This window comes from Tursiops truncatus, chromosome X (genome assembly GCF_011762595.2).
Source record: "Tursiops truncatus isolate mTurTru1 chromosome X, mTurTru1.mat.Y, whole genome shotgun sequence".
Lineage (NCBI taxonomy): Eukaryota > Metazoa > Chordata > Mammalia > Artiodactyla > Delphinidae > Tursiops > Tursiops truncatus.
Window position 1 is genome coordinate 109,053,499 of NC_047055.1, and position 144,179 is coordinate 109,197,677.

At 41.1% G+C, this 144,179-nt stretch overlaps 2 protein-coding genes across 10 annotated transcripts; one reads left to right on the forward strand and one right to left on the reverse strand.

Moving 5' to 3' along the window:
• The first annotated feature begins 24,028 nt into the window (after positions 1 to 24,028).
• ACOT9 (acyl-CoA thioesterase 9) lies at positions 24,029 to 68,263 on the forward strand. Of its 9 annotated transcripts, none has more exons than XM_033849106.2 (16): positions 24,029 to 24,218; positions 28,989 to 29,086; positions 30,247 to 30,282; positions 30,876 to 30,921; positions 32,990 to 33,160; positions 33,405 to 33,442; positions 38,485 to 38,568; positions 38,946 to 39,049; positions 43,778 to 43,851; positions 49,005 to 49,072; positions 49,757 to 49,868; positions 50,031 to 50,121; positions 50,299 to 50,384; positions 50,797 to 50,884; positions 51,034 to 51,184; positions 51,608 to 68,263. In XM_033849106.2, the coding sequence occupies exons 1-16, from the start codon at positions 24,199 to 24,201 to the stop codon at positions 51,694 to 51,696; spliced, it is 1,356 nt and encodes a 451-aa protein (XP_033704997.1). In that variant the 5' UTR covers positions 24,029 to 24,198; the 3' UTR covers positions 51,697 to 68,263. The 9 variants fall into 9 exon arrangements, 4 of the variants coding, with proteins under 4 accessions (XP_033704997.1, XP_019783264.1, XP_019783265.1 ...); XM_019927705.3 differs by having other exon boundaries at positions 24,034 to 24,218; positions 30,247 to 30,273; XM_019927706.3 differs by lacking the exon at positions 30,247 to 30,282 and having other exon boundaries at positions 24,034 to 24,218.
• PRDX4 (peroxiredoxin 4) lies at positions 63,509 to 81,510 on the reverse strand. The gene is made up of 7 exons (XM_019927704.2): positions 81,182 to 81,510; positions 76,817 to 76,934; positions 73,899 to 74,015; positions 71,275 to 71,397; positions 67,801 to 67,931; positions 66,748 to 66,782; positions 63,509 to 63,623 (listed from the first exon to the last, which is right to left on the reverse strand). The coding sequence occupies exons 1-7, from the start codon at positions 81,423 to 81,425 to the stop codon at positions 63,573 to 63,575; spliced, it is 819 nt and encodes a 272-aa protein (XP_019783263.1). The 5' UTR covers positions 81,426 to 81,510; the 3' UTR covers positions 63,509 to 63,572.
• Positions 81,511 to 144,179: the final 62,669 nt, after the last annotated feature.

Consider the following 144,179-nt stretch of genomic DNA (forward strand, 5'->3'; position numbering starts at 1 on the left):
TGGATTCAACTTTATGAAATAGAGCCAAATTGTTCTCCAAAGTGATTCTGCCATTCACAACTTCTACCAGCAGTGAATGAGAGTTCTTAGCGCTCTCCATCCTCACCAACAGTTGGTAATTTCACTTCATGGTTTTTGCTTATCTGATGGGTATAAAATGGTATCTTATTGTGGTTTGAATTTTATTAATGTGATATTGATCTTTTCATATGTTTATTGGCCATATATTTTTTCTTCTATTGAATTGCCAATTCAAGCAAGTTCAGAATTTTTATATTTTCATGGTGAATTTTTTCTATTCTCACGTTTGTGCCTCTTTATTTTTATAGTGGTTTTTTATTTAAAGTACATTTTTATGAAATAAATACAGCTAATACAGCTTTTTTTTGGTAAGTATTTACCAGATATGTCTTTTCTCCCAATCTTGACTTTAACGTTACTGTATTATACCAAGAACAGGCAAGTAGGAATGGTCCACCCCAGTTACAGAAAATAAGGGCCCTGTAGCCCCAGTACCAGGTTGCATCTGGTTTTGAATTTCATGCTTGTTTCTGTCCCCTTATCACTTACTGTTTCCATGGTGGACAGGACCAAGGGGTGGATAAGAATGATATGTATGTAAGGATCTAGCCAATAAATGAGACAGACTCAGATCCACCTGAAAGGATCAAATTAAATAGTAATAAGTTCTGAATCTATTTTTGCCAAAACACAGTGGAAAGGAAAGAAGTAGAAATAGAGTTTCCTTATTTACTGGCTTGAGATAGAAAAGAGTCCTAGATTAGGAAAATTAACATTCAGATATAGGATTCTGAAATGACAAATTTCAAAACATTTTGTTTACAGTATGTTGGGGAGCCATTTGAGGATAACACATCCATTAAGTTAGAACCATGTGTCATTACTTTATAATTTAGTAAAGTAAAAATTAGATGTAGAATACATTTGTCCACATGGGGAAACAAACCAGAAAGGGAGAAATATTGGCTGAAGGCTTAGAAAATGCTGAATATGTACATGAGAGGGGAACTTGAGGATTATGATTTGAGGCCTTGTGATCATCTAGTTTTCGAGATGCCTTCTCATTTCCCAGTTCGGTTCCTCTGACTGTGCAGAATCCCCTGATTCCAACAACGATTGCTGTTATACATGGCTGGGATCATGAGTCTACTTCCCCAGATCTACCCGCATCATCAGTTTTTCAGGGCAAGTCTGGGGTATAAGCCTATGCCCTCTGGTGAAGGACACCATTGACTGCACGTCTGGTAATAGCTATTTGGGAAGTTCTTGCTAGCCATTCTGATTTTTGGGAAAGTTACTTAATGCCTGTAAACCCTGATTTTTCCTTATCTGTAAAATGGGAATAATGGGAATACTGATCTCCTATGGTTGTTGTGAGGATTAAACAAGATAATTGAGCGATAAGTTCTCAACAAATAATATTATCCTTACTGCTATTCCCTCTTTGTTCAACAAATATAGATTTTCAACGTGTTAGGCACTGAGGTAAGTACTCAATACATGGTAGCTATCATACTGCTATTTAGCCATTTCATCAATCCATATTATTATATAATTACAGGGTATCAGGCACTGTGCCAAGTTTAGGAGCCAGTAAATAAAGACAGAACCTTCAAGACTCTGGATAAGCTTTTCTGGTTCTACCAATGGGAATCCTCTTCTCCCTTATGAGTTCTTTGGAATTCTTCAATGATATCTTCTCTGCAGTGAAAGAGATCACTGTCAGATGCCTTCCTACAATGTGCCAGTTTCTGGCTGACTGTAGGATGGAAGAGGGGTATAAAGGATGTGAAAAGCCTTTGCCCCACATAGGCAAGTGGCAGATAACCTGCTCCTGATGGGGCTTTTGCTTTTGCTTCTCCTTTCCTTTCCTTTTCCTATCCCTATCCCTATCCCTTTCCCTTTCCTTTCCCAGAACCTAGTGTACTAGGGAAAAAGTTCTGCCGAAGTACCAGGGGAAAAACTCTACTGTAACAGGAGAAAAGAATATAGACACAGAGCAACACAGACCAGAAGAAAGTAGTGGACTTGCCTTTTTACAGCCCACAGGGGAAACGCAGCCCTTCAGACTTCTTCCACTCCATAGCCTTCAGCTGGGTGTCAGTCATCGGTTCCTTCTGGATGAGACAGGCCAGGGGTTAGAAAAGGATTGAGGATTTCCTTGGGCTTGAATCCTGCAAGTAAGTAGAAGAGGGGAGAAAAGAAAGAGGCCCTTGCCATGGTTACAAAAAATCAGACCTTTCCCACTGCCAACATTCATGTGCTTTCAGGCGTTGTAATGTTACAAAGAGTTGCTGTCTCTTTCCCTACTAAATGCCTACTTCTGTTAATCAAGCTTTCCTAGAAGGTGCCAGACCCCAAGAATAGGGATGAGAGAGGGAGGGGAAAAAACAATCCTTTATGGCAATAGGAAAAAAAGTTATTTTTAATTTAAAAACATCTCAAAGAGTTTAGATGAATGCATGGATAATAGATTGGTTAAATTAAATTTAGGATGCTGGGAGGCTAGCTTTTGAGGTTGACATTTACATGGTTCTCCCATATAATAAATCATCCTTTTTTTGTTTTTACTCTGATGGACTCAATCTTTAATTGGATGGATTGTGAATATGATCTGTAATGTGGACCCTTTTGTTTTTATGTTATGCTCTTGTGGAAGGTTCTTTAAATGCAATGCAGCTGGTTTTTGAAGGCTGGGTTAGGACTAAACCAGCCTTTGAAGGTGGGAGCATTGCTTACCATTCCTCTCCTTCCATTACTGCTTGAGAGCTGGTTTCCATCATCCAATCAGTTAAATTTTAACTAAATATTGAGAATTAACTTTGTGCTCAGACTCAAAATTTAAATGATGACTCCTGCCTGCAAGAAGCTTACAATATCATTGGAGTTCCGTGATGGACACTTTAAATAATTAAAGAAATAATACAAAGCAAAGTATAATTAAGTGATAAGTTGTCAGATACAGACTTAGTGAAATAGAAATGTAGAGAAAGTAAAAGTTAGTGATTACAGGAGTCAGGAAATCCTCTTAGAAGAAGTTGGACTTCAGTTGGGCTCTGCGAATCCAGGAAGGGAGGAAAGTACTCAATGAAGAGAGTACGACATGAACAGACCAGAGAAAGAAACCAGAAAGTTCAGAGCCTTAGCTTCCTCATCTGGGAAATGAGTCAGGAAGCCAGACATGAGCCCCTCTGTGGCAGAGACTGTCGTTTTCAGTTTCTTGGCTCCAGCATCAAAGCAGAGTTTCTCTCATAGAGTAGGCATTTGATACGTGTGTCTTGACTTGAACAAACATGACGTATGAAGGGGATGGTTTGGAGATTTGTCTACCCAGGGCCAAAGTTCGTGTTAGCAAGCAATGAATCTCCCTCAGGAGTCTGGGGCTTGGCTCTGAACCATCCTGAGAGAGTCACATTACTTCTCCCTGGGCGTGGAACTAAGTCCTCTGAGAATACAGCGAAAGGATGTCTTGCTTATGCAACTCATTTCCTCTGAGGACACATAGCCCTGGTTGCCTCCAGCATAAGTTTCACCTGGGTTGGGGATGATGGTGACATTGGTAGGTTACTCAGGGAACTTGCTTGCCAGGAAATGAGCAGTTGGGCCATCGGTACATTGATACCTGGCCACCTTCCATGGATGCCTTTCATTAAAATGACATTTTATTTTTTTTAACGATTTATTTATTAGTATTATTTTATTATTTGATTTTATTTTTGGCTGCGTTGGGTCTTAGTTGTGGCGTGTGGGCTCTTCGTTGTGGCGCGTGGGCTTCTCTCTAGTTGCGGCATGCAGGTTTTCTCTCTCTAGTTGTGGTGCGCGGGCTCCAGGGCGAGTGGGCTCTGTAGTTTGTGGCACACGGGCTCTCTCGTTGAGGTGCACGAGCTCAGTAGTTGTGGCACGTGGGCTTCGTTGCCCCGTGGCATGTGGGATCTTAGTTCCCTGACCAGGGATCGGGTCCACGTCCCCTGCATTGGAAGGCGGATTCTTTACCACTGCACCACCAGGAAGTCCCTAAAATGACATATTTTAATTAGCCAGGTATGTGTGATAATGTGAGACAGAAGAACGAACAAACACGTTCCCATTTAATTATTTGGGAAGCGTTCTTAGCCTATTTATAAAAAGTGTATTTATGAAACTGGAAAATTCAATTTAGGTTATTTAGTCTCTTTTTCTCTAAGGGAAGAACTCTCAAATGTCACCTTCTCTTGTGGCTCTACAGGCCACTATCCTGTCTCCTCACCAAGACTCCTCCAGCACTGCATACCAGCAGAATGCATTATTTATATTGCTTCCTCTGAGATCTTATGGCACATTATTCACTGGAGCAGTTATCACAGTGCGTTTGACCACATTTCTGTTTTTTCCTCTCTGGGTGGTGGATTCCTAGAGGTCAGGAACTCTCTCTGTTTGATCTTTGTAGCCTTAGCACCCAGCAAAGCACCTGGCATATAGTAGGTGCTTAATAAATGGATTAAATTAATATATTGGCTCTATTGATTTTAATAAATTTATTTATTATATTTATTTTTGACTGTGTTGGGTCTTCGTTGATGTGCTCGGGGTTTCTCTAGTTGCGGTGAGTGGGGGCTACACTTCGTTGTGGTGCGTGGGCTTCTCATTGCGGTGGCCTCTTGCTGCAGAGCACAGGCTCTAGGCGCGTGGGCTTCAGTAGTTGTGGCACGCGGGCTCAGTAGTTGTGGCGCACGGGCTTAGTTGCTTCGCGGCATATGGGACCTTCCTGGACCAGGGCTAAAACCCGTGTCTCCTGCATTGGCAGGCGGATTCTTAACCACTGCGCCACCAGGGAAGCCCTCTATTGATTATTTTTTAAGAATTTAAGATAGAATTCATCAGAAAAATTCCTCCTATTCATTATCTTGACTTTATCTGAGACTGTAAGAGCCTCTTGGCCAAGTAAAAGCTATCCCCAGAACTGGTTTGCAGGGGATTCTAAAATGATTTCTCTCCAAGAGCCTCCAGGAAAGAAAACAGCCCTGCCAACACACCTTGATTGTAGCCCACTGAGTTGTGTGTTAGACATCTGACATCCAGAACTGTAAGATAATCAATCTGTGTTGTTTTAACCCACTAAGTTTGTGGTAGTTTGTTACAGCAGCAATAGGAAGCTAATATAGTGGGTGAGGAAAATACTGTCCAAATCACATTGTTCAGGAATAATTCACTCTTGCTGTATCAGGAGTATTTTGCATATTCCTCAGTTAACGTCATATTATATTGATTTGTTTCCGTGTTCTCGCTCTCGTAGGCTGTGTGCCTCTCCTGGTGCAAGACTGTGCTTTTTTTCATATCTGTATTCTTAGTCCCTCAAACGTCATTGAATCTCTGTGTGTTTCTATGGTGACGAAGGATGAAGTGGGGAGGCACGTGGGGCGGAGACCTGTTGATGGTGGCGTCAGCATTAGGGAGGGGAAGTGCGAGAACTGGCGGTGACCGGATGGGCTGACGATAGTTCTCAGTGGTGTGGGCTGGCGGGGCTGGAAGGCAGAGAATCTGCAGGTTCACTGCGGGCATGACGAGGAAGCGCTCAAAGCAGCTTGATTTCCATGGGGCTCTCGGTCCGGGAATGATTGAACAGACTTCTGAGTCTCCCGCATACGCCTCATCAGTAGTGAACCCCTCTCTGATTCTGTCCCACCCACTCCCTCACCCAGAGTGTTTCTCAACGCTTATAGTCCCATACAGGAAGGCACAGACTTCAGTTAGAATTGGAGCAGCTCCAATCACTAAATTATTCAATTTGGGCTTCCTGCGAGTGACACTGTTTCCGTAGTTTCCCAACACTAGATTTCAGTACGTTGAGGGGCCCTGAATGTGCCCTTTAATAGCAAAACCAAACTCTGGCGGGCTTGGCCTGAGACATTTATTCTAGTACATTAAAGCAGATTGCTCTCTGTGTGTGTGTGTGTGTGTGTGTGTGTGTGTGTGTGTGTGTGTGTGTGTGTGTGTGTGTGTGTGTGTGTGTGTGTGTGGTTAAAATTAAATACAAAATGGAGACTGGACTTGAGAATTCCCTGAGCAGACAAAACCATTTAAGCCAGTAAGCTCAACTAAATCTAGCTTATTTCATGAACATAAATGAAACTTAACCTAGGTTATTTCTTGTAAATACCTCTGACAGTCATAAAAAAGAAACCTTAAGTCATGGTCTTTAAAATGGTATGAGGTAATCACTTTTAACCAATCCCCTGCCATCTAGAACCCCCCATTGTAATAACCAGTCATTGTAAACGTTAATAACTTTCTCATTTTCACTTTTTTTTCCTCTCATTTTCACTTTATAAGCCTTGCTGTAATTTAATGCCTGTGACCTTCATATCCATCTTTGACTCTGGAAGCTCCCAGTTCCTGTTTTTATATACACAACAAACTCTTACTAAATACTATTTATTGATTTGGTGGTTTTGATTATGTTATTTCTGGATTTTTGACAGTTTTCTGACATCAGAAGTGGTATCCAAAGAAGACCCTCAACAACTCTGAGGCCAGTGAGCAACCACGTGCTGGTACCCACTGGGCCCATTGAGCTCACCACTTTCTTGCCAACCTTGCAGTCAGCCTGAATGTTGCTCTCTTTGCATGTTGAGCTCTTGGAATTTATTGTGCATACCCGTATTCTGTTTGTTGAAGCTTCTTGGTAAGTCACCCTTCTGTCTGAAAGGGGAGAAACTTGTGATTCCCTGGGATTTAGGCAATGGTAGGATGACTGAGGTCCTCACAGATTGTTTCAGGGAATCTAGAGGAAGAGATAGGTTCCACCTCATCTAAATCTCATTCTCCTCCTCCCTTAAAAACTCTTGCTTCTTGTATGTATACCTACTATGGACCAGGATCTTGTGCCTTTCTGGCAAAATGGATGAACTTTACAAAGGATAATTTGGAATTGTAGTGGCCACTTCGGGGAAATTTTAACTTAGATAAGATAGTCCACTTTACGGAGTGCCCTTGAAAAGAGGATTGCAAACCTCTCAGAGACGATGGAAGATACTCTTTGATTGGTATGCAGAAGTTTCTAAGAGACAAAATGACTCTAAAAATAGCTTTTCTAAAAGAATCCTTACAGTGCGCGTGTGCGTGTGCGCGCGCGCACACACACACACACACACACACGCACAAAATCTTCATTAAAAAACTTTGGCCATCTGAGCAGGTAACCTTAAATTAGTCTGTCGGCCAGAAAAACAATTTGGATCCAGATTCTTTTGAGTTTTGTATTATTATACCTGAGATATGGCTAAAATTAAAAACTATAAGACCTTTGTCTCTGTCTACATGTTTATGTATATCCATATATGTATGTATATTATATATATACATATATGATATTTTTTTGGCTGCCCCGTGCAGCTTGTGGGATCTTAGTTCCCCAGCCAGGGGTTGGACCCGGGCCCTTGGCAGTAAAAGCCCCGAGTCATAACTACTGGACCGCCAGGGAATTCCCATGTATATATGATATTTTTTTTTTTTTTTTTTTTTTTTGCGGTACACGGGCCTCTCACTGTTGTGGCCTCTCCTGTTGTGGAGCACAGGCTCCCGACGCGCAGGCTCAGTGGCCATGGCTCACGGGCCCAGCCGCTCCGCGGTATGTGGGATCTTCCCAGACCGGTGCACGAACCCGTGTCCTCTGCATCGGCAGGCAGACTCTCAACCACTGTGCCACCAGGGAAGCCCTACATGATATTTTTTTAATAGATCTTTATTGGAGTATAATTACTTCACAATACCGTGTTAGTTTCTGTTGCACAACAAAGCAAATCAGCCATATGCATACACATGTCCCCATATCCCCTCCCTCTTGAGCCTCCCTCCCATCCTCCCTCTCCCACCCCTCTAGGTCATGGCGAAGCACCGAGCTGATCTCCCTGTGCTATGCTGCTGCTTCCCACCAGCCAACTATTTTACATTCAGTAGTGTATATACGTTGATGCTACTCTCACTTTGCCCCAGCTTTGCCCTCCCACCCCATGTCGTCAAGTCCATTTTCTATGTCTGTCACTTTATTCCTGCCCTGCAACTAGGTTCATCAGTACCATTTTTGTTTTTAGATTCCATATATATGTGTTAGCATATGGTATTTGTTTTCCTCTTTCTGACTTACTTCACTCTGTATGACAGACTCCAGGTCCATCCCCTCACTACAAATAACTCAATTTCATTTCTTTTTATGGCTGAGTAATATTCCATTGTATATATGTGCCATATCTTCTTTATCCATTCATCTGTTGATAGACATTTAGGTTGGCTCCATGGCCTGGCTATTGTAAATAGTGCTGCAATGAACATTGTGGTACATGTCTCTTTTTGAATTATGGTTTTCTCAGGGTATGTGCCCAGTAGTGGGATTGCTGGGTCATATGGTAGTTCTATTTTTAGTTTTTTAAGGAACCTCCATACTGTTTTCCATAGTGGTTGTATCCTACCAACAGTGCAGGAGGATTCCCTTTACACCACACCCTTTCCAGCATTTATTGTTTCTAGATATTTTGATAATGGCCATTCTGACTGGCGTGAGTTGATGCCTCATTGTAGTTTTGACTTGCATTTCTCTAGTAATTAGTGATGTGGAGCATCTTTTCATGTGCCTCTTGGCCATCTGTATGTCATCCTTGGTGAGATGTCTATTTAGGTCTTCTGACCATTTTTTAAATGAATTGTTTGTGTTTTTGATATTGAGCTAGCTCCATGAGCTGTTTGTATATTTTGGAGATTAATCCTTTGTCTGTTGTTTCATTTGCAAATAGTTTCTCCCATTGTGAGGGTTGTGTTTTTGTCTTGTCTATGGTTTCCTTTGCTATGCAAAAGCTTTTAAGGTTAATTAAGTCCCATTTGTTTATTTTTGTTTTTATTTCCATTACTTTAGGAGGTGGGTCGAAAAAGATCTTGCTGTGGTTTATGTCAAAGAGTGTTTTTCCTATGTTTTCCTCTAAGAATTTTATAGTGTCTGGTCTTACATTTAAGTCTTTAATCCATTTGGAGCTTATTTTTGTGTATGATGTTAGGTAGTGTTCTAATTTCATTCTTTTATATGTAGCTGTCCAGTTTTCCCAGCACCACTTATTGAAGAGGCTGTCTTTCCTCCATTGTATGTTCTTGCCTCCTTTGTCATAAATTAGGTGACCATAGGTGCGTGGGTTTATCTCTGGGCATTCTATCTTGTACCATTGATCTATATTTCTGTTTTTGTGCCTGTACCATACTGTCTTGATTACTGTAGCTTTGTGGTATAGTTTGAAGTCAGGGAGCCTGATTCCTCCAACTCCGTTTTTCTTTCTCAGGATTGCTTTGGCTATTCGGGGTCTTTTGTGTTTTCATACAAATTGTAAAATTTTTTATTCTAATTCTGTGAAGAATGTCATTGGTAGTTTGGTATGGATTGTGTTGAATCTGTAGATTGCTTTGGGTAGTATAGTCATTTTCACAATATTGATTCTTCCAATCCAAGAACATGGTATATTTCTCCATCTGTTTATGTCATCTTTGACTTCTTTCATCAGTGTTTTATAGTTTTCTTAGTACAAGTCTTTTGCCTCCTTAAGCAGGTTTATTCCTAGGTATTTTATTCTTTTTGTTGTAATGGTTAATGGGAGTGTTTCCTTAATTTCTCTTTCTGATTTTTCGTTGTTGGTGTATAGGAGTGCCTGAGATTTCTGTGCATTAATTTTGTATCCTGCAACCTTACCAAATTCACTGATTAGTTCTAGTAGTTTTCTGGTGGTATCTTTAGGATTTTCTATGTATAGTATCATGTCATTGGCAAACAGTGACAGTTTTACTTCTTCTTTTCCAATTTGCATTCCTTTTATTTCTTTTTCTTCTCTGATTGCTGTGGCTAGGACTTCCAAAACTGTGTTGAATAAGAGTGGTGAGTGTGGACACCCTTGTCTTGTTCCTGATCTTAGTGGAAATGCTTTCAGTTTTTCACCATTGAGAATGACGTTTGCTGTGGGTTTGTCATATATTTCCTTTGTTATGTCGAGGTAGGTTCCCTCTATACCCATTTTCTGGAGAGTTTTTTTCATAAATGGGTGTTGGATTTTGTCAAAAGCCTTTTCTGCATCTATTGAGATGATCATATGGTTTTTATTCCTTAATTTGTTAATGTGGTGTATCACATTGATTTGCATATATTGAAGAATGCTTGCATCCCTAGGATAAATCCCACTTGATCATGGTGTGTGATCCTTTTAATGTGCTGTTGGATTCTGTTTGCTAGTATTTTGTTGAGGATTTTTGCATCTATGTTCATCAGTGATATTGGTCTGTAATTTTCTTGTTTTGTGATATCATTTACTGGTTTTGGTATCAGGGTGATGGTGGCTTCATGGAATGAATTGCTCCCTCTGCAATTTTTTTGGAAGATTTTGAGAATGATTGGTGTTAGCTCTTCTCTAAATGTTTGATAGAATTTGCCTGTGAAGCCATCTCGTCCTAGACTTTTGTTTGTTGGGAGATTTTAAATTACAGTTTCAATTTCATTACTTGTGATAGGCCTGTTTATATTTTCTAATTCTTCCCGGTTCAGTCTTGGAAAATTGTACCTTTCCAAGAATTTGTCCATTTCTTCGTGGTTGTCCACTTTATTGGCATATAGTTGCTTGTAGTAATATCTTATAATCCTTTGTATTTCTGCAGTGTCAGTTGTGATTTCTCCTTTTTCATTTCTAATTTTATTGATTTGCGTCCTCTCCCTTTTTTTCTTGATGAGTCTGGCTAAGGGTTTATCAATTTTGTTTATCTGATCAAAGAACCAGCTTTTAGTTTTATTGATCTTTGCTATTGTTTTATTTGTTTCTATTTCATTTATTTCTGCTCTGATCTTTATGATTTCTTTCCTTCTACTGACTTTGGGTTTTCTTTGTTCTTCTTTCTCTAGTTGTTTTAAGTGTAGGGTTAGATTGTTTATTTGAGATTTTTCTTGTTTCTTGAGGTGAGATTGTATTGCTATAAACTTCCCTCTTAGGACTGCTTTTGCTGCATCACATAGGTTTTGGGTCGTTGTGTTTTCATTGTCATTTGTTTCTGTGTTTTTTTATTTCTTCTTTGATTTCTTCAGTGATCTCTTGGTTATTTAGTAGTGCACTGTTTAGCCTCCGTGTATTTGTGTTTTTTACAGTTTTTTTCATGTAATTGATTTCCAATCTAATAGCGTTGTGGTCAGAAAAGATGCTTGATATGACTTCAATATTCTTAAATTTTCCAAGACTTGATTTTTGACCCAAAATGTGATCTATCCTGGAGAATGTTCCATGTGCACTTGAGAAGAAAGTGTATTCTGCCACTTTTGGGTGGAATGTTCTATAAATATCAGTTAGATCTATCTGGTCTATTGTATCATTTAAAGCTTGTGCTTCCTTATTTATTTTTCGTTTGGATGATCTGTCCATTGGTGTAAGTGGTGTGTTAAGGTACCCTACTATTACTGTGTTACTGTTGATTTCTCCTTTCCTGGTTGTTAGCATTTGCCTTATGTATTGAGGTGCTCCTATGTTGGGTGCATAAACATTTATAATTGTTATATCTTCTTCTTGGATTGATCCTTTGATCATTATGTAGTGTCCCTCCTTGTCTCTTGTAGCAAACTTTATTTTAAAGTCTATTTTATCTGATATGAGTATTGCTACTCCAGGTTTCTTTTGATTTCCATTTGCATGGAATATCTTTTTCCATCCCTTCATGTTCAGTTTGTATGTGTCCCTAGGTCTGAAGTGGGTCTCTTGGAGACAGCATATATATGGGTCTTGTTTTTGTATCCATTCAGCCAGTCTCTGTCTTTTCATTGGGGCATTTAATCCATTTACATTCAAGGTTATTATCGATACATATGTTCCTATTACCATTTTCTTAGTTGTTTTGGGTTGGTTTTTGTGGGTCTTTCTCTTCTCTTGTGTTTCCCTCTTTGAGAAGTTTCTTTAGCATTTGCGGTAAAGCTGGTTTGGTGGTGCTGAATTCTCTTAGCTTTTGCTTGTCTGAAAAGCTTTTGACTTCTCCGTCAAATCTGAATGAGATCCTTTCTGGCTAGAGTAATCTTGGTTGTAGGTTTTTCTCTTTCATCACTTTAAGTATATCCTGCCACTTCCTTCTGGCCTGTAGAGTTTCCACTGAAAAACCCGCTGATAACTTATGGGGATTCCTTTGTATGTTATTTTTTGTTTTTCCCTTGCTGCTTTTAATATTTTTTCTTTGAGTTTAATTTTTATTAGTTTGATTAATATGTGTCTTGGTGTGTTTTTCCTAGGGTTTATCCTATATGGGACTCTCTGTGCTTCCTGGACCTGAATGACTATTTTCTCTCCCATGTTAGGGAAGTTTTCAGCTATAATCTCTTCAAATATTTTCTCAGGCCCTTTCTTTTTCTCCTCTTCTTTTGGGACCCCTATAATTCGAATGTTGGTACATTTATTGTTGTCCCAGAGGTCTCTGAAATTGTCTTCAATTCTTTTCATTCTTTTTTCTTTAGTCTGCTCCTTGGCAGTTATTTCCACCATTTTATCTTCCAGCTCACTTATTGTTCTTCTGCCTCAGTTTTTGATTCCTTCTAGTGTATTTTTCATTTCAGTCATTATGTTGTTCATCTCTGTTTGTTCGTTCTTCTAGATCTGTGTTAAACATTTCTTGTATTTTCTCAATCTGTGCCTCCATTCTATTTCTGAGATTCTGGATGATCTTTACTATCATTACTCTGAATTCTTTTTCAGGTAGATTGCCTATTTCCTCTTCATTTATTTGGTCTTGTAGGTTTTTACCTTGCTCCTTCATCTGTGATATTTTTTTTTGCCGTGTCTCTCTTTTTTTTTTTTATGAGTGGGATTGTGTTCCTGTCTTACTGGTTGTTTGGCCTGAGGTTTCCAACTCTGGGGTTTGTAGGCTATTGGGTAGAGATGGGTCTTGGTGCTGAGATGAGGAACTCTGTGAGACCTCACTCCAATGAATATTCCCTAGGGTCTGAGGTTCTCTGTTAGTCCAGTGGTTTGGACTCGGAGCTCCCACCGCAGGAGCTTAGGCCCAATTCTGGGCTCATGAACCAAGATCCCGCAAGCCATCTGGAGCGGCAGAAAAAGCAAAAAAACAAAAAAAACCCCAATAACAAAGTGAAATATAAAATTAGACTAGGAAACTAACAGATATGTTATGAAGAATATAAAAGTAAAAATATAGATGAATCAACAAGCGGAAAGAACTACAGTACCAGTAGTTTTACTAGTAGTACAGAACTACTAGTAAAAAAGAGGAGGAGGGGGGAAAAAAAAGGTGGGGGAAGGCCTTGGCTGTGGAGGGCAGGGCCTAAGCAAGGGTGAGGTTTGGGCGGTGGGCAGGGGCAATGCTCAGGACCCACAGGGCTGGAAAAGGCCTTGGGGGCTGTGGGGATTGGGGCTTAGGATCAAGGAACAGAAGGGGCCCAGGTGTGCCCCCCCAACCCCTGGTCTCAGAAGGCAGGGGACCTCACCTAGGAGCCCAGCAGGCTTCCTGGGCTCGAGTGGGTGGGGTAAACGCCCTCCTGTCCTGCTTCTCTGGTCTGGGAGGGCCCCTACCTCCTGCTTCTCCTGATCTCCCTGGCCTCAGGGGCACTGATTCTGTCTGGCTTTCACTTCTCCTCCCTGCTCAGTACCTCTACGTCCTACTGGTTCACTTTAGGGTTCCTCCTGTCTCCTTGCGGGTCTCCCCACCAGCGGCCGGCAGGCGCCCTAGTTGTGGGGAGACGCTAACTCTACATCTTCCCACACTGCCATCTTGACTCTGCCCCTGATATTTTTAAAAGAATTCTACTTAGTTGGCTTAAAGAGAAATAAGTGCATGTATAAATTAAATATTCCTAAAACTCTCAGAAATGGAAACTCTAATCCAGCTGTTTTCAAGTTCACATGATCAGGATAATCTTTGTTAAATAAAAGTTAGTTTAAGTTTGTTGGTTTAATAAAAACAGCCTTGTCTTTGGAATTGTCAATATTAAATGTAATACAAACATATAGCTTTTTCTACCTTGGTTTATTTGTCAAATAGGCTCATGCTATCTCTATGTTACAAAATAACTTAAGGGCTTCCCTGGTGGCGCAGTGGTTGAGAGTCCGCCTGCCGATGCAGGGGACACGGGTTCGTGCCCTGGTTGGGGAAGATCCCACATGCCGGAGCGGCTGGGCCCGTGAGCCATGGCCACTGAGCCTGCACATACGGAGCCTGTGCCCTGCAACGGGAGAGGCCACAACAATGAGAGACCCGCGTACCGCAAAACAAAAACAAACAAACAAACAAAAAACAAAAAACAATAACTTAAGATGATGGCTGGCTGTTTGATGGCTAATCTAAGCATAATTGTTAAAAACAAGTAAGTTAAATAAATGTAAATAAAATAAAAGTTTATACTAAGCTAAACTAAATAATGAACATTTATTGTCTAGATCATTTCCAAATAAGATAATTTACTGAGACATTGATCACTAAACATAAATTTAAATTTATTTATTTTTCTTAATTTTTACAGAGACAAAGATATTTGGGTCTATTAATAAATATGTCTTTTGCCACATTAAAACCACATTAAATATTGTACTATGAAAAACGTGTTTCTAAAAAATATAAGTTTTTATAATTATGTATTTATAAATTTGCTAATTTACCATAGGGTGCTAATATATGATAGATAGTTCACTACTGCCTGCTTTGTAATTTTCATATGTAAAAATAGAGCTACTAGAAACAATAAAGAGTGAAGGAAAACAACTTTGTATACAAAGAAAGGGAAGAAAATTGGATTTAAAAAAATATCAGTACAGATTTATTTCATTTCTTCATAAAAAACAACTCCATAAAATATTTGAATAAAAAAGGAACAAACAGTTTTCAGTAAGTGTTTGCATATTTTTTCTACATACTTTCTTCTCCCTTCAGATTCCAAAAACAGAGTAGAACTGAGACATTCTTAATTTTGTCACAGCTACATAGCCTTTAATTCTGTCAACAGAACTTCTATTCATTCTCCATAAAGCCCCTGAATATCTAGCATTAGGAAATTAATGAACTCATTGATCTAAACCCGAGGATACAAACCCCTAACAAGTGCCAAAGCACTCATTCATTATGAGACTGGCTCTTCTGTTTCCTTGCTAAGGATGTAGAGGTGTGTTCTACATCCTGAAAATAATAGACTGAGTTTACATGGCATGGATACGAGCAATAGTTACTGCACAAGTGAACAGGACACAAAACCACCTGAGCTGGTTGTTTAGTGTATTTTAGGGAGAGGAACTGATGTCTGGTTTTCTCTTTCCCTCTAACTCTTCTCTTTGACAACCAACAGCACATGAACATTATTTGTTAGACTATTCTGCCCTGCAGTTTTGTACTTTGATTCAAAGAAATGAAAACTGACATTGCTCTCCCTCACATTGATTGGAAGAAATCAATATAATAGTGAAAATATTGCTGATTCTAGGGATATGGAACATCAAAGTGATCCTTATTATGAGGTTTGAACTTGTAATTTTAAAAAATTGTAGTTGATTTACAATAAAATGTATTTTCATATGAGGAGTATGCAAGGAATATAGGATGTGTTTTTGTTAAGGAGAAAGAGAGTAATGTGTAAAATAAAATGACTGTTTTTTTTTTTCAGAAGAAGAAAGGAAAAAGAAGAAGGCAAAACCTTAATGAATATAGAAAGATGCAAAAGGTTTGTGGAAGAGAAATTTTATGTTGTGAGGTCACAGCTGGCTAAAATTGAATAGATTTATTTACAAGGATTTTTAAAATGAGCCCAGTAATGTACTGATACAAAACTAGAGTTTAATTTTCTCTCTGTTAAAATCACAAAATTTCTTAGATTATTGGTCTGTTCTTAATAAAATATTATAAAAGGTTTTTCTTTACCTTTAATGTAATCTGCCTAGGAAACAAGGATTCCGTGTCATGGGAAATATTTCCTGTGTTCCACATTGTCTTTATCAGATCTTTAATTAGGAAAACTGAGTTTTTTCAATTTTAAGAGCTAAGGTTTTTTACAGCTATATAACTTCCTATATTTGCCTTTGAAATCTTTCAGTTATCACTTTGGTGAACAGATAACTAAGTGTTATGTCATAGTGACTTACACTCCTAATTGATCAAGGGTTTCAAATCTTTTGACATTTTTAACAAACTTCCCCAAATCAAATTCTGAATGAAGTCTTTTTGACCTCAAACTAACTTTGGAATTTTCCAGAGGGCCCCTGGAAGTTCTGAAAAAATTTGCTCTTTCTCCTTATAAAAGAGAAATCTCAGTTTATTTAGGCTTATTTGATATTAAATTGCATGGCAAACATTGTCAAATAAAAAGTAATGTTTGACCTTCTTAGATTATATTTACATAGTATATATTATTAATATGTGTTCTAGAAATTATATGAAATTCCTAAAAACCTGGTATGTCCTTGTATAATGTTATCAGTCAAAATTCCAGTGATTATTTTATAATATTGTATGTCACAAAATAATAACTTGGGCATCATTTTTTGGTGAATTCTCACTAGATCTTTAACCATGGATGTTTTTAAGTCTTTTGTCACAGTTATTGTTTTACTCTTGATTCCTCTCTGAAAGCACTTGTAATCATCTACAGGCAAAATGCTTCATCTTCAAAGAGATTTATGGAAAAGATATTAACAAGTACTCTAGAATACAAGTTTCTGATAACTTTAAGATCATAACACTGAACTGGGTAAGAATTTCTAAGACTCTACTGGAAAAGTGATTGATTCATAAAGCTACTAACCCAAGATGAAGCAAAACAAAAATTAATTACAGGAGACTGAATGAACTGATGAAGATGATTATAACTTTTATGACTTCATTTTAAATATTGCTGGTTGTTTAATGTTTTGTTTTCCAGATTTAAAGGACTCCTTTTGCTCCTCTCTTTTAAGCTATTAATATTTATAACTTGACAGCAATTTGAGAAAGTATGCTTTTGTAAACAAAAGTTGAAACATTTATCTTTTTCTCCCTACCTAATCCCTCCAGAATTCAGAAACTCTTATTAAATACTCTTCTTTTCATGACAATATATGTATTTATATAAACTCAATAAGAATTTGTTCTTCTTGTAGCAGGACACAAGTAAACAAGTCCTTAGCTTGGCTTCTTAGCCTAAAGAGACTTTAAAGGTCTAATCTGAAATTCTTTATTACCAGGCAATTTTAAAGAACTAAAGTTGACTTTATGGAGCCAGTAAAGCCCCTTGGATATTACCAAGGCTTTGACCAAAATGTCATGTTTGAGAATCTGCATAGAATTACTATTCTTACTACATTTATGTAAATAATCTATCCAAGTTTAATAAGATGACTTATAAACAAATTAGTTTCACTATAAGTATTTTGATAAAAGTGGGATGACTATGGAAAAAATTGTTTCACTAGAAAACTATGGTTATCATGGTATCTCTCCTACCAGGTAAGTATAGAAAAGTATGGTGTATTCTTTATCAAATTCTAGTCCTGTTAATTGTCTTTGAGGTTTCGTTATCTACTTGTAAACTTCAGAGAAATCACCACAATAGATCATGTATGGACAACCTTCATGCTTGTTGCTGTAAAGGCTGCTCAAGAAAGTTCAGTAGAATACCTGATGACATCAAAGACAGTTAGGCTGCAAACCAGGAAAATCCACAGATTGAAACTGCCATCCTTATTCCACTCCCTAAAGATGCTTTGAATTCAAATCTAGAAATGTTCTCAATTGGCTGCTCTCCAAACTCAGAAACTGAATTTATAATTTGCTCGAACTGTTAACCCTTGTTTTTCTTTTATTTCCATAGAAATGCGTCTTATTAAATTACCTTATTGCTCACATCATATAGAGGCCTAACTTAGGTGGAAGCACACCTGCAGTACCACCTCCTGAACTAAAATATCCTCATGTTCATCCTGTCCTAGGTAATCATGAGGATATATGATTGCTAATACATCGTGTTGTGCGTATGTTAAAAAAAAAATATATATATATATATAAATATAATATGTGTATATATAGGTAAAGCCTGAATTTGATTAAAGCCCATTCGAGTTATCTAGTTGGTTAGATCTTAGCTTCTGGGATTCTCTGCCCTTGAGAATTTTTAAAATTCTTGGCTACTATTCTGATTATAGTCATCATGTTAACCTTTCTAGTGCATTGTATCCTCCCAAGGGTTTTAAATGCCTTTTGCTAGCCTCTCTTACACCAAATGATATCCATCAGGACTAGACAACCTGAAGAATTCAGTGATCTAACTTCCCATGTCTATGATGATGATGCAGCTGTTGGTAACAGCAACTACATGACCCTCCATCCTGTTGACTCAACTATTGGAAACAATGAACGTGTGATTCTTTAGCCTGGCTGTATCAACAGTGGTTACCAAGAGTAATGCTAAACTAGTTGGCCACATCCTTAGCTTGCTGAGATAATGACCAGAAAGGGGGGAATTGCTAAACATAACAAAAGGGAGACCAAACCTGAGGCTTCCCTGGGCAGACAAAACCATGCAAGCCACGGAAGCAAAACTAAGTTTAGATTATTTCATGAACATAAGCAAAACTTAGGTTATTTCTTTTTTTTTTTTTGCGGTACGCGGGCCTCTCACTGCTGTGGCCTCTCCCGTTGTGGAGCACAGGCTCCAGACGTGCAGGCTCAGCGGCCATGGCTCACAGGCCCAGCCGCTCCTCGGCATGTGGTATTTTCTCGGACCGGGGCACGAACCCGTGTCCCCTGCATCGGCAGGTGGACTCTCAACCACTGCGCCACCAGGGAAGCCCCCTTAGGTTATTTCTTATAAATGCCTCTGACAGTCATAATAAAACTTAAGTCATCTTCCTAAAAATGGTATAAGAGAATCACTTTTAACCAATCTCCTGCCATCTGGAACCCCCATTGTAATAATGAGTCATTGTAAACGTTAATAACTTTCTCATTTCACTTTATAAACTATCCTTTAATTTCATGCCCATGAGCTTCATATCAGTCTTTGAATTTGGAAGCTCCTAGTTTGAGAGCTAAATACTATTTATTGATTTGGTGGTTTTAGTTGTGCTATTTTTGACGGTATCTATATATCTATATCTATGTCTTTATCTATACCTATACCTCCTCAGGGAGATATATATATCTCCTCAGGGAATTTTTACAGTAACTGCTAGGGCCAGGGTGAGGGAGATGCAAGAGCCTGAGCAATACATGGGGAATAACTGTGGGTTATAGTAGGAACTGGAGTCAAGGAAAAAATGGCCACTTTGAAAAGCCTTTTTCTGAGTAAAACAAGGATCTTTCTTCTCTCCAGGCTTGGTTTTTTCATCTCCACAGACGAGGCCAGACAGAAGCCATATGTGGTGTCCTGTGCAGTGTGCTAATGAGTTACCTATATAAACAGAACAAAGCAGTCTAGCAATCCCATAAAGATCACATATAACGATAAACCAGCTAGAATAATGCCACTGTTTCTGAAGATAAAGTCAACTAATACTAATGGCACCATCCTGTCTTTGTGTGGCCCCGTCTCCAAATAGCACAAGATACAAATTTATACCCGAAAACGTGTTATGTAAATTCAAACAACCAGCATGATTTTAATGTCTATAAAATATACAAATCCTCATCGTAAAGTCAGTTTCGAAAGCTTGCGGGCACTCTGAAGCATGTGCTTCTGCAGAGATAGTGAATTATGTTTACAGCTTTGTTCCCTCTATGGCTATGCATCCTGGTGCAGCTGTAATTGTATCAGAGGTACTTGTTGATTTTCCTTGGGCTGAGGAATGGCAGGGTTGGCTCCTATGCTGGCCCAGCTGAATGGGCTGCCTTGGGGTCTGAGGGGAGGCTCTATTTCCCAGCTAGGATGGTAGCAGTTGGGGTGGTGTGAAAAAAATGATGGAAAGTGGGTGGGCAAGAGAATGGAGAGAAATAGGATGCAGAGGGAGGAACGAATGGAAGAGAACGGAATTTGTTGGAGAGAGTGGATGAAGTGGGAAGGAGGGTGGCCGTGACAAGGTGAAGAATGATCAGAAGATTAGGCGTGGGTAGGAGAGTTGCCCACTGAAATTTTACCTTTTAAGTCCTATTTTATTGAAAGAGACATCTTTATTGAAGAGGACACCCTGAGATGAAGACGTCCTATCCTAAAGAAACCCTCTGATCCCATGTCACTAATAGTATGACATGTTTTACATGTTTGCCATTTTTAAGCAAGAGGAAATTGTTAGAGGAAAAAGAGCATTGCTAAAGATATAAAACCTTTCAACACTTGGATTTGATGAGCAGTCATAAAGGTGGAGCTGAGGAAAGGTAAGGAAAGTGATAAAAAATTACCACTGTTTTGAAATTTCCTAGCCTGGGTTTTACTTCTGTTGGAACAAGTGGATATAATACTAAGCATTTTCGTGTAACAGCTCACTAGTCTTTCAGGTTTAGGGGGAAAATCACCTTTCCATTGTTTCCTCCTCCCCCTCACAACTTTATTTTGTATAATCTCTAGTCTGGGAAATAAGCTATTTTTTAAAAAGTGGTTTCTCTATCCTAATGAAATAATAGCATGAATCAATTTGTTTGAAAGTTGATGACAGTTTTCCAACAACATTTTCTACCTGAATTAGATATCCAAAAATATCTATGGTTTAGCAGCCCAAGGATGCTTACTAGATACTTTTCACTCTTAATACTAGGTTGAACTGATAACGTATTGTTAGGTTTTGTTATTTGTTATGATTCTTCTACTTGTAATAATAATGACATTGATAATGTCTTATGTATCTGTCAGTGTATGATGAGGTGTCTTTGATTTTAATGATACATTTGATACCATTTCTGTTACCCTGAGACCATTTCAGAATAGAACTAACGGAGAATAACAACAAACAGGTGGGGTGGACAATCTATTATTCAGGACAGTGATTCTCACCACCATACAACTGTTGCGTGTTTCCTGGCCTGATTTTGTGACCACTTTCCTTTCTATCCCTGCTGTCCAAAATTTGGTATAGCATATACCACATTTACAACCCCACTACCACCACACACATAGAAATCAGGGTTGCTAAGCTGTTTTAAGAATTTTACTCATGCTGCCAACTGAGATAATTGTAGACATGTGGTTGAATGCTGGGCTGGCTGGGTTTTAGCAGGGGTTCCCTGAGGTTAGAACTAAGGTAAGTGGGCTAAGTGATGAGATCATTTTTTTTCTCTTTAAATAACATCTGGGACTTCCCTGGTGGTGCAGTGGTTAAGAATAGCCTGCCAATGCAGGGGACACGGGTTCAAGCCCTGGTCTGGGAAGATCCCACGTGCTGCAGAGCAACTAAGCCCGTGCGTCACAACTACTGAACCTGCACTCTAGAGTCCGCGAGCCACAACTACTGAAGCCCATGCACCTAGAGCCCGTGCTCCGCAACAAGAGAAGCCACCGCAATGAGAAGTCCGCGCACCGCAATGACGAAGAGTAGCCCCTGCTCGCTGCAACTAGAGAAATCCGGCGCGCAGCAACGAAGACCCAACACAGCCAAAAAGAAAATATAAAATAAATAAATAACATCTGCAGTGGGACATCTGTGGGGTTGGTTGCTCTGTACTCCTTTTCTAAGGAGTGCTGCATATTCCCCTCTGAGAGGCTACTTATGGAAATAGCCATACTAGTAGATGGTGACCTGTCCATGGGCCTGGGTAAGGAGGTTCCTGGTAAGTCAAATGGGCCAATCACATCACCTTGCCCTGCTGCCACAGTTGACCAGTCCAGGGGTGTGTACCTGATCCCACCTGGGCCAATGAATCTCTTTTCAGGACTTTTTGTATTTGGGATACAGATTTTCGGGTCAGTCTCCAAGAATGTGGATGTGTCTGCGATTGTAAAATGTGAAGTTCAGGAGATGCTTTGGCCATGTGGAGGAAGCCATTATTCAGAGAAAAAAGAATGAAGCCAGTATGCAAAGTATAGCAAAGATAAATGATGGAGAAGAGGCATCTTTATGGCACTGAGTCCCTGGTTCTAGCTGTTCCAGCCAACATTGACACTGTTTATACCCTGATTATACACTGATGAGAATGTGTCTGGCTGGAAGGGGACTTGATTGCACAAAATTACAAGCTACCCCTACGTACCATTACACCAGCTATGTAACCTAAAAAATTCTCTTGAACTTAATTTTTTTCCCTGAACCTACTATTGCCTCAACCGAAAGTTCAAGTAAAAACCAACCAAAAAGTGTAATTTGATAAAATATTTATTGCACTGTGTTAGGTGTGGTAGAGTATAAGGAAGTATTATTACCAAACCAAACCTGGGTCTGCTCACCTGACTCATGGTAAAGCCAATCTACTGACACCGGGTTGTGGTGAAGGAAAGTATAGTGTTTATTGCAAGGCACCCAAAGTGGGGTCAAGCAACGAGATACGGCATCTCATGCTCAAAAGGCCCGAACTCCCTGATGGCTTTCAGGGAAGGGCTTTTAAAGGCCACATTATAGGTGAGGATTGTAGGGGGCCTGATCATCTTGTGGACATTCTTCTGATTGGTTGGCGGTGAGGTAACAGGGTGGTATTTTGGGAGTTAAACGTCATCAACCTTCTGGTTCCAGCTGGTCTGGGGTCTACGTGCTTATGGGCAGCATGCAGTAAACTTCTTCCACCTGGTGTGAGTTTCAGTGTCTGCCAAACAAATCAAGGACGTGGCTCAGGATATTGTCTATAGCTCTTGAGGAGGAGCTAAAGGTCCTTGACTTTGCTTTATGGCTAAATTATTATTATTTTGTCTTGCTTGACTGTTTTTCCTTTGTTTCTGTATCTTCTCACTTCTCTGAGTAAATTTGCTTCATAGAACTTGGGGAAGGCCTAGGAGGCTAAAGCTTTTCTATAAACGAGAGGCAGGAGATATGGTGGGGGAGGGGGGAATCTGTACCTGGGAAGGCCCTGTGGGGTACTGCTCGGTTTCCGGTTTCCGTATAGCCTCCACAAAACAAAACAAAACCGTCCCTGATAAGGTATGGACAACATGAATTAAAAGGAAGGCGAGATCCCTGCAGGCCAAAAGGACAGTCTTCTGGATGTGGGACTGATAAAAGCAGGGAAAGTTTGGTGGAGAGGAAAGAGGAAGCCAAAGACCGTGCTCCATTTGTAATTCATAAAGTGATTTTTTTAAAAAGCCAGCTTAATTAAAATTGACAAACTTTTAGTAAGCATGGAGTATCAAAAAACATACGGTATCAACCCTGCCTTTTAGGAAATTATCATCTTCAAGGACAAAGCAAGACGGGCATGTATTCTGGAAAGATCCCCCCTCATTACCTTATTTTATTTCCTCCTTAGACCACTTTATCACGTTTGAAACGATATAATTTGCCAACTTGCTTGCTGACTTGTTTTCCTTCCCTATAAGGTAAGCCCCCTAAGGGCAGGGAGTTTTGTCTGTTTTGTTGCATTTCCAGAATCTACAGCGTCTTGCGCACTGCAAACAGCTGAATAAGAATTCGTTGAATGAAATGGAGAATCAGATCCTAGGGTAAAAATCATCTTAACTTTTTGGCCTTGAATCTCTCTGGGCGGGCCAAGATCTCCAACCGTCAAACACTAGGGGGCAGACCGAGATTAGGAGAGGAACAATTTTTTTCCCCTTCGAGTAAAGGTTTTCAACCATTGCTTACGTTAGCATCATCTGGGGCGCCTTTAGACATCCTGAAGACCAGGCTGCACCCCTAATTCAGAATCTCCATAGGGTGAGGCCCAGGCATCGGTATTTTGGAAAGCTGCCCAGAAGATTCCAACGTGCAGCTAAAGGCCAACTGGGAGCCGGGGCTTGGGGGTGAAGGTCGCGCAGCCTTCAGCGAAGCGGGATAACGGAGACAAGCTCCAAGGACGTGGCTGCATCTAGCCTCTAGGCACACCCCAGCGGTGCCGCCTGATGCATTTAATCAACAATGGAGGAGAGAGACTAACTCCAGCTTCTCGCCAAAGAGTGGGCCTTCAAGCGCAGCGTAGCCCCGCCCCCGGGCAACGAGGCCCCGCCCCCGACCGCGGCCGCGCTGCAAGGGTGGGGTCCTGGGGAGCTAGGTCCAGTCAGGCGCCCGCGAACGCTCTCCCTCTCCCGCCTTCCATTGCCTCAACTTCCCTCCGCCAACCGGCGCGCGGGGCTCGGGTCTGTGGTCACGTGCACGGCGGCGGGCAAGCGCCATGAGGCGGGCGGCACTGCGGTAGGTAGCCAGGGGCCTGGCGGGGCGCGGACCGGAGGGCGCCCAGGCCCGCCCTCCGCGCCGCTTGTTGGAGCGGGCTGCGAAGGGCGGAACTAGTGCCGGGGATTTTGGGCAGAAAATAGGGCCGGGTGGGGAAGGGCGGTCGCCTACCGCGACCCCGCCGGCCTAGGGTGGGGCCCCGCGCCCCCCACCCCCCACCTTCGCGTGTTCCGGCCCGGAGTTTGATGTTAAAAGCGAAGAGGCACTTTAAGGGAGGAAGTTGGGCGTTCCCTGAAATTCCTATCTCCTTGCTCATCAGGGGGGTGGTTTGGAGTTAGCCCCTTGTCAGAAAGCTAGTACTTAGGGCTGCACGTTGCGTTTCCGGCCCTCTGCCCTCCTTTGCAGAGCGTTTTAAAGGTTGAGTGCTTGACTGACTTGGACTCGACTTAAGTGTGTTGTAATGTGGGTAGAGATTGCAGGGCATCTTTTGGGCTTTCAGGACGTCAGGACTGTGTGACCAGGGCCCCTGGTGCTGATTGCACTTTACTTTTACTGAGCAACAAGGCCGGTAAGGCTAGGTGGGGGAGTGGCTTTGATTGGGCCCCTTTGACAAGGAGGATGCCTTTCTGCGTAAGTCATCATCCCAGCTTGTCCAGTTAAGGTGTAGGGCTTTAGACTCCAGGGCATGTCTGGCTCTCCCCCAACTCCCTTCACCGGAGCACTCCGGCTGTTCCAAGTTCTTTCTGCCTGGTTGGGTCCCAGGGGGCTCACCCCTGTTGCAGCTTCTGAATTCATCCCGCTATAGGTATGCCAGCCCCCCTGGTGTGGCCCACAGTGGTTCCAAGTGACAGTGATCCCCAGCAGTTCTCTTGGGGGCCCTGGATCTCTTTCACTGTCCCTGTGGACCTTGCTCTCAGTTGAAATAGGTTCTCTGTGTCTCTCTGTCTCTCTCTTCTCTTATTTACTTTGTTATACCATTTGAAGATGGATTGAAGGTCATTACAAGAAGAGCCACAGTTGGCTTTAGCTTGCATTGGACATGATGTGACAGGCCTTCTTACAAGCTCCAGGGTTTGGTTCATGTGTCTTCTCCCAGGAAACCTTCCTTGGTCTCTCCTCCCCCCCAGTTTGGAAGTCCTCTGTCTTTGCTCTGAACTCCTTATAAACCTGTGGCTCGTTTCCTTTGAGTCCTGTTGAACCTTAAGCAGGTATTCCATTAGTGTCTAGAGAGAGAAAGAGTACATAAATGAATACAGACTGTCTGACATGATTAGGTTACTTGACTGGTGGGCAATCTTTGTACTTCTTTTTTCCCCCAACTCACAAAAGAGCCATCTGAATTTGTTTAGTCTCTAAATTGAGGCATTTCCCCAGAGTGGAGGGCATATGAGTGGCATTGCCTGTTTTTGTACTGAAAACTCTTCCCGGACACCCACCCTAAGCTTGGAACCCAGAACAGCTAAGACACTTACGTTCACACCTTCATGCGACTTTTGTGACTCCCTTGGCTAGCCATGGAGAGGTTGGGCTCCTTGGTCTCCTTTTATTGGAAAGGTTGAATCATGGAGTCCTAGGGCCTGACTGTAGAGGCCTCTTGACAGTTTCTTCTAAAGGCCTAGGGATTTGCTGTAGGTAAAACTCCTGAGGGCTTCTCAGGGAATAAGCCATTAACCCTGAGGTACTGAGGTGTTAAGCAGTGATTGAACCATTCCCCTGCTCCCTCCACCTCAGTGTTGCATAGATAAAGGGAAGTAGCCTGAGATTGTGAGAAGAGCAGTTTCCTTACATGTATGGTGTGTATGAGGTGGGGAGCGATTAGAAGAGCTGGGCTCTACCCAGTGTGCCAGTTGACTAGCAGGGAAAAAGTCATCTAATTCCTTCGGGCCTCAAGTTTTTTCAGGAGGTTGGTCTGAATCACAATTTTTTAAATCTAGGGGCCCATGGGGGTGTCAAAAGGGAGTGGTCTGTGAACCATCTGAAATAGTATATACTATTTTGTGTATCAATAAAAATGTATTCCCCCCGCAACAACTACTAGGCACGAGGGTCCACAGGTTTCATCTGATTATCAGTAGGGATTATATCAAATTGTAGTGAAAAGTTACAATAAGCTGAATGTTCACAAGAGAATAGAAATTTATTATACCAGTATATAATTAGTATAATCAACGATTTTATTTTTTTAATATATATATATTTTTAATAAATTTATGTATTTATTTATTTATTTTTGGCTGCGTTGGGTCTTCGTTGCTGTGCGCTGGTTTTCCCTAGTTGCGGCGAGCAGGGGATACTCTTCGTTGCGGTGCGTGGGCTTCTCATTGCGGTGGCTTCTCTTGTTGCGGAGCACCGGCTTTTAGGCGCGTGGGCTTCAGTGATTGTGGCTCGCGGGCCCAGTAGTTGCGGCTCACGGGCTTCAGTAGTTGTGGCATGCAGGCTCTAGAGCACAGGCTCAGTAGTTGTGGCGCACGGGCTTAGCTGCTCCGTGGCATGTGGGATCTTCCCGGACCAGGGCTCGAACCCGTGTCCCCTGCATTGGCAGGCGGATTCCCAACCACTGTACCACCAGGGAAGCCCTAATCAATGATTTTTAAAAAAGCACTCACATTAGGCCTTTGCTGTGTTACAGGGATATGTTTTCAAATTTATTATGGCAGTATGCAACCAATAGGGCTGCAGGACCACAGTTTTCCAAATAATTTGGCCCAAGTGTTTCTCTGTATTCGTCAGCCCCCTCTTTACTATCTCCGTTTGAGTCTCCATTCAGAGATGGTCCATTATAGTGCCTGGCTTATTTCCAAATTTCTGGTCATTTTTGACTTTTAGGGGAGACTTTGGAGAAGCATGCCTTTCTGGAATAGAGTTTTTTAAGTATGTTTTTTTGGCTGCGTTGGGTCTTCATTGCTGCACACAGGCTTTCTTTAGTTGCTGTGAGAGGGGGCTACTCTGCGGTGGGATCTTCCCGGACCAGGGCTCAAACCTGTGTCACCTGCATTGGCAGGCGGATTCTTAACCAGTGTGCCACCAGGGGAGTCCCCATGGTCAGGCTCTTAACCTCTGTATACTACACTGCTTTTCACTCAGGCAGGATGGGATGGTTTTCATCACTTTTCAGAAAATGCTGCTTCTTAAGGAACAAAACAGAAATGCTTGTATATATGTGTATTTACCCAAATATGTGAGATCAGTTTTACAGCTCCTGTTAGTTTGTGATGAGTATTCACAGTATTTAGCCATTCAGAGTCAGATCTCATTTCTTATATTGAGATCATCTACAGCAACTATTATTATTGCTAATTAATGTATCGAGGGCATGATTTTTTTTGCTCTTTCAGCTAATAGTAGCAATGGAAGATTTTAGCTTTTTCCAGTGTGCTTTTTAAAACCTGATATATTCAGTTGCAGAACGATAGTTTCTGAGATGGCAGAAGGAAGGACCACATGCTCTTGTTTCCTTCAGTGAGGGATTTGAACCTACAGAAAATACATAAAATGAAATAGTGAAAAAGAAAAAAGTTTAACTCACATTCTGAGAAAATGCAAATTAGAAGGTCAAGAACAAGAAGACTGAAATATTAATTCACATATAAAAGTACATAAATTGAAAATTCATTGTGAAAAAATAAACCACAACTATGTAAGATAGAGGCTTGTTAGCTGTGTGATTGGAGAATAAACACAAAACCCAAACCCCAAACGCTTTAGGAAGCATTCCAGGCTTAGTGAACCAGCAGGGATTGTATCAGGGCCAGTGTGATGAGTGGCTGGCTAAGGAGTTGAATTAGCCAGTGAGCATGTGCTGCTATTTTTGTGTTCTCTGCAGTTAGAGTAGTTGACTTGGTGAAAGGACCAGGATTTGTTCTAGTAGGACAAGTATCAAAACTACATGTAGATTTTACCAAATATTTTTACTCAGAGGCTCTTCCTGTATGCTGTAATTCAGAAGAGAAATCTATAATAAATTTGGGCTCTAAAGAAAATTTAAAACATGCTTTTTAAAAATAGATTAGTCATCATTGGACCTGGCATTAGGTAGTAAGAATTTACTAGTCACTTGAGCTAGAATGAGTAAGAGTATCTGGGGTTCTCTACCTTTTCAATGCCTTGCCTTCTTCCACTGTGCTCTCAACAGATCAATTTGTCAGTCCCTGATACTACTATACGTGTGTTATCCCTGATAGGATAGTGTGTGGTTAGGAGTCGACAGTTAAGCAATAGTGAGCCAAAATCAAGTTAAACAACTTATTTTGGGAGAACAGTTTCGGCATATTGGGGTAAATAGCTTTGACTTTAATCCATTGGGGAGTAGGAAATTTCTGCCTAGGTCCAATAAATACTCTCTTTGAGTAACCCTGGAAAGGGTTAATTCTGTTTTTAAAGTTGATTGACTTATAATTGGGTTTAGCTTATTTATTGAGGAAGTATGGTATGACAATAACAAAATAAATGTTCATAATTAGTTTACTCAGCTGTTTACCAACTTGATTTTGGGCTTCTGAAGCTAATAAGAATAAATCCATTAAACCTGGTTGATATCTTTTATTTATTTTGTAGATCATTACCTAATTGGTCTCTGCCCTCAAGAAATGTTTACTCTTATTGGAGAGATGATTTACGGAGTAGCCTCATATGCAAATATACATACACTTGAGAAACATGTACAGACCCTATAAGACAGTATTTACTAAGGGTGTGGGGTGGCTGAGTGCTCTGGAGGAGGCACAGATCTTTGGGGTTGCCAGGGAAGAAGTCATGGAACCTTCTCGAAGCGTGTTTCATCTTGTTTTGTAGGCTTTGTACCCTGAGCAAAGGGCTGCTTGCTCCCAGCAGAGGACTGGCTCAAGGATCTCAGAATCCCGAGAAACAGAGAGTCTTCCACATTCATGAAGGCAAGCATGGGTGTTTACCTTTTAGGCCTATGTGGGCGGAAAACCCTGCTTTATTTACAAAGCATGTAGATAGACAGTTTAGGGCAAATGAGGTATACTAAAGGTAGATCTTTCATAAACTTCTCACTTAGAAAATGACCAGGATAGCTTGGGGTAGAAATCACATACAGTACTTGAGCTTTGGTTCCTGGGAGCCTTGGGGACTGAGCTCTTTTAGTTAAATGATTTCTGTTTCCTTTGTGTAGGTACTGAAGTGGAAGGCATGGAAAAAAGAGATCTAATGCATAAGCAAGAGACAGGCCTTTCAGTTGTACCAACTAAACGCTCCTAGGCTATAATTTTGTTAGAGGGACCCTGTTAATTGAAGTTAATTTCAGTAACTAATCCATATGCAAACTATGGATGTCTTTGTCAATGTAGGAATATTCATTATAATGAAAACTGGGACTTGTTTAAAGGATCCCAATAAATATATATGCATATATATAATTTAAAATTCTGCTTTGTTTCTTGGCCCTCAACACCTGCCTTTCTTCTTACACTGAATATAAACTAGTAATAATCATTTTATGTCACTGAGCATCAGTAGTCTGTGTACTACTTGGGATACTTTCTGTCCATTCTTTTATTCAAGGAACTCAGGAGGAAAAAAAATCAGAAATAAGACTAATTTACTAATGGATATTTTTGGTTCAGTACTACGCTATGATTTCATTGTAATTAGAGTTTGCACCTAATTTATGGTATATAACAATGGTGGGTGTTTTTTTTTTTTCCTTTGGCTGTGGCTTGCAGGATCTTAGCTCCTTGACCAGGGATTGAACCCTGGCCCTGGCAGTGAAAGTGCCAAGTCCTAACCACTGGGCCACCAGGGAGTTCCCTATAACAATTGATAGAAAAATTAACAATTGATAGAAAAACAACCACTTTTTCATAAAAATTAAGATGTATGTTCATCTAACCATATTTGGTTTTGATCAGATATTTAGTTGTTGAAGGACCAAGGATTGCTATAGTTAATTTTCTGTAACCAGAATATGTATTTTAAAATGATAGAAAAAAACACATGAACTCAAAACATTATTTAAAATCCTATAGATTTATTTTTTAGTATTGACTTACTACTGCTTATCTAATTTATTTCCCCTTTATCCATATAGCATGTTCACCAATACATGTGAATCACGGTGTGTGTGGTAATCAGTATCAATTTTTTTATAAGTGCTTAAATTTTTTTTCGCACTAATTCATTCTTGCACTTTTGGGCAATGGGCATTAACTAAACTTAAATTGCTTTTTTTTGCCTTTCCTTTCTTGCTTCATTTTTCTTGCCTCAACTTTTCTAACATTTAGGGTAGTATACATATATGAGAAATCAATTAGAGTGAGACTCAAATTTTGATATTAGTCTTAGTCTCACTGCCTATAAGAAGATAGGCAGGGATTCTGTTCATAATATTTCCATCGTAAAGGGACTCCTACCAACACTGATACAGCCCCAGCAGATGAATAATTGGAGTTATCCTTTTTTGCTTATTTGTATAAATCCCAGTGATTGACACAAGGATATTCTTTTCTGCACTAAGGAGACAATAATTGTTTCAAGTTTTTGGGAAGCAGAGGCCTGATCCCTTCCCTGAGCTGTTTGTTTTGTGGCATTAAATGGAAATTCATGGATCTTTGAAGCTTTTGAGTGCATGAATCGCTTTTCGTAGTTTTTGAGCTGGTTGCCATAATCCATTTCTTACTTTCTTTGTTTCATGGAATGACCTCTTTATTTTTGTTTCAGTTCGAGATAAGTTGCGGGAGATAGTAGGAGCATCCACAAACTGGAGGTATGTGCTCTGTGTTTATTCGTTCTTCTATCCCTAAGTGGTGTGCTAGCCTGTGTTTAGGCTCAGTTGATGGTCCCACTGTAGGAATGGGGGGAACCCTTTGTTCAGAAATGGGTTGAGAGGTTTTTTTACTTGGGGGAGAAGATCAACATTCCAACATACTCATCAGTTGATGCTTTGTTGTCATAAAATCATGTAATTTACACGTACTCTGCATTTTTCAAAGTGCATTCAGGAGTATTACCTCACTGATTCTCAGTGAAACTTGTGACATGCTTATGACATATGTTCCTCTTCCTTTTTTGCACATGATGACATTGAAACTCAGACATTGAGTGATTGAGTACCAGGTTCGGGACTTGAACCCACGTTCCTGCTTTTTCTATTTCATGCACCCTGACTACTGCTTCTTGTCAGGTCACAATTAACCAGGCCTCCCATACAATCTTTCTCTTTTCTCTAAGTATTTCCCTGCTTTAAAATAGGATAATATCCCTCTTGGTGCATAGAATTTTGAGGCTAAAATGAGATAAAAAGAAAAAGCACAATAACAATAATAATCTATTTGGTATAAAAATTATCTAATGACTTCTTTTTATCTCTTTATATGAAAAATTTCAATTTTCTGAAAAGTAGAAGAAATGAATACCTTTGTTCCCACTATCTGAATTGGATACTTATGAACGTTTTTCCAGATTTGCCAATATGCATATACTGGCTAAACTATAAAGGTATCGTGACGCTTCAGCTCCAGTTATATTCCAATACCTCTCTAATAAATAAATATATTTTCCTATGTAACAAAATCAGCAGTCGTTCATCTCCAACAAATAAGATATTCTCTTACATAATGAAATTGACAGTAATTCCCTAATAGCATATTATTTACCCATATTCAGAATTCCTCAATTATTCCCCACATATCTTTTATAGCTTTTTTAAAAAAAAATCAAGATCCGGTAAACAACTGCATATTGCATTTCGTGGTTATGACTCTTTAGTCTCCCCTAATCTAGAATAATAGTTATCCCTCCCTCTTTTTTTTTTCCCCCCATGAGCTTGATTTTAAAGAGGCCAAGCCATGTGTCTTGTTGAATGTTCCACGTTCTGGATTTACCTGGTGCCATTTAAATTGTTCCTCAGTTCCCTCCCTATATTTTTGTAGGCTACGCTTTTCTGGCAATAATAAGTAAAGCTTAGAAAGAGTGATATTGTCGACATTTTAGTTCCTTATCCCCTTGTCTCTCTCTTTTCTTCCACCTTAATCGTCTCTTCTTTTTCTTCCCTTTCTGTCTCCTTTTCATGTTCTCTTCCTCTTTACCTTTTGCTCTGCCTTCCAAACTTCTTTTGGATATACTCCATTTTTCCTCCTCTGTCTCTCTTTCCTGAAATTGAAGGCAGAGAGAGAGAGAGCTGGGGCACAGAGGATACGAGACTTGTCAAGGTGAGAAATGGGAATATGGAGTTCAGTGGCTATGTTGTTCTTTAGCGCAGATATATATATATATATATGTACATATATTTACACTCTATTATGTCCATTTCTGTATTTTTAATTTCATTTCAAAGATTCTATTCTTTGAATACACTTTTTTTTTTTTTTTTTTTTTTTTTTTGGCGGTACATGGGCCTCTCCCGCTGCGGAGCACAGGCTCTGGACGCTCAGGCTCAGCGGCCATGGCTCACGGGCCCAGCCGCTCCGTGGCATGTGGGGTCTTCCCGGACCGGGGCATGAACCCGTGTCGCCTGCATTGGCAGGGGGACTCTCAACCACTGCGCCACCAGGGGAGCCCTGAATACACTTTTTGATGAGGGTGAATATATAGTTCATTTGGATATATCTATGTCACTTATAAGTGTATTTTTCTTATCTACTAGCCTGAGAAATTTTAACAGAAATTTTTGATTTCACCAAGTGGCAGGTAGGAAGGGAGGGAAGGAAAAGGAGATGAGGTAGGTCCGGACCTGCTGTTTCCTCTTTTGATGGTGTCTGACTGACCTGTATGTCACTGGAGTTGGGGCATAGCACTGTCCTATGTTTTATGAAGCTTGTGTCCTTTCTTCTCAGAGACCATGTGAAAGCAATGGAGGAAAGAAAATTGCTTCATAGTTTTTTGGCTGCATCACAGAAAGGTCTGCCACCTAGGAGAATGAAAGACAGTTACATTGAAGTTCTCTTACCTTTGGGCAGTCAGCCTGAATTAAGAGAGAAATATTTGACTGTTCAAAACACTGTAAGGTAACATGGCACTATTTCTGTTTGTGTCGTTTGTTTTTATTTTATTTCCTTTCTTTATTACAACTTTGAGATATAATTCACACATCATACTGTTCACTTATTTAAAGTGTGTGATTCTCTGGTTTTTCGTATATTTAGAGAGTTGTGCTACCATCACCATAATCAATTTTGGTCGATATTTATCACCCCATAGTGTTATTTTTTTTATGATTTTCATTTCATCACAGTTTTCTTTATTTCACAGGTTTGGCAGGATTCTTGAGGATCTTGACAGCTTAGGAGGTACTGATATTTTAGTATTTTTAAACTGGTACTTACAGTAATACATTGAATCCTCTGGCTGGAAAGGGTCTTTTTTTTTTTTTTAACATCTTTATTGGTGTATAATTGCTTTACAATGGTGTGTTAGTTTCTGCTTTATAACAAAGTGAATCAGCTATACGTATACAGATATCCCCATATCCCCTCCCTCTTGCATCTCCCTCCCACCCTCCCTATGCCACCCCTTTAGGTGGACACAAAGCACCGAGCTGATCTCCCTGTGCTATGCGGCTGCTTCTCACTAGCTATTTTACATTTGGTAGTGTATGTCCGTGCCACTCTCTCACTTCATCCCAGTTTCCCTGGAAAGGGTCTTTTTATTCTTTAACTTGCACAGATGAAGATATTCTAAACGAGCAGAAAAAGAAGGGCATCTGCTACTTCTGAATTGTCATAATTATTTAATTAAATTTACCGAAAAGTTGCAGAGTACAAAGAGTTGTTCTCCCCTGAATCATGTGAGAGTATGTTGCTGACACGATGCACATCACCCCCAAATATTTTCATGTGTTTTTCCTACAAACAAGGACATTCTCCTTCATAACCACAATATAACCCTCAAAATCAGTAAATTAACACTGATATTTAGACAGTCTAATCCTCAGACCCCATTCAGCTTTGGCCAGAGGTCCTTTATAGCAGAAGGATCCAGTTCTGGATCCAGTTCTGAATCACATGTTGCAATTAGTTGTTGTGTCAGGGATAGTTCCTCAGTCCTTCCCTGACTTTAATGACCTTGATACTTTTGAAGGTTATGGGCCAGTTCTTTTGTGGAATTTCTCTCAATTCGGGTATGTTTGATGCTTCCCCAAAGTTAGATTTGGGATGTGCATCTTTGGCAGGAGTGTCCACAGAAGGGATGCTGTGTTTTTATTGCATCTTAGCAGGTAGTGCATAATTCTAATTTGTCCCATTACTGTGATGTTGACTTTGATTCCTTGATGAAGGTGGTGTCTGCCAGGGTTCTTTGCTGTGAAGTTACTCTTTTCCCCTTTGTAATTAATAAGTACCTTGTAGGGAGGTACTTTGAGACCTTGTAAATATCCGATTCTTCATTAGACTTTTATCAATTACTTTAAAATCAGTATGAACTCAGGGATTCCTATTTTACTGAATGGATTATAATATATTTCTATCATCTGTTTTGATGCTCAACTTGTCCCAGGACTGCCCTTCATTCTTCACGCTGGCTTCTGTGGATTTTTTTGGCTGTGTCCCCATCATTCTTTGAGCACTTCCTCACTTTGTGGTGCAACATTTCTAGGCTCATTTGTACTTTCCCTGCCCCAGTCCTGGAATCAGCCAAATCTCTGAGGAGCCCTGATTCTTTTTAATGGAGAATGATATTTAGAAACCAAGATCTGGGTGCTGGGAGTTGTCATTGTTGCTGAGGTATCACTATTCCTGTGTGCTTTCAGTGGATGAGCTGGGGAATATATGCACGTACATGTACATTTACATCTATACCTGCCTGTATGTGTATTCCTTCCTTCCTTCCTCTCTCCCTCCCTCCCTTCCTTCCTCCCTCCCTGTCTCTCCCTCCTTACCTATCTGTCTACCTGTCTGTCTGTCTGTCTATCTATCTGTCTATCTATCGGAACCCTGGGTTCATACTGATAGTTCCAATTCTAATTCAACCACAGGTTCATTCTTAATTCCTCCCTTTTCATATTTGTAATTCCCTTCTCCAGCTGGCTCCATTATCTGTAGTACATTTACTTATTTGATCAGTTCCCCCGTATGTAGCCAGTTTCATATTGCTGCCATCCCGAAACCCTCATGAACGCTCTCCTCACCTCAGTGGGATTCTGCTCCATCCCAGGTCCCCCTCCTCCTTGTGCTCGGGCTGCGGCATGCTGGGCCATTGCTCTCATTGCCTCCCTGCATATCTTCCTGACCCCTCTTGGGCTTCAGCACCCGACTCTGGGCTGTCTGTCTTGCTTGCTCCTACGTAATGGCTTTTGGACTGAAATGTTGGGAAAGGGTTTAAAAAAAGGCTCTAATAATCTTTAAAATAGAGGCACAAATCCATTGTTAGGCTTACGGCTAGCTATATTTTTCTTCAGATTAAATAAACATGCTTTAAAATTCTTATTGGCCTTTTAAAAAAGAATCACTCACACACACACACACACACACACACACACTCACTCACTCACTCACTCACTTGACTTCGGTTTACTTAGGTGTCCCTAAATATACAAACTCCCCTGCCACTACCCTGTTTTTCTTCATCACCTCCTGTTGATGGCCAGTCCCTTTCACCTGTTCACTTGATTCTATTCCTTCCGTTTCTTCAAGGAACTTGCCTTATCACGTACCCTGAAGATATCTCCCTCGTATCTCAAGCCTTTTCTCAACCTCACTTTTCCCTTAACTTCTAAACATATTCAAGGCTCTGCATCTTCCAGTGAAAAATAGGTAAAGTGTCCTTCCCTTATAACACTCTCCAGTTTTCTTTCTCTCTCACTTTAGAGCTACCTTTGTGTTCTGGCTTCTGCTCCTCCATGCCATTGAGCTGATTGTGCCAAACTCTTTGAAGCTCCTAATGATGTCAAACTCACCCTTGGGCCTTGGTGACATTTCCTCCTGCCTCTCAGGCTGCTACTTCCCAGTCTCCTTTGTAGATTCCTCTTTCTCTGTTGATCCTTTAAATGTCGCTTATCTTCAGGGTTTCGTCTGCTGCCCTTTTTGTTGTTGGTATCTGCACTTTCTCTATAAATAATCTTCAATCCCAGTGCTTCAGTTGCTCTCAGTATGTGGAATACTTCAGAAGCTACATTTCCTGGCGTGCTTTGTGAGTTGCAGACCAGTTTGTCCTCCTGCCTACTGGCCATCTTCATTTGGATGTGCCGTGGACTTCTCAAATTCAGCATGTTGAAAACAGTCCATTCTGCTCTTCCTGTGCTGTATTCTGTTTCTCAGTGAATGGTACACCATCTTCACTCATGCAAGTTAGAAACCTGAGTTAATTCAGGTCTTGTCAAGCCTTCCTTCTTCTTAGCTCTTGGACCTTTTCTCTTGCTTTCACTTCCACTAATGCTTTGGAAGGTCAAACACTTAGGATTTCTTCTCTGGGTACCACAAGTTTTTTGAATGGAGTTTCTTGCCTTTCGCCCCTCATCCCCCCACTACATTCTTTAGCAGGTGCATGGATGAAAGGGTTTGTTGTTGCTCAACGAGTATTTATTGAGCACAGACCCTGTCCTGAGGGTTGATGATAAACAATTTGTTTTTAATAAATTTATTTATTCTTTTATTTTTGGCTGCGTTGGGTGTTCGTTGCTGCGCACGGGCTTCCTCTAGTTGCGGCGAGCAGGGGCTACTCTTTGTTGAGGTGTGCGGGCTTCCCATTGGGGTGGCTTGTCTTTGTTGAGGAGCATGGGCTCTAGGCGTGTGGACTTCAGTAGTTGTGGCACGCAGGCTCAGTAGTTGTGGCTCATAGGCTCTAGAGCACAGGCTCAGTAGTTGTGGCGCACAGGCTTAGTTGCTCCGTGGCATGTGGGATCTTCCCAGACCAGGGCTCGAACCCGTGTCCCCTGCTTTGGCAGGAGGATGCTTAACCACTGTGCTACCAGGGAAGTCCCGATGATACAAATTTGAATGAATCATAGGGCAAGCAGGGAGACCACTATAAAGAAGTACAGTACAGTTTTAAATGAGTTGATATTTGTGAGGTACATAGAACCATGCTTTGTACCTTTAAATGCTTGTTAAAATATGGAAAGTACACAGATAACCACAGGGTGGTGTAGGAGCTGAGGGTGATTTAGGGAAGGAGGGAGAACTCTGAGGCAAATAATAGCTTCATGATTAGGAAGGAGTCAAGAGGAAAACAGGTAGCTGAGCCCTTGTGATTTGTTTCTCTTTTTTGAAGATGTCTGATGCTGTCAGACTCATGTGCTGGGGTCTTTTTCTGATTTAGGCACTGTGTCTCTGTTGAGTGGTAATAAGCCACCTGGCGGGCCTGGGCTTTGGGCTTCAGTTTCCTCACCAAATCTAAAATTGAACAGTCAGAGTAGAGGTTTCCCAGATCTCTTCAATGTATAAAAAAAAGTCTTTGGTTCTAGGAAAAGACCACTAGTGGAATATGGAGGATTGGGTCTTCAAAACCAGATAAGACTTTATTTTTTATTTTATTTTATTTTTTACATCTTTATTGGAGTATAATTGCTTTACAATGTATGCCAGTTTCTGCTTCACAACAAAGTGAATCAGCTATACATATACATATGTTCCCATATCTCTTCCCTCTTGCGTCTCCCTCCCCCCCACCCCCCCATCCCACCCCTCTAGGTGGTCACAAAGCACAGAGCTGATCTCCCTGTGCTATGCGGCTGCTTCCCACTAGCTATCTACCTTACATTTGGTAGTGTATATAAGTAAGTCAGAAAGGGTTGTTATTTTATATCTGCAGTTCTGAGCCATGGATGCTAATTGAAATCACCTGAGTAGCTTTAAAAACTGATGCCTGGATTCGACTTCTGCAGATTCTGATTTAAATGGTCTATATAGTTCAGCTTGGACATCAGGATTTTGTATCAGGTTCCTGTTTTTCATCTTTGTTCTCACATACCAATTCTTTTTTAAAAAATTAATTAATTTTAACATCTTTATTGGAGTATAATTGCTTTACAATGGTGTGTTAGTTTCTGCTTTATAACAAACTGAATCAGTTATACATACACATATGTTCCGATATCTCTTCCCTCTTGCGTCTCCCTCCCTCCCACCCTCCCTATCCCACCCCTCTCGGTGGTCACAAAGCACCGAGCTGATCTCCCTGTGCTATGCGGCTGCTTCCCACTAGCTATCCATTCCACGCTTCGTAGTGCATATATGTCCATGCCACCCTCCCGCCCTGTCACAGCTTACCCTTCCTCCTCCCCATATCCCCAAGTCCATTCCCCAGCAGGTCCCTGTCTGATTTCAGGGAGTAAATTGCGAATGTTAAAAAATAATTTTGCTTTTCCTTTATTTGGTTCTCTTCTGTTTTCCTACAGTTCTTATTTGCTACATGCACAACAAAATTCATTCAGCTAAGATGTCTCCTTTATCAATAGTTACAGCCCTGGTGGACAGGATTGGTAAGTGATATTATTTTCTAGACATACTTAGAATTTTTAGTAATTATAAAATATTATTGAGATTAGAGGAAATGTTTTCCTTTTATGGGGGAATTTTTATGTATATATGTGCATATGAAAATGTCTAGATTGCAATATACCAAGATATTTATTATAATTATCTTTGGGTAGAAGAGTTTTACATGATTCCAGTTTTATTTTTTATACTCTTTGCATTGTCTAATTTTTCAAAAATTATTTTTGAAAAATTATTTTTAGTTTTGAAGACAAAAAGGAAATATAGTGAAATTTGCCAGAATTTCAAATGAAATTGTCCATTTACAGTATAGAACATTTGGAGTATGGTTTGGGCTCAGGTTGATTTTTCTGTTTTGTAGATATGTGTAAGAAGAGCTTAAGCCCAGAACAGGACATCAAGTTCAGTGGCCATGTTAGTTGGGTTGGGAAGACGTCCATGGAAGTGAAGATGCATATGTTCCAGGTGTGTCTGTGCCCGAAGACTGCCCCCTTGTTCCAATACAACCAGCTAGTCTCAGTGAAAGAAAAGCTTATTCACCTGTCTATCCATAGACAGATATATAGTTCACCCATTTATAGAAAAACAATTCAAGTTCACGTCATACAGATGGTGTGTTAATATCCTCCTCCTGGACATAGACTGACACGTAATTTGGTGTTTATGCTTACTGTTTATTACTTTGAAATCATATACAGCTCCATGTTAAGGTACTTGTTTCTAGTTTTGCCCCAGAGAATTTCCCTACAGTCTGAGTTCTGTTAAGCATGAATCGGATTGGTGACTGTTAGTTTCCTAGGGCTGCTGTAGCAAAGTACCACAAACCATGTGGCTTAAAACAACATAAATTAATTGTCTTAACAATTGAGAGGCTAGAAATCCAAAATCAAGGTCTCAGTAGGACCATGCTCTATCTAAAACCCGTAGGGGAGAAGCCTTCCGTGCTTTCTTCCTAGCTTCTAGTGGTTTGCTGGCCCTTTGGCATACCTTGGCTTGTAGTTGTAACACTTCAATCTCTTCCTTCTTCATCACATAGCATTTTTCTCTTGTGTGTCTGTGTCTCTTCTCTTCTCTTCTTTTATTTATTTATTGGCTGCGTTGGGTCTTTGTTGCTGCATGTGGGCTTTCTCTAGTTGGGGCGAGCGGGGGGCTATTCTTTGTTGCAGTGCGTGGGCTTCTCATTGTGATGGCTTCTCTTGTTGCAGAGCATGGGCTGTAGGCGTGTGGGCTTCAGTAGTTGCAGCATGTGGGCTCAGTAGATGCGGCATGCGGACCCCTAGAGTGCACGGGCTTCGGTAGTTATGGAGCATGGGCTCAGTAGTTGCAGCACATGGGCTCAGTAGCTGTGGCTTGTGGGCTCTAGAGTACAGACTCAGTAGTTGTGGCACACGGGCTTAGTTGCTCTGCAGCATGTGGGATCTTCCTGGACCAGGAATCGAAACTGTCCCTTGCATTGGCAGGCAGATTCTTAACCACTGTGCCACCAGGTGAGTCCTCTTCTCTTCTTATAAGGACATCAGTGATACTGGATTAAGGGCCCACCTACTCCTGTGTGACCTCATCTTACCTGATTACATCTGCAGCAACCCTATGTCCAAATAAAGTCACGTGCACAGGTACTGAGGGTTAGGACGTCAACATATCTTGTTGGGGGAAACAGTTCAACCCATAACAGTCACTGAGATTACTACAGCAGTTAGGAACAGCCTCTCTAATGAGCATAACTCAGAATAGCTATTATAAAGAAATGAAGAAATTTGTCAAGAAAAAGTACCTCAAAGAGGGTCATAGTACAGAAATCAAATAATTCAGAGTATGTTGAAGATTTCATTGTGAAAACTTACTTAAGGGTGACTTATTCAGTTATGTCAGGGTATTCAGTGGATCTGTCATTCAGATACGTGAAATTATGAAGCATTTCACGTTTTGGAAAAAGTCTGAAGGTTGCTCTGCAGTAATTAAAGTTGTTTGTCAAAATAGGTAAGTAGTTTTTTATTTGATGCTGTATGTAAACAGTTGAATTTTTTAACTTCCATGTTGCTGTAACTGACGGTAATACTGCTTTTAAAGCAAATATCGTAAAGTTGTTGGGGATGCTCCTCTGATTTGTTCGCACCCTTTTTTAATCTTCATGGTTGATGCACGGTGGATTCCTGGAATAAGACCTTCTTTCTAAGGAATCTTGGACAAATAGGTTGAAAAAGAGATACAGGAATTATTGGGAGGAGAGAGCCAGTGAAAATCAGTGCCAGAGAAGTACAGACTTTTGTTTTAAATTTGCATTTCTCATTGGCCATTTTGATTAATAACTCACGGCTTGAGTGATCCTTTATTCCAGAGAGGCAGCTTGGCAATAGGTACCCTGTCTCTGGTTTGGCTGAAATGTAAGTTCAAATCCCAGCTCTGCTGCTTATTAGCCATGTGACTGTGGGCAAATTTCTTGCCTTCTGTGAGATGCTGTTTTGTTATCACAGTAACCACTAATCAAATGTTGGCCATTATATTACTTTATCGTCATTACTATGGAGGTGGTCCCGCTTGACCGTCAGACCTGCCTTTTGGGGTTCCTGTTAGAGCTCTCTTCCGAGTGTGCTCTCGCTACCTCAAGTCCAGTGTGTTCCAAACTGAGTGCATCAGCTTCCTTTCCAATCCTGACCCTCCTCAGGTTTCCCCTTTGCCACCCTCCGATTTCTCCCAGCTCCAAACCTTTGTGAAAGCTTTAATTTTTTTTCCCTTTCCTGTGCAGCCTTTTGCCAAGTCTTGCGAATTCATCACCCACAGCTACTCACCAGAGTCCTTTCTTTCCCTCCCCTTTGACCTCTGTGTTTCATTCAAGCCCTCACTGCCTCTTGTGTGAGTACTTTAGCTATCTTTTAATTACTCTGCCTGCCTCTTGTCTGTTCTCTCTGTGTTAATTTTACACATCTCTTCCAGATAGGTCTTCCAAAGCCGATCTTCAATCACATCTCTTCCCTTCTCAAAACCCTTCCGTGACCATTATCTGTGGATCAAAGTCTAAATTGCTTTGACTAGTTAGGATCTAAGGTGCTCCATAAACTAGCACCAACCTACCTTTGCAGCTATATTCCCTCCAACTTACCGTTCACACACCTTTTTGGAGCGCACAGCTGGAGACCTTGAGCATCCTAAGAGTAGAGAGCTGTTCACCTTGCATCCCCGATGCTCAGCACTAGTGTTCATTGTAACACACTGGAACGTAAACAGTAGGTGAGCGGATGAGCATCCTCGCGCACACTTTTCCTTTTGCCGGGATTCCTTGGGCTCTGGCTCTGCATATCCATATTCCACCTGTGCTTCTGGGTCACTTCATGCTCGAAACCTTCCCTGATCTTTTCAGCTCATAGTACCTGTTCCTTCCCCACGCCTCCTTCCCTCTGACCTTCTCTCCTGGGACCTGCTGTCCTCTGCCTTGCAGAGCTGTGTATGCACGTCTTTTCTCTTCCACTCGACTATGTGCGCCTCAACAACAGGATCTGGGTGTGAGTCACCTCGCCCACTTCCTGACGGCATTCATTTAACGTTGACTTAGCAGTGATTTATGGAGTGCCCCGTCTGTGCTCGGTGTACAACAGTGAGCAAAACAGGAAGTTCCATTCTCTTGGAGTTCACACTCTAGTAGTGCTCAGTAGTTAGCTGCCTCAGTTCATTCGTCGGCAGTTGGCAGCCATTGATCCGGTATCTGCTGTCTGCCAACCTTTGTGTCAATTGATGGGAAACAAATGAGAATAAAAATGGTCGTTGTCCTCAAGGAGCTCTTGGTGCAGTAGGGAGACAGACACATAAATAAATGATTATGATATAGTAAATTATTACGCACTATTTCTGAACAGGGACAGTATTGGCATTGTATGTGGGAAAATTCTTTGCAGGACCGTTCCCTGCCTTGTGAGCTGTTTAGCTCTTTGGTTACCCCTCGCTGCGCTAGTAGTGTCCCCCAGCTCATGGGACAGCCATCACTAGCACTGCACATTTCCAGATGCCCTCCGGGGGATGACATCTTCCTCGCTTATGTTGAGAACCCCTGTCAGGAGAGGACTTTGTTTCCACTTAGGTGGCAAACAAAGGAGGGAGTGATGAACTCTGCCTGGGGAGTAGGGCTGGGGCCGGGGAGGGGAGGAGTGTCTTGAGGAATCCGGCCCTGAGGAAGGCATCTGGCAGAGGCCTGGAGGGGAGGCGGTCAGGTGACAAAATGGGACATTTCAGGACCTCCAAGTTGTCAGCTGTGGCTAGAGAAAGGAGTGCAGGCATGCCGGGAGTGTTTGGTGAACAACTAGAGTGGAATCTGGGCTCCGTGGTGGAGGCTTTACATAGAATGCCAGCAGGCGTAGACCAGATGCTGGGATAAAGGAAGACCTCTTGCAAGGTTTGAATAGGACAGGGACATAGTAAGATTGGTGAGACTCTTCTGCAAGTCGAGGGGGAAGGCTCATAACGGCCTGAACAGGTAGTGGTGATGAGGACTAGTGGTCGGTTTGTTGAGGATGGAACCACCTGTACCCTCAGGTTACGATATGACTTGATGATATGACTCTCCTGGAAGTACAGACTTCTAGGGAAAAAAAAAATACCTTAAACTCTCAATGGCCTCTGCATTGTAAATATTTAGCTTAATCCACAGAATTCTCATTGATCTTACCCTTTCTTGGAAGCCCCTGTGCCAGGCTAAGGAAACAAACACATCCTGGTAGTTGGCACACTCAAGTTCCCTGAAAATACAAATGTCTGGGAGAGCGATGGGAGGTCCGCCTGGCTGTGTGTGCCTTTGGGAGGACAGGTAGGCCTGGAGAAAGCCAGCGTTCTGCAAGATGCGGGACGCTTAAATGATGGTGATGCACAAGGTCCCCCCGTGACCCTTGCCCTTGGGTCCCAGTCACTCACAGCTCCAAGGCCCATAGTTTGTGCCCATCCCAGCACTTCTCGCACTGTGCACTGTTTGGGTTTTTGGGTATCTCTCTCCTCCGCTAGACCACAGACTCTTCACTCTTGCTGCCTTTTCCCCCCTAGAGCCCAGTTGTGTGCCTGGCATCTCAGCAGATGGTGGTTAGTGAAAGCACTCGTCCTGTTTTGCTAATTTCAGCCTTTCCCAAAGGCTGTGATATCAGTTAGGATTGTAGTAGGTCTTCCCAGTAAATGCATTTCTTACATCTGCATTTTCTTTCCTTTGTTCTCTAGTTACACGACAATGAATTTTCCCCTGTTTTGGATGCGACATTTGTAATGGTGGCTCGTGATTCTGAAAACAAAGGGTAATTGCAGTTTTGTTCCTAATTCTTTATTTTGAAAAATATCAAAGATACGTAAAATTGAAGAGAAGACTTTAATAAATTTCTAGGATACCATCACCTAGACTTAAGAGTTTTAAAATTTTGCCATATTTGCTTCTTCTGTTTTTTTTAAAGTATATTATTTTCTTTATAATATTTTAAAGCAAATCCCAGACATAATGACATTTCACCTCTAAATACTTCAGTGTAGGGCACTGCTTTAAAAATGAGGCTATTTCCTTAAATAACTACATTACCATTCGCACACCTAACAAAAATAATAGTAAGTCCTTAATATATTCTAATAGTTCATATTCACTTTTTCCCACATATCTTTAACGACTTATTCAAATCAGGATCCAAACAAGGTCCACATATTACATTTGATTTGTATATCTCTTAAGTCTGTTTTTTTTGTTAACAGCTTTATTGAGATATAATTCACATACCATACAGTTCACCCATTGAAAGTGTACAATTTAATGGCTTTTAGTATATTCATAGAATTGTGCAGTCTCATCAGTCTGTTTTAATCTGGAATGGTTGTGTGTCCCCACTGTCCCCTTATCCTTTCATATCATTAACTGGTTGAAAGCCCAGATTGATTGTTCTTTACAGTGTCCCACTTTCTGGATTTGTCTCATTGCTTCCTTGTGGTATTTTTTTTTAACTTGTTTCACTCTCCCTAGTATTTTCTGTAAATTGAAGTTAGGTCTAAACCTTGATTAGATTTGAGTTCAGCGTATTTGGTGAGAGCGCTTCGTAGGTGATGATGTCTCTGTATCTCATATTGTATCATGTCAGGAGGTATAGATTGTCCCACTCATAGTAATGCTGAGATTAGTGTGTGGGTTCAAGTAGCCACACACTTTAATTTTTGCCTTGTGTAGTTCAATTTATCCTCTTGTGATCAGCAATAATCTACAGGTGTAGTACAGTACAAGGTGTATCCAATGTATCCAATCTTATGAATAGCTAGTTTCCCGTCAGTCTTCCTCCAGTGCTTTTAATGTCCTTTGCTGATCATTGCTTTTATTATTTTCATTAGGGGATGTAAAATGACTCTCAAATTCTGTCATTTCTTTCTATATTTATTAGCTGGAGATCTGTAAAGAAGAGTTTTCCCTTATCAACTAGGGCAATTTGGTTTGTAAAGGAAAGTTAGGATCAGTGTTTCATTCTTGCTTTTATTTACACATTTACTAGCTAGTGATGACATAGTTTTTCTGCTATTTTGCTTTTTAAAAAAGTATCATTGTATGTTCATGGATTTTAATATAGTAAATATGTTTTAATACATTGCAGCCATTGTTCTTCCTGTTTCTCAGAGTGAACATCTTTGGTCAGTGGGAACTCCTTTAAGCTGGCTGCTGTGATAAGCTATTTTGACATTTCCTAGTTAGTCTTTGATAACTTCCTGCTCTCTGGTACAATGAGATGTCTTGGACTCATTCTGTACATTTCCTGCCCCAGGGCTGGAATCAGCCAGTTTTCCAAGGAGTCCTCAGGTTCCTTTTAGTGGGAAACTGGTATTTAGACACCAAAATCTGGGTACTAGAACTATACGTTGTTACTAGTTTGTCATGTTTCTAGGCCTTTTCAGTAGACAGGGCTTGGATGTATGTTAAAAAGCAAACAAAAAACCTCATAAATTTGTACTGTCATTTCCAAGTCCAGTTTAACTGTACAGACTTTAACACTTTATCATTTTTCTCTTACATTGGATTCTTGGTTCCCTAATGCCAGTTACACAAGGCATTCAGACTGGGAAAAACTGTTTAATTATGTGTGTGGGAGTTGGGTAGGGGGGGAACGTTTCAGGATTGCTGTTTGTACAGACGGAGTCTAGAGGCCTATGGGAAGTCTAATTTGTTTTAGAAACTTGAGTTAGGAGTCTGCAATGAGAAATCTCTTCTGCTGCATGGAAAGCTGACTTGGAAACCCGACTTAAGATCTAAAAACCCCTTGGTGACTCTGATCTGAGCGAAGAATCCACCCATCTTCTCTAGCTCCTCTCACCAGCTCCAGCTGACCTGCCGCTCCTAGGGGCTGCCCTGGGGCTCCTTTTCCAGCACTGAGGGCATTACTTAAAGCTTCTCTCCCAGCTGATGCATTCTAATTTTCCAAGCTGCCATTTCTGTACTTTTGTGGGTTTTTTTGTTTTTTGTTTTTTTGCAGTATGCGGGCCTCTCACTGTTGTGGCCTCTCCCGTTGTGGAGCACAGGCTCCGGACGCGCAGGCTCAGCGGCCATGGCCCACGGGCCCAGGCGCTCCGCGACATGTGGGATCTTCCCGTACCGGGGCACGAACCCGTGTCCCCTGCATCGGCAGGCGGACTCTCAACCACTGCGCCACCAGGGAAGCCCCCATTTCTGTACTTTCATTTCCGTTTTTCTTTCATCCAACCTTTGGATTCTACCACAGTGAAGTACTATCCCTTTCTCAGTGTTTTATTTTGGAAAATTTCACATCTACAGAAATGTAGAAAGAATAATGCAATGAGCACCCATATGCCCTTCACCTAAATTCTCGAATTAACATTTTACCACATTTGCCTTACTCTTGTCCTTTCTCGATAAATACAAACATATATACTTTTTCCCCTGGAATTGTTTCAAAGTAAGTTTGAGACTACTTTACCCTAATTCAGCATGTATCTCCTAAGAATAAGGCCATTCTCCTACATAACCTCAGTGCCTTTATTATATCCAAGAAATTTAACGGTGATACAATTATATTATCTAATATATGATTCATATTCAAACTTTGCCAATTGTCCCTAAAATATTCTTTATAACCTTTTCCCCCGAGTCAGGGTCTGATTAAGGACCATATATTATATGTGGTAATCATGTTTCTTTAAATAATTCCCCTTAAAATAATCCCCCTGCTGCTTTCTGTCTTTTAAGACGTTGACTTCTTACAATTTTTTATTGAAGTATAGTTGATTTACAATGTTGTGTTAGTTTCAGGTGTACAGCAAAGTGATAGTTACATATCTCTATCTCTATTGTTTTTCAGATTCTTTTCCCATATAGGTTATTACAAAATATCGAGTATAGTTCCTTGTGTTATACAGTAGGTCCTCGTTGGTTATTTATTTTATATATAGCAGAGTGTATATGTTAATCCCAAACTCCTAATTTATCCCTCCCCCTCCCACATTTCCCCTTTGGTAACCAGAAGTTTGTATTCTATGTCTGTGAGTCTATTTCTGTTTTGTAAATAAGTTCATTTGTATCATTTTTTTTCGATTCCACATATAAGTGATATCATATGATATTTGTCCTTCTCTGTCTGGCTTACTTTACTTAGTATGATAATCTCTAGTTGCATCTATGTTGCTGCAAATGGCATTATTTCATTCTTTTTATGGCCGAATAATATTCCATTTTGTATATATACCACATCTTCGTTATCCATTCATCTGTCGATGGACTCTTAGGTTGCTTCCATGTCTTGGGTATTGTAAATAGTGCTGCAGTGAACATCGGAGTGCATGTATCTTTTCAAATTATGGTTTTCTCCAGATATATGCCGAGTAGTGGGATTGCTGGATAATATGGTAGCTCTATTTTTAGTTTTTTAAGGAACTCCCATACTGTTTTCCATAGTGGCTGTACCAATTTACATTCCCACCAACAGTATAGGAGGGTTCCCTTTTCTCCACACCCTCTCCAGTATTTATTATTATTATTATTTTAAAATATTTATTTATTATTTACTTATCTTGGCTGCACCAGGTCTTAGTTGCGGCATACGTGATCTTTAGTTGTGGCATGCAGACTTCTTAGTTGCGGCATGCATGTGGGCTCTAGTTCCCCAACCAGGGATCGAACCTGGGCCCCCTGCATTGGGAGCTCGGAGTCTTACCCACTGGCCACTAGGGAAGTCCCTCCAGCATTTATTATTTGTAGACTTTTTGATGATGGCCATTCTGACTGGTGTGAGGTGATATCTCATTGTAGTTTTGATTTGCATTTCTCTAATAATTAGTGATGTGGAGCATCTTTTCATGTGCCTTTTGGCCATCTGTATGTCTTCTTTGGAGAAATGTCTATTTAGATCTTCTGCCCATTTTTTATCGCGTTGTTTGTTTTTTTGATATTGAGCTGTATGAGCTGTTTGTATATTTTGGAGATTAATGCCTTGTTAGTTGCACCGTTTGCAAATATTTTCTCGCATTCTGAGGGTTATCTTTTCATTTTGTTTATGGTTTCCCTTGCTGTACAAAAGCTTCTAAGTTTAATTAGGTCCCATTTGTTTATTTTTGTGTTTATTTCCATTACTCTAGGAGACAGATCCAAAAAGATATTGCTGCGATTTATGTCAAAGAGTATCCTGCCTATGTTTTCCTCTAGGAGTTTTATAGTATTTGGTCTTACGTTTAGGTCTTTAATCCACTTTGAGTTTATTTTTGTGTATGGTGTTAGAGAATGTTCTAATTTCATTTTTTTACATGTAGCTGTCCAGTTTTCCCAGCACCACTTATTGAAGAGACTGTCTTTTCTCCATGTATATTCTTTGCCTCCTTTGTGATAGGTTAATTGACCATAAGTGCATGGGTTTATTTTTGGGTCTTTTATCCTGTTCCATTGATCTATATTTCTGTTTTTGTGCCAGTACCATACTGTTTTGATGACTAGTTTTGTAGTATAGTCTGAAGTCAGGGAGCCTGATTCCTCCAGCTCTGTTTTTCTTTCTAGCCAAATTGCTAGATTGCTTTGGCTATTTGGGATCTTTTGTGTTTCCATACAAGTTTAAGAATTTTTTGTTCCAGTTTTGTGAAAAATGCCATTGGTAGTTTGATAGGGATTGAATTGAATTTGTAGATTGCCTTGGGAAGGCACTGACATTTTTGAAGAGTCCAGGCCGGTTGTCTTACAGAATGTTCTACAACCTATATTTTACTGTTTCCTCATAATTAGAATCAGGTGAAACATTTTGGCAAGTGGCCATATCCTTTTACAACGTGAACTTTCTAGTGTGTATATAAGTCTGTAACCAGAAGAGTCCCCTAATTGTTCAGAGTTCTTATGTGAAGCAGTCAGTAAGTGTTACCCAAAATGAACACCTTCAGTTTTTATTAGGTAATGGCATGTCTTAAAATTTTTCTTTTCTTTTCTTCTCTTTAGGCCGGCATTTGTAAATCCACTCACCCTTGAAAGCCCAGAGGAAGAAGAGATCTTTAGACAAGGAGAATGTATATTAATTTGTTCATAATAAGATACAATTTAAAAAGCACATTAACTGTACTGCAGAGGAGATTATTTAAGAGTATGTATGGACTCCTCAAACCAGTAAAGTATCCACAGAGTCCATACTTTGAACGGTTTTTTTTTTTTTTTTTGCGGTACGCGGGCCTCTCACTGCTGTGGCCTCTCCCGCTGCGGAGCACAGGCTCCGGACGCGCAGGCCCAGCAGGCATGGCTCACGGGCCTAGACGCTCCACGGCATGTGGGACCTTCCCAGACCGGGTCACGAACCCACGTCCCCTGCATCGGCAGACGGACTCTCAACCACTGCGCCACCAGGGAAGCCCTGAACGGTTTTTATTGATGATACAATATTAAGTGAAGTAATTTGTTTTCTCACATTTAATGAAATGGGAAATGTATCTTAATGAGATAACTGCTGGTTGGGGCTGTAGGTCAAGGTGATTATAAGTGGTCTCACACTGAGCAGACATGATTTCCATCTGAAAGCAAAAAATCACTGAAAGTGTTATGTAGCCTCAGCAGCCTTCTCTGGGACAGATGTGCAATTTCCAGGGGGTTTTTGAAATCTGGAAATACTGCGTTTATAGGGTCCGAGGCAGCCCCGGTCGGCAGCCCAGTGCTGTAGTGTGGCCCTCCTGATCATAGCTCCTTATTGTCTCCTGTTCCAGTGAACAAGGGGACAAGGGTCGCCTTCAGCTCCATGTCATTACTGAAAATGGCTCCCACTGCTGAGGAGAGGACAGCCATACATGAGATGTTTCTTAACACGCTGGATCCAAAGTAAGTTAGGACGGTGAGATTCCTGGTTGGGAAAGCATCTAAACCTTGGCCTTCTCACGAGCTACACTTGCTTGAACATATTGGGCATTGTTTGCAAATATTTTACTCTTCAGCAGCAAAGCCATGGCATTGACAGTGTTTACTCGATCTCCATTTGTACAGGACTGTAAGTTTTCGAAGTCGAGTTTTGCCTCCTAATGCAGTGTGGATGGAGAATTCAAAACTGAAGAGCTTGGATATTTGCCACCCTCAGGTATTGGAATTTAGTGAAAAATCTTCTAAACAGGATAACTTGGACTCATGACACTCATCTAAGAGTTGACACGCCTTCAAACTGACCTCTGTTCTATGGCATTGTGAATTCCTTTGTTCTACAGATTCGGATCGTCACAGGGCTTGTATTTATTAATATTTATTTTATGTCCTGTAGGAGCGGAACATTTTCAATCGAATCTTTGGTGGTTTCCTTATGAGGAAAGCATATGAACTTGGATGGGCTACTGCTTGTAACTTCGGGTGAGTTGGATTTCAGGTAGTCTTAACTCCTGAGAAGCCGTTTATACTGCCTCACTCAGTGAAACATTTTGGACCCGTCTGGATGTGTTTGGGAATATATTGTGTTTTTAAATAAATGCTACACTTGTACCAGGTGGGTTTGACCTTCATTTTAGAAGGCTCTCGCTCTGATGTTGTCCCTTAGTACATTAAATGCCTGCTGAGAAAAAGGGGTGATGATACGCAGAAGGGAAAAGATGATTTAGATACTGATCTGGTCACAGTGCCATCTCTTACCATCTGGTATGGTTATTCCCTCCTTCTCTAGGTTTATTCTTTGACCATTTAAAGTTTGCTTCAGCTGATTGTCAGGAAAAAACTAGAGATCATCTGAATTTTGCAGTTGACCACAAGTACTGTGTTTTCCCAACAGTGGTTCCCGACCATTTATAGTCGCCGTGGATGATATCATGTTTCAGAAACCTGTTGAGGTTGGATCATTGCTGTTTCTTTCTTCGCAGGTAGGTGTGTGATGAGAGATGAAATACAATTTTTATTATTTGGGCCTAGAAGAGAGGTTTTTATATTCTAAAGCCACCGTTTCTCTTATGACTGCTTTCTTCCCCCTTCCTAATGCAATTAACTAACTATCGTGTCCATAATCGCTTAGGTTTGCTTTACTCAGGGAAATTACATTCAAGTCAGAGTACACAGTGAGGTGGCCTCTCTACAGGATAAAGAGCATATGACCACCAATGTCTTTCATTTCACGTTCATGTCGGAAAAAGAAGTGCCCTTGGTTTTCCCCAGAACATATGGAGGTAAGTGGCAAATGACTGCTTGTCCCTAATGAGGGGAACTTTTAAAGATATTTCTCTCCTTTTAAATTGTTGTAGGAAGTACTCTGATGCCCATCAGCCCTAGAGCATGTCTTTAGGGGATTGTGCTTTTGAGATTCTGCAGCCCTGAAGACCAGGATGCCTCATGGCGTTCAGGTGGCCATTGCTGGTCTGCCTGCCTGGCTGTTGTCTGAAGGGCCAGTGTCAGCTGCAGGCAGCCACTGGTGGTCAGGACCGGTCCAGCCAAAGGGCCAGAGTCGAGGCACTCTCTGGCCCAGCAGCACATGCCTGGTGCCGGTTTTGAATTTTCATTGCTGTCCCAGTGTTCCCAAGTAGTTTTGTGTTTGTATAGTGATTTTCTTAGGTGCTGCACATGTCTCCAGAGCTCTCTCTCTTATGTTCCAGAGTCCATGTTGTATTTAGATGGGCAGAGGCATTTCAGCTCCATGAGTGCACCAGTGACCTTGAAAAAGGACCACCTCATCGAGCCCTAGGAAGACCGCGTTTGTTGAAGGCCAGTGCCCCACAGTGACACGGTGCCTGATGAAGGCCTGAGCAAGTATATCGCTCTTAGTGTTTATTCTCATCCTCCATAGAGAAGAAGGATGTATTCAGTTTTTAGGTTGATCAGAAAAGTAGAATGAGAGAATGGCTGGGTGGGGCAGAGGGGGAAAGAATTATTGAATAATAAATACTTTCAAGACAATTTAAATTGTGAACCTACCACGTTTCCTCCTGTCTACTCAGGAAATGAGGGCTGAATGCCTTTTTATGTGACTGGACACATTCTTTTCTTACACATATTGCAACCATCAATCTACATGGTTTCCTGCCAGGGCATTTGGAGGGCATTCTTTAAACCTGACCTTTACTGCAATTCCCCTGTATTATTTAAATCCCATCAACCCTATGTGATTCCTTTGTATTTTTGCCTCCTTCTATTTCCCAGCTTTTGTTGTTAGCAGAGGGTAGATGAAAAGTTGGAGTAAAGGGATTCAACAAAAGACACAGCATTTGTAAGGATTTGTGGGAAGCTTTAGATCTGAAACATACCAAGGAAACACAGAAGACCCCAAATAGCCAAAGCAATCTTGAGAAAGAAAAATGGAGCTGGAGGAATCAGGCTCCCCGACTTCAAACTATACTACAAAGCTACAGTGATCAAGATGGTATGGTACTGGCACAAAAACAGAAATGTAGATCAATGGAACAGGATAGAAAGCCCAGAGATAAACCCATGCACATATGGTCACCTAATTTATGACAAAGGAGGCAAGAATATACAGTGGAGAAAAGACAGCCTCTTCAATGAGTGGTGCTGGGAAAACTGGACAGCTACATGTAAAAGCATGAAATTAGAGCACTCCCTAACACCACCATACACAAAAACTCCAAATGGATTAAAGACTTAAATGTAAGAGCAGACACTATAAAACTCTTAGAGGAAAACATAGGAAAAACACTCTGACATAAACAACAGCAAGTTCTTTTTTGACCCACCTCCTACAGTAATGAAAATAAAAACAAAAATAAACAAATGGGACCTAATGAAACTTAAAAGCTTTTGCACAGCAAAGGAAACCATAAACAAGACGAAAAGACAACCCTCAGAATGGGAGAAAATACTTGCAAATGAAACAATGGACAAAGGATTAATCTCCAAAATATACAAACAGCTCATGGAGCTCAATATCAAAAAAACAACGCAATTAAAAAATGGGCGGAAGACCTAAATAGACATTTCAGCAAAGAAGACATACAGATGGCGAAGCGGCACATGAAAAGATGCTCCACATCGCTAATTATTAGAGAAATGCAAATCAAAACTACAATGAGGTATCACCTCACACTGGTCAGAATGCCCATTATCAAAAAATCTAGAAACAGTAAATGCTGGAGAGAGTGTGGTGAAAAGGGAACCCTCCTGCACTGTTGGTGGGAATGTAAATTGATACAGTCACTATGGAGAACAGTATGGAGGTTCCTTAAAAAACTAAAAATAGAACTACCATACGACCCAAGCAATCCCACTACTGGGCATGTACCCTGAGAAAACCATAATTCAAAAAGAGTCATGTGCCAAAATGTTCAATGAAGCTCTATTTACAATAGCCAGGACATGGAAGCAACCTAAGTGTCCATCATCAGATGAATGGATAAAGAAGATGCGGCACATATATACAATGGAATATTACTCAGCCATGAAAAGAAACAAAATTGAGTTATTTGTAGTGAGGATGTGGATGGACCTAGAGATTGTCATACAGAATGAAGTAAGTCAGACAGAAAAACAAATACTGTATGCTAACGCATATATATGGAATCTAAAAACAAAAATGGTACTGATGAACCTAGTGGCAGGACAGGAATAAAGATGCTTTATAGAGAATGGACTTGAGGACACTGGCGGGTGGGGGGAAGGGGAAGCTGGGGTGTAGTGAGAGTAGCATTGACACATATACACTAAATAGCTAGCTAGTGGGAAGCAGCCGCATAGCACAGGGAGACCAGCTTGGTGCTTTGTGACCACCTAGAGGGGTGGGATAGGGAGGGTGAGAGGAGGCTCAAGAGGGAGGGGATATGGGGATATATGTATGCATGTGGCTGATTCACTTTGCTGTACAACAGAGAGTAACAGCACTGTGAAGCAATTATACTCCAATAAAGTTGTATCAAAAAAAAAAAGGAACCATGCCAAGAGGATGTGTTCACAGATGGTGAATACAGGAGACACAGGACCAAGTGTTCATTCCTCCATTCACCTGACAGCTCTTCAGCACACTCTGCTAGGGGCTGGGCAGCATATATCTGATTAACAAACATGAACAGTAATAATAATTACAGATGCTTATGCTCACAGAGCGCTTGCCACTTGCTAGATAGGCACTCTCTTAAGCACTTGACGTGTTTACTTCTTCCACCAACACTATGAGGTAGGTTCTGTAACCCGCTTGTAGGGTTTGGCCACTCAGGAATCTGAAGCATAGAGAGGTTGATAATTTGCTCAGACTCCCGCAGCTAGTAGATGGTGGTGCTGGGATTCACACTACCTGGTTCAGAAGTAAACGGTAAAGCTGGGAATGTATTGATAGTAAGGGAGGCCGTACCCAATGTCACAGTGCCACCTAGGAACCCAAAGGGACGTATTCCGACGAGTCTGCAGCCAAGACCCAGTTTCTCCTTTGATGGGATGGGAAGTTGATCAAGTTCAGAAGAGAGAGAAACCAGGCTGCACAGAGGGAAAGAATTCATCTCTGAAAAGGTCCTCCCAGGAAAGAAACAGTCTTGAGTATGGGTTCTAAACACAAAGCGGTCACAAACTTGGCTCTGCGTCAGAATCGGCTGGAGTGCTTTTAAAAAAATTTGTATTAATTTAATGTTTATTGAAATCACAGTTAATATGAATGAGCACTTCTGGCATAAATAGTCATGGGAACAAACAACTACTCTGGAGGCGTGCAGTTGGACTCATGGCACCCAGCGTGTGCTGCACCGTAAGCTTGCTAGCATCAGTCCTCGCCCCCCTCGCTGTACTTACTACCATCCTAAGCTTCACCTGGCCCTTCAGTACAGCATTTTGCAGATCTGCCTATAACCCGGTGAGGTCCCTGAGCTGCCTCGCAGGAAGGGACGGCCCTGGGGAGTTGTGTGAATGTGTTAAGCGGAGTTCAGTTAAGAAACCTACTGCATGGTGGTGTATAGATTGTACGTTATGCATTTAACCACTTAGTGCTGTACACGGAAGCTTTTGCAAGAACTTTTCTCGCTGTTGTAAGAAATGTTGCAGTAAATATCCTAAAACTAAAACATTTAATCATTAAACTATTTCCTTTGGAAAATTGTTGATAAGTGATCTGTAGGTCAAAATCGTATGCACACATTCAAGGCTTTGAATGGTTCACGTATCCCTCCAGAGCAGTTGTACACATGCACTTAACTCATTAGCAATTTCCCTGAACTTGGCTGAATTTTATCCTTTACTTTTTAAAAAAAATTTATTTTTGTCTGTGTTGGGTGTTTGTTGCTGTGTGCAGGCTTTTTCTGGTTGCGGTGAGCGGGGGCTAATCTTCGTTGCACTGCGCGGGCTTCTCATCGCAGTGGCTTCTCTTGTTGCAGAGCACAGCCGGGCTCTAGGCACGTGGGCTTCAGTAGTTTTGGCACGCGGGCTCGGTAGTTGTGGCTCGTGGGCTCTAGAGCGCAGGCTCAGTAGTTGTGGCGCATGGGCTTGGTTGCTCTGCGTCATGTGGGATCTTCCTGGACCAGGGCTTGGACCTGTGTCACCTGCATTGGCAGGCGGATTCTTAACCACTGCACCACCAAGGAAGCCCTTATCCTTTACTTTTTAAAACATCTTTGCCATTTTAGTAGGTGAAAAATGACATTCATTAATTGCCTTTCTTTGAATTCTATTGAGACTGAACTCTTAAAAAATTGCTTATTGTCTTTTTAGTTAAATTACTTGTTCAATTAATTTTGAATATCAGATTTTTAAATCAAAATATGTTTTCTACCAGTAAAAGTTTTTATAAGAGCTAGAGATTTTTTTATTTTTAATACAGGACTTTAAGAAGATGAGATGAAGGAAACTCCAAGGGATATACAGTAGGTTGTCGATGTTTAGTGTTTTGTTCCTCTTCTTTAAGGAGTAGTGGGCTTTTAACCAGTACCAGCACTGCTACTTGTCTAGCACAGAACCTCCTAATGTGGGTTGGACATAGTTTTGTACTGAATAGTCCATGCTGAGATACCCCATTTTACATCAGGCATTTATTACCAAGTTCTTAGTTTTTGCTTAGGTAGTTCTTCACTGGGCAGTCTTCGAGGATGGTGTCTTTACTTTTGGTTTCTTTAGAAGAGTTCACTTCACGCTAGTATGCTCTGCACTGTGTTCCGTGTGCCCATGTGGTCCTGTGGCTCCATTTCTCGTGGTAGCCCGAGTATTCTGCATGTCTACGTGTTCCCTTTGCTACTGGCATTCTCTATACCGTCTGCTCTTTCTCCTCTCTGTGAATAGAGCCAGTAGCTTGAGTCCTGAAAAACTGAAGTTTGCCTTCCACCCCCGCCCCAGGGAGTTCAGCATTTTATTTTTCTTTTCAATGAATTTGGGCAGAGAAAAAGGCCTTTCATCTTTCAAAAGACACATTTGATTCTGTGGGGTGGCTGGGCTCATCTGGGAGGTTCTTCTGCTCTGTGTGGCATTGGCTGGGGTCACTCAGGCAACTGTGCTCACCTGGGAGCTCGTCAGGGGCTAGACCGTCTGGCACATCAGCTGGGGAGGCTGGAATGGATGGGGGCCAGCCAGGCCTCTCTTAAGAGGCTAGTTGGACTTCTTAAATGGTGGTGCGCGGGCTCCATGAGCAAACAGCCAGATTCCCAGCTCCTAACTACGTCATCCTCCTGCTTCTCAAAGCCATTTTTGTGCAGAGTGATCAATGGTGTCATGGAAGTTCACAAAGATGATCACTGGGGAGAGGCGACTGGTTGGATGATTGAAAGGCCGCTGGTAAGAAAAAACAGTTTCAAAAAGCAGTGGTATCTAGGGCTGGATGGCAAGGGGCTGAGTAATTCCAAGCATCCAACTCTCTTTCCTGGGTGAAGTCCGTGGACACTGGTGAGATGCTCCTTCATAAACATTTTATATGTTTATATTATAAACAACTTAATACAATATATGATTTTATAAAATGTCTTAAACATTTTATTGACAAGTAACATTAGGAGATACTGCATCGGATACCTCTCCTCTGGTATTTTATAATGCGTATTAGCTTACAAAAAACTGAAAAGTAGGGCCATTAGAACACCTGTTTAAGTTTTTATGTCAGCTTTTGTGAAACTTATTTGATCATGGACTTTGTTGTTGTTGTTAATACCTATGAATAAATGGAACACACTAGGAGTTTTAGTAACTTTTACAGAGCCGGGATTATACTCTGTATTCTGTTGTCTAAGGGGTAAATCGTTATGCCCTCTTTTGCTATGAAGAATCAAGTATTAGTATTATGTTCCTTAAAAACAAATTTAGGGCAGCATTTTAGATCTCACTGACTTTCCTGCTTTCCAGGGTTGGCAGTCTTGCTTTTCAACAGGAGCATAATTTCTTGCTGTCACTGCTGATGTTTTTTAAAACGTTAACTTGTAACAATGCGTTTAACTTTACAACAAATTCTGAATAGTAATTTTTTAGCATTATGCTCCTTTATAGATTACAAGAGGGAGGTGAAAGGAAGTGCATCAGGAAGATGGTGAAGGTTAGTTCATAAGATATTTGCCTCCATTTTGATACAGAGAATATAAGTTTGTGTTATTCTGTTTCTGTATAAGAACCTCAAGCTCAAATTCAGTGCTTTATGCTTTAATATGAAAACATTTGGAAGTAATTATGGATTCTTTATTTGGTAATATAGAACCCCATGGCAACTTGTATGTTAGTGCAGTGTAGGAAAAAATCAGTCACAGTATATAATCATCATAAAATAAGAAATTTTATATATGGCTAACACATATTGGATTCTTAGCACTGTGCTAATGACATCAAAATGTATTTTCTAATTTAATCCTTAGAATCAGCCTTTGAGGTCAATACCATTATTACCCACTTTTTCAGATGAGGAAAGTGAGACTTAGAGAGGGAAAGTAACTTCCCACAGCCCACCTTGTAACTGTATATAGGTGGGGTTAGGTGGGGTAGGCCTAGACTAGGTCTAGAATCTTGGCCCTTTGCCACATTTCATATATATTTTCTCAACCAGTGTGATAAAGGGTTAACTTGTGAGATAAACACACACACACACGCACACACATACACAGACACATACATGGGAATACAATCTGGTCTCAACCATAAGAGACAAGGATGGCTGAAATATTTTGGGCATTTGTTTTCATTTGCTCTTAGAGAAAAACTTTTGCTGCAGTTGTGATTGACTCTCTAAATTGACTTGTGAATGTTTTCTGTCCCTCCCTGGGCAACAAATAATGAACTACTTTAAAATAGATAACAAGAAAGAGGAATTAAAAATAGGGATTCGGCAAGTTCAAAAACGGATTTAAGGGCTTCCCTGGTGGCGCAGTGGTTGAGAGTCCGCCTGCTGATGCAGGGGACACGGGTTCGTGCCCCAGCCCGGGAAGATCCCACATGCCGCGGAGCGGCTGGGCCCGTGAGCCATGGCCGCTGAGCCTGCGCATCCAGAGCCTGTGCTCCACAACGGGAGAGGCCACAACAGTGAGGGGCCCGCGTACCGCAAAAAAACAAAAAACCCAAAAAAAACGGATTTAAGGACCCCTGACCAGTCACGTTGCTTCTAGTAAAACTGTTGTATCGTGGGATTATTTTGATCTAAGGGGATCAATCTGAGGTGGATTTGGGGTCATTTGGTCCAGCAGGTGGGTTTTGGGCAGGCAGTGTGACGTGGGAGGAGTGCTGCTGGCTCGAATTCTGGCTCTTAGGCACCTCTGAGGTCTCAACTATGTCTGCAGCCAGCTAGTTCAGGGCATAGGGTAGAGGATTCATCTCTTTGGGTTCTGTTTCCTTCTCCATAAAAGGAGAGACAGCTTTCTCATTCCAGAGTTTCCTGATTTAGACCTATTTCCCTTCACTTGATTTGCTGTTTGGTTAGAGAAATATTTTAATGACTATATTGCACATAATTTAAAAAATCAAGTTCCAGTTAAGATGTGTATGCCAAGAAAAAAAAGGATCTTCAGAATAAAACAGGACCTTCTCAAAACCATTCAGTAAGCCAGAGGCATTGATAAAAGTAATACCTCAGAGGAAGGATTGTAGTAACAAAAGAAAGGGTAGGATATTTTTGTTTTTTTTGTCACAGAAATTGTGTACCTTTAATAGAGGGAATAGTATGGCTAAAACAAATGAACTGTACCATAATGGAAGGAAAATTACATGACAGGGTATTGATATGCCAGGCATTTACTGTATCCTGATTTTGTTTATACACACACACATATATAAATTTAAATTTATATTTTATATGTATGTATTTGTTAAAAAAAAAGTGACCCATTAGTAGGCCATGAAATTTAGTGGGTTGTGGCCAACATGACAAAAATAAAAGAACGCATCACCCATAGTAAGTATTGTGTAACTTGTTATGCACGTGCATGGTGCACATGCACATTTCTGGGTGTGCTAGGTCACAGTGTAAAATATACATCTAAATGGGTCATGGTCATTAATGGAAGGGGTTCTCTCAGTACACATTAACATGCTTCTTTGAGTTGTACTTAGTTTTGATTGGTCTGAATTTAGAAGTTTTTTTTCCATTTTGTCCTCTAAATTAGATTGGTTTAAAAACAAAAATCGTTTGAGTTAGTTGATGCCCTTTTAGTTTATTCTGACAGGGTGCCTCAGGACAAGGGGATTTCGGTGTGCTGGGAGCCATCTCATGGGCTTTGGGTTACAGTGCAACATAACTCCCTTTGATAGAAAACTTGCAAATCCTTTTTCTGATGTCCTGGCTGAGCTGCACAAATGGCCAGAACTTGAAGTTAACAAACCCAGGCCTGCAGATTCAATTCTTACCTTCTATCCTTGGCCATACACTGGACCCCTGAATCTAGCCAATCAACTCTATAGTGTGTGCCATCTCCCAGTAGATGATCACGAGAGAGGAAGACCAGTCAACGCTTTGTCTCTTGAGGCTGGGTCACAAGCACTGCCTTTTCATTTATTTTTTTATTTTAAATTTATTTTAGTTTTGGCTGCATTGGGTCTTCATTGCTGTGTGTGGGCTTTCTCTAGTTGCGGAGAGCGGGGGGGCTACTTTTTGTTGCCGTGCACGGGCTTCTCACTGCAGTGGCTTCTCTCGTTGTGGAGCACGGGCTCGGTAGTTGTGGCACGTGGGCTCAGTAGTTGTGGCTCACGGGCTCTAGAGCACAGGCTCAGTAGTTGTGGCGCATAGGCTTAGTTGCTCCACAGCATGTGGGATCTTCCCGGACCAGGGCTCGAACCCACGTCCCCTGCATTGGCAGGTGGATTCTTAACCACTGTGCCACCAGGGAAGCCCCAAGCACTGCCTTTTTGTATAAGGACAGTACACTGGCAGGAGATACAGCCTTCAGTGGACGAATAGCAAATGGGCTTACTCCTCCCCTCCTGTGACACATTCCATCATCCCTATATTTCCTTGTTATTGCTCATGCTGGCCTTGGAGCCAACACAGGTGTCAGCATTTTTAGCATTTATTCACTGTATTGCTCTTTTTACATGCTGATTTTGGGAAACTGTGGGCTTCTGAGGGAACGGATTGTGTCGTATCTTTTTATCTGTATTGCGTAGCAAAGTACATTGCATGTGTGCAGGTCGTTAATAACTTCCATATGAATGAATGTATGATTCAGGTGAATTTGGGCGTTTGACTTTTTTGTTAATTTAAAAAATTTAAGCTTAAGGCTCAGGAAGGTGGATCTTTAAAAATTTTTTTTTAGGATTTTACTTGTGTACAGCATTATGCCCAAATTGCGTTATTACGTTAATGGAATTGCTAAAAGTTGCTTCGCTGTCTAAGACTAAATACACAGTAGCTATGATATTTTATTTCCTTTTAAAAGCTAAGTAAAAAATTTAATTTTATAGACGTGTGTATGTATATGTGTATGTATATGCATGTATACACAAACATTAATATTTATACACACCCCCACACACACTGGCATGGAGACCTTTATGGACATATTTACCTAAAATACACATTTCTTCACATTCTTATGTTAAGAATTCTACTCAAAGATATTTCAGTGACATAACATCAGAATTCATGGGTAACAAAATACAAGGATGCATTCCATGGTATCATATGGGGGGGTTAGGGTATAAAAATATCATTAATAAAATAGTGGTTAATGTATTTAAGAACAAAATATAAAACCTGGAAGTCTACTGACATAGAAAGTTTAGGGTGTAGGATTAAATGTGCCCTTGGATATAGAAGAAATGATGGGGGTGGGGAATGATTCCTTGCATGAGATTCTGGGGACTAAGAAATCCCCGAAAGAGCAGTCCACTCTGATCATTGTAAAGGTCAGAACACTGGCTAGGCTTAACTGGGAAATATTCAACAGAAGGTCAGAAATTTGAGGGAGAAGCAGGGAATCACAGATGTTATTCATATATATGTAAGTGCACCGAAAAGACATTGCCTAGTGTGTTTCATAGAGACTTCGGGCCACCTCTTGACCTATTATTTTGGATAAGCTTCTACTGTCACGTCATGGTCTGTCCTCCTCTTGCACAGGTAGCTACTAAACTATACTGGTCTCCTTTCCATAATCTGTTGGCAACTGTCCCTAGAGAAGGGTTTCTCAACCTCACTACTATTGACAACTTGGACCAGATAATTGTGTTGTATGTTCTGTGCATTGTAGGATGTCTAGCAGCATCCTTGACATGTACCCACTAGATGCCAGTAGCATTCCCATAGTTGACAACCAAAAACATCTCCAGACATTACTATGTCCCTTGGGAAAATTGTGCCCAGTTGAGAACCACTGCTGTAGATTACGGTAGGTCAGCATGTTTGGGAGTTGTCTCTTGTAGCTCATCCTGCTCAGGCCTGGGCCCATCCTCTCCAGCAGAGCAGGGGACTGTGCTTTTGGAACACTCTTTCTAGCCTTCTGTAAATGGCCACATGAGATCATCTTTAGGGTATACTTTTGGGCCTGTGGACTTTCAGAAGTCAGCTGTTTGAAGGGATAAAAGGCACTGAGGAGTGCATTTATAGGCTATTAACATTACCCAGTTAATATGAAAAGTGGTGAATCAGGATGTATTTTCACTTATTTGTAGGTACCTGGAAATTATACTATTAGGACCTGCTTGTAATCAAATACTAAGCTCTTTGAGGGCAGAAATTTGTCTTCGGTCACTGATATATGCCAGGTGTTTAGAGTAGGTGATCAATAGTTCCTGAAAGTTGAATGAAAACATTAATGACTGGCTTTTTTGAATGGATCCAAAAATAGCTGTCTTCCTTGTAAACATACCTAAAATGAACATGAGGCTAGAAAAGCTCCAAAGAATGGAAACTATTAATCAAGAAGATAAAGCTTATTCCATGAGTAAAAAAATTGGAAAGAGGAAACCTGAGAATAAGATTCCAATTGTATTGCAAGTATTGATTGACAGGATTATCACAAACCTGTCTGAACACCAAAGTAGTAGCAGTCTTCAACTTTACTAATAGTTGGCTTCTAAAATGTTGACTGTAAGGTAGCACTTAGAACATACTTTGCTATGGCAAAGGGTTATAAATGGCAGTTGAATTCCTGTGTCCACGTCTGAATGCCTGTCACTAATCCCCTGCCATTTATGACAGAACGCAGAGCGTCAGCCAGGAGGCCAGGGACATCCCCAACTCTAGGACGGCCTCCCCTGGGGCGAGGGGCTTTTTGCGAGTGTTGAGAGGGGATTAGCGTGGCAGACAGGACGAGGCAGAGGCTCTCGGGCCCCAGTTCCCTTAAACTACATGGCATGTATATAACCATAGTAAAGCCATTGCTATACTGGGGTGACGAAGTACCACTGGACTTCAGCTGTATATGTGGTCATTTGTGAACAGCTGGCTACATATACTTAGGGATTCCACTTCTGTTCAACTAAATACCATTTTTTTTTTTTTTTTGGCCGCACCACGTGGCTTGCAGGATCTTAGTTCCCCGACCAGGGACTGAACCCGGGCCATGGCAGTGAAAGCCCGGAATCCTAAACACCAGGCCACCAAGGAACTCCCATTGTTAATAGAAACATGTAAGTTGTTACTTATAAATTTAGTACAAGCTGTAAATGTAAATTTAGAAAAAAGGAGTAACCAAGGGGCTTTATGTTGTATACAGAGAGTCTGGGGTTCACCGTCCCTACCAGACTCTATAGAAGGTGACTGTGCTCACAACCTATTCTTTCCTGCCACCCTCAAAGGTACAGAGAGGTGAGCCACAGTGGAGTGGTAACAGCCCCGAAACTAGAAATTAGCCTGTCTGGGTTCAAAGACTGAGTCTACCTTTGCTAGCTAGCTGTTTCCTTATCTGTAAAATAAAGAATTCAGAGTTCCTGTGAGAATTAAGTGAAATAATACACCTAACCTCCTAACACAATGCCTGGTAGATGGCATGTACTCCATAAATGTTAGTTATTACTCTTGTTACGAGTTGGAGTCAGTCTGACATTTTTGTATTTTGGAAAGATAGAGAATAACTGCCTACCTTTTGGCATCAGTGTCTACCAAACACTAAATATCTTTGGACCCTGACATGGATTTTTATATTATTCAAGAAATTACTACTGCAACACAATGTGGTAACAAAACAGTGAACTTTACTGAGAAGTTTCAAACATCATGACCTGAGGAAGTATTTTTCAGTTCAGTTTATCAAAATACTTCAACTTTCCGGCTGGATCTGGGATTATCTGTTAAAGAAAAAAAGCAAATTATTCATTTTAAAAGCCAAAGTATATCAACAGTAGTCTGACATTAGTTGCGTATCTCTTGACTAAAGATAAAGATTATTTTGTGTACCAAATTATATCATATATATTTAGGAAAAACCGGATTTGTCCTGCTAATCTCAGCTCTCCCTGAAGGCAGATAATTTGCTAGTAAATTAACATCTGTACTCAAGCACCTCAAATTTACTTACAGCTCTTCTCTTTGCCACCAGGCTTTCATGGCATCTTCAGGTATGGTGTAAAATCAAACATGTTAAGAGAGCATGGCTACAGATGTTAATGTATTTTTAAAATTATCTGCTGATGAAGTGATGGTATGCTACAACCTGAAAAGGGGGCAGTGGGTTCAAATGGATTGCTTGGAGGTCCAGAACTGTAACCTTTTAATCTCAAACCGCAAAGTAAAAGAAGTACTCTAAAAACAACGCGAGTACCTATTTAGTGAATGGACAAATACTCTGAAAGAAAAAGTGTTCCCTCCTAGAGCGTTACAGCCTTAGAAACCTCCTAGGTTTCTAATTTCTCACATTAACTGTTACTTGCTAGTTACAGGTAAAGTACATTTATCCCTATTTAAAAAAATAACCTTGTACTTTATTGTAATCAGCTTATGATAGTTCTATATGCATTTTCTTCAGCATAAAATAAATGTTACCTAATTTCAGGCATCACTCCAGGAGTATTCTGTCTTTGCCAATATATAACCTCTCTGCATTCCAATTCAGTTCAAGAGTACTTATGGCATAACAACCGGGTGCCCACAGTATGCTGCACAGTGGGGGATCCAGTGGTGACCACCCAAGTCCCCGCCTTGGAGGCTCGTACAAGCACATGGGGAAGATGTACGTGTACATAACTGCTTTTGATGCAACACACAAAACTAGGACACAGGCTCTGTGACTCAACAGAGGCTGAGATGGCATCAGGGAAGGCCTCAGAGTGGAAGTAGCATTTAAGTTGGTCTTGAAAGAAGAATTTGGGGAATTTAGGGAAGGGGAGAGAGGTACTCCAGGCTACAGAAAGAAAGACCTGAGCAAAGGCACAAAAGCGTGACAGAGTAGGGCTTAGTTTGGGGAAAGATGAGTCACGTGATTTGGTGGGAGCATAGCATGTGTGCATGTGTGTGTGCGTGTGTGAATCATGGGATGATGACCAGGGAGAGGCAGTGAAACGAGAGAATGCAGAAGCTTGAAGGCTGTGCCCGAGCATGAGGACTTTGTACTGCAGAGCCACTAAGAGGTTCCGGTCTGCAGAATGACATGTGTTGGAGAGGAGAGAAACTGAGGTCGGGGAGACAAATCAGGAGGCCTGTGCAATAGAGATGAAAAATTCATCTGTCTCCAAAGAAACGCCACCACCAAACCTTTTCTGATCCTATACCCCCCTCTCCAGCTGTTTTCTTTCCTTCTTTCCTTCTTGCCCTATCCTCAAACCACCTGCTGCCCTCCCTGTGGTCACGAGGGACTCCACATTGCTCAGTCAACTCATGGGACTCCAACCCTCCGTGCACTGGGACACTGGCGTCCTCTCCCATTCCCACAGCTCAGCGTTCTGCCCGCGCCAACCCTTTCTGCTCCCCCGCCACGCTGAGCCGCTACCGGCCTCAGGGCCTCTGCCCCTGATGCTCTTTCTGCACGGCTCCATGCACGACTGGCTCCCTTTCTTCACTCACGTTTCAGCTCAAATATCATCTGAAAAGTCTTTCCTGACCACTTTATCCCCATCCCAGGCACTGTCTCACCAACTCCCATCAACCTGTTTCTAAAAGCATTGGCCACAACTGAAATTAGAACGTAACTCTGAGGGATGGGACATTGGCTATGGTGTTCACTAGTAAGTATCATCTGGCTATCATCCAAGTTCGAATAGTTGCCATATAGCAGGTGCTCAAGGAATGTCTGTTGAATGAATGCCCATAAAAACAGAGTAGAATGGTGGTTGCCAGGGGCTGGGGCTGGGGGAAATGGGGAGACGCTGGTCAAAGGGTATAAGCCTTCAGTTTTAGGATGAATAAGTTCTGGGGAGCTGATGCACAGCACGGTTGACTATAGTTAATACTGTTGGTATACCTGAAATTTGCTAGAAGAGTAGATATTAAGCCTTCTCACCCCACACAAAAAAGGCTAACTGTGAGATGATGGATTTGTTAATTAATCTGATTGTTTTCAACTATAATCTCTTCAAATATTTTCTCAGACCCTTTCTTTTCCTCTTCTTCTTCTGGGACCCCTATAATTCAAATGTTGGTGTGTTTAATGTTGTCCCAGAAGTCTCTGAGACTGTCCTCAATTCTTTTCATTCTTTCTTCTGCTCTGCAGTAGTTATTTCCACGCTTTTATCTTCCAGGTCACTTATCTGTTCTCCTGCCTCAGTTATTCTGCTATTGATTCCTTCTAGAGAATTTTTAATTTCATTTATTGTGTTGCTTATCATTGTTTGTTTGCTCTTTAGTTCTTCTAGGTCCTTGTTAAACGTTTCTTGTATTTTCTCCATTCGATTTCCAAGATTTTGGATCATCTTTACTATCATTACTCTGAATTCTTTCTCAGGTAGACTGCCTGTTTCCTCTTCATTTGTTTGGTCTGGTGGGTTTTTACCTTGCTCCTTCATCTGCTGTGTGTTTCTCTGTCTTCTCATTTTGCTTAACTTAATGTGTTTGGGGTCTCCTTTTCACAGGCTGCAGGTTCGTAGTTCCCATTGTTTTTGGTGTCTGCCCCCAGTAAGCCAGATTTTCTTAAAAGCTTTTAATATACACTGAAGGTTTTGCTTGTGACTGTCTTCTTTGCCCTGAATTGATTCTACCACGTCTCCACTGTCCCCCTCCCCTTTTTTAATGGTATCTTTCTCTGTATACTTGGCTTTAAAATTCGCAGCGTCAGGCCCCATATTCTGCTTTCCCAGTTGCAGCTACTCTCTGTACAGTCCAAAGAATGTCTGTAGTCTTATGAGTTCTGCCTAGCAATGTTTACTTCATTTACAAAATCAAGGGAGTTCTTTTACAAGGAAAGATTATCCTAGGGTTGGCTTTTTTGTTTTTTTTTTTTGCCCCAGCCATCCTCTTAACAGAAAAATCAATTTGACTTACTGTTTCACTACCAGGTTTCCATCCTGCAGGGCAGACTGAAAGAAACAAAAATTGGCAAAAGACAGTTTAAAAACTGAGTTCAGTTCTCTTTAGCAGCTCTTGTGTTTTCTTTTTCCAAATGAAACTGAAAATAGAGCCTATATTAATGAGAACATTGCTACAGGACAGTTGACTTCTGTTAGCTTACTGGCTTGCAGCCAGAAATTTTAGTCATGGAGCTTATCAGCAGGCAGCTAATCTATTTTCACTTTTGTCAATTATGTTTAGTTACATTTACAATAGAAGAAACCAAATTGAGTGTTCCTCTAATACAGTTGGAAAGTTTGGGAATCTGGTAAACTGAAAGGTCTTGGTACAGCAAAAATTCCTTGAATGTACATTCCCTTAAGCTTATCTGCTATGTCCTGCAGTATTTTGTACTGATGCCATGGTTCACTGTTTGTCAAAAAAGACTTTAACATTATTTGGAAGGTAGGATTTCCCCTTGATTTAGAGTGCACCCTGACTCAGGCACTGAGTTACACGTTTGAAAGGAATATATAACATGTGTTCTATTTTAAGAAGATCTGACCTCTTCCATTTGGCTACTACAAAAACTTGAAGTGAAAGGATGAAATGACAGGTTACCAGTGTGATACTGAATAACCTTAAGGATTTCTGAATTACTTTGAGGAAAAAAAGCTAAATCAAATAATGTAAACATGCAAATAAAACCTACGTTACTAGATACTGCCAGATTGGCTGGTGCATTTTAAGTTTATAGAAACATAATTTGAAAAATTACAGTAGCAGAAACTTCTCTGAGCTTAACCAAAAGGACTATGAAAATAATATTTTGTCCATCGTATTCAGTAAGTAGAAAATATTAGTGATATTTTGTTAAAAGCACTTTAAATTATAATTTGATCTGCTTAAAAGACCTAATAATCTGAAAACAATCAGAAGACTTTGGAACCATGAAAATTACTTGTAAGATAAGAAACCAAACTAATTATGCTAGTATCGCTCAAACTAAAAAATCAAGAGGCTATGATGGTTAGAAGGGAAGGGCACCTTCTCCATGTTTGTCGGTGTACTGGAATGCTTGAACCAAACGCAGTGTCTCATCCACGGATCTACCCACAGGAAGGTCATTCAGAGTAATCTGTCTTAGGATTCCTTTGTCATCAATAATGAAGAGACCTCTGTAAAACATAAGAATGGTAAAGGTGAGGACATTTGTTCTCAGTCAAGAAGAAAAATATTAGTTAACATGAATCCCTGTACCGCTCACACAGAAGGATGTTATACAGAACCAAAAACTCACTATTTACCTACTTGACTGGTATGCACATGCACACACCCCCATACCCACACTTATCTACTGTATATTTTGGGATTATCACTGTTAAACAGTAGCTTTAATAATTTGTTTTTGTCTATGAAATGTACTGTAGTATTATCAGTTGAATCTTGACGTGTACTAGGTTTGGGATTGTACTGTAAATGAAATGATTAAACTACCTAGCAAAGCCTTCCTTTGGGTGAAGGAGTGATCCATGTTTCTTATCACTGGCTGTTTAGAATGTCTTTGTATTTCCTTTTTCAGTGGTGGAAAAAGATAAAGTCACCAATATGAAGTTGCCTTTCCTTCTGAATCTTTCTATATGTGATTCACTACTAAGGCCTGGGGAATAATGAGATAGTTCGACCTAAAAGACCTGCTATTGAGATCGGGGTGGCACTTTAAGAGTTAAAGTATACTAGAGATAAAAATTGTCAAAGGATTTTACTATCTATTTATTTCAGTCAATATGGATTTCAACCCAATACTTACTTTGGATTAGAAAAGGATCTCGGGTACTAGGGCTAATTGCTTGTGTACAAGTATTAAAATAATGATGATATATATATATTTAGTAGAAATACATGGCATTACATATCTATTACATGAAATCTTATTCCATAATCATGTTAAACATTACTGAAGTGTTCCTCCTCATTCTACAACACCTTTTTTGAATGAGCAACTTAACGTCTGAACTAACTAGGGCTCAATCTCCTTAGACCAGATCAACTTGGCCAAACTCAGGCAACATTGTTAATTACTACTCATATGGGTATCCTTTCATGTACTACTTTTACAGTTGAAAATTCTCATCAAAGGTGATCAAGTCTGTTCTAAAGTAAGTGACCCTGATGGGAAATTTTGACCTTGCCTCTGTAAGGCACATCATACCAACACACACCACACAAAAACAAATCTGCCTTTTCTTTGGTAGCAAATTGTAGCTTCTGTTTTCTGTTCTGATTGTGTGAACTGCTTCTTTGGTAGACTATGAGACTAAGGCATTTGCCATACTTGGTGTAATATGTATATATGTCTCTTCCACAGAACAGAGACAGGTCATTCTTACAAAAAGTATGAAATTAAAATGGCAACAGACATCTCAATAACAGCCCCAGAAGCTAAAGGTATCAGGGCAATGCTTTCAAATGTCCACAGGAAAATGCCTTTCCATGTAGAATTCTACACCCAGCCACATTATTAATCAAGCATGAGAGCAGAATAAAAACATTTTCAGACACAGAAGGCCCTCAAGCATTTTACCTTCCAATGACCTTGTATTAGGAAGCTATGAGGATGTGCTTCACCATAACAAAGGATTACATAAAGAAGGCAGGCAGGCATGGGAGCCAGAAAATTGGGTATCTAATAGAGAAGAGGTGAAGGAACGTCCCAGGATGCTGGTGCATAAAGTGCTAGGACAACAGCTATGTAGCAGGCCTAGCGAGCCTTCAGTCTGACTGGAAGCAGGAGGATGGAGGAAAAAAACTGACAGAGGAAAAATGCAGTACTTAGAGGGGTTACAATCCAGGTGTGGAATTTAGGAATAATTAGTGATGGATATATAGAAAACTAAGGGAATGAAAGAAATGAAGTAGTTTATTAGCTACAAGAAAATAAAAATATCTGCCACAGGGGAAGGTAATCTTCAGCACACTACAGTTAAAAGCTTAGCAGTGAATAATATTTATATAAACACTGAATATTGACTTAATCCAAAATTGTGACACATTATACTGGGAAAATTAATTTGGGGATGATGTAAGAAAGATAAAGTCCTATTTACCATGAAAAATAATAGCAAAATTGATATATCCAGGAGATGTATTATATAAGATACTATTTAGAAATACGGAGTCAAATAATGCAAGCAGTAGCTAAAGGGCTGAACGTAGCTTCCTCCATGAAGCAGGGCTAAGAGTAAGGAGAGGACTGTTTAAGAAAACGTGACTTTTAAAAACTATGTGCATATATTACTTTGATGAAAATTAAAAATTAAAAAAACAAACTTGGTTCAAATCACATAAAATAGCTAATATTAGATAATTTTACTTGGTTAATGTTCAAATAATTCTAAATTTTAAAAGTGTCTCAATCTTTTTAGTGGCATATTTACTCTTCGGGAGTTAACTTAGTAATAAACTCTAGGCAGAAACCATTACAGACTTGGCAAGTACCAAAAAAAAAAAAAAAAAAAAAAAAGAGAAAGGAACTTGGTAGTGACACATGATACAATATGGATGAACCTTTTTTGAAAACATTGTGCTAAGTGAAAGAGGCTAGTCATAAAAGAGCAGATACTGTAGGATTCCATTTCTATGAAATGTCCAGAATAGGCAACTCGAAAGACATAAAGTAGATGAGTGGTTGTGTAGGGCTCGGGGAGGGGGACTGGGTGAAACGGGGAGTGACTGCTAATGGGGATGGGATTTCTTTTTGGAGCAATGAAAATGTTCTGAAATTGATTGTGGTGATGGTTGCACAACTCTGTGAATATGCTAAAAACCACTGAATTGTATGCTTTAAATGGGTGAGTTGTATGGTACGTGAATTATATCTCAATAAAGCTGTTATATGAAACCCACAGGATTATAAAATACTGACACCTTCACATAAAACATTAAAAAAACTTAGCACTGCAAAGCAAATCAACAATATATAAGAAAATTAAAACTGTTTCAAGCTGAAGTTGCCCTTTTTTTCAAAGAATTCTATCAGTATTTATTAACTCAAGTAACTCAATGAGGGTTGTTGGGTAAAATATTTCCTTAATTTTTCCTACTCCAAAGACACAGGTTTGTTAAATAAATACTATGATACTTGTATTTAGAAAAACCATCACTAGAGTCAGTTTGGAAAAGAGGAGAAAGAAATGGACAAACCATTTGGGGACCTGGGTTCATGTCTGGGCTCTGCAATTAACTGTAGTAACTTTGGCTAAGTCCATGGAACTCTGAATCTGTTTTTTATGTAAAATGACAGGGTTGGTCAAAGACCTCTAAATAATCTTCTGGCTCTAACAGTCTGTGACACTCACATAGCTTAAGTTGGGCACTTACCAATTATTTTTAACGGTATCTACAACATTTTTGCAAACAGAGCAAATATTTCTTGATCAAACCTTGTATCTTCTAACTCCATTTCAAGGAGGATTACAAATATATTCATATTTGTCATAATGTAAAACCACTGAAAGGTACCTAAGAGTGTGGCCCGAGTCTTCCAGATATACGCCATAGTCCTTTGAGATCTGATGGTTCAAATCTGAAAGAAGTGGAATGCTTATCAGCCCAAGTCCTCCTTGTCTTCGAGGGGTATTAATCCTGTAACAGAAAATTTACCTTTCAGGGTTAAGTAAATGGCATATATTAAAACAGCACTCTTTCTTTGCACATGCACACAAACACACAACACACACATTCTCTAACAAAGACAGGCTAATATACATTCTATTTTTCTTGCCTCTCCCTCCCCTTAACAATATATTCATATCCTTTAAACACTAAATATGGAGATATACATCACATTTTTAATGTACAGACATAATATATGTTACTAATCTCTACTGACAGTCATTTAAACTGATTCCATTTTTTTTTTGCTTTTATAAACACTGCTGGAAAATCCTGATAATTCTCAACTTTGTATACTTGTCCGATTAATTCCTAGAAGTGGAATTATGGATCAAAGGATATGCACTGTCATAAGCATAACCTTAGAATTGTGATTGCAAGACAAAGCCTTGTGAGATAAGCACGATACAACTGGATGGCATTTTAATATTCTGAGAGACAAGAAATGCCAAGTCCACTTGAAGCAGCAAGGAAGTTAGCTGTAATCTCAGACTCATCAGTCTTCAGATTTAAGTATTCTGCAACTTGAAACTGGAGGATGTGGGTTGGGGCCCTCATGGTAGGACACTGACGTAGCCGTTAGGAAACAGGGAACTGTGGCTCCAGATGTTGGCAGCCCCAGTTCTGACATCCAAGTAGAAATCTCTGGTTGATATGAAACCTATCCAGCTGAGAATGTATCCCCCAAAATTCCTTGGGAAAGCAATCCCAAATTATTTGGGATGACATAACTTTCTCCTTAGTGGATTTGTGTTTTAATCCTGCAAAGATTTAGAATTACTATAGAAATGATGAAGCAAATTCAAACCATAGTTTTAATATCTTTATATTAAGAAATAATCTATATATTTGTATACTAAATTATAATGTTTAAGAGATTTGGCATGTTAAAATAACAGATTCACTTTATGATTCCAATTCAGAATGTGTAATCTGAAATTTTAGTTTATAACTAGTAAAGAAACATTTTAAAAGGACTTAAGACACACCTGTTTATTTATTAGATTTGCAAGAATTAAGTTCTTCGGAAAGTTTGTCTGAAAACAGATGCTTAAATATATTAAATATATAACTGCATCTTAAAATACTTAAGAGAATCAATTACTTAAGGAAATGTAAATTAAATTAAGATTGTAGCTCCTGAACCTATTAAACTTTTACTTACATATACGCACATACATATATGTGTATATGTATAATTTACAATTATAATTTATATACATTTACAGTTATATATACAAATATATTCATGTATATATATTTATATACATAATTGTAAATGGAGAAAAACCTGTTTTGACTTTGTTACTTTAACGAATTGAATGTTAAATTTTAAAAGCAAAATAATTCTGCACAATCTTTATTGTGCAAAAATTTTGTGAACAAAATTATGGATGCTATTAAAAACTCACATTAGGGACTTCCCTGGTGGCGCAGTGGCTAAGAATCCGCCTGCCAATGCAGGGGACATGGGTTCGAGCCCTGGTCCGGGAAGATCCCACATGCCACAGAGCAACTAAGCCCGTGCTCCACAACTACTGAGCCTGAGCTCTAGAGCCCATGAGCCACAGCTACTGAGCCTGCGTGCTAAAGCCCGCGAGCCTACAGCCCATGCTCCGCAACAAGAGATGCCACCGCAGTGAGAAGCCTGTGTACCACAACAAAGAGTAGCCCCCGCTTGCTGCAACTAGAGAAAGCCCGTGCTCAGCAACGAAGACCCAACGCAGCCAAAAATAAATAAATTTATAAAACAAAACTCACATCAACATGAACATTTCAATGTTTGAAACATGTTGCCTAACTGCTCTCCAGAAATGCTGAATCAACTGTGTTTGTGTAAGTACCATTTCTTCACACCTTTATCAACATTGGATGAAATTCTTAAATATTTGAACTCTTGGCCAGACAGAGGAAAAAAATGTCATCTCTTGTCATTTTATTGTAAATTCTCTGCAATTAATTAGGCAGAGCATCTTTTCATGTTTAATGAATTTTTAAAAATTATTTAAAGCATTAATTTAAAAAATCATTGCTTCTTAAAAAGTAATGATAAAAGCTATTTTGCGTTTGACTTAATACTAGACAACTGGGTAACAGAGAGACATAGTATTTTAGATTTTATTTCTCCAGATTAAGGTTACCCAATTTATGATAATAAAGTAATCATACAATTCAGTGGTTTTTGCTATGGATATTACATCTTTTGAATTTAACTTTTTTTCCCCAAATTTGAAATGTCCTATAAAATCCTTAAGCATTTTTACTGTACCTTCGTTGAACTAGCAGCTCTCACATAAATTTATTCCTGAACTGTCTGATAAATAACTATATTCCCGTCACACAAGTACCATGCACTAACTGACTGTGCCACTGGAGCTCCTCTATATTCCTGTCATGTTAAGAGTTGTCTGCCCATAATTTAAGAGTATGTCCATTTTTTTCCCTACAAATATTAAGTTTAAGATACTGACCAGGCCAAATGGGTAAACTGTGAATCAACAGAGCATGCTACCACTTCAGTGTTTATCGATCTGAATTCCTCAATTCTGTCACCAAAGGCGATGATTTCAGTTGGACACACAAAAGTGCTGAAAGTTAAAAAAAAAATTATTCTCAGAATACACATATACTTAGTTTCAAATGATTTTGTTTTTATAAACACCTTTAGTATATAAAAACACACATTAAGAACAATTTTATATATGAAGCTTCTCAAGATGGGAGTAGTCTATAAAAAAATGGTTATTTGATCAAATCTTATTTAATTTAAAAAGTACAGAGTTCCCAATTACATCTTGATAAACTTTACTTTTATAACTTAATGGATCAGTGGTCAACCAATGTTCTCTTCTCCCTTATGGCAGCATCCCCCATTTTATTAGCTTTTATTCAATAATACTTTATATAGTGCTTTATAGCTTTCAAAGGATCAATACAAATTTTACATTGTTCCACTATTTTTTTTTAACCTTCCTATGCCAACCCTATGAGCTAGATGCATCTATCTCTATTTTGGAGATGAGGAAATACTCTCTCACCCCCCTCCCTTTCTTGATAAGGTCCTCTTCTACTTACTACCTCGTCTCCCAGTCCTGTTGTCAGAAGGGCACATTTAGAGAATATTACCTTAGGGTAGTATTTTTCAAGCAGTGATAGGGACTCCTTAAGCCAATTTATTGAGTTCCAACCAACATTTTAAAAAAGTGAAATAGAAAGTATGATCACACATATATCACACACAGTAAGGGTAAGTTATAAAGCATATATATTTATATATAAGTGCATATATATGTGTGTATTCAGGAGTGATATTAAAAATATTTAACCACCTTAACTCAAGGTTGGCTTTAGCTCTCTCTGGAGGTTTCTGAAAGGGACTAGGTGGGAGGGGCAACTTGGGGAGGGCGTTGGTATGGAAGTTGTTCAGTATTTTAAGGAGCATGACTATACCGGTGCATACAGACTAAATATTACCTTGTATGTATAAGTGTATTGGGCGGCAATGAAAAATGTATTTCCTACCATGTGTCATCGTCAAGAAAGTTTGAAAAACAGACTTACAGGACAAGTTCCTACCACAGCCCAATACAGGCTTTTCAAATGTTTCAGTTGTTCGAGTGGAGGACTGCCATATGCAAGCAGACAATTCTAATCCAGCTTATGTCCCTGGAAACCTGGCCTATGAATGTATTTTTAATATTTTCCAAAAGGTAGGAATGATCGGCCCCTGCCCTCTTTCCTATTATTCCAAGAAATGCTACCTAGAGACACACTGGCCCAACTTAAAGTTTAGGCAGAAAACTGAAATTCTGCAGAATCTTGGTAGAATTCTGACTTTCCTCCTTGCAGACTGTGGCAAATGTCCCAGGATTCTTCCTTCTCTAACCAGGCCCAGTCCGGCAGGCATTACACAGAAACAACAGAAAGAAGCTCTCTCAGCTCCTTGCCCCAGAAGACCACTGCTAACATCATGCTCTAATTAGATATATCTTATTCATTATGGAGTTTTAAATAACACTGGAGAAACAGCATATTTGTCTATGTTACACTAATTTCAAAATTCAGGTTTAGCATCAAATATATTTAATATATGTGTTGCTTTTCAGTTTTACAGCATGAATTTAGAAGACCTATCATTTTATATATATTAAAATTTCTACTTCTGGTTTCTATTTGAAGTTAAGTTATATAATACATTTTAGCTAGTCAAGCCATAGTACAAGTTGATTAGAAAGAAGCAAGTTCTTACTAATTTAAAATATTACATATTATGCAGATTCATGATTTGTTTTAGCCTCAATGTACAAATTTTTATGAGAATTCGATTTGGATTTAGAGTAGGGGTCAGCAAACTTCAGTTCACAGTCCAAATCTGGCCTATCTTATTTTTTGTAAATAAACTTTCAACGGAGCACAATACTCATTCAGTATTGTCTATGACTGTTTTGTGCTTCAAAGGCAAAATTGAGTAGTTGCAATGAAGATCACTTCGAGACCAAAATATTTACTATCTGGCCCTGTACAGAAAAACTTTGCTGACCTCTGGCCTAGAGACAACCTAAAGATATGAGCTTAAGTATATCCTCCCTGCAAGTTTAAAATATATTTACTTAGTTCTAGATTACTCCTCATGTAAAAACGACCTTAATATACAGTGGCAAAGACAGAAGAATCTTCTATTTACTTTTGTAACCAAAAAATATATTCAAACAAAAAAGATAAAAGTTGGGATAACTCTCTTTGGCATCTTTTCGCTTTCATGGAATTTGAAAAACACTCAAAGTTAAATCCTCAATGTGACTAAAGTTCCAAGAGTATTTACTTTGAGTCAACTTTCTATCTACAAAAGTGCTCACTGCCAGAGTTAAAGTAAGAGAACTACCCCCATAACCATAATTTATATTAATAGGTATTATTCCTTAAGCATATCCAGTATTTTCAGGAAAATGTTCAAATCACAGAAAAGCAACAGATGTAGCAAAGAATAAAAATAGTAAAACCATAGTTAAATGGCATCACCAGAGAAAAAGGCATATAAACATTCAAGTTAACAGAGAAACAGATTTGTGGCATAAGTCTTGCAATTAAATGCTTTCTAAAATATTCTCAGTCCATTTTCTTGCCTTAGTAAGTATAGCTTAATGAATATAAATGTGGCTTTCCTCTAATGATTACATTTTGATAACACAATCATGTAGATATAAGTACTGGGATCAATGGTTTATGATTCTGAAATATATTCAAGATGTTACCTTCTTGAAAAAACTCATCTCAATTTTCCCTTTAAGAACAAGTGCTAAATAAAATAATTTCTAACTATTTGATGTTGTTGAATAATGACTGATAATGACTGAGGTTTTACTAGCTGCTATGTACATGTATTACTTACAAATCAAGAGGGTAGAAGAAAAAAACCAGGTATTTCCCACGATAATCAGTTAACTTCAGCTCCTTAAATTCTCCATTTATCACAGCTGTTCCTTCCCAATAAGGTGCTGGCTTGGAAACTAAGAAAGAAAAATATATGATGTTCTTTTCTATTTACAATAGCCCAGAGATGGAAACAACCTAAGTGCCCATCATCGGATGAATGGATAAAGATGTGGCACATATATACAATGGAATATTACTCAGCCATAAAAAGAACCGAAATTGAGCTATTTGTAATGAGGTGGATAGACCTAGAGTCTGTCCTACAGAGTGAAGTAAGTCAGAAAGAGAAAGACAAATACCGTATGCTAACACATATATATGGAATTTAAGAAAAAAATGTCATGAAGAACCTAGGGGTAAGACAGGAGTAAAGACACAGACCTACTAGAGAATGGACCTGAGGATATGGGGAGGAGGAAGGGTGAGCTGGGATGAAGTGAGAGAGAGGCTTGGACATATACACTACCAAACGTAAAATAGATTAGCTAGTGGGAAGCAGCCGCATAGCACAGGGAGATCAGCTCGGTGCTTTGTGACCGCCTGGAGGGGTGGGATAGGGAGGGTGGGAGGGAGGGAGACGCAAGAGGGAAGAGATATGGGAACATGTGTATATGTATAACTGAGTCACTTTGTTGTAAAGCGGAAACTAGCACACCATTGTAAAGCAATTATACTCCAATAAAGATGTTAAAAAAAAAAAGACCTGCTTACATTTTCCCTCTACCTTGATGCTTTGGCAGATCGCCTCAGAGCTTTTTCCCCCAGCTGCACGTATGAGCTCTTGTGGTCTACACAGATCATTTATTGGGCCTTTATCATTAATGCCTAAGTATAAAGTAGGTTTTTTTGGCATTAGATTTTCTCTCTATTCAGGTGGCAAACTTCCTAAAGTGGGCAAGGATCCTGAGTTTTAAAATCACCCCCACCTTCTACTATGTGCCTTATTTGTTGTGTATACAGAATAGAAACTAGTTTTTTGCTTGATTGTAAGAAGGGATTAAAAATACCCTGAACATTTCACACAAACGTTCATGTTCTCTGAGTCTAGCTTGAACCCTGCTTAAACTGAAGTGTTAGGTGTTTATTCCTACCCCATATGTACAGTGCTACTCAAAGAGTAGCCTGCAGACGCCTGGTGGGGCATGATCTGTTGGCTAGCAGTCCCTGCCCAGATAAGGAGTTGCATCACAATGTAAATAGACTATGTCACTAAGCACACTGTAGAGTTCAGCTGACTTTTTTTTTGTTTTTTATTTTTTGTTTTTAGATTTATAAGAATAATCTTTTATTTCACCACTGAGAAATATTTTCTATTTTGCAAGGTAATTTATAAAGAGGCCAAGTTTCTAGATCCAAAGAGGTTATTTTCCTAAGGATGTATTTCAGGAAATACCAGAGGATTGCTTGCTTTCATTTTACTGTAGTTGAAAACATATTTTTAGTAAAATGGAGTAAAAAACAACCTCCCCCCCAAAAAAATATGTAACACGTGATTCCTTATCTTGAGCCAGAAATATCTTGGTATGATTTGGTAAAGGCTAGGAGGGAGAATTAGATAGCAGAAGGATACAGAACTATATATGCTTTATATACATTACTTAAAATGCTACTCAAGTGTGAGTTTATCATTGTAACAATGTGTTACAGGGACTTCCCTGGTGGTCCGGTGGTTAAGACTCCCTAGTCGGGGAACTAAGATCCCACACGCCCCGTGGTGTGGCGTGGCCAAATAAATAAAATAAAATAAAATAAATCTTCTATAATAAATTAACTATAATTTTAAAAAATGTGTTACAATGATAGTCCTTAATGATTTTAGCATATTGGGAAAACCAATAAAACTGAAAAATTCTGTTCTGAAAATCTTGATTTTGGAAATTTTGGGTTCTTTTTTCTTTTTTAAACACTGATAGAATACTTTATTGTTATTATCTGGCTTAGCAAATTGGGTAAGATTTGTTAAATGATAACACAATGTTGGCAAGGTGGTGGAAAGGCAGGCCCTCATATCCTGGATATGGTTTGCTTGCTTGTTTTTTTTTTTTTTTCTTGGGAAATTTTGGGTTCTTGATTTAAGAACTGCAGTGTTAGTTCAAAAAAAAACTCTCATCAGTTTATAGAGCAAAAAGAATGCAGTATGCTAAGATCTATAAATGGAATTCCCAAAGCAAACCCTTGCATGTATTAAAAAACAAACAAAAATTGTCCCGAATATAAATCATATAATTAATAAAGCAAATGCAGAGCAGTATAAAGAAGAATAAATCCCCTCTCCCCATAACCCCCATAATTTAACTACTGTTAACATTTTGATGTCTTTCCTTCCAGTCTTTTTTAAACACATAAATTTGGATCACGTTGTGCCCCACTTTTTTTTTTTTTTTCCGGTACGCGGGCCTCTCACTGTCGTGGCCTCTCCCGTTGCGGAGCACACGCTCCGGACGCGCAGGCTCAGCGGCCATGGCTCACGGGCCCAGCCGCTCCGTGGCATGTGGGATCTTCCCGGACCGGGGCACGAACCCGTGTCCCCTGCATCGGCAGGCGGACTCTCAATCGCTGCACCACCAGGGAAGCCCTGTGCCCCACTTTTTAAAAAAGGGAGCAGTAGATCATGAAGTTTTTCATGTTACTAAAAATTATTTGAAAGTCTGAACTTAATAATGCCATAACATTCCATTTTATGAGTGAAAAGTCCTTGTAATTTTAATTCTAGATGAGCCTACACATGAGAGAAATATAGCAAATACCTAAAACTTGAAAAGGTTTGCTGGTAGAGGGAAATCTATTATTACTATTTTTTGCTTCCGTGTGCAGACTTGGATGGGATTTGTTATGAAAAATATATGTAATGCCAGTAAACACTTAACTGGCTGACATATTTCAAAATATCTTCCGAGGCAAGTAAAACCAATGGGACTTGGAAATAACGATTTTAGAAGTGCAACACTAGCTTTTTTAAAAACAAAAATCTAAAGATAACTTTCAGTAGGAAAGAACTGCAGATGTTTAAGGAGGCGAAACAGTTTTTCTCATTTATCACTCCCACTCCATCCTAAGCCATAACAACATGCAATTTAACACTGGGGATTCATAATTGTGAAACACTACTTTTTTTCACTGAACCTGGGCAAGGAGCATTCTGTAACTGTACCACAAAAGCCAAATACACATCTTCAGAATGCCAAATGGTCAGTAGGAAAAGCAAGTTGCTTAAAAGCGAGTAAGGGGGCTTCCCTGGTGGCGCGGTGGTGGGAGTCCGCCTGCCGATGCAGGGGACGCGGGTTTGTGCCCCGGTCCCGGAGGATCCCACGTGCCGCGGAGCAGCTGGGCCCGTGAGCCGTGGCCGCTGAGCCTGCGCGTCCGGAGCCTGTGCTCCGGAGCGGGAGAGGCCACAACGGGGAGAGGCCCGCGTACCGCAAAAAAAAAAAAAAAAAAGCGAGTAAGGGACAGTCTTTATCCTTTAGCCCCTAGCCACTTTTTTGGGGCTAATCTTAACATCCAGATGCAGCAGGCCACAACTTTCTCAGTATCTACTTAGTCTGATGTGTCCTTCCTGAAAGTCGCCATTAGTTGTGTACACTGGACAGAAATGCAAATAATCAAAAGCCAAATTGGCAGGACACAAATTTGCCACGAGGTTTATCATCAACCCAAATGCATTACTTCTAACCTCCCTTTTCCCATTTCCGTACAAAGAGCCTCCAAAGTACACCCTGTAACAAGTTCCTCATTTCTGAGAAACACAAAGGATACCCATTAACTACACAGGTCTTTGGGAAGGTGGCTTTTAATAGTCTTCTTTATAAGATGCAACAACAATCAAAGAAAAAAGAAAAATGAAACGTTTGCCCTCCTGAGCATTTTGTCTAGCCACTTTTCTGTTTAATCAAACTGTCTGTGAATCATTATTCAACTTATCAATGCATTCTTCCCCGAAATCGCAGAACAGACGCGACGTGCTGCAGGCTCTTTGCGATGTCTGAGGAAGTGTTTCAGTTTGCACAACATCCTCGTCGCCTGCAAGCCCCGGACCAGTGCCATCCTCTTTCCCTCATCTGTGGCTTCGGGGGTAACCACTACTTCTTCCAAAATCTGATTAGTGGAACCCATCCCTTTCTTCCCACCTCGCACCCCCTTCCATCCCCCCCACCCCCCAAGGAGAGAGCCAGGCTCTCCCTGGGACCGAAGGCAGCCCAGGGGGTGCCGCCCAAGCCAGGCCCCCGGGTAGCCACCGTAACCAGGGTACACGTGTCTCCTGGCCCTCCCCACCTCCCGCCTCCCTCTGCCACCGGTCACCCCGCCTTGGCGGGGCACCACCTACTCTTGGCTTTGCTGAGGTGCAGGGAGTGGTCGGCGACCGAAACCCGGGACGCCTCCCCCGGGTACACTTGTCCACCCGCGTAGAAGTGGCACTCCTCTTCGCGGGTTCGGGGCCTCTCCTCCACCTCCAAGCCCCGCAGAGCTTTGGCCGGCAGCAGGAACAGCAGCAGCGGCAGCAGCAGAAGCTTTCGGCTCCGGCCAGGGGCCGAAGTCGTCGCGCGTAGCGGCGGCCTCCGCGTCTCCATGACCACGCGAGGGTAGTCGCACGTCCCTTGGCTCGAGAGCTACTTCTCCCGCCGCCAGGCGGTTACAATCCCGCGCCGGACGCCCGCGAGAGCCGAAGCGCGGCCGAGAGAAAGCTGCCCCGCCTCCTCACTCCCCCGGCCCCTCCCCGCTCCCCGTGTCCCTCGCTTCCCGGGCTCCCCCACCCCCACCCCGCCCCGCCCCGCCACGTGGGCGTCAGCCCCGCCTGCTCCGCTCCTGCAGGCGTTTGCGCATGCGCCCTGGGGCGGGCCAACGCTGGGAGCATAGCCTAACTCTGCGGAGTGTGGCATCGTCCGTGACTCCTGTCCTCCCGCCCTTGCGCTGGGCTAGACGTCCTTTCACGTCATCTCTTCCACAAAGCCTCTTCACCGCACACCATCCCCGCAAAAAAGTGAGACGAACTTTTCTGCCTCTGAACAGCTTTCACTTTATACTTCTAACAGTACTTGTTTCTTCCTTGAAGTGGTCTGTGTGAACAGCGCCATGACTCCCCGCCCCCCCCATCCCCGCCCTTAGTTGCAGCCCAAGTCTTGGGAGAATTTGGAGAAGAAAGGCCTAACCATTTACTCTCCTTCAGCAGGCAAGGCAAACAGGCAGTTTTGTGACTTAAGCCTGTCTTAAAGGTGTCTTTTTTTTTTTAAACACTTGAAAAGTTCCCAGAAAACCAAACTTTGTTCCAGCACAGTATAGTTCCATCTTCAGATAATTACCCCATCACTTTACAGGGGTCTTCAGCAGCCTTTATGCCCCCAGGGTCCCTTCTGTCTTCCTGTGAGCTCTTGTCATCTTTCTGAACCCCACGAAAGCCATCCAACAGTTTTTGTTTCCTCTAGGCCGTCAGCTCCCTGGGGTCAAAATCAATGTGGAATTCATCTTTGTTTCCCAAGTCACTTAGCGCAAGGTTAGCGCCTGCCCTTGTAAGCCCTTGATTTTGAAAATAACACCTAATGTTCCCGACAGCCAGTCATAGTTTCAAGTTGCTTTCACATGTTTTATGCTTACTCCTTGTGACAACCCTTTCCAAACTCATCCCTCACCCTAGGTCTGCCCATTATAGGACCCGGAAGAGTTTGATGGGCTTGTGGCCCGAAGGCCCTTGGCTCCAGCCTCCGTCTCTCCCGAGACTCTCCACCCCACAGGCGTTTGCGTCTGTGACCTGGGGGCAGGCCTAGGATGCCCAGCCACGCCTACCTCAGTATAGCATTTTGTGACATCGATGGCGACAGGTCTCGTGCTCCCGCCCCTCTTCGCCTTCGCCCTCAGCAATGTTTTAGGGCCTCCTCATTCTTCCAGGCTCATCTCTTCCACATAACTTCGCCAGAGACTGGTCTCCCGCCATTGCTGCGATAGGCTTCCCGCCATTGCCAGTGACTGGTCGTGCAGTCGCAGTACTGTTTTAGACCCTCTCATCCTTCCGCACCCCCTTCTCCTACAGAGCCTCACTACCGCACACCATCCCCCCCAAACCACCCCCTCCCCCCAAACCTGAAAGTAACCCTTCTGCCTCTGAATGGCTTGCATTTTATACTTTAACAGATACTTATTCTCCTTTTCCTGCAGTGAGCTTGGCGAACGGTGCCATGACTGGTTGTAGTTCTTTTAAGTACTGGGAAGACTTAGAGAAGAAAAGTCTAACCTGAAAAGCAATATCTTGAGACCATTTATTGTCTTCCAAAGGGAAAGAAGCTCAGGCAGGAAAGTCACAGTTTGGTGACTTCAGGCTGTCTCAAGATGTGTATTATTTTTTTTTAAATCAAGACTTGATAAGTTCCCACAAAACCCTTTCTCCCAGGCGTGCTATTCCATCTTCTGACAATTAGCCCATCACTCACCCATTTGCTAAGATGGCAGATGAGAACTGAGGGGAGAAATACAACACACACCAGAAAGACGGAAGCCATCGGCAGCCTTTATGCCCCCAGGGTCCCTTCTATTTTCCTGTGAGCGCTTGTCATCTTTCTGAATCCCACAGAAGCCATCCTAACAGTTTCTTTCCTCTATTACACAGTCTGCTCCTTGGGGTCAAAATCGATGTCGAATTCATCTTTGTTTCCCAAAGCACCTGGCACAAGGTGAGCATTTGCTATTGTAAACACTTGATTTTGTAAATAACACCTAATGTTCCTGATAGCCTGTCATAGTTTCAGGTTGTTTTCACATATTATATCCTTATTCTTTGTGGCAACCCTTTGAGGCAGATAGGAAACCTGCCCTTTACAAACTCATCCCTCAGCCCAGTCCTGCCCATTACATGCTCTGCTTTTTGTTTCCTGATCTCTGTTTCCTGTGGGCAAAGGAGGAAGCCACCTCTCTTTTGCTGAGGGGTCAGGCAGGGGGTGGGGGAAGCACGTCCTTACCCATAGCATTGTCTGTCAATTCTTCACTTTCCATGGTCCTGTAGCTAGGAGTCCTCGGGTGAGGTGGCCCTCGCACCTCCCCTTCTTCTCCTTCTCTGGCCTCCAGTTCTAAGTGGAAGGGGAATGGGGCCCAGGGGATTCAGGACTCAGTCCCAGGGATTCGGCTCAGGCCTGTACCCCGAGGCCGTCTTCGGTGATCCATGTTGATCATTGGACAAGCAGCCACAAAGCCTCAGTGAATTCTAGGCCCTGAGCTGGGTCTCTTAGTTTAGGAACTGGGAGAGGAAACTCGGGGAGAGTGTTCTTTCCCGACACCTCTGCCCTGGGCTGAGCTGAGGTGCCCCAGTTGGCAGCAAGGGCTGCCCAGCAGATGGGCCCCAGTGAAGCTCCCAGGCACAAACTGCACTCCTCGCTGGGATCCCTTGGCCGCTGACATTCTGGGTGGCAGTTGCTCTGAATCCTTATGTCCAGTGATATTCCCCGTGTGCCTGCCTCCCGCGGGTAGACATTGTGCTTTCACAGTGGCAGTCACAGGGAGGCTCGGGGCAGGGCCCTTCCCCCAAGACACTCACCGTCCAGCTGGAGTCAGCTGCCCATATTAATAACACAAAACCATCAGACACGGGGAGGTGGTTCTGTGTATACAGAAACACGTGAGGAGCTTAAAAACATTCGAGTGTATGGACCAAGCCCCAGAAATGATGATTTAAGTGATGTTTGCGGGGCAGGGTGGAGGCGGTCTCAAGCATCTGTGGTTTCACAAATGATGTGTCTGGTTAAGAACCACCGCTGATAGAGGTTAAGAGCGCAAGTTGTGGACTCTGCTGTTTCTAGGTTCCAATCCGAGCTCTGCCACCTATTGGCCTTATGGCCTGGGGAAGTTAATTTAACTTCTCTGAGCCTTAGTTTCATCTGCAGATGGGAGTCATTAATACCTTCCCCATGTTGTGAGACTGAAATGATATGAGTTTCATGATATAAGTGTGAACGCTAACTTGGAGTGTGGGCCAGACTTAGGGACTCACTTCTAATGCATATGACGGGAGGAATGCTTTGTGACTTCTGACTCAAGGTCAGAAAAAAGATAGTATCTGTCTTTATTTACATTACTCATTCTGCTGGAAGACTTATTGTCCAAAAAGTTTTTTTGAGATAAAATTCACAGAACACGTCATTTATCATTTAAAAATATATAATAAATTCAGTGGTTGTTAGTATTGTCACAGTGTTGTGCTTTGTGCTTACCACTATCTAATTCCAGAACATTTCCATCACCCCAAAAAAGAAACCTCATTTCTGTTAGCGGTTAATTCCTCCTTTCCCCCAGCCCCTGGCTGTGACTAATCTATTTTTTGTCGTATAGATTTGCCTATTTTGGACATTTCATATAAATAGAATCATATAACATATGTCCTATCATGTCTGGCTTCTTTTACTTAAGTATAATGTTTTCAGGGTTCATCTCTCTTGTAGCATGTATTGGTACTTCATTCCTTTTTCTTTCTTGTGATAAAATATACATAACATCAAACTTACTATTTTAACCATTTTTTAAATCTCTTTATTTATTTTCATTTATTTATTTTTTTTGGCTGCGGCATGCGGGATCTTATTTCCCCGACCAGGGAACGAACTCGTGCCCCTTGCACTGGGAGTGCAGAGTCTTAACCACTGGACCACTGAGAAGTCTGAAAGTCTGAAAGCATCTCTTTAAATGCACGTCAAATTAGGAGTTAACCTGGGGCTTCCCTGGTGGCACAGTGGTTGAGAGTCCGCCTGCTGATGCAGGGGACACGGGTTCGTGCCCCGGTCCGGGAAGATCCCACATGCCGCGGAGCGGCTGTGCCCGTGAGCCATGGCCACTGAGACTGCGCGTCCCGAACCTGTGCTCCGCAACAGGAGAGGCCACAACAGTGAGAGGCCTGCGTACCGTGAAAAAAAAAGAGTTAACCTGCAAAATTTCAAAACAAATACAATCGTCCCTCAGTATCTGTGGGGGGTTGGTTCCAGGACCCGCCCCCAAATGCCAAAATCCAGGAATACTCAAGTCCTATAGTGGGCCCTGTAGCCACGGTTCCACACCATGTGGTACTGTAGCACGTATTTATTTAATTAAAAAATTTTTTTAATTTTTAAAATTTTTTATTTTTTAAATGGATCTTTATTGGAGTATAATTGCTTCACAATACTGTGTTAGTTTCTGTTGTACACCAAAGTGAATCAGCCATATGCATACACATGTCCCCATATCCCCTCCCTCTTGAGCCTCCCTCCCACCCTCCCTATCCCACCCCTCTAGGTCATCGCAAAGCACTGAGCCGATCTCCCTGTGCTATGCTGCTGCTTCCCAGTAGCTATTTTACATTTGGTAGTGCATATATATCGATGCTACTATCACTTCACCCCAGCTTCCCCCTCCCACCCTCTGTCCTCAAGTCCATTCTCTATGTCTACATCTTTATTGCTGCCGTGCAACTAGGTTCATCAGTACTTTTTTATCTTTTTTAGATTCCGTATATATGTGTTAGCATACGGTATTTGTTTTTCTCTTTCTGACTTCGCTCTGTATGACAGACTCTCTAGGTCCATCCACCTCACTAAAAATAACAATTTTTTTTAAACATCTTTATTGGAGTATAATTGCTTTACAGTATTGTGTTAGTTTCTGCTGTATAACAAAGTGAATCAGCTATACGTATACAGATATCCCCATATCCCCTCCCTCTTGTGTCTCCCTCCCACACTCCTTATCCTACCCCTCTAGGTGGTAACAAAGCACCGAGCTGCTCTCCCTGTTCCATATGGCTGCTTCCCACTAGCTATCTGTTTTACATTTGGTAGTGTATATATGCCCATGCCACTCTCTCAACTCATCCCAGCTTACCCTTCCCCCTTCCCTTGTCCTCAAGTCCATTCTCTACGTCTGCATCTTTATTCCTATCCTGCCCCTAGGTTCTTCAGAACCATTTTTTAAATTTAGATTCCATATATATGTGTTAGCATACGGTATTTGTTTTTCTCTTTCTGACTTACTTCACTCTGTATGACAGACTCTAGGTCCATCCACCTCACTACAAATAACTCAATTTCGTTTCTTTTTATGGCTGAGTAATATTCCGTTGTATATATGTGCCACATCTTCTTTATCCATTCATCTGTCGATGGACATTTAGGTTGCTTCCATGTCCTGGCTATTGTAAACAGTGCTGCAATGAACATTGTGGTACATGACTGCTTTTGAATTATGGTTTTCTCAGGGTATGTGCCCAGTAGTGGGATTGCTATGTCATGTGGTAGTTCTATTGTTAGTTTTTTAAGGAACCTCCGTACTGTTTTCCATAGTGGTTGTATCCCACCAACAGTGCAAGAGTGTTCCCTTTTCACCACACCCTTTCCAGCATTTATTGTTTGTAGATTTTTTGATATTGGCCATTCTGACTGGCGTGAGGTGGTACCTCTTTGTAGTTTTGATTTGCATTTCTCTAATAATTAGTGATGTTGAGCAGCTTTTCATGTGCCTCTTGGCCACCTGTATGTCTTCCTTGGTGAAATGTCTATTTAGGTCTTCCACCCATTTTTTAACTGGATTGTTTGTTTTTCTGATATTGAGCTAGCTCCATGAGCTGTTTGTATATTTTGGAGATTAATCCTTTGTTTGCTGTGTCATTTGCAAATATTTTCTCCCATTTTGAGGGTTGTCTTTTTGTCTTGTTTATGGTTTCCTTTGCTGTGCAAAAGATTTTAAGTCCCATTTGTTTATTTTTGTTTTTATTTCCATTTCTCTAGGAGGTGGGTCAAAAAGGATCTTGCTGTGATGTATGTCATAGAGTGTTCTGCTTATGCTTTCCTCTAAGAGTTTAATAGTGTCTGGCCTTACATTTGGGTCTTTAATCCATTTTCAGTTTATTTTTGTGTATAGTGTTAGTGAGTGTTCTAATTTCATTCTTTTACAGTAGCTGTCCATTTTTCCCAGCACCACTTATTGAAGAGGCTGTCTTTTCTCCATTCTATATTCTTGCCTCCTTTATCAAAAATAAGGTGACCATATGTGCGTGGGTTTATCTCTGGGCATTCTGTCCTGTACCATGGATATATATTTCTGTTTTTGTGCCAGTACCATACTGTCTTTTTTTTTTGGCTGCATTGGGTCTTCATTGCTGCGTGTGGGCTTTCTCTAGTTGTGGCGAGCGGGCGCTACTCTTGGTTGTGGTGTGCGTCCTTCTCATTGCGGTGGCTTCTCTCATTGTGGAGCACAGGCTCTAGGTGCGTGGGCTTCAGTAGTTGTGGCACACGAGCTCAGTAGTTGTGGCTTGTGGGCTCTAGAGCACAGGTTCAGTAGTTGTGGCGCACGGGCTTAGTTGCTCCGCGGCATGTGGGATCTAACTAGACCGGGGCTCGGACCCATGTCCCCTGAATTGGCAGGCAGGTTATTAGCCACAGGTGAATGTGACTACTATAGATACCTCATGTAAGTAGAATGATACAATATTTGTCCTTTTGTATCTGGGTTCTTTCACTTAAGTTTAATGGTTTCAAGGTTCATCCATGTTTTAGCATGTACTGGTACTTTATTCCTTTTTATGGCTGAATAATATTCCATTGTATGGATATACCAGTTTTGTTTGCCCATTCATAAATTGATGGGAATTCAGGTTGTTTATACTTTTAGACTAATATGAATAATGATGCTGTGAACATTCATTTACAAGTTTTTATGTGGACTTATGTTTTCAATTCTCTTGGGTATCTATCTAAGACTGGAATTGCTGGGCTATATGATAACTCTATGTTTAACTTTTTGAGGACCTGCCCAAGTGTTTTCCACAGCAGCTATCCTATTTTACATTTACACCAGCAGTGTATGAGGGGTCCAGTTTCTCCACATCTTCTTCAACACTTGTTATTGTCTGTTTTTTTGGTCATAGTCATGGGAAGGATATGAAGTGATATCATTTTAATTAGCATTTACCAAATGACTAATGACGTTCAGCATCTTTTCATGTATATCATCTTTGGAGAACTGTTTATTTAAATCTTTTGTCCATTTTATAATTGGGTTGTTTTTCTTTCTGTTGTTGAGTTGTAAGAGTTCTTTATATATTTAGGATACTAAACCCTTATCAGATATATGATTTACAAATATTTTCTCCCATCTCTGGGGTTTTTTTCTTACTTACTTGATAGTGTCCTTTTAATTTTGATGAAGGTTTTTAATTTTGATGAAGTCTAATTTATATTTTTTGCTTGCTTGTGCTTTGGTGTCATATTTAAGAAGCTATTGCCTAATCGAAGGTCATAAAGATATAATACGTTTCTTTCTACGAGTTTTATAGTTATAGCTTTTACATTTAGGTATTTGAGCCTTTTTGAGTTAATTTTTGTCTATGGTGTGAGGTACGGATCAGGAATACTTTTTGAGCACCTGCTGTGTGCCAGACACTGTCATTGGGGTGCAGCAGTAACAAAAGAGACACGTCCTACTATTATTGAGCTAAAATTCCAATGGCACTCACAGACATTAGTCCATGGTGACATAAATGTCTAAATGTAGGTTTGACCACATACTGTTTCTGATCTAGAATGGGGTCCAGAGAATGTGAGGATTGTGGGGGAAGGGTGCACCCTCACATGGTTGCCAAAGTTGCAGCCTGGCCTGGGGCTCTGTGGTATGAAGGGAATCCCTGTCTGACACTGTCATGGGGACATTCGCAGGTTCCATGAGGGACCTGAGTGCAGGCTCTGCCACATCCCTTGTCTTTCCTCTGAATAGCCGCTTAGACTCTCCCTCAGTCCCTAGGCTTTTGTGACCCACCCCTGTGTTGGGATCCTTCTGCTCCCCTGGGTGGCCCACCTGGCTGCTTTTCCTTTTATGACAGTTTCAGACCACTGTCTTTTGTGGGGTCCACATGTGTTCCCTGGAAACACAAATTTTTCTGCATTTGTGGGCAGTTCAGTTTAATCTCAGGCTGCCATTTTATTGTCCCTTCTGCCAGGGTCAGTTCCAGCCCCAGCCTCTAGAGTTCACTTGAGTGAGTCAGACGCTAGTGCCTGTGATACTCAACCTACAGGAGACACAAGCTTTCTGAAACTTTTTGTCATTTGCTTGAGGTAGCAACATTTGTCCCTCTCTCATTCTAGGAGGAGTCATCCACAGAGTCATGAGGACACTCAGGCAGCCTCTGGAGAGGCCCACATGGGAAGCGACTGAGGCCTTCCATGAGCTACCAGCACCACCTTGCCAGCCTGGGACTGCACCACCTTGGAAGCGGATCTTCCAGCTCCAGTCAGTTCTGATGACTGCAGCCCTGGTGACATCTTGGCCACAGTCTCATGGGATGCCCTGGGACAGCCATTCCTGAATTTGAGACCCACACAACCTGTGAGTTTCATAATGTTTATTGTTATTTTATTTTACAGTTTTTATTGAGATATAATTCAATACATAAGATTTCAACATTTTAAAGTGTACAATCCAGTATGCAATATAGTATTATTAACTATAGTTCATTGATTTTTAGTATATGTGCAGTGTTGTGCAAACATTGCCACTAGCTCATTCCAGAGCATTTCCATCACTTCAGAAATGATACCCAGTACCTCTTATCAGTCACTTTCAGTTCCCCATTCTCCCTTCACCTGAAAAGCACTAATCTACTTTATGACTTTATGGATTTGCCTATAGTGGCCATTTCATATACATGGAATCATATAATATCTGTTACTTTGTGAATGGCTTCTTTCATGTAGTATAATGTTTTCAAGGTTCATGCATGTTGCAGCATGTATCAATCCTTCATTCCTTTTCATGGATGAATACTATTCCACTGTGTAACCATTTTGTTTATGGATTGATCAACTGATGGACATTTAGGTTGTTTCTACTTTTTGGCTATTATGAATTATGGTACTGTGAACATTTGAGGGTAAATTTTTGTGTGAACATATGTTTTCAGTTCTCTTGGGTATATACCAAGGACTAGAATTCTTGGGTCTTATGGGAACTCTGTGTTTGAATTTTTAAGGACCTGCCAAAGTGTTTCCCACCACGGTTGCATCACTGCAGGCCAGCAATAGAAGAGGATTCCAGTTTTTCCAAATCCTTGCTAACACTTGTTATTGTCTGTGTTTTTGGTTATAGCCATCCTAGTGGATGTGGAGTGGTATCTCATTGTGGTTTTGACTTGCATTTCCTTAATGAGCATTGATATTCATGCACATTTTGGCCATTTGTATAACCTCTTGGGAGAAATGTTTATTCATGTGCTTGCATACGTTTTAATTAGGTTGTTTGTCTTTTTTTTTTTTTTTTTGGCTACACTGCGTGGCATGTGCGATCTTGCTTCCCCAATCAAGGATTGAACCCACGCCCCCTGCAGTGGAAGCGTGGAGTCTTAACCACTGGACCACCAGGGAAGTCCTGGGTTGTTTGTCTTTTGACTGTAGAGTTTTGAGTTCTTTGTATATTCTGAATACTAAATTCTTTTCAAATATATGATGTGCAAATATTTTTTCCCATTTTATAGATTGTCTTTTCTCTTTCTTGATACTGTCCCTTGACACAAAATTTGTTTAATTTTGGTGATTTCCAATTAAACTACTTTTTCTTTGGTTGCTTGTGCTGCTGGTGTCATACTTAAGAAACTATTGTGTAACACAAGGTCACAAAGATTTACAAATATTTTTTTTCTAAGTGATTTACAGTTTGTAAATATAAGAAGTTGATTATGAAAAGGGGGGAAGGTGGATGTGATTGAGGGCCAGGATTCTTTTTAGGTAGATATACTTTAGGAGAACATACATATAGAAGATGAAAATGTGAAACTGGTTTTATTAGGACTCTTTCAGGTACCCTTATGAAAGGCTCCTTGTAGGATTGAGGCTCTGACCTGAGCCAGAGAAGTGCTGCATTCTTAGGTATATCTCTTGGCATAATGAGTGAGAATAGGAGAGAAGTGGGGAAAAGTAATGAAAAAGGGGAACACGACAGAGAAGGAGAGAAAAGAGGGGTACAGGAGAATACTGGGAAGTTGTGCTCAGGTAAACTGAGGTAAGCCATTGTCTCTTTATCCCATCCTTGTAGGAGTCGTCATGGACGGTGCATGGAGACCCCCCACATATGCAACTGTCTGTGTCATGAGTTTTGCCATCCTGCCAGTGATTTGTATATATGTTTATATAGGATGGATGTATCTATCCATCTGCCCCACTACTCCAGATGCGATCCCCAGGAAGAGAGGTGCTTGTGTGAGAGTAACATATACCTGTGGTTGGCAAAGTTGTAATGAGGCTTTGGGGCTTTGTGATACAGAGGCAATTCTGAGCTCACACTCTCATGGGTACATTCTGAGCTTCCTAAAGGGACTCACTTGCAGACTCCTGTCACATCCAGTGCCTTTCCTCTGACTGGCCAACAAACTCCCTGTCAGACCCTGTTCTCTTGTGGCCCACACTTTTGTTGCGGTCATCTGCCTCTTTAGGTGTTCCATCTTGGTGCTTTCCTTTTAAAACAACCTGAGTACACTCACTTTCCCCAGGTTCTGTTGTCAACCATGGTAAATACAGACTTTTCTTCTGCATGTGGCGTTAAGTGCAGTATACTTTTATGCCATTCCTCTTATTGCATCTTTTGGCTGGACATTTTCAGCTGTAGATACTTGGCTTCATTTGCATGAATCAGACATTAGTTCTTGTGTCTTGCTAACTGCAGAAGACACGAGTCAAGTGTTTCTAAGCTCCTTTTCACTTGATTAAGGTCAGAGGGAAGCTATCTTTATTCTCATGACAGTGGAGAAAATGCCCACCACTGTCCCTTTCTCAGGGTCCACATGTCCACCTTGGAAGACAATCCTTCTACAGGGCAGCTGCATCTCTAGCTTCTGTTCCTATGAGATACCCATACTAGTATCTGTCTCCATTTACCTGAAGGGTCCATGGGTGCAGCTTCTGTCTGGGCATTAGACTTCCCCTAAATATATAGGCTTTTGTGGCCCTCCCTTCTGTTGAGGTTTTCTTTCTCTTTAGGCACTGGTCTTGGTGCTTTTGTTTTAAGACAAACTTAGTCCACTCATTTTAGCAGGGTTCACATGTCGACCATGGAAAACACAGTCCTTTCTTATGCAGGTGGTAAAAAAGCCACTGTGTTCTGTGCCAGCCTTTATATTATACCTTCTGATTTGGGCAGTTTCTGCCCCAGGTTCTCAACTTCGTTTGCATGAGTCACACTCTAGTCCCACTGTTCCTCTAACTCCAGGGGACCTACGTCAAGCTTTCTGAAGCTGTTTGTCATTTGCTTGAGGCGGGGGGAAGTAATCTTCATTCCTCCTTCGTGAGAGTGGAGAAAATGCCCACCAGTTTCGCTTCCTCAGGGTCCACGTGTCGACCTTGGAGAACCTTCCTTTCTGCTGCAGCTGGTGGAAGTGCAGTTCTGTCCCATGTCAGCCTCCTTCTGTCTTTCTGGGCAGGGGCCGCTCCAGCCCCAGCTACTTTTTCTACATGAGCCAGACACGAGGCTCTGTGTTGTTCTCGCTCCAGGGAGCAGAAGTGAAGGTTTCGGAAGCTCTTGCCCTTGGGTCAGCCATTGCAACCGCATCTCCACGAGGCAGTTTTCTCACTCACTCAGGGTCTGTCGAGACATGGGCATTTCTGCCCTTCTAACGCTTGAGTGCGGAGCTGCGGAATCGAAAACCACTTAGCTGCAGTCTAGTGGTGCCTCCTCCATGACGGGATATCCTACAACTTGCGTCGAGGTCATTTGCTCCCTTTTGTTGCCCTGTCATCAGCTTGGTGTGGAGGACAAGGGTCATGGGGAGCTGACAGTTTTGCCTCATTTCTTTTTTTTTTTGATGTCTTTGTAAGTATTAAAATGTCAAAATGTAAAAGTGACCTTTTGTATTTTTGGTGGGACAATAATTTGAGCCTTGGCCTTGGCCTTGCATGTCTCTGTGCATGAGATGCCAGACTTGGCACTGATGTGTGGCTGAGAAAAGTTATGATGCCCTTTTCCTAGGCAAGAGGCCACCCTGGACAGGTTACTGCCTAAGATAGATTCCACTGCATCTGGTAGCACATTCCACCTGTCAGTGGGTGAGAGGAGGATAGGGTCTCCCCACTAACGGATTGCCTGTTCCATGTTAGGAGAGATGATGCGTCTAGGGTCTGTGGTCCTCAGGATCCTATGGCTGGGTTAGTGGATGAGATAAGACTCTCTAATCTGGGTGTACAGCGAGAGGAGGATAGGGTCTCCCCACTAACGGATTGCCTGTTCCATGTTAGGAGAGATGATGCGTCTAGGATCTGTGGTCCTCAGGATCCTATGGCTGGGTTAGTGCATGAGATAAGACTCTCTAATCTGGGTGTACAGCGAGAGGAGGTTAGGAGAAATCAAGGCGCCCCAGATCTGGTAGAGCAGTGCAGGCCAGGTTATGAGAGGTATAGCTCCCTGGGATCTGGTAGTGCACCCTTATATCCATGGTCAGTGAGGAGGGGAACATAAGGGTTCTCCCTCTGTCCAACCTCTTTCGAGGTGTGTGGGCCAGTTGAGGGTAAGGTAGGTTCTCTAGGATTGGATAGTGTCTGCTACCTGTTGAAAAAAGTTTGGAGGGTTAGGTAGGAAGAGGTAGGATTGGCATTACCTGTCTGTTTGGTGTCTAGTTATTGATAAAAGTATGTTTGTTGAGGCACACAGAATGGCCAAACGTGTGTGCAAACCTGTGCTTACTAGTGCCAGTTGCACTTCCTGCCCCCCTTACCCCTTATTTCCTGGGCTCCCAGCCAAGGAGAGTTAGATGGTTTCCCGGAAGCTGGTGTTGTGGTGTCCGTGTAAAACACCTGTGGTTTCTGTTTGTGAGAAACAGGTTGAATGCATCTGAGAGAACTTGCAGTAAAAAGATAAAAACTTAAAAGTGATGTTGTCATTGAGAGGCCTGTGAGCCAGTTCGTTGTCTATACTATGTAACAATATGTCATTGGTATTGAAATGTGTTACATGTTTGAATTTTGAATGTTCATATGGTATCAGAAAAATTTGTCTGATATCCAAAGTTTTCACTGTATAATGATGTTGATTAGTGAGTTAAAGGTGTCATTTTCTATTGCCTTGCATGCCCACCAGCAAGGGAGTCTTACGATCCCCAATAAAAGTCAGGGCCTGTCTGTCAACTACAGTACTTGAGCTAATGTAAATGGGCTCACACACTGAATCTTGCATGCAAAGAACCACTGTTGTCTTTCACAAACTAAAGAATTCTGTGTTTCTGAGAGAACACTTGTTGCTCCTACAAAACTGCTGCAGTAGTGGCCCGTTTGTCTTATAATCATAAAGAGGCGAGAATACCTGGGGCTTTCCCACTTGCTTTTCACAGATTGACTCTATGGGATTGTATTTTTATTTTATTATTATTATTATTTTTTATATTTCGGCTGTGCCGTGCAGTATGTGGGATCTTAGTTCCCCGACCAGGGATCGAACTCGTGCCCCCCGTGTTGGCAGTGTGGAGTCTTAACCACTGGACCGCCAGGGAAGTCCGACTCCATGGGATTTTAAACTCTCTTTTCCTGGAGGCTGATAAGGTCACAGTGCCCTCTTGGAAAAATACAGATGAGATCCCACAGGTTGACTAGCTAAGTATGGGACAGGACTTGGGGGGCAGTAGCAGATCTCACTGATAAGTTGTCTTGTGACAAGGGGCAGTCAGTCATGCAGAAATGTACTGAGGTATATAAGTAAAAAGTAGGAAAGAAGTCATATTAGGGATAGATTTGTACAAATGCCCAGTGAGACTGACTATATGTGTTTGGGCCCTTGGCGCCCCGCCAGTCATGCTGGAGGACAAGGAGTGGAGGTTACCTGGTCATCTAATGACTGACCCCACGTTCAAAGTCAGTCTGGCCATGACATCCTTGCTAACGACAGGTGGAAGGTCAACTAGAAAACCTTGCTGAGGCTGATGCCCTTCAGGAGGATGTTTATCCAGTGCTTTCAGCATCACCTTTCTACCCATACCTTACTTCTTTCAACAAAAAGAGGTCCAGGGTGGAGTTCAAGGGCTCTCCGTCTGTAAGAGCGATTGGCAGCTTTATGCACTGGTTAAAGTGTGTTGGGGAATTGACTGTACCTTGGTTGCCAGATCATTCTGGCAATTTTGAACACTGGGAACTATGCTGTGTAGAAGCCCCTGATGTCATGGTCAAGGTTTGCACTTACTGGATTTGGAAATAATTCTCAGACCGAAGAATGAGCTTATCTGAGTTTATAGGTGCGTCCTTTCTGACCAGTACACATGCCGGGTGTTGTAACTGGTATGGGTGAGTGTATTGTGGGAAGAATTGGGTTAAGTATGTGTAATTTTTCTCTTGATTATAAGGGATGTTCCCAATGGCGAAGTGCCACGATAGAACAGTGGTGCTGGGACAAGTAGACAGCCGGGAGCCCAGCAGGCTTCCTCAGCACAGCCATGAGGTATCAGTAAAGCAGTGTGTGACGCTAGGTTGTGAAGGTGGAGTTGGGTGAAAGGATGTCCTTATACTGATCATGGAACTCATGGAGGCAGAGGTGCTTAAAGATACTCTACCACCCTAAAATAGCCCTGAATTATCCATGAAAAAAGCCAAGAAAGTACTAGATGCCTCACTGTACCGTACAGCAGCCTCAGTGAGGAGCAGTCCTCCTTGCACCTGAACTTCCCGGTTTCGTAATGATCACAGGTTCTGTGCGCAGACTGAGGAGCCTGGCTTGTAATAGTGGGCATGCTAATGCTTTCTTCAAGTCCCAGTGCATCCATGGGATCAGGGCCTATTTACCTTCACTGGTTCTCAGGTCACAATATATGTTCAATGTGCTGCCTCACAAAGACCTAAAACTGATTTTTCTCCAGGCTGGGACATAGAAAAGATTGAAACCTCAGCCAGGCTGTCTTGGTAACTTTACATAGGTGACAATATTCTGAATCAAAAGGCTAAGGACAACATACCGTTTGTCTTAGGTAGGTAGTCCAATATCTGAGTAACCAGAGCTTGAAGATTAACCCTGTAAGAGTCAGCAGCCGGGGACTGCCCTGGTGACACAGTGGTTAAGAATCCGCCTGCCAATGCAGGGGACGTGGGTTCGATCCCTGGTCCAGGAAGATCCCACATGCCACGGAGCAACTAAGCCCCTGCGCCACAACTACTGAGCCTGCACTCTAGAGCCCGCAAGCCACAACTACTCAGCCCATGTACCACAACTACTGAAGCCCGCGTGCCTAGAGCCCATGCTCTGCAACAAGAGAAGCCACCGCAATGATAAGCCTGCACGCCGCAACGAAGAGTAGCCCCCACTCGCCACAACTGGAGAAAGCCTGCGTGCAGCAATGAAGACTCAACGCAACCAAAAATAAATAAATAAATTAATTAATTAATTAAAAAAAAAAGAATTAGCAGCCAACCTCCCAAGCATAGTTCTTGGAAACCATGTGATCTGATGTCTACAAACAATCGATGAGTCTATTCAGTAAAAGCAAATGTCCTAAAAATTTCTAGAAGACCACATTTTGCACAGCTTATGATAAGCTTGCTCAGTCCTGGATGTGCTTTATACCTCACATAAGGATCCTGCTCAGCCCGTGACATTATACATCTTAAAGTGCATCTAATTTGACCAGCAACCTGTCTCAGGACTCTCCAACAAGCTGTACAGAGCATGATTCCATTCAGGCAAGTACTGTGCAGTACTTCTGAGGGAAAGTGTCTGTGACTGACATTTATGCCAAGTAGAGCCTGTGGCAAAAACATGTGGCCATTAGACAAGGGCACCCTCTGGGATTTGTTTGTGGCCCTTGCTGAAACTGCTACAATATCCCGCATTGAAAGACTGCTGCTTACCTGCTGTGGATGCCTCTGGGTATTGAGAGAGTAAAAAAGTAAGAGCAGAGCTTCCCTGGTGGCGCAGTGGTTGAGAGTCCGCCTGCCGATGCAGGGGACATGGGTTCGTGCCCTGGTCTGGGAAGATCCCACATGCCGCAGAGCGGCTAAGCCCGTGAGCCATGGCCGCTGAGCCTGCGCGTCTGGAGCCTATGCTCTGCAATGGGAGAGGCCACAACAGTAGAGGCCCGTGTACCGCAAAAAAAAAAAAAAAAAAAAAAAAAAAGTAAGAGCAGGTGTTGTTACCCCCTGACTTTTCCCATACCATGGGGTGGCTCCCATATGAGACCACCAACCAAGTGGGTGTTGCCTAGGAAATATCCACCTTATGTGAGGGTGGTAAATTTAGCAAAGGAGTAAACTAGGCATTAACGGTGTCACACAGGTACAAAAAGTCACTGTCTAGATATGGCTGTGTCAGATGCAGAGACTTTGCCAACATCTCACCTTCTGGTGGCAGTGGAGGAAATCTATGCAACGACTCTTAGTTGGACTGTGTATGTGACAGTATGTCAGCACTTCGGCCTTCTGGTAGCTTCAGTACACCCCGGTTTCTGAGGATGCCTGGATATGGTTCATGAAAACATCAGCAAAGTTAAAGGCAGATGGGTCGTAGTGGGCTGTGGAAGATTTACAACCTAACAAAAAACTGCTTGCATCTGTGCATGGGAAAGGCGATTCTACACAATGGATGGAGTGATGGGGTGCAGTGCTAGCCCTGGGCAACACCGCCCCAAGTTCACCTGGATATATTTTGACTAACTATGGGGCAAGAACCCATGGATTGACAGTGTTGGCTGGTGTTAGGCAGCATAATCACTGGATGATCAAATCTCAGCCCCTGTGGGGACAAAAATTATTATCATATTGCCCAAGATGCTCACCTCCTATTTCTGGCCCTTGTGCATACCCATGGATAACGACCCTTCAAGAATGAAAGTCAGTAGAATCAAGGAGCTCATCACCTGTGACGCCCGTGTTAAGACCATGGTCACTTGGATAGGCCATCGCACAGCGCATGGTAATCCATCTTCACCTGGACCACTAAACAAGATCTAGTGATTCTAGCACCTAAGGGCAAGGAATCCTGGAAATAAGTGCGAGTGCCAGCTGCATAGTTAAGTAGAGAGGGGATGTCTGGGTCCCATAGCCAGCAGTACCAGTCTTGGTGCCCTAACCTCCTCTCGAGGGTACCCCTGGCCGTCGACGGAGTAGACAGCTTTTCAAGGAACAGCACTGATGTGCCTGTCCACGTAGCAAGTATGGGCAGTACTCAAGGACTCTTATTTGGACTTCTATATTTGTATTTGCCAACTTCAATCAGACAGTGGTGCCGCCTTCAGAGGGAAACGTACCCAGTGGTGGCCAGCTTCATGGGCTTTCACTGGGCTATTCATGCCCCATGTCATTCATTGTCAGCAGGTGCCATTGAAAGATTGCATGGATTCTTAGAGAAGAGACAGTGTAAGATAAGTGGACAACCAGTGCTTGGTTCCCAGTGCAGCACACACTTAAGAAAGCAAGTTTGTTCTTTAAATGTGGCATTTCCCCAGCTGGTACAGCCCATTTAAATAGAAGGTTTAATTATGAGGTTGAGAAGGTGGTGGAGGAGGCCCACAGAACGGGGGAGAAAATGCTTATCATGCTGGTGACTCCCTTCAAAATTCCTTTCCTTCTCCTTCCACCTCAACTTTTTATATCCCGGAGATGGGCAATGGGCTGATACCTCCATAAACAGCTTTGTTCAAGGTTCTGGCAAGGTAGCTGGGTTCACACTTTAAGAATGTGGGTTACTTGGCATTTATGGTTTTGGCTTTTTGGAGCATCTGGCAAAGCTCTTATAATGCAGGGGCATTAACTTATCCGCTTTACCTATCCTCAGAAGTGGAGGGAAGTCAGTATTCTTTCATCCCATCGTTTTATAGGTGGGGTGCAGGAGGGCCCTGCCACATATGTGACTGCCTTTGGCTCTCTCTGCAGGCAATGCCTCCTTTTTGTTTTTAGAGAGAATTTCATTTTGAGTTATCTTCCTGCAGAATTCTCCTCCACCTTTCAAGAGGGAGATTTATACTAGGTAGCATTCTTGGAAAGCCTCTTTTGTATTAAGATTTGGCATTTGTTGGCTGTTGACTTTACTACAGCTTCAGGTATTGATTCAATCCCAACAACCAGTGTGTGTAGTCCTTCATTTTAGCGAAAAGTAGCTCCCCGTATATGTACTCCTTCAGTCATTTGGTTTGTGGTATGTTTGGCCTCCAGGACCCCGAGGTAGGAAGTTTGATCCCGACTTTGCATGTGGGGTGGTAGCAGTACATCAAAGGGCCTCATCTCCATGTTGATTTTAACCCGAGCTCCCATATGGACTGAGTGGTTAGTATCCCAGATGCTTTTGACATTTTACTTTTTGGGATTTTCGACTCCCTTTTCTGGATCCTGATGACATCACAGTGCCATATTGGAAAAATATAGATGACATCCTGTAGGTCAAAATGGGACAGGTTGATTTTGAAAAGGGAGGGAGAAGATTCTGGATGTACTGTATGTTCATTGGTGGACAGATCTAACTTAGGAAACCAGTCATATAGAATAAGTGTGTGGACATGGATTCTAGTGGAATTCTCCTTGCCCAGCTACCCCTAGGAAAGTCTCCTTGAATTATTGGGGGCTTGTCTTCAGTTAGAGAATCACTGCATTCTTTGTAGCTATTACTCAGCATAATGAATGAGAACATGGGAGACTTGGGGAGAAGGAGAGAAAGCAGGAAAAGGGGAAGGAAGTGAGAAAAGGGGGGTGATGGGAGAAATTGAGTACCATGTGGGGTACAATATGCATGTAACCCAGTTTCCTTTCATCCTTCTCTGGATTGTCAGGGTGCATGCAGACCCTGCCACTTACGTGACTACTTCAGCTAGGTCTTCTTTAGTAACCTTCTTGTTATTCTTGGAGAAGCATCTCCTCTGTGAATTTCTCTATCACCCTTCAAGCAGGGTTTTTTGCGTTAGTAAGTTTTCTCAGGGGGCCTCTTTTTCTCTCATATTTTCAAACCACTTCTGCCTTTTTATCTTCCATCTATTCCCCAGTTGACAAATTGCTCATTCTCACTGTCCCCGTCCCCCACCAATGCAATCCCCAGATAGAGAAGGGCTTAGGGAGAAGAGCAAATCAAAGATCTGTAAATGGTGGAATTGCTGCTCACTCCCAGGTGCATGCTTCCTGTCCTTTCTCCAGGGGACATCCAGACCCACCCTCTTGGTTTTACTTGGGTGAGTCAGACACTAGTTCCTGTGTTTCTCAACCCCCATGGGCATCAGTTAGCTTTTCTGTAGCTTTTATCACCAGTTTGCAGCTAGGGGAAAACAATATTTGTCCCTCCCTCATAAGTGTGGAGAAAATGCTCACCATGTCGACAACTCTCTGTAACATTTCTTTTCTCCTTCTTCCACCTCAACTCTTTTATATCTCTGTGTTGGGTAATGGGCTAGTGCTGACAGAACCCATTTGAGTGCATTATTTTGTAAGCTGGCCAGCACCTCACTTTAGAATATGAAAGTATTTGACATTTATTGTCTTGGTCTTTGGAGTCTGTAATAGTTTGTAGGGCTGCCATAATAAAGTGCTACAAACTGGGTGGCTTAAACAATGGAACTTTATTGTATCATTTGAAGGCTGGAAGTCAAGACCAAGGTGTTGGCAAAGTTCATTCCTTCTGAGAGATGTGAGGGAAAGGGGTTTTCCAGGACTGAGTCCTTGGCTTGTAGATGGCTCTCTTCATGTTCACATGGTGTTCTCCCTGGGTATGTGCCTGTGTCCACATTTCTTCTTCTTAGAAGGACACATTGGATGAGGGCCAGCCTAATGGCCTCATTTTAACTTGGTTATCTCACTAATGACCCTATCTCCAAATCAGGTCTTATGTTGAGGCACTGGGGGGTTAGGGCTTCAACATGTGAGTTTTGGGGAGAACACAGTGTAACACATAAGTGGGCCTCTGTCAGATGTCTACCTGAGCGGGCATGTGTTCAACCTCCCGTTCAATGCAGGCTTTCAGGAATGTACCTGTTCTCTGACTGGGCACTAGACTCATTCTAGACCAGTGAAGGTTGTGACTCACCACTGTGTTTTGCTTCCCTCTTTTCCCCAAGGGATCCTCTTCAGTGCTTTCATTTTAATGCAGGCTCAGGTCATTTCACCATTGCAGAGCTCACACGTGGACAGGAAAAGCACAGTCCTTTCTTGTGCATGTGGTGGAACCACAGTGCACTCCCAGGCCAGCGTTCTTACTGTATCTTCCGGCAGGTGCAGCTCTAGCCCCCGGTTCTTGACTTCATTGCATGAGCCAGATATTGTCTTATGGTTGTTTTGCAGACTCCACAGGACATAAGACAGACTTTCTGAAGCTCTTTGTCCTTTGCTTGAAGTAAGGGGGAAATAATCCCTGTTCCTCCTTCTTCGGAGTGAAAGGCTTACCACATTCCCTTTCTCAGGGTCTGTGCGTCCACGTGGAGAACACAAAACTTAACTTCTGTGGGAGGTGGAGAGGCACGTCACTCCCCAGCCAGATCTAAACACACAGCTGATCAAGACTCACACACGTTGTTGTAACCAGTACTGCTTGAGTGTGGGAAGAGTTGTGTTAAGTCTATGTAATTCTTTTCTTGATTGTAGGGGTGTTCCCAATGGGGAAGTGCCACGATAGAACAGTGGTGCTGGGACAAGTGGACAACTGGGAGCCCAGCAGGCTGCCCAACCCAGCCATGAGGTATCAGTAAAGCAGGGCAGAGTTCTGATTGGAAGGATGTATAAAAGAAGATCTCTACCTTGACCAAGGGACTAATGGAGGTGGATGTGCTTAAAGAGGCTGTACCACCTACAGTATCCCTAGGCAGCCAGATTAAGAATGAAGGGTACTTGATGCCTCACTGTAGATGAAGCTCTGTGTGGCAGCAGTCCTCCTGGCCTTTATAGTTCCGATATCATAACATTCTCGGACTCCGCTGTGCATACTGAAGGGTCTTGTGTGCAGTGATGGACATGCTAATGCTTTTTTCAACTCCCACGGAACCTCTGTGATTAGAGTCTGCCTTCATGGGTCAGAGTATGTTATACGTTAATGTGGCAATGCGATGAGACCCGCAGTTTTCCACCAGCAGATAGGTCAGAAAGCACGGAAGGCTGAAACCTCATCACAGGTGTCCCGGTACCGTTACATGGATGACATTATTTAGATTGGAAGGGACAAGAGCAGCAGATGGTCTGCTTTAGAGAGTTGGTCCAACTTCTTAGTAATTGGCACTAGATTAACCAGTCACATATTAAGAAATAGCCACCCAAATAAGGAAATGATGCACTTTGGGGTTTTGTTTTCTCTTTCTAATATGTCATTGTTCACATTCATACATCAGTGAAATAATGGCTTATAGTCTATTAATGCCACTAAAGGCACTCAAAAATGTTCCTGAAATTGTCATTAATATAATGTCTAACATTGGCAGCTCAGTTTCTTTTTTTTTTTTTCTTGCAGTACGTGGGCTTCTCACTACCGTGGCCTCTCCCGTTGCGGAGCACAGGCTCCGGACGTGCAGGCTCAGTGGCCATGGCTCACGGGCCCAGCCGCTCCATGGCATGTGGGATCCTCCCGGACCGGGGCACGAACCCGTGTCCCCTGCATCGGCAGGCGGACTCTCAACCACTGCGCCACCAGGGAAGCCCGGCAGCTCAGTCTCTTTGAGGATGTCAAGGTAACGTTGCCATTTGTGCTTTTGTTTTTGGTGCTAGTCTGACACCGCAACTGAGCACACTCCATTTGAAAGACTGTTGCTGGCTTGTTAGTGAGTAATGATGGACATCGAGAGAGCAACAAAGCAATAGCAGGGGTTTTTAAACCCTCGTATCCCTATCAAGGGATTGGTAACATGAGAAACGCATAAAGTTGTTAGAACCCAATGAGCCTTCATGTTTATGTGGAAGTGGCACACCAAGGAAAGAAGTTAACTGGGCATTAGTGGTGTCTCTTAGCTATAGGAAAATGTATCCAGTGACTCTCCAGGTATGGCTCTCTTAGATGTATGGATTTGAGTCATCAACTCAGGCTACTTGGTGGCTTTGGTATACCAAGTTTCTTGTGGGTGGTTGGGTCTAGTTTATGGACTTATCCACTAAATTAAAGTCTAGTGGTGAATGTGAGCCAATGTAGCTGCACAGTACCAAAGAAAAGCATTTACACCTGTACCTGCAATGGGAATTCTGCTCAATTAGTAGAGTTTGGGCTGTGGTGCTTGTCCTGGGGAATAAGCCCCCAAATGCATCGTGCTACATTTTTACCGACTCCTGGTAGAAGTTATGTCTTGGTAGTGTGGGCTGGTGGCTGGCAGCTGAAAGACTGGGTGATCAAGTTTTAGCCTTTGTTGGAGTGAACCTTATCAGCAGAATACTAAAGGTGCACATGAACCGTCTGTTCATGTGTTTTATGAACACCCGTGGATAAAGACCCTTTGAGGGAAATTCAGTGGAATCAACAAGCTCATCAGACATGTCCTGCCCAGGTTAGGACCAGTGCCAACTGCAGTGGTAATTCATCTGCAGTTTGGGACCTGGCCCAAAACAAGACCTAGGCCACATGAGGCCATGGAATCATGGAAATGTGCAGAGTGCCAACTGTACAGTTGAGTAGAGGGGATCTCTGGGTCCCAGAGACAAAAATGCTAGAGCTGGTATTCTACTCTCTTTTCAAGTGTACCATTGGTCATAGGCAGCAGTAGATACCTTTTCTGAGTATCGTATTGCCAAACCCATTCTCAGGGCAGATTGGGGAATTTCTGTAATAGACTTAGACTTTGCTTCATTTTGGGATTCGTTGGCTGCATCCAATCAGGAAATGATGCCTGATTGTAGGGAGAAATACTCAGCATTTTGAGCTACTTGAGATGTTTGCTGGATCGGTGATGCTCTGTTGAATAGCCAGGTAGCAGGTACCACTGCAGGATGGCTTGGATTCTCATAGAAGAAACTGAAAAAGAGAAAGGGATGACTGCTGCTCAGTTTTCAGTGGAACACTTGCTTAAGAAACCTAGTTTGAGTTCTAAATGTGGCGGTTCCCCAGGAGGGAGCCTCCCTTTTACAAAGAATGTTTAATTATGTCTTTTATTTATTTATTATCGATTATTTTATTGCACTTAGATTTTCAGTCATAGTTAGAAAGAGAGTTTCTCAACAGGTTATTGGGGGAAATCATCCATATTTTATCCTAGTAATTGTGTGATTTCAGTTTTTTTTTTACATTTATGTATCTGATACGTTTGCAGATTATTTTTATGCAGTTTCTCTTTCCCTGAATGGTTTGAGATGTCAGATTTTTTCTGTTTTTAGTTTCATATGTACTATCTCTTGACTTTCTGTTCTAGTTTACTGGTTTTCTGTCTATAAGCACTGCACTTGTAATTCTAGGGTAAAACACCTCAAAGCCTTCCTATCCGATTTTCTTTTTTTCATTAATCTTTATCAGAGTATAGTTGCTTTACAATGTTGTGTTAGTTTCTACTGTACAGCAAGATGAATCAGCTATACATATACATATATCCCCTCTTTTTTGGATTTCCTTCCCATTTAGGTTACCACAGTGCATTAAGTAGAGTTCCCTGTGCTATACAGTATGTTCTCATTAGTTATCTATTTTATACATAGTATCAATAGTATATACAAACTGCTCATGCAGCTCAATATCAAAAAAACAAACAATCCAATCCAAAAATGGGCAGAAGACCTAAATAGACATTTCTCCAAAGAAGATATACAGATGGCCAAGAAGCACATGAAAAGCTGCTCGACATCACTAATTATTAGAGAAATGCAAATCAAAACCACAGTGAGCTATCACCTCACACCAGTTAGAATGGGCATCATCAGAAAATCTACAAACAACAAATGCTGGAGAGGGTGTGGAGAAAAGGGAACCCTCTTGCACTGTTGGTGGGAATGTAAATTGATACAGCCACTATGGAGAACAATATGGAGGTTACTTAAGAAACTAAAAATAGAGCTACCATATGACCCAGCAATCCCACTACTGAGCATATACCGAGAAAACCATAATTCAAAAAGACACATGCACCCCAATATTTATTGCAACACTATTTACAATAGCCAGGCCATGGACGTAACCTAAATGTCCATCAACAGGTGAATGGATAAAGAAGATGTGGTACATGTATACAATGGACTATTACTCAGCCATAAAAAGGAACAAAACTGGGTCATTTGTAGAGATGTGAATGGACCTAGACAGTGTCATACAGAGTGAAGTAAGTCAGAAAGAGAAAAACAAATATCATATATTAATGCATATATGTGGAATCTAGAAAAATGGTATAGATGATCTTATTTGCAAAGCAGAAATAGAGACACAGACGTAGAGAACAAATGTATGGATACCAAGGGGGGAAGGAGGAGGTGGGAGGAATTGGGAGACTGGGATAGACATACAATTATGTCTTTTAGAAGCAGAGTAAGGAGGCCCAGAGTCATGATGGTGCAAAATATGCCTACCACATCGACAACTCTCATTGAAAATTTTATATTTCTTCCAACTAAACTATTTTATATCTTTGCGTTTGGTCATGGGATAATGCCAGCAGAACCAGTTTTGATCAGTTTTTTGGCAAGATGCCCAGCACTTCACTTTAGAATATGGTTATATTGGGCATTTAATGTTTTGTCCTTTGGAGTCTGTGCCATATCTCTTACAGTAGAGGACATGTTGCTTTCTACATCCTGTTCAATACAGACTTGGGGACATGTCTGACTTGCGCCTCCTTAACTTGCTACACCATTAATTGTAGGCACAATGAGTGCATTTCCTTTTGTACTTTACTTACTTTAGGTAAAGTGGTAGTGCCTGTGTATTGCTGTATTCTCAGAATAACTGTGAAAGGGGAGTTTTATCTGCTCAGGACATGGGATGGCACCTGCATCTGATGTGAAACCTTCTCTTCCTCTTGCTTTTGGGGCCAGGTGATTTAGGTTCTGTTTATTGTCCTGGTGGCCTTGGGAGAGACATTAAATCTCTCTGTGCCTCAATTGCTTCACCTTTATATGGGAGATAGTTTAATACCTTCTCTATGTATTGAAGTGGAAATAAATGAGAAATACAAAATCTTAATACAGTTCATGCTTGGAAGCATGTGAAGTGGTAGCACCTCAGGGATCCTATCTCCATGTTGACCCAGGTTGCGCTCCCTATGATGTTGGCCATCTGGGCCCCAACTTCTTGGAAAAAAATTTTTTTAGTTAATTTATTTATTTGGTTGTGCTGGGTCTTAGTTGTGGCAGGCAAACTCTTAGCTGCGGCATGCATGTGGGATCTAGTTCCCTGACCAGGGATCGAACCTGGGCCCCCTGCATTGGGTGCGTGGGGTGGCACATTCCCTGTGCCACCAGGGAAGTCCCTCTTGGAAAAATTTACTCTATGGTATTTTTAGCCACCTCACCTAGAGGCTGCTAAGTTGACAATGCCCTTTTGGAAAAGTACTGGTGAGACCCTGTATATCAGTATAGGTCAAGTCTCTTGCAAAAAGGGAGGGAAGAGAGTCTGGAAGTTCTCCATGGCCATTCATAGGCAGATCTAATTTCAGAAACCAGACATATGGAAGATGAATATGTGGAAATGGGACTAGGATTCTCCTTGCCCAGCTCTACTTAGTCTCCTTCAGTGATTGGGGTCCTTCCTTCAGTCCAAGACCCACTGCATTATTTAGAGATATCACTCAGCATAATGAGTGAGAACAGGGGATACCTGGAGAAAACTAGACAGAAACAGAAAAGGGGAAAGAAAGGAGTAAAGAGAATGAATTTTGAGATAGCCAGGAAGACAAGGGGGATTGTACAAGGGGGCAAGAGCATATGATAACCTCATTCAGTATTGGGTGCACGTCATGGTTTACATGAGGATCCAGCTCAGCCCGATACATATGATTACCTGACAAGCACTGGAGTTGACCAACATCCTGCATTAGAAACTACCCATCAGGCTGTACAGACCACCCTTCCCCTCGGGCCAGTCATCTATGCAGCATATTTTTAGGGAAATTGTCAGTGGCTGACATTTATGCAGAATGGAAATTGTGGCAAAAATATGGTCTCCTAGGCAATGGCACTCTTAAGGGTTTGTTCATGGTCCTTGCCTGAATCTGCCACATGATGTACCCCATTTGAGAGACTATTGTTGGCTTGTTAGTGGGTGCTAGTGGACATCTAGAGAGTAACAAAACAAGAGCAAGGATTGTTACACACTGGCTCCCATTTCATGGCATTGGTCCCAAATGAGAATATCAACGAAATGGGCATTGTACAGGAAATGTCCATTTTATGTGAAAGTGGTATATTTAGGGAAGAAGCAAACTGAGCTCTAACGGTGTCTCAGAGGTGCAGGAAAAGATAGCCGGTCACTCTCCAGAGGTAGCTGTCTCAGATGCAGACATTGCGGCAGCACCTCAGCCTCCGGTGTCTTTGATACACCTAGGCTCCTGAAGATGCTGCGTCTAATTAATGGACTCATCAGCTAAGTTTAAGGCAGATGGGTTGTAGTGGGCTGCGGAAGCTGTCTAACCCCAAAGAAAAGTGGAGATGCGGGCTATGGTGCTTGCCCTGGAAAAATATCCCCCCAAATGCACTTTTTTACGTTTTGAATCACTCATGGGCAGTCATCTGTGAGTTTACAGTTTGGTCTGGTGTCTGACAGTGTGCCGACTGGATCATCATATCTCAGCTCCCCGGAAACAAAAATCATCTGCACATTACCCAAGATGCACACCTATTTTTGTGTTCTCCGTGGAGGTACATGGATAAGGACCCTTCCAAGATGAAAATCAGTAAGATCATCAAGCTCATCAGACCTGAACTGCCAAAGTTAGGATCATGGTCACCTGGATAGACCACCACACAGGGCATGGTAGTCCATCTTCAATTCAGAATCTGGCCCCAAAATAAGACGTAGTAATTCCAGCACATGAGACCAAGGTAGCCTGCTAAATGTGCCCCAAGTGACAGCCACACACAAGTACAAAAGAGATCTCCATATCTTATAGCCAGGAGAACTAGATGTGACACCCTAATCTCCTTTCCAGGGTCCCTCTGGCCACAGATGTAATAGATGCTTTTGCAAAGAATGGCACTGACATCCCCGCCTGCGTTACAAATGGAGCAACATGCAAGGACTCTTATTAGGACTGCATTTTATATTTTTATTCCCCTATCACATCCAAGCAGACAATGGTGTCACCTTCAGAGGAAAACAAACCCAGTAGTCGGCAGCTTCATGGGAATTTCACTGGATTTTTCAGGCCCCATATCGTTCCAGATTGCATAGATTCTCTGAGATTAGACTGAGTAAGATAGATAGAAAACCAGTATTTTGGACCCAGTGGAGCACACAATTTAGAAAATAAATTTGGGCTCTAAATGTGGCATTTCCCCAGCTGGTACTTCCTATTTAAATAGAATGTTTAATTGCAAGGTTAGGCAAAGGGGAGGGAGGCCCAGAGTCAGGATTGGTAAGAAAATGTCTGCTAAACTGACAACTCGCTCCAAAATGCCTTTCCTCCTTCCAACTCAACTTTTTATATCCTAGAAGCCTGTGCAGTGGGCTAATGCCAGCTGAACCATTTTTGGTTTAATTTTTGGTAAGATACCTCAGAACCTTGCTGTGGAATATCAGGTACTTTGCGTTTATTGTTTTGGCCTTTGGAGTCGCTAGCAAAACTTTTATGTTTGAGAATGTGTCACTTAGATCATCCTATGAAGGCAGGCTTTCAGAGACACGTCAGAACCACAGTACCTTCACCCACTACACCCTTAATTGTAGGCACTTGAGTGCACTTCCTCATCCAGTTTACTTACCTCAAAAGTGGGAGAAAGCCAGTATCGCTTCATCCCCTCATTCTTTTATGGTCAGGGTACATGAAGACTCTGCCACATATGTGAGTATTTCAGTTCATTCTGGAATAAATGCCTCCTCATTCGCTCTCGAAGAGAATTTCATAGGGATTATCTCCCGTCCAAACTTATCCGCCAGCTGTCATGTGGGGGTATTTAGATTCTCCTGGTATTCTCTGGGAGCCTCTTTTGTATCTGCAAAGGGCCCTGAAAAGACTTGGTTATTTGTTGGCTATTGATTTGATTCCAGCTTCAGGTATTAATTCAATCCTGGTGACCAATTCAGGAAATATGAATTCCCTGCCTTTGTACTCCTTCTGCCACTTGGATGGTGATATTAGGTCTCCAAACACCAAAGTAGAAAGCGTGATCCGAACTTTTGTGAGTGCTGGTCGTGGTACCTCAGGGAGCCCCATCTCCTTGTTTTACCCATATGGCATGAGCTATTAGCGACTCAGTTTCCTTTGACAGATTTACTCCATGTGACTTTTAATCCCCTTTATCTGGAGACTGATAAGGTTACACTGCCCTTTTAAAAGAATATAGGTGAGAACCTGAAGGTCAAAATAGGACAAGTTGCCAGTGAAAGGAAGGGAAGAGACACTGGATGTGCTCCATAGTCATTCTTGGGCCCATCTGACGTAGGAAACCATATGTATGGGAGAAGAGTATGTGGAAATGGATTCTACTAGTCTTCTTCTTTCCCAGATAACCCTGTGAAAGTTTCTTTTAATGATTGGGGTCCTGTCTTCAGTCAGAGAATCACAGCTTTTTTGGGTATATATCACTCAGCAAAATGAATGAGAACACAAGAGACGTGGGGAACAGTAGAGAATAAGGAAAGGAGAAAGTGATAAAATGGTGATGATTTGGGAGTAATCTAGGAACCCGTCTGTGGGTGTAACCAGCAATGTGGATGTAACCAGTGTCCCTTTATCCTGGTGTTCTGCGACTTGTCAGAGTACGTGCAGACCTCATCATATATATAACTGCCTTTAGGTCTCTGGGTTAGTAGCCTCCTTGTTTTTGTGGAGGATCATTTCTCGTCCAAACTTAACCCCATCCTTCAAACAGGGGACTTTATACAAGTGGGTTTTCTCAAGGGACTACTTTTTTCATATTTTAAAAGACAAATTTAAAAATACAAAACCTCAACTTCCTTTTTGTCTGGCAGTTGAGGGAGCCCTGCTAGTTGTGCTGGGTTTGAAGAACAGAGGTGTTTAGGGTAGCACTCAGTATCCTGCCTCTGATATGAATCAGGAGCTTTATGCAGTGGTCAAGGCTTGAAGGCATCCAAGATTGCCAAAGCTTTCAGCTGTACGGAAACGGGGGCGCTAACCACTGTGCCTCATAAGTTCCCATCTGCATGGTTAAGATTTTCTTTGGACTGCATGTGGAGATAATTCTCATGTTGGAATGAGGACTGACATGTTTATGGATGGGCCCTTCCAGGAGGTGAGTTTTCTGGAGGTTCATGAGTATAATTTTAAAAGTACATCATTTCATTGCTTACCTGTATCCCAACCTCCATGCAGGGGTCTTTAAACCAGGGAGTTTTTTCAGAGAGTGTCTTTTCTTTTGTGATTTCAAAGGTCTCTTAAAAATAATAGAAGTATATGTTTTGGGGAAGAAAATTAAGACACAATGTGTCTTAATCTCCTACCTTGTGTTATCAAATAGTGCAAACATGCATGGCTCTCCTGCAGTCCTCACTATGACTTCTGTGTTGTTATAAAACTTTAGAGCATAGTCAGATTCGAATTTGGTCACTATTTCTTCTTTTTTTTTTTTTTTTTTTGGCGGTACGCGGGCCTCTCACTGCTGTGGCCTCTCCCGTTGCGGAGCACAGGCTCTGGACGCGCAGGCCCAGCGGCCACGGCTCATGGGCCCAGCCGCTCCGTGGCATGTGGGATCTTCCCGGACCGGGGCAAGAACCCATGTCCCCTGCATCAGCAGGTGGACTCCCAACCACTGCGCCACCAGGGAAGCCCCCTGGTAAGTACTCTTGATGGGATCCCCAGAAAGAGAAGTGAACATGGAGAACAACATATCCTCACATGGTATGTCACATTGTAATGAGGCTTTAGGGCTCTGTGATGTGGAGGAAATCCTCAGCTAATGCACTTATGGGCACATTAGAGTTTCTTAAAGCGACCTCAGATTGCCTGTTGGAGTCATCTGCCTCTCTGTGTGCTCCTACTCACTGCTTTCTTTTAAAAGGAATCAGTACACTCACTTTCATGGGGTTCTCATGTCAACCATGAAAAATACAGACCTTTTTTCTGTATGTGGTGGAAGTGCAGTTCACTTTCCGTCAACTCTCTTGTTGTATATTTTGGCCTGGCATTTTCAACCTTAGATCCTTGACTTCATTTGCATGAGTCCGGCATTACTTCCTGTATCTCCAGTCAAGCTTGTGTTAATCTTGGGAAACACAGTTGATGCTTCTGCAGGACAACTCTATCCCCAGCTTCTCTTCCCACTTGACTGGATTTTCTTCTATGAAGAAAATCCAAAATAATTGACAAAAAAGCTCTTGGAACTAATAAGAGTTTATAGCAAGATTATAGCAATGTCAAAAGTCTGATACAGGGCTTCCCTGGTGGCGCAGTGGTTGAGAGTCCACTTGCTGATGCAGGGGACACGGGTTCGTGCCCCGGTCCGGGAAGATCCTACATGCCACGGAGTGGCTGGGCCCGTGAGCCGTGGCCGCTGGGCCTGCGCGTCCATAGCCTGTGCTCCGCAACGGGAGAGGCCACAGCAGTGAGAGGCCCGCGTATTGCAAAAAAAAAAAAAAAAGGCTGATACAACCTGACTTCAACACTTACTATAAAGATACAATAATAAAAGTAATGTGGTATTGGCCAAAGAATAGGCAGATAGATCAATGGAATGTAACAAGAGAACTCAGAATTAGACTCACATAAATATAGTGAACTGTTCTTTGACAAAGGGGCAAAGGCAATATAATGGAGCAAAGATGGTCTTTTCAATAAATGGTGCTGGAAAAACTGGACATTCACATGCAAAAAATAAATCTAGATACAGACCTTATATACCTCAGAAAAATTAACTCAAAATGGATCACAGACCTAAATGTAAAACTCCTAGAATAAAACAGAAGAAAACCTAAATGACCTTGGGTATGATGGTGACTTTTTAGGTATAACACCGAAGGCATGATCCCTGAAAGAAATAATTGGTAAGCTGGACTTCAATAAAATTAGAAACTCCTGCTCTGTGAAAGACATTGTCAAGAGAATGAGGATATAAGTCACAGAATGGGAGAAAATATTTGTGAAAGACACATTGGATAAAAGACTACTATCCAAAATATACAAAAGTTCTTAAAACTCAATCATAAGAAAATGAACAGCCCTATTAAAAACTTGGTAAAAGATCTGAAAAGATACTTCACCAGGGAAGATTTACAGATAGCAAGTGAGCATTTGAAAAGATGTTCAGTATCACATACCATTAGGGAGCTGCAAATTAAAACAACGGTGAGATAATACTGCAAATATATTAGAATGGCCAAAATCTGGAACACTAACAACACCAAATGCTGACGAGGATATGGAGCAATAGGAACTCTCATTCACTGATGGTGGGAATGTAAAATGGTACAGCCACTTTGGACAGGTTGGTAGTTTCTTACAAAACTAAATATACTCATCATACAGTCTAGCAGTTGCGCTCCTTGGTATTTACCCAAAGCTGTTGAAAACTTATGTTCACACAAAGACATGCACATGGTATTTATAGCAGTTTTTTTCATAATTGTCAAATTGGGAAGAAATCAAGATGTCCTTCAGTAGGTGAATGGGAAAACTGTGGTATATTCAGACAATGGATTATTATTCGGTGCTTAACAGAAATGAGCTATCATGCCATGAATATTACTTTCACCTAGTAATAACTAGGTGAAAGAAGCCAATCTGAAAAGGCCACATACTGTATTATTCCAACTCTATGACATTCTGGAAAAGGCAAAACTATGGAGACAGTAAAAGAATCAGCGGTTGCCAGGATTTAGTGGAGAGGAAGGTATGAATAGGCAGAGTACACGGGATTTTGGGGGTAGTGACACTATTTTGTTTGATACTATTATGGCATACAAATGTCATTATACATTTGTTGACACTCATAGTATGTACAGTACCAAGAGTGAGTCCTGATGTAAAATACAGTCTTTGAGTGATAATGATACGTCAATGTAGGTTCGTTGATTGTAACACAGGTACCACTCTGGTGGAAAATGTTGATAGTGGCGGAGGTTGTGCATGGGGGCACGGGGGTGGATGGGAATTCTCTGTACTTTCCACTTAGTTTTTCTGTGAACCTACACTTCTAGAAGTGATTGGCTTAAGAACTTCTAGAAAACCACGTTTTGCAAAGCATATGGTAAGCTTGTTCAGCTTGGATGCACTTATATATAACACGTGAATCCAGCTCATCCCATTACATAAGACTACTTGAAAGGCATCCACATTGACCAAGAACATGACCTAGAAACATTCCAACAAGCTGTTCAGACCACATTTCCACTTGGGTAAATCACCCATGAAGCACGTTTGGAGTGAAATTGTCGCTGCCTGACATTTTTGCAAACTGGAACCAGTGTCAAAATGATGTATCCACTAGGCATTGGCACCTTTTGAGGTTTGTTTTGATTCTTGCCTGAAACTACCACCTGATCTACCCCATTTGAAAGACTTTCAGGCTTATTAGTCGTGTTAGTGGACATCAAGAGAATAACAAAGCAAGAGCAGATGTTGTAGTTACGACTTCCCTTCATGGGATATATCCCAAATGAAGACATGAACAGAGTGGGTATTCTCCAAGAAACATCCACTTTTAAGTGGAAGTGGTGTATCCAGTGAAGAAATAAACCAGGCATTAATGGCGTTTCAGAGGAAAAGGAAATTGTGTAGTGTTACCATCTAGATTTGGCTGTCTGATGTGCAGGGGCTCTGCCAGCATCTCTGGCAGCTCTATTACAACCAAGTTTATGAGGATGCCTGGCTCTGGTTTAGTTAAGTTAAAGGCGGATGTCTTGCAGTTGTCTGCAGTAGCTTACAACCCTGGTAAAAACTACATCTGTGAATGGAAAAGGGCATTCTGCTCAATAGGTGGAGATACGGGCTGTGCGTTTTATTCTGGAAAAATAACCCCCAAAATGCCCTTTGTTACATTTGATTGACTCCTAGCCAGGGGCCCTTGGGTTGACAGTATGGACTGACTCCTAGCAGGGCAATGACTAGATGATCAAGTGTCAGCCTCTCTGGAGACAAACTTTATCAACACATTGTGAAAGACACCTCCTTTATGTGTCCCTTGTGCATACCCAGGGATAAGGGTCATTTGTGGATGAAAACTCAGTGAAATCAACAAGCGCATAGCATCAGTACCTGCACTGCCCAGGTTAGGACCATGGTCACCTGGATAGACTGTGCATCAAGGCATAGTTATCCATCTACACCTTGGGACCTGGTCCAAAACCAAGACTCACTGACTCCAGCATATCAGGCCAAGGAGCCTGGAAATGTGTGCAGAGTGTCAGCTGCCTAGTGGAGTGTGTGTGTGTGGGGGTTACCTCTGCTTCCCAAAGTCAGAAGTGCCAGAACTGGTATAGGTGATGTACAATATTATATAAGTTTCAGTTGTAATACAACATAGTGATTCATAATTTTTACAAGTTAGACTCCATTTATAATTATAAAATATTGGCTATATTCCCCATGTTGTACAATATATCCTTATAGCTTATTTTATACCTAATAGTTTGTACCTCTTATTCCCCTGCCTCTATGTTGCTCCTCCCCCCTTCCCTCTCCCTACTGGTAACCACTAGTTTGTTCCCTATATCTGTGAGTCTGCCTCCTTTTTGTTATATTCACTAGTTTGTTGTATTTTTTAGATTCCAAATATAAGTGATACCATACAGTACTGCTCTTTCTCTGTCTGACTTATTTCACATAATGCCCTCCAAGTCCATCCATGTTGCTGCAAATGGCAAAATTTCATTCGTTTTTATGGCTGAGTAGTATTCCATTGTATATATATACCATATCTTCTTTATTCTTTTATCTGTTGATGGTCACTTAGGTTGCTTCCATATCTTGGCAATTGTAAATAATGCTGCTATGAGCATTGCGGTGCACGTATTTTTTTGAATTAGGGTTTTTGTTTTTTTTCCAGATATACACTCAGGAATAGAATTGTTGGGTTATGTGGTAGTTCTATTTTCAGTTTTTTGAGAAACCTCCATACTCTCTTTCACAGTGGCTGCACCAATTTACATTCCCACCAACAGTGTACAAGGGTTTCCTTTTCTCCATATCCTTGTCAACATTTGTTTTTTTTTGTTTTGTTTTGTTTTGTTTTTTGCGGTACGCGGGCCTCTCACTGTTGTGGCCTCTCCTGTTGCGGAGCACAGCCTCCGGACGTGCAGGCTCCGCAGCCATGGCTCACGGGCCCAGCCGCTCCGTGGCATGTGGGATCCTCCCGGACCGGGACACGAACCCGTGTCCCTTGCATCGGCAGGCGGACTCTCAACCACTGCGCCACCAGGGAAGCCCTGTTTTCTTTTTGATGATAGACATTCTGACAAGTGTGAGGTGGTATCTCGTTGTGGTTTTAATTTGCATTTCTCTTATGATTAGTGATTTTGAGCAACTTTATGTGCCTATTTGCCATCTTTATGTCTCCTTTAAAAAAAAGTCTATTCAGGGCTTCTGCCCACTTTTTAATGTTTGAGTTTTTGATGTTGAGTTGTATGAGCTATTTATATATGTTGGACATTAACCGCTTATTGGTCATATCATTTGCAAATGTTTTCTCCCATTCAGTAAGTTGTCTTTTCGTTTTGTTGATGGTTTCCTTTGCTGTGCCAAAGCTTTTAAGTTTAATTAGGTCCCATTTGTTTATTTTTACTTTTATTTCTTTTATTTTGGGAGACAGATCAAAGAAATATATTGCTATGATTTACAATATATCAAAGAGTGTTTTCTTCAGGAGTTTTACAGTTTCAAGTCTTACGTTTAGGTCCTTAATCCATTTAGAGATTGTTTTTGTATATGGTGTTAGAGAATGTTTTGATTTCATTCTTTTACATGTAGCTGCCCAGTTTTCCCAGCACCACTTACTGAAGAGACTGTCTTTTCCCCATTGTATATTCTTTCCTCCTTTGTTGTAGATTAATTGACCATAAGTGTGTGGGTTTATTTCTGGGCTCTCTATTCTGTTCAATTTATTTATGTGTCTGTTTTTGTGCCAGTACCATACTGTTTTGATTACTTTAGCTTTGTAGTATAGTCTCAAGTCAGGAAGAGTGATTTTCCTCCAGCTCTCCTCTTCTTTCTCAAGGTTGTTTTGGCTATTCAGGGTCCAATTTTTTTTTAATGTGGTAAAATACGTAATGTAAAATTTACCGTCCTAATCATTTTTAACTGTAGTATTTGGTGGTGTTAAGTACATTCACATTGTTGTGCTGCCAACGCCACTATCCATCTTCAGAACACTTTTTATCTTATAAAACTGAAACTCTTTACCCATTAAACAAGATCTCCCCATAGTCCCCTCCCCCAAGCCCCTGGAAACCACCATTCTACTTTCTGTTTCTATGATTTTGACTACTCTAAGTACCTCATATAAATGGAATCAGACAATATTTGTATTTTTGTGACTGGATTATGTCACTTAGCGTAATGTCCTCAAGGTTCATTCATGTTGTAGCATAAGTCAGAATTTCCTTCTTTTAAAGGCTAATATTCCATTTTATGTATATACCACATTTTGCTTACTCATTGCAACCCACTTGGGTTGCTTTCACATTGTAGCTACTGTGAGTAATATTGCTACGAACATGGATTTACAGATATCTCTTTGAGACTCTGCTTTCAATTCTTTTGGGTATATATACCCAGGAGTGGAATTGCTGGATCTTATGCCAGTTCTATTTTTAATTCTTTGAGGAAATGCCATACTGTTTTCTGAAGTGACTGTCCCATTTTACATTCCCACCAACAGTTCACTAGGGGTCCAATGTCTCCACATCCTGGCCAACACTTGTTATTTTCTGTCATTTTTTTTTTGAGTAGCCATCTTAATGGGTATGTGGTGGCATCTCATTGTATTTTTCATTTGCGTTTCCCTAATGATTAGTGATGTTAAGCATCTTTCATGTGCTTACTAGTCATTTGTATACCTTCTTTGGAGAATTGCTTATTCAAGTCCTTTGTCCATTTTTTTTGTGGTACACGGGCCTCTCACTGCTGTGGCCTCTCCCGCTGTGGAGCACAGGCTCTGGACACGCAGGCTCAGCGGTCATGGCTCACGGGCCCAGCCGCTCCGCGGCATGTGGGATCTTCCCGGACCAGGGCACGAACCTGCGTCCCCTGCATCGCAGGCCCTCAACCACTGCGCCACCAGGGAAGCCCTCTTTTGTCCAATTTTTAATTGGTGGTTGTTGTTGAGCCTACCCTATGATTTTTATGCTCCCCTGTTTTTCATCTTATTTCTCTGACTGTTGATTTTCTGACTTGTCTTTCTCTTCCCACCCTCTAAGATTTGGTGTCTTCCAAGGATCTGTCTTTTTTTAAAAAATAATCAATTAATTAATTAATTAATTAATGTATGGCTGTGTTGGGTCTTCATTGCTGTGCGTGCGCTTTCACTAGTTGCGGCGAGCGGGGGTTGCGCTTCATTGTGGTGAGCGGGCTTCTCATTGCAGTGGCTCCTCTTGTTGTGGAGCATGGGTTCTAGATGCGCAGGCTTCAGTAGTTGTGGCTCGCGAGCTCTAGAGCGCAGTCTCATTAGTTGTGGCGCACAGGCTTAGTTGCTGTGCAGCATGTGGGATATTCCCGGACCAGGGATCAAACCTGTGTTCCCTGCGTTGGCAGGTGGATTCTTAACCACCCTGCCACCAGGGAAGCCCCCAAGGATCTGTCTTTATACTCCTTGTCTCTGGTCCCTCCTTTGCCAAGTCTTGCCAGTGTGAAGATGGTATCTCCATCCATATTTCATCTCTCGATATCTCACATTTGCTTCCAGCTCCCTGCTCTAACATCTCCACTTGTTCATTTTTCTCTTATGTGAAATTCTAGATGGGAACTCTAGAGTTGGTTGTTGGGCTGCTGTCTTGTGACACTGCCATCTTCCTTCACATGGTCAGGGATTGCTCACCACCGCGTCCAGCCTGTAGGAGGGGAGGGAAAGGGAAGGGGCTAAGGTTTGTTGCAGGGGCCCTAGACATTTGCTCAGGTAAAACTTCTAATTATATAAATGAAAGTAAGTGTGAATGTTGATAACCACCAGAAGAAGGAGCCCACAGACATTGGCCTACTGCATCTTCTGTGGGTTCTGAGTCATGAAGGAAGACTCAACACACAAAGCACTGGTTGGAACAATGTTTTTCTCACAGAAAGGAGAAGAGACACAGCAAGATCAGCATCTGTAGTGTGTGCCAGTCTCTTGTGGCCATCAAGTCCCTCAGGATAACTGACACAGGATGATGGACTGCATGCACCCTTCTTGTGCTGCAGGTGAAGACCCCGTTCTCTTCCTGATGGCGGGTGGAGGTGTGAGGGTTGGGGAGCAAATGTACTGGTGGGGCAGGCAAGGTGCCACGTGTTGCACATGCCTAAGCAATACAAGGAAGTTTATGGTTTTCCCAGAACAGGGGAGAATCATTCAGGGGAAAAGTTTCTTCCTGGGAAGAATCTGGGGCCACATGGCAGCTTAGCACCCCAGCTTCTATTTAGGGGAATGCTTTAGGGCCAGGGCACTTATTGGGCAATCTTGAGGTGGGGGGCAATGGGTCATGCAATGGTTATTTACACAATAGTATTCTAACCAAATTTGGAGTAGATTAGAGAATTATTAGAGCTGCTCCTTCTCTATCAGCTGTTGTCATGTCCTCAGGACAGATAAATCTGAAGGGTCATCTCATTCCAACAGTGTCTTACTTGTGGTTCCTTTTCTTCTTTCTGTTGTCCTTGACTAATAACTTTAAACATCCCAGTTATTTTAATGGATATTTAAACTTTATGCTACTTGGGAAATTGTTAGTTCAGTTCAAAGCTATTCAGAGGTGGTGTCCATTGCATAGCACCACAGTGGATAGGGCTCTGGTCAAGGTGGCACCGAGGACATCTCTTGCAATTTTTTTCAGTATGTTTCCTGGGGATGGGAGCTTTGACATGGAGGAGGATCCAAATGAAGATACTTGTAGTGTTGGAGTGTAAATAATCCTTGTGAAAATATCCTTGTCCGGGAGTCTGTCTGGTCAGTACAAACCTTTGCCTGACTCCTGTGATATAGTAAATGCCATGCAGTATTCTGTAGCCAGATTCAAGGGGGCCATGAGGACTGGGAAAATAAATCCTGATGCCAGAAATATGACTAAATGCTCATTTCACAATACATACACTCCTCTAATATAATGTTCTTCTTTTAGAATGCAAACTTGGAAAGGAAAGAAACCTTAGCTGAGAAAGTTCTCAGGCAGAGAATCATATGTGCCTTAGGCTCAGCTGTATGACTGTGACTACTGCGGGCATAGGAAGGGACACTGCTAAAGCCCTTCTGTGCTCCAGAATAGCGAAAGCAGCGTGATCAGTGCTGTGGAACATAGTGTTTGCTACACATTTGTCCTCCCATCAGTGATGATATGGCACATTCATAATTTGGTTTTTCAGTTCTTGTATTCCACCAGGACTTCTTTGCCATGTTCAAGAAGAATGTAAGTATCATGACCAGACGTATTTGATGTGCTCTACATGACATAAGCACCCTAAAGGAAAAGTCTGGCAATAAAATTACATGTTATGTAGAATAGGAGCAAGCTGAGACTGAGGATACAATACCGATTTGCATGAGAACCAAGTCTGAGCATAAACTTAGGTGGAGTATGATTCTTGACCCTTCCCTCTGATCAGTTTGTGAATGATTATCAAAATAGTTTTAATTTTATTTTAAATGGGAAAAAGTGCAATGATGTGTTTTCAGAAGACTTTTCCTCTCTTTCTATTGATATATTGTCCCTTACACTTGTTCCTTGTATGTTAAGAATTTTGGATCAAATAGCAAGAAGTTTTACTTTTACAACCACAAATTGATGTAACCAAGAATCAGAGAAAAGTAATGAAGTAGAATGACTGTTAAAGTGAAAAATGTTTCTGTGCAAAACTTAGTAGCTCCACTAGATGGTAGCAGACAGTTACATTTTATACCTTTACAGTGATTGTGTTATTTATACAATGCTCAGTTTTCTAAAATTAGAAAGACAATTCTCAAAAAGGAAAATTCTATCTGAAATACTGCTTCCTTTGGAGAGGGTAGAGCACGGTTGAGTTCAAATCTATAAAAGAAAGTTCTGATAAAACTTCTGTTTCCTAATAAAGTAGTCTCTGTTCAAATGGCAGAAAACACCAGTTCCAGGCATGGTTCTTGGTGACTTTGGACTCACACTGGATAAAATTTTGCAGAAAAATGTGACTCCTTTATGACTGTTTCTCCTAATGTTATACTATGTGTATGCTTAGAAATGACTTCTCTGGATTTCCATGGTGGGCCATAAAGTTGTTTGTGTTGAATAAAATTTGAAATTACAGAGAACACTTAGAGGAGGTAAATTTGACAATGGAATAAAAGTATAAATAAACATTTAAAAACAAGATTTTATCTGCTTTTGACCTATTTCCTACAGACTCTTCATTAGTTTTGCCAAGCAGAATCTCCTACCGGTAGTCTGTTATGGTGGTTCATGATTTAACTAAGGGAAACCTAATTGAAAATAGACACTTCACAGGAGGGATACAATTGAAGGAAGTAAATGAGTGGTATTCCATAATATGTGGGCACATTGAGAGACATTTGGGCTCTTTGCAGTTTTTGGCTCTAACAAAGAAAGCTGCTCTGAACATTAATGTACAGGTTTTTGCATGAGCATAAATTCCATTCCTCTGGGATAAATACCCAGGATTGCAATTACTGAGTCATATGGTCCTTACATGTTTAGTTTTAAAATAATCCATCAAATTTTTCCAGAGTGGCTGTACCATTTTATACTTCCACCAGCAACGTGTGAGTGGTCCAGTTTCTCCACGTGCTTCTCAGCATATGGTTGTCATTATTTTATATTTTAGCCATTATGATAGGTATGTAGTGATATATATATTTTTTAAAATAGTGATTTCTTATTTTGTAATTTTTATGGCCTCTTGTTCTTGCTTAATCTTAATGTAATATATTTTTCAAGGGTAATTACTGCATTTTTTAACATCTTTATTGGAGTATAATTGCTTTACAATGGTGTGTTAGTTTCTGCTTTATAACATAGTGAATCAGTTATACATATACATATGTCCCCATATCTCTTCCCTCTTGTGTCTCCCTCCCTCCCACCCTCCCTATCCCACCCCTCTAGGTGGTCAAAAAGCACCGAGATGATCTCCCTGTGCTATGCGGCTTGCTTCCCACTAGCTATCTATTTTACGTTTGGTAGCGTATATGTGTCCATGCCACTCTCTCACTTTATCACAGCTTACCCTACCCCCTGACCATATCCTCAAGTCCATTCTCTAGTAGGTCTGTGTCTTTATTCCCGTCTTGCCCCTAGGTTCTTCATGACCTTTGTTTTTTTTTTTTTCTTAGATTCCATATATACATGTTAGCATATGGTATTTGTTTTTCTCTTTCTGACTTACTTCACTCTGTATGACAGACTCTAGGTCCATCCATCTCACTACAAATAACTCAATTTCGTTTCTTTTTATGGCTGAGTAATATTTCACTGTATATATGTGCCACATCTTCTTTATCCATTCATCTGTCGATGGACACTTAGGTTGCTTCCATGTCGTGGCTACTGTAAATAGAGCTGCAATGAACATTGTGGCACATGACTCTTTTTGAATTATGGTTTTCTCAGGGTATATGCCCAGTAGTGGGATTGCTGGGTCATATGGTAGTTCTATTTTTAGTTTTATAAGGAACCTCCATACTGTTCTCCATAGTGGCTGTATCAATTTACATTCCCACCAACAGTACAAGAGGGTTCCCTTTTCTCCACACCCTCTCCAGCATTTATTGTTTGTAGATTTTTTGATGATGGCTATTCTGACTGGTGTGGGATGATTAACTCATTGTAGTTTTGATTTTCATTTTCTAATGATTAATGATGTTGAGCATTCTTTCATGTGTTTGTTGGCAATCTGTATATCTTTTTTGGAGAAATGTCTATTTAGGTCATATGCCCTTTTTTTTTTTTTTTTTTTTTTTTTTTTTTGCGGTACGTGGGCCTCTCCTGTTGTGGCCTCTCCGTTGCGGAGCACAGGCTCCGGACGTGCAGGCTCAGCGGCCATGGCTCACAGGCCCAGCCGCTCCACGGCATGTGGGATCTTCCCGGACCAGGTCACTAGCCCGTGTCCCCTGCATCGGCAGGCGGACTCTCAATCACTGGGCCACCAGGGAAGCCACCTTCTGCCCATTTTTGGATTGGGTTGTTTGTTTTTTTGATATTGAGCTGCATGAGCTGCTTGTAAATTTTGGAGATTAATCCTTTGTCAGTTGCTTCATGTGCAAATGTTTTCTCCCATTCTGAGGGATGTCCTTTGGTCTTGTTTATGGTTTCCTTTGTTGTGCAAAAACTTTTTAAGTTTCATTAGGTCCCATTTGTTTATTTTTGTTTTTATTTCCATTTCTCTAGGAGGTGGGTCAAAAAGGATCTTGCTGTGATTTATGTCATAGAGTGTTCTGCCTAAGTTTTCCTCTAAGAGTTTGATAGTGTCTGGCCTTACATTCAGGTCTCTAGTCCATTTTGAGTTTATTTTTGTGTATGGTGTTAGGGAGTATTCTAATTTCATACTTTTACATGTACCTGTCCAGTTTTCGCAGCACCACTTACTGAAGAGGCTGTCTTTTCTCCACTGTATATTCTTGCCTCCTTTATCAAAGATAAGGTCACCATATGTGTGTGGGTTTATCTCTGGGCTTTCTATCCTGTTCCATTGATCTATATTTCTATTTTTGTGCCAGTACCATACTGTCTCGATTACTGTGTCTTTGTAGTATAGTCTGAAGTCAGGGAGCCTGATTCCTCCAGCTCCGTTTTTCTTTCTCAAGATTGCTTTGGCTATTCGAGGTCTTTTGCGTCTCCATACAAATTGTGAAATTTTTTGTTCTAGTTCTGTGAAAAATGCCAGTGGTAGTTTGATAGGGGTTGCATTGAATCTGTAGATTGCTTTAGGGAGTAGAGTCATTTTCACAATGTTGATTCTTCCAATCCAAGAACATGGTATATCTCTCCATCTATTTGTATCATCTTTAATTTCTTTCATCAGTGTCTTATAATGTTCTGCCTACAGGTCTTTTGTCTCCTTAGGTAGGTTTATTCCTAGATATTTTATTCATTTTGTTGCAATGGTAGATGGGAGTGTATTCTTTTTTGGGGGGGGGAGTGTTTTCTTAATTTCAGTTTCAGATTTTTCATCATTAATGTATAGGAATGCTAGAGATTTCTGTGCATTAATTTTGTATCCTGCTACTTTACCAAATTCATTGATTAGCTCTAGTAGTTTTCTGGTAGCATCTTTAGGATTCTCTATGTATAGTACCATGTCATCTGCAAACAGTGACAGCTTTACTTCCTCTTTTACGTTTTGGATTCCTTTTATTTCTTTTTCTTCTCTGATTGCTGTGGCTAAAACTTCCAAAACTATGTTGAATAAGAGTGGTGAGAGTGGGCAACCTTGTCTTGTTCCTGATCTTAGTGGAAATGGTTTCAGTTTTTCACCATTGAGGACGATGTTGGCTGTGGGTTTGTCATATGTGGCCTTTATTATGTTGAGGAAAGTTCCCTCTGTGCCTACTTTCTACAGGGCTTTTATCATAAATTGGTGTTGAGTTTTGTCTAAAGCTTTCTCTGCCTCGACTGGGATGATCATATGGTTTTTCTCCTTCAATTTGTTAATATGGTGTATCACATTGATTGATTTGTGTATATTGAAGAATCCTTGCATTCCTGGGATAAACCCCACTTGATCATGGTGTATGATCCTTTAAATGTGCTGTTGGATTCTCTTTGCTAGTATTTTGTTGAGGATTTTTGCATCTGTGTTCATCGGTGATATTGGCCTGTAGTTTTCTTTCTTTGTGACATCTTTGTCTGGTTTTGGTATCAGGGTGATGGTGGCCTTGTAGAATGAGTTTGGGAGTGTTCCTCCCTCTGCTATATTTTGGAAGAGTTTGAGAAGGCTGGGTGTTAGCTCTTCTCTAAATGTTTGATAGAATTCGCCTGTGAAGCCATCTGGTCCTGGGCTTTTGTTTGTTTGAAGATTTTTAATCAAGTTTTAATTTCAGTGCTTGTGATTGGTCTGTTCATATTTTCTATTTCTTCCTGGTTCAGTCTTGGAAGGTTGTGCATTTCTAAGAATTTGTCCATTTCTTCCAGGTTGTCCATTTTATTGGCATAGAGTTGCTTGTAGTAATCTCTCATGATCTTTTGTATTTCTGCAGTGTCAGTTGTTACTTCTCCTTTTTCATTTCTAATTGTATTGATTTGAGTCTTCTCCCTTGTTTTCTTGATGAGTCTGGCTAATGGTTTATCAATTTTGTTTATCTTCTCAAATAAGCAGCTTTTAGTGTTATTGATCTTTGCTATCGTTTCCTTCATTTCTTTTTCATTTATTTCTAATCTGATTTTTATGATTTCTTTCCTTCTGCTAACTTTGTTTTTTTTGTTCTTCTTTCTCTAATTGCTTTAGGTGCAAGGTCAGGTTGTTTTTTCGAGATGTTTCCTGTTTCTTAAGGTAGTATTGTATTGCTATAAACTTCCCTCTTAGAACTGCTTTTGCTGCATGCCATAGGTTTTCGGTCGTCGTGTCTCCATTATCTTTTGTTTCTAGGTATTTTTTGATTTCCTCTTTGATTTCTTCAGTGATCACTTCGTTATTAAATAGTGTTTTATTTAGCCTCCATGTGTTTGTATTTTTTACAGGTCTTTTCCTGTAATCGAAATCTAGTCTCATAGCATTGTGGTCGGAAAAGATACTTGATACAATTTCAATTTCTTAAATTTACCAAGGCTTGATTTGTGACCCAAGATATGATCTATCCTGGAGAATGTTCCATGAGCACTTCAGAAAAATGTGTATTCTGTTCTTTTTGGATGGAATGTCCTATAAATATCATTTAAGTCCATCTTGTTTAATGTATCATTTAAAGCTTGTGTTTCCTTATTTATTTTCATTTTGGATGATCTGTCCATTGGTGAAAGTGGGGTGTTAAAGTCCCCTACTATGAATGTGTTACTGTCGATTTCCCCTTTTATGGCTGTTAGTATTTGCCTTATGTACTGAGGTGCTCCTGTGTTGGGTGCATAAATATTTACAATTGTTATATCTTCTTCTTGGATTAATCCCTGGATCATTATGTAGTGTCCTCCTTTGTCTCTTGTAATAGTCTTTATTTTACAGTCTCTTTTGTCTGATATGAGAATTGCTACTCCAGCTTTCTTTTCATTTCCATTTGTATGTAATATCTTTTTCCATCCCCTCACTTTCAGTCTGTATGTGTCTCTAGGTCTGAAGTGGGTCTCTTGTATTCAGCATATATATGGGTATTGCTTTTGTATCCATTCAGCCAGTCTGTGTCTTTTGGTGGGAGCATTTAATCCATTTACAAAAAGGTAATTATCGATATGTATGTTCCTATTCCCATTTTTGTAATTGTTTTGGGTTTGTTATTATAGGTCTTTTCCTTCTCTTGTGTTTCTTGCCTAGAGAAGGTACTTAAGCATTTTTTGTAAAGCTGGTTTGGTGGTGCTGAACTCTCTCAGCTTTCTCTTGTCTGTAAAGGTTTTAATTTCTCCATCAAATCTGAATGAGATCCTTGCTGGGTAGAGTAATCTTGGTTGTAGGTTTTTCTCCTTCATCACTTTAAGTATGTCCTGCCACTCCCTTCTGGCTTGCAGAGTTTCTGCTGAAAGATCAGCTGTTAACCTTATGGGGATTCCCTTGTATGTTATTTGTTGTTTTTCCCTTGCTGCTTTTAATATGTTTTCTTTGTATTTAATTTTGGACAGTTTGATTAATATGTGTCTTGGTGTTTTTCTCCTTGGATTTATCCTGTATGGGACTCTCTGTGTTTCCTGGACTTGATTAACTATTTCCTTTCCCGTATTAGGGAAATTTTCAACTATAATCTCTTCAAATATTTTTTCAGTCCCTTTCTTTTGCTCTTCTTCTTCTGGAACCTCTATAATTCGAATGTTGGTGCGTTTAATGTTGTCCCAGAGGTCTCTGAGACTGTCCTCAGTTCTTTTCATTCTTTTCTCTTTCTTCTCCTCTGCAGTAGTTATTTCCACTATTCTGTCTTCCAGGTCACTTATCTGTTCTTCTGCCTCAGTTATTCTGCTATTGATACCATCTAGAGTATTTTTAAATTCATTTATTGTGTTGTTCGTCATTGCTTGTTTCATCTTTAGTTCTTCTAGGTCCTTGTTAAATGTTTCTTGCCTTTTCTCTATTCTACTTCCAAGATTTTGTATCATCTTTACTATCATTATTCTGAGTTCTTTTTCAGGTAGACTGCCTATTTCCTCTTCATTTGTTAGGTCTGGTGGGTTTTTATCTTGCTCCTTCATCTGCTGTGTGTTTTCTGTCTTCTCATTTTGCTTATCTTATTGTGTTTGGGGTCTCCTTTTTGCAGGCTGCAGGTTCGTAGTTCCCATTGTTTTTGGTGTCTGTCCCAGTGGCTAAATTTGGTTCTGTGGGTTGTGTAGGCTTCCTGGTGGAGGGGACTAGTGCCTGTGTTCTGGTGGATGAGGCTGGATCTTGTCTTTCTGTTGGGCAGGTCCACGTCTGGTAGTGTGTTTTGGGGTGTCTGTGGACTTGTTATGATTTTAGGCAGCCTCTCTGCTAATGGGTGGGGTTGTGTTCCTGTCTTGCTAGTTGTTTGGCATAGGATGTCCAGCACTGTAGCTTGCTGGTCGTTGAGTGAAGCTGGGTGCTGGTGTTGAGATGGAGATCTCTGGGAGATTTTCGCCGTTTGATATTATGTGGAGCTGGGAGGTCTCTTGTGGACCAGTGTCCTGAAGTTGGCTCTCCCACCTCAGAGGCACAGCACTGACTCCTGGCGCAGCACCAAGAGCCTTTTGTCCACTCGGCTCAGAATAAAAGGGAGAAAAAGTAGAAAGAAAGAAAGAAAGAGAGAGAGAGAGAGAGAGGGAGGGAGGGAGGGAGGAAGGAAGGAAGGAAGGAAGGAAGAGAGGAAGGAAAGAGGAAAAAATAAAGTAAGATAAATAAAGTTATTAAAATAAAAAATAATTATTAAGAAAAAGAAATTAAAAAAAAATTTTTTTAAAGAAAAAAGGGACGGATAGAGCCCTAGGACAAATGGTGAAAGCAAAGCTATACAGACAAAATCTCACACAGAAGCATACACATACACACTCACAAAAAGAGGAAAAGGGGAAAAAATCATAAATCGTGCTCTCAAAGTCCACCTCCTCAATTTGGGATGATTCGTTGTCTATTCGTGTATTCCACCGATGCAGGGTACATCAAGTTCATTGTGGAGCTTCATCCTGAGGCGCGCTGTGCGTTCTCCTGGGGAAGTTTTCCCTGGATCCCGGGACCCTGGCAGTGGCGGGCTGCACAGGCTCCCCGGAAGGGAGGTGTGGAGAGTGACCTGTGCTCGCACACAGGCTTCTTGGTGGCGGCCGCAAGAGCCTTAGCGTCTCATGCCCGTCTCTGGGGTCCACGGTTTTAGCTGCGGCTCGCGCCCGTCTCTGGAGCTCCTTCAAGCAGCGCTCTTAATCCCCTCTCCTCGCGCACCAGGAAACAAAGAGGCAAGAAAAAGTCTCTTACCTCTTTGGCAGGTCCAGACTTTTCCCCGGACTCCCTCCCGGCTAGCCGTGGTTCACTAACCCCCTGCAGGCTGTGTTCAGGCCGCCAAACCCAGTCCTCTCCCGGAGCTCTGACCGAAGCCTGAGCCTCTCCCAGCCCCGCCTGCCCCGGCGGGTGAGCAGACAAGCCTCTCGGGCTGGTGAGTGCTGGTCGGCACCCATCCTCTGTGTGGGAATCTCTCCGCTTTGCCCTCCGCACCCCTGTTGCTGCGCTCTCCTCCGCAGCTCCGAACCTTCCCCCCTCCGCCACCCGCAGTCTCCGCCCGCGAAGGGGCTTCTAGTGTGTGGAAAGCTTTCCTCCTTCACAGCTCCCTCCCACTGGTGCAGGTCCCATCACTATCCTTTTGTCTCTGTTTATTCTTTTTTCTTTTGCCCTATCCAGGTACGTGGGGAGTTTCTTGCCTTTTGGGAGGTCTGAGGTCTTCTGCCAGCGTTCAGTAGGTGTTCTGTAGGAGTTGTTCCAAGTGTAGATGTATTTCTGGTGTATCTGTGGGGAGGAAGGTGATCTCCGCGTCTTACTCTTCGGCCATCTTCCCAATTCCCGCAAATTTTTATTGATGCACATCACCATACAGTACAAAATTCTTTAGTTTGGGGATTACATCAAGGCCACTTAAAAAATATAATTTATGCAGTTAATTGATGTTACAAGTTGAGAAATCTTTGAACCTGAACAGTGAATGTTTATAAAAATATATTAATGCATAGAGGCAAAAATAAAATAATTGAAATTAATTCCAAAATATTTATACATTTTATTGCATGTTGCATTTCTTCATAAGCATAATATATAAAGTAGGAGCTGAATTAAATGTCTATGCTTAAGTGTAAGGTAAATTTAATCAAGTGCTGCATATCAAATTAACAGAGAAAATTACAGAGCAAAACACAAATATTTTAAGTCAGTTAATGATAGCATTAGCTAAGAGATTTCATTTTACCTGTTTCAATTAACAATATAAGTATATTTGCATTTCAGAAATTGCTTCTCTTATGTTGTTATAGTTAGCAATTTGTATCAACACAAGTTTCAGTTATATATATTCTTGTAATCATTTTAATTTTCAAGAGTTGCAGAATTTGATTTCATTGGTCTTTTTAAAAAATTAATTAATTAATTAAGTTTTGGCTGCGTTGGGTCTTTGTTGCTGTGCATTGGATTTCTGTAGTTGCAGTGAGCGGGGGCTACTCTTCGTTGCAGTGCACGGGCTTCTCATTGCCATGTCTTCTCTTGTTGCTGAGCACAGGCTCTAGGCGCACAGGCTTCAGTAGTTGTGGCACGCGGGCTCAGTAGTTGTGGCTCATGGGCTTTAGAGCGCAGGCTCAGTAGTTGTGGGGCACGGGTTTAGTTGCTCCGTGGCATGTGGGATCTTCCCAGACCAGGGCTCAAACCTGTGTACCCTGCATTGGCAGGCGGATTCTTAACCACTGTGCCACCAGGGAAGTCCCTGTTTTCGTTGGTCTTAAGCAAATGCTTCTTGAATTTTATGATTAAATGAGGTAATTGATTTTATCAATTGGATATTGAGTATAGTGAGAGTATAGCTATTAATGGGCGTAGATAAATATGTTTATAAAATTTATAAATATATTCCATTGGTTTTGAGAAACTGTGGAGAAACGTTCTGTTCATTGTAACTGTCCTAAATTTTATGAACTTTACCTCATAAAAGAGGGCAGGAATTAAAAACCTGAGTCAGACTTAGGAAGAATTTATTCAAAAATAAATTAATTTTACTTATTTTTTACTTTTAAAATGTATTTATTTATTTATTTATTTATGGCTGCGTTGGGTCTTCGTTCCTGCGCACAGGCTTTTCTCTAGTTGCAACGAGTGGGGGCTACTATTCGTTGTGGTGTGCGGGGTTCTCATTGCAGTGGCTTCTCTTGTTGCAGAGCATGGGCTCTAGGCGTGTGGGCTTCAGTAGTTGTGGCGCACTGGCTTTAGAGCGCAGGCTCAGTAGTTGTGGCCCACGGGCTTGGTTGCTCCGTGGCATGTGGGATCTTCCTGGACCAGAGCTCAAACCCATGTCTCCTGCACTGGCAGGTGAATTCTTTACCACTCTGCCACCAGGGAGGTCCAAAAACAGATTAATTTTATGTATAGCTTGAGTATTTGTCTTCTGTAAATCACTCCGAGTGTTAATTAGAATTTTTATTCTTCAGGATTCACTGCACACTCCGATGAGGGTACAACATGTGTAATTCAAATGTTAAAAAACGTTTATGCGAAGTGGTTGAAGATTTGGGATTTTTCTAGGGAAAATGGGAAAAAATAAGTAATTAAATTAAGAGATCCATATGAGCAGATGTTTTCTTAAGGTGATGCTTCTCAAACTTAAGTGTGCATATGAATCATCTGTTAATTTTGATAAAAAAATGTAGATTCTGATTCACTAGGTCTGGGGTGAGGCCCAAGGTTCTGTATTTCTAACAAACTCTCCCAGGTGATGCCCCTCCTTCTGGTTCGAGAAGCACATTTTGTTTCTAGTTCTTAGTACTCTGTCTCTCTGAAAGCAGTTTAGAGCAAGGTTTACTGGCTATATCACAGCAAAGGAGTTTTATACTGGGAAGCAGCAGAGGCTACCATGCCACTGTACTTCTGTCCCAACAGTATTTCACACTGGGCTCAATTCCTAATGGACATGGCCTGAGGATGGTGGTGGCTTTCGATTTGTCAACAGCTCACAAGTGCACCTAGCCTCCACTCCAATTGTCCAAATGTACAAAAGGGACATTCTCTGCTCCCCTCTTGGCCTTGAGTTGAGAAAAACAGCCACTGCCAACTGTGGCCAGGCAGGGAAGAAGCTGGGGGACTTCTGTTTTGTCTTACCCTTACATCCCCTGCTCATGCCTCTGATGGGCCAAGCCCAGCCAGAAGCCAGAACATAAGAGACCCAGCTGGTGCATTCCATGAAGATTAGTACAGGGCACGGGGAAGGGAACAATTAAATGGAGAGGGAAGCAGAGAATATTCAGCATACCCATTTAAAATACCTTTAATATAGCTCTGTCATGGTATAGCACATACCATGAACTGGTTAGAGCAATATTTTGTAAGGAGTGTATGAATCAGAGTGGGGAGAGGGGTTATCACTTGGGTATAGATATGAGAAAACTCGTTAATTGGTTTTGCCCATTCTCAGCCCCAAAATATTTACTGCCATTGCCAAGTAGGGTCCAATCTGGAAACTCATTTATAACATATCTAGAGGGTCTCTGTAACTTTTATCTTTAGGAAGAGTACAAGAGAATGCTGAATACATTAGATTTAATGGGAACTATAAGCAATTTAATATATAATGAATATTACATAATTATATGCAACCACTATAAATTAAAGAAGTGGGTTCTGATATTACTTTCCAGTTACTAACTCAAGGGACAGATGAAAACTCTTTCTTAGGAGTGACTAAAAGAATGGTCCCTAAGGAAACTTGCTCAAGCCTCTTAGATAGCCTCATCCACCAGAGGGCAGACAGAAGAAGCAAGAAGAACTACAATCCTGCAGCCTGTGGAACAAAAACCACATTCACAGAAAGACAGACAAGATGAAAAGGCAGAGGGCTATGTACCAGATGAAGGAACAACATAAAACCCCAGAAAAACAACTAAATGAAGTGGAGATAGGCAACCTTCCAGAAAAAGAATTCAGAATAATGATAGTGAAGATGATCCAGGACCTCGGATTAGGAATGGAGGCAAAGGTCGAGAAGATGCAAGAAATGTTTAACAAAGACCTAGAAGAATTAAAGAACAAACAAACAGAGATGAACAATACAATACCTGAAATGAAAACTACACTAGAAGGAATCAATAGCAAAATAACTGAGGCAGAAGAACGGATAAGTGACCTGGAAGACAGAATGGTGGAATTCACTGCTGCAGAACAGAAAAAAGAAAAAAGAATGAAAAGAAATGAAGACAGCCTAAGAGACCTCTGGGACAACATGAAACGCAACAACATTCGCATTACAGGGGTCCCAGAAGGAGAAGAGAGAGAGAAAGGACCTGAGAAAATATTTGAAGATATTATGGTGGAAAACTTCCCTAACATGGGAAAGGAAATAGCCACCCAAGTTCAGGAAGCGCAGAGAGTCCCATACAGGATAAACCCAAGGAGAAACACGCCGAGACACATAGTAATCAAATTGGCAAAGTTAAAGACAAAGAAAAATTATTGAAAGCAGCAAGGGAAAAATGACAAATAACATACAAGGGAACTCCCATGAGGTTAACAGCTGATTTCTCAGCAGAAACTCTACAAGCCAAAAGGGAGTGGCATGATATACTTAAAGTAATGAAAGGGAAGAACCTACAACCAAGATTACTCTACCCGGCAAGGATCTCATTCAGATTCGATGGAGAAATCAAAAGTTTTACAGACAAGCAAAAGCTAAGAGAATTCAGCACCATCAAACCTGCTCTACAACAAATGCTAAAGGAACTTCTCTAAGTGGGAAACACAAGTGAAGAAAAGACCTACAAAAACAAACCCAAAACAATTAAGAAAATGGTCATAGGAAGATACATATCGATAATTACCTTAAACGTGAATGGGTTAAATACTCCAACCAAAAGACACAGGCTTGCTGAATGGATACAAAAAGAAGACCCATATATATGCTGTCTATAAGAGACCCACGTCAGATGTAGGGACACATACAGACTGAAAGTGAGGGGATGGAAAAAGATATTCCATGCAAACGGAAATCAAAAGAAAGCTGGAGTAGCAATACTCATATCAGATAAAATAGACTTTAAAATAAAGAATGTTACAAGAGACAAGGAAGGACACTACATAATGATCAAGGGAATCAAACCAAGAAGATGTAACAATTATAAATATATATGCACCCAACATAGGAGCACCTCAATACATAAGGCAACTGCTAACAGCTATAAAAGAGGAAATCGACAGTAACACAATAATAGTGGGGGACTTTAACACCTCACTTATACCAATGGACAGATTAAAAGGATCATACAACAACACATTAAACAACGCATTAAAAGTATCATACACCATGATCAAGTGGGATTTATCCCATTGATGCAAGGATGCTTCAATATACGCAAATCAATCAATGTGATACACCATATTAGCAAATTGAAGCATAAAAACCATATGATCGTCTCAATAGATGCAGAAAAAGCTTTTGACAAAATTCAACACCCATTTATGATAAAAATTCTCCAGAAAGTGGGCATAGAGGGAACCTACCTCAACATAATAAAGCCCATATATGACAAACCCACAGCCAACATCATTCTCAATGGTGAAAAACTGAAGGCATTTCCTCTAAGATCAGGAACAAGACAAGGATGTCCACTCTCACCACTATTATTCAACATAGTTTTGGAAGTCCTAGCCATGTCAGTCAGAGAAGAAAAAGAAATAAAAGGAATGCAAATTGGAAAAGAAGAAGTGAAACTGTCACTGTTTGCAGATGACATGATACTATACCTAGAAAAACCTAAAGATGCTACCAGAAAACTACTAGAGCTAATCAATGAATTTGGTAAAGTTGCAGGATACAAAATGAATGCCCAGAAATCTCTTGCATTCCTATACACTAATGATGAAAAATCTGAAAGAGAAATTAAGGAAACCCTCCGATTTACCATTGCAACCAAAAGAATAAAATACCTAGGAATACACCTATCTAGGGAGAAAAAAGACCTGTATGCAGAAAACTGTAAGACACTGATGAAAGAAATTAAACACGATACCAACAGATGGAGAGATATACCATGTTCTTGGATTGGAAGAATCAATATTGTGAAAATGACTATACTACCCAAAGCAATCTACATATTCAATGCAATTCCTATCAAATTACCAATGGCATTTTTTACAGAACTAGAACAAGAAGTCTCAAAATTTGTATGGAGACACAAAAGACCCCGAATAGTCAAAGCAGTCTTGAGGGAAAAAATGAGAGCTGGAGGAATCAGACTCCCTGACTTCAGACTATACTATAAAGCTACAGTAATCAAGACAACATGGTACTGGCACAAAAACAGAAACATAGATCAATGGAACAAGATAGAAAGCCCAGAGATAAACCCACACACCTATGGTCAACTAATCTATGACAAAGGAGTCAAGGATATACAACGGAGAAAAGACAGTCTCTTCAATAAGTGGTGCCGGGAAAACTGGACAGCTACATGTAAAAGAATGAAATTAGAACACTCCCTAACACCATACACAAAAATAAACTCAAAATGGATTAGAGACCTAAATGTAAGACTGGACACTAAAACTCTTAGAGGAAAACATAGGAAGAACACTCTTTGACATAAATCACAGCAAGATCTTTTTTAATCCACCTCCTAGAGTAATGGAAATAAAAACAAAAATAAACAAATGGGACCTAATGAAACTTCAAAGCTTTTGCACAGCAAAGGAAACCATAAACAAGACAAAAAGACAACCCTCCGAATGGGAGAAAATATTTGCAGATGAATCAATGGGCAAAGGATTAATCTCCAAAATATATAAACAGCTCATGCAGCTCAATGTTAACAAAACAACAACCCAATCCAAAAATGGGCAGAAGACCTAAATAGACATTTCTCCAAAGAAGACATACAGATGGCCAAGAAGCACATGAAAAACTGCTCAACATAACTAATTATTAGAGAAATGCAAATCAAAACTACAATGAGGTATCGCCTCACACCAGTTAGAATGGGCATCATCAGAAAATCTACAAACAGTAAATGCTGGAGAGGGTGTGGAGAAAAGGGAACCTTCTTGCAGTGTTTTTGGGAATATAAATTGATACAGCCACTATGGAGAACAGTATGGAGGTTCCTTAAAAAACTAAAAACAGAATTACCATATGATCCAGTAATCCCACTACTGGGCATATACCCAGAGAAAACCATAATTCAAAAAGACACATGCAGGCTTCCCTGGTGGTGCAGTGGTTGAGAGCCCGCCTGCTGATGCAGGGGACACGGGTTCGTGCCCCGGTCCGGGAAGATCCCACATGCCGTGGAGCGGCTGGGCCCATGAGCCATGGCCGCTGAGCCTGCGCGTCCGGAGTCTGTTCTCCGCAACGGGAGAGGCCACAACAGTGAGAGGCCCACGTACCGCAAAAAAAAAAAAAAAAAAAAAAGACACATGCACCCCAATGTTCAGTGCAGCACTATTTACTATAGCCAGGTCATGGAAGCAACCTAAATGCCCATCAACAGATGAATGGATAAAGAAGATGTGGTACATATATATAGTGGAATATTGCTCAGCCATAAAAAGGAACGAAATTAGGTCATTTGTTGAGACGTGGATGGATCTAGAGACTGTCATACAGAGTGAAGTAAGTCAGAAGGAGAAAAACAAATATCGTATATTAATGCATATATGTGGAACTAGAAAAATGGTACAGATGAACTGGTTTGCAGGACAGAAATTGAGACACAGATATAGAGAACAAACGTATGGACACCAAGGGGGGAAAGCGGCGGGGGAGTGGTGGTGGTGGTGTGATGAATTGGGTGATTGGGATTGACATGTATACACTGATGTGTATAAAATGGATGACTGATAAAAACCTGCTGTATAAAAAAATAAAAACAAACAAACAACAAAGAAAAAAAACCCAAAACAAAACAAAAGAATGGTCCCTGGTCTGCTAAGACTGGATTTCTCTCTTTCATGACCCACTCTACTAGTTAGGATGTACCTTCTGCTGCCTATAACAGAAATGGAAATTAAGAATGGCTTAAACAAGATAGAAAAATATTTTTCTTTTAGGTAATAGTCCCTGGCAACACTGGTCTACATGGCTGTACAGGGATCCAGTTCCCTTCAATCTTCTTGCTCTTCTGTCTCTCTTCTGTGTTTGTTTATGCAGTTCCAGATGGCTTGCCATAATATTCATGTTCCAGACAGTAGAATAGAAGAAGCCATAGGAGGGAGGGAACTAAAATATGCTTTTCCTTTTAAGGGTGAGAACTAAAGTTTGCACATGTAACTTCTCTTCACACCTTAATGGCCAGAACTTTATCACATGGCCATACATAGCAGCAAAAGAGGCTCAGAAATTCAGCCTTTAGTTGGGCAACCATAATCAGCATAAACATTTTTTAAACATTTATTTATTTATTTTTGGTTGCATTGGGTCTTTGTTGCTGCACGTGGGCTTTAGTTGTGGCGAGTGGGCACTACTCTTCATTGCGGTGTGCGGGCTTCTCACCGCGGTGGCTTCTCTTGTTGCGGAACACGGGCTCTAGGTTCATGGGCTTCAGTAGGTGTGGCTTGTGAGCTGTAGAGCGCAAGCTTAGTAGTTGTGGCGCACGGGCTTAGTTGCTCCACGGCATGTGAGATCTTTCCAGACCAGGGCTTGGACCCGTGTCCCCTGCATTGGCAGTTGGATTCTTAATCACTGCGCCACCAGGGAAGCCTAGCATAAACATTTGATTACATCAAAAATGGATCACAGATACAAATGTAAAATGCAAAACTATAAACCTCCTAGAACATAGCATAGGAGAAATTCTGGATAACCTAGGGTTTGGCAATGACTTTTTAGATAAAACACCAAAGACACAATCCATGAAAGAAAGAATTGATAAGCTGGTCTTCATTAAAATTAAAAATTTCTGCTCTGTAGGAGACACTATCAAGAGAAAAAAAGGGAAGCCACAGACTGGAAAAAATATGTATTTTACTTATATTATAAAAAATATGGTAAAGGACTGTTATCCAGAATATGCAAAGAACTCTTAAAACTCAACAATAAGAAAAGAAACAGCCAGATTTAGAAATGGGCCAAAGTCCTTACAGACACATCACCAAAGAAGACATATAGATGGCAAGTAAGCATATGAAAAGATGATCCACATCATATGCCATCAGGGAAATGCAAATTAATACAATGAGATACTACTACACACCGATTAGAATAACCCAAGTCTGGAACACTGGCAGTGTCAAAAACTGGTGAGGCTGTGGAGCAACAGGAACTCCCATTAATTGCTGGTTGGAATGCAAAATGGTACACTTTGTATGACAGTTTGGTGGTTTCTTATAAAACTAAACACACTCTTATACAATTCAGCAGTTGCATTCCTTGGTATTTATTCAAATGAGTTGAAAATTGTATGTCCACACAAAAACCTGCTCACAGATGTTAGTAGCAGCTTAATCCATAATTGCCGAAATGTGGGAAGCAACCAAGATGTCCTTCAGTAGGTGAGTGGATAAATAAACTGTGGTACTTTGAAACAATGAAATATTATTCAGTGCTAAAATGAAATGAGCTATCAAGCCATGAAAGATGTGGGGGAAACTTAAATGCATATTATTTACTGAAATAAACCAATCTGAAAAGGCTACATACTGTATTATTTCCAACTATATGACATTCTGGAAAAGGTAAAACTATGACAGTAAAAGGATCAGTGGTTGCCAGGGGTTAATGAGGAGGGTTGGCAGAATAGACAGAGCACAGAGGATTTTTAGGGCAGTAAAAATACTTTGTATGATACTATAATGGTGGATATATGTCATTATACATTTGTAGGGACCTATAAAATGTAGAACACCAAGAGTAAACTGTAATTTAAACTATGGACTTTGGGTGATAATGATGTGTAGCTTCTTCAGTTGTAACAAACGTACACTCAGGTGGGGCATGTTGATAATGGGGATAATGTGCATGTGGGGGCAGAGAATATATGGGAAATCTTTGTACCTTCCCTACAGTTTTGTTGTAAACCTGGAACTGCTCTAAAAAACAAGGCCTATTAAAAAAAAAAGATACTCGGTGGGAAAAGCCCATAGATTAAGGCAGGGTGACCTCAGAGGTAATCTAATTTAATTCATTCATTTTGCATTTGGGAAGAGTGAGGCCCAGAGAGGGTGAATGACTTGCCTGACATCACACAACCAATTACAGTATAACCAGAACGACTCTTGACTGAGGGATCCCTTTTTGGGGGCATGAAAGATAACCATGACTCCACAGTTGAGCAGAATCTCTATCTGATCATCCCCAATCTTCAAGGCCTGACACAGCTCATTAGCTCTCTGGGAGTCTTGAGCAAGTTTCTGTGTATTTCCATGGCGTCCTCATGGCCACCATTTTCACATGGAGAACATGAGGCACAATGAGCCTGCTGTCATGCTGAGGTTCCACAGATAGTAAGAAGCTATCCAGAGCCTGGGTGCTAGGTCTCTTGATTTCATTCCTTACTGTCCCCATCTCCCTCTTTCCAGAAAAGAGACCTTCCTCTTTCACTTACATGTATAATGTTGAGCAACCACTCAAGGCACAAGATTCTCCATTATGCACTGGCAGCACCACAGACAAGGCACCTCCCTGCAACCGTTTCTCATGCCACGACACACAGCTTTTTCCCCTGTGCTTCTGGAGCTTTCCTATATCAGTCATGGCCGCTACCAAAAAACGGTATTACATAAAAGAAAAGGAGAGCAGATGTTGGGGGACAGCCAGCAGCCCCTCCCATACTTGGGTTCCTGTGATCTTCCTCTGGATCTTTTGCTGTCATTGCCACATAGCCATCACGCTTGGAAAGTCACCTGCTTGTATCAGGGCTCTTGGTATTTGTGGGAAATGCTCAGTATTTGACCCACATTTAGATATTTTTTTTGGCATTGTATTTCATTTAATTAATTAGTTAATTAATTTTTAATTGGGGTATAGTTGTTTTACAATGTTGTGTTAGTTTCTACTGTACAGTGAAGTGGAGTTCCCTGTGCTATACAGCGGGTTCTCATTAGTTATCTATTTAATACATATTAGTGTGGATATGTCAATCCCAGTCCCCCAATTGAAATTTTAAATGTTGTAATCTTTGTATTGCTAAGGAAATTTAAAAGTTTTGCTTCTTGCCAATATATTGTGCCTGCTGCTGTACCTTTTTAACTGGAAATTGTTTCTCGTTCTGTCTGTAGAACCTGCAGCTTTTGTCTGTTACATTCACCTGACCACCCTATTTTCTCGTTTCTTTAGTCGAATGCTGCTTACTGTTTTTATGTTTGACCAGCAGTTTTGCTCCTTTGTATGAGGATGTTTTGGTTATTTCTTTGTTTATTCCTTCAGGAATATTTATTGTGTCTACTATGCCCTGGGCAGAATATTAATTATTGGGTAGTGGACAGGACAGGCACAGTTTTTGTCCTCATGAAATTTATGGTACAGTGGGGGAGGAAAAAATAAACATTATATAATATACATATGTATACATATATACACAAACCACACATGTATATGTACATATATACATGAATATATACACATATATCTTAGAAATGTTGCGAATTGCCTTAAATAAAAAGAAAGGATGGAGTCAGAGTAAATAATGGAGATAAATATAATTTAGTTTGGGTGGGAAGGTCAGGAAAGGGTTCCCTGAAGACATGACACTTAAGCTGAGACCTAAAAGATAAGAAGGGATGAACTGGGGGAAGAGAGGGGAGAAGAGTAGGCTAGGCAGAGAGAAGAGCATGGATTAATGTTCTGAGGAGGGAAAGAGCTTAATAAAAATTGGGAAAAGTGAAAATAGGTGAGTTTTAATGGAACAACGTGGAGAGTGGTGGAAGATGAGGTTAAAGAGGTTGGCACAAGCTTGAAATTCATGGAAAGCTATGGATGTCATTTTGAATTTTATTCTAAGTGCAGTGGAAATTTGAAGAACTTTAGGAGAATAACATGATGTAGCTTACATTAAAAATTCCTTTGGCTGCCTTTCGGAAAGTGGAGAGCAGGAAGGCCAGAGTGGGAGCACAGAGACCAACTCAGAGACTATCAGGATAGTCCAGGAGCATGATGATGGTTGCTTGATCTAGAGTGGTAGTGGTAGAGATGTGTTTGAATCATATTTTGGGGGTAGGTTTAGTGGGATATGGCAATGGGCTGAATATTGTAGATGAGGAAGAAGAAAGAATCAATAATGTCTGTCAGGTTTCTAAGTTTATCAATGGGCTGGATGGTGGTGGCTTTTTCCTGGATGGGTAAGAGTGAAAGTGGAATAGGTTTTGCAGAAAGATGAAGAGAAAGTTTGTGATTGGGTCTGGACTGAAAATAGCCTTATCTAATGGGTTAAAATCTACTCGTGGACACAGCAGGTCAAGGGTTTATGGTTAATCATAGTGCCTTGATTTTAAGATGCCATAAGTTTTAAGGCGCTGAATTGATTTAACATCAGCTTTTCATAAAGAAAGGAATGCTATCATATTAAATCTGTACATGGATGTAACACACATCTCAACTGAACTGTTAGAATGTGGAAAATACATCTTAGATTTGAGGAAATTTAATATTTCAAGCCCACTACCACATAAAGTACAATTGTAAATAAAGGATAATAATAATGGATAGACCCAAATAAAAAGTTTATTTTTAATTTCTAAAGAGCTTCAGGAAATCCTTTCACAACTTTGCAGAAATGGATATCCATTTGTCTATCGGATGTCTTTACACAAATGTCTCATGAATACCTCAAGGTGCTGTGTGTTTGAAATGGAATTCACTCTTTCCCATTAATCCCAAATCTGCTTCTCTTCTTAAACCTCCTATTTTGGTTAATGGTGCCACCATCCTCTCAGTTTTTCTTTCTTTCATTTATTCATCCATTCAACATATATTTTTTGAGCTCTGACTAGCAGTTAGGTACTTTGTTTTCATATCCCTTTTTATATCTCTTATCTTTCTGAGGGATTAGAGTTGCGGTAGCTTGGGCATGTGACATGCTTTGGACAATGGGACGTAGTAAATGTGATACAAGTGGACACTTAAAAAGTACTTGCACAATGGGGTTTGACCTCTCTTGCTGCTCTTGGGAACTTTGTGATTATCACTGTGTGAATAAGCTTAGGCTAGCCTGCTGGAATGATGAGAGTTATGTAGCCAAGCTCTTCTTATTATCCCGTCTGACGTCAAGTCAACAGTCAGACATGTGAATGAGGCCAGTCTAGATCACCTAACCCAGCCAGGCTGGCCCAGACCAGAAGAAATGCCAAAGCAATTCACAGAAGTATAATAATACATGTTAGTAGTTTTAAACACTAAGTGGTGAAACGGTTTGTTATGCAGCAAAATCTAACCAATAAGAGTCGTGGACTATTTCCTTAGTAACTCTGTAGGAGTGGGTGGGTGAAGGAGTCTGGTTTCACGTCTGTGTTCTGACATTTACATTTAGATACCTCAAGCAAGGAGAGTCCCATTCCAACATCCTATGATGTTAGACATTAGCGTCTCCAGTTTTACAGAAGGAAAAACAGATCGTCGCGGAAGTAAAGTGGCTTGTCCAAGGTCACACGTAAAGTTGGAGAGCTATGATTTGAACTCAGTTCTTTTTGAATCCAAAACCCTTGCTTTTTTCTGTAATATCAAATTATATATTTCTCTAATATTCCCTCAAATTTTCTGGATTAATGTTAAAGGATATAGCATGATTCCACATATGCTAAGATGTTTCCAAATAACTTTTATGTTTCTGCAAAACAAAACAAAGCAAGATCAAAACTCCCCAAATCATGTCATATTGTGCATTTTGTGTGGTTAAGAGACTCTTAGCTAGAATAGTACTTAATACATTTCAATTTCAAAGCACTGGATTTGTAATCTGCTTTTAATTAGACAGATGTATGTATTTACATGTTCTTATATAAATAAACATCTGTGCAGTGCACTGTAAGTACTTGAGATGATTACATTTTCACTTAAGGAAGAGTCCCTTCATTCTGTGCCTACAACCTGTTTACTTATCCTCTTATACTTCCATTTCATATTCATGCTCAGCCCTAAATGGGCTCATACTGCGTTTCTCTCCTTAGTTTCCTTTGTGTAGCATCAGTTACTACAGAGAATGAAGTAGATCCTGTGGGGTGCACAAGCTCCTGCCTGGATATAAATTAGGAACCTAAAAATATTTAAAATATATATTATATTCATTTATACTATATTATCATATTTATAATAGCTTCAATTTTTAAAATACAAACTGTGGGCCTTTAATTCTAAAAGGCAAAACATATGCTTGAATATATAGTACAATACACTGATTTTTTCCATTTTTATTATTGTTTAAGTATAAATATGCTCAATTACACATGTAGAATATAAATTTTCAATGGCCAAAACTTGAAGGTGGAGTGGGGACTGAAATTAGTCTCTATCTTGAACTCAGTTTATAGCAGAAAATATAATTTAGTCAGTTCTAGGTAAACTCAGTCCCTTCTAGTTTCTGTTTTTCTGTGTCTTTTTCAAGTTAAAACTGTGAGTTTTCCATCATTCAGTTTTCTCCATGAGCTCCTAATTCCATTCTACTTCTGTTACGGAGTTTCATCTTAATATAATTTATTTTATCTTTAGATGTATGTTACTTCTCTGCCAAAATATACATAAATGAATAGTTTAAAAATTTTCTGTGTCCTTCATGGGGCTGAAAGTGTTAAAACAGTGGCTTTAAATTTAAATTAAATTTCTTTCACAGGCACTTCCCTGAAAGTCTTTGCACATTTAATCCCATTTTGGCATCTGTTCTTGAGAGGACCTGGACTAACACATCTGTCTTTCACTTATTGATTCATAGGAATCCTTTCTATAGTCTTGACATAAGCCCTTTGTTTTTTGTGTATTACAAGTATCTTTTCCCAGTCTGAGGCTTGCCTTTTCACTCTTTTGCTGATGTCTTTTGATGAAAAGGTGTTCTGAATTTTAATGCAATACAACTTATTAATGGTTATTATTTTTTTATGTTTAGTTTAAAAATGTTATTGCCTCAAACGTATGGACACCAAGGGGGGAAAGCGGCGGGGGGTGGTGGTGGTGGTGGTATGAATTGGGAGATTGGGATTGACATGTATACACTGATGTGTATAAAATGGATGACTAATAAGAACCTGCTGTATAAAAAAATAGAAGAAAATTCAAAAATTCAAAAAAAATGTTATTACCTCATGCCTGGATCATGAAGTTAATTTCCTACCTTCTAGAAGACTTACTATTTTTTTAGATTTCTGAATTTATTTTTGTATATTGTGTGAGAATGGAGTCAAGTTTGTTATATTTTCCATGTAGATATTAATTTGACTAAGAAGCATTTATTGAAAATGCCACCCTTTCTCCTCTGATCTGCAGTACCACCTTTGTCATAAATCAAGGGTCTTTATATGTGTGAGAGTTTGTTTCTGGTCTCTCAACTCTGTTCCATTGTTCTATTTTTCTGTCTTTGTGCCAATACCATGATGTCTTAATTTCGGTAGTTACAGAGTAAGTTGATGTCCAATAGACTGAGTTCTCCCACATTATTTTTCAAGAGTGTGTTAGTTGTTTGATTTCTATATACTAGTTTATGCCCTTATTTTTTCCCTAACTCTACTTTTTTGTTGTAATTTGCTCTTCTTTTTCTAACTTCTTGAGGTAATGCTTAGATCATTGTTTTTCAGGCTTTCTAATAGATGCCTTTAAGTTTATGTTACCCCTTAAGCATAGCTTTAGTTGCATCTATAAGTTTTGATACATTGCTTGTTTGTTTGTTTTTTGAAATTATCGTTCAGTTGAAAATACTTTCTGATTTTTGTCATTATTGCTTCTTTGAATCATGGGTCATTTAATTAATTGCTACTTAATTTCCAAATATATGAAAGATTTTCTAGTTATCTT

What these genes read in the sequence shown, in the direction of transcription:
- ACOT9 (XM_033849106.2), top strand. Translation starts at nt 24,199, where the DNA reads ATGAGGCGGGCGGCACTGCG. An exon ending in CTTAACACGCTGGATCCAAA is followed by an intron (nt 49,869 to 50,030) that starts GTAAGTTAGGAC and finishes CCATTTGTACAG; the next exon opens with GACTGTAAGTTTTCGAAGTC. An exon ending in GCTACTGCTTGTAACTTCGG is followed by an intron (nt 50,385 to 50,796) that starts GTGAGTTGGATT and finishes TTTTCCCAACAG; the next exon opens with TGGTTCCCGACCATTTATAG.
- PRDX4 (XM_019927704.2), bottom strand. Translation starts at nt 81,425, where the DNA reads ATGGAGACGCGGAGGCCGCCGCTACGCGCGACGACTTCGGCCCCTGGC. An exon ending in GCACCTCAGCAAAGCCAAGA is followed by an intron (nt 76,935 to 81,181) that starts GTAGGTGGTGCC and finishes TTTCTTTCTTAG; the next exon opens with TTTCCAAGCCAGCACCTTAT. An exon ending in GGAAACCTGGTAGTGAAACA is followed by an intron (nt 63,624 to 66,747) that starts GTAAGTCAAATT and finishes TTTCTTTAACAG; the next exon opens with ATAATCCCAGATCCAGCCGG.